General features: G+C 38.5%; 4 protein-coding genes across 9 annotated transcripts in view; 1 reads left to right on the forward strand and 3 right to left on the reverse strand.

Moving 5' to 3' along the window:
* Positions 1 to 345: 345 nt before the first annotated feature.
* Positions 346 to 14,416, reverse strand: pcmtd1 (protein-L-isoaspartate (D-aspartate) O-methyltransferase domain containing 1). Of its 2 annotated transcripts, none has more exons than XM_042429486.1 (6): positions 14,160 to 14,416; positions 7,405 to 7,869; positions 7,101 to 7,203; positions 6,245 to 6,416; positions 3,519 to 3,642; positions 346 to 3,156 (listed from the first exon to the last, which is right to left on the reverse strand). In XM_042429486.1, the coding sequence occupies exons 2-6, from the start codon at positions 7,709 to 7,711 to the stop codon at positions 2,783 to 2,785; spliced, it is 1,080 nt and encodes a 359-aa protein (XP_042285420.1). In that variant the 5' UTR covers positions 7,712 to 7,869; positions 14,160 to 14,416; the 3' UTR covers positions 346 to 2,782. The 2 variants fall into 2 exon arrangements, with proteins under 2 accessions (XP_042285420.1, XP_042285421.1); XM_042429487.1 differs by lacking the exon at positions 14,160 to 14,416 and adding an exon at positions 13,894 to 14,079.
* A 3,529-nt stretch (positions 14,417 to 17,945) lies between these two features.
* Positions 17,946 to 61,022, reverse strand: st18 (ST18 C2H2C-type zinc finger transcription factor). Of its 4 annotated transcripts, none has more exons than XM_042429806.1 (23): positions 60,992 to 61,022; positions 58,091 to 58,271; positions 40,358 to 40,473; positions 37,814 to 37,865; positions 36,962 to 36,992; positions 36,528 to 36,715; positions 32,080 to 32,793; positions 31,175 to 31,309; positions 30,223 to 30,313; positions 30,035 to 30,127; positions 29,280 to 29,488; positions 28,774 to 28,973; positions 25,927 to 26,172; positions 24,568 to 24,680; positions 23,845 to 23,907; positions 23,453 to 23,521; positions 23,149 to 23,211; positions 22,636 to 22,716; positions 21,046 to 21,267; positions 20,792 to 20,877; positions 20,551 to 20,654; positions 20,302 to 20,448; positions 17,946 to 20,168 (listed from the first exon to the last, which is right to left on the reverse strand). In XM_042429806.1, exons 1-23 carry the CDS (start codon positions 60,992 to 60,994, stop codon positions 20,028 to 20,030), a joined length of 3,348 nt encoding a protein of 1,115 aa, XP_042285740.1. In that variant the 5' UTR covers positions 60,995 to 61,022; the 3' UTR covers positions 17,946 to 20,027. The 4 variants fall into 4 exon arrangements, with proteins under 4 accessions (XP_042285740.1, XP_042285739.1, XP_042285737.1 ...); XM_042429805.1 differs by lacking the exon at positions 60,992 to 61,022 and adding an exon at positions 59,270 to 60,773 and having other exon boundaries at positions 58,097 to 58,271; XM_042429803.1 differs by lacking the exon at positions 60,992 to 61,022 and adding an exon at positions 59,270 to 60,773.
* A 5,028-nt stretch (positions 61,023 to 66,050) lies between these two features.
* On the reverse strand, positions 66,051 to 84,356 carry rb1cc1 (RB1-inducible coiled-coil 1). Of its 2 annotated transcripts, none has more exons than XM_042428859.1 (23): positions 84,109 to 84,356; positions 80,329 to 80,461; positions 80,100 to 80,226; positions 79,529 to 79,699; positions 79,095 to 79,297; positions 78,432 to 78,846; positions 78,151 to 78,321; positions 77,875 to 78,059; positions 77,523 to 77,709; positions 76,266 to 76,347; positions 76,068 to 76,132; positions 75,855 to 75,958; positions 74,689 to 74,815; positions 72,287 to 74,214; positions 71,833 to 72,019; positions 70,596 to 70,704; positions 70,004 to 70,307; positions 68,605 to 68,656; positions 68,451 to 68,498; positions 67,933 to 67,991; positions 67,586 to 67,713; positions 67,214 to 67,283; positions 66,051 to 66,946 (listed from the first exon to the last, which is right to left on the reverse strand). In XM_042428859.1, the coding sequence occupies exons 2-23, from the start codon at positions 80,397 to 80,399 to the stop codon at positions 66,856 to 66,858; spliced, it is 4,884 nt and encodes a 1,627-aa protein (XP_042284793.1). In that variant the 5' UTR covers positions 80,400 to 80,461; positions 84,109 to 84,356; the 3' UTR covers positions 66,051 to 66,855. The 2 variants fall into 2 exon arrangements, with proteins under 2 accessions (XP_042284793.1, XP_042284794.1); XM_042428860.1 differs by lacking the exon at positions 84,109 to 84,356 and adding an exon at positions 81,480 to 81,829 and having other exon boundaries at positions 66,051 to 66,944; positions 67,213 to 67,283.
* Positions 84,357 to 90,578: 6,222 nt separating this feature from the next.
* The window catches only part of agap3 (ArfGAP with GTPase domain, ankyrin repeat and PH domain 3), a 121,400-nt gene continuing 91,429 nt past the window's right edge, over positions 90,579 to 120,549 (forward strand). Inside the window, exon 1 of the mRNA XM_042428803.1 lies at positions 90,579 to 91,440. Coding sequence (XP_042284737.1) covers positions 91,071 to 91,440 — 370 coding nt within the window. The 5' untranslated portion in view covers positions 90,579 to 91,070. The remainder of the gene's footprint in view (positions 91,441 to 120,549) is intronic.

A 120,549-nucleotide genomic window follows, 5' to 3' on the forward strand; every position in this document is an offset into this window, starting at 1 on the left:
GATTGAGACAAGCTTTAAAAATTTGTTGGAAAAGCGGTACAGTTGGGTGATGAGCGTTCTGTGTAACTGTGACATCTCGTGTTTGAATCCAGCCTGGGTTCTTCATCACATAATTCCTCTCTGTCACTACACTGCCAAGTAAAAGTAAGAAAAACAAAGAAAGATTATCACAAGCTTTATGTCACTAGAATGCCAGACTGGCATTTTTACAACTGTTTCTACTTCATATTTGTGAGCCATTATGACTCATTTGACTCCCTGACCATGTCAGATGTACTTGGGCAAGAAATCCATCCAACAAATAAGACATAAAAAGAGCAGTTACAATGATTAGAAGAGGCATAATGTGATTGTGACCTTTATTTTTGTGCCAAACATTTACAGAGAAACAACACATTTCCAAAATGAACTGCACACACTATGAGAAGTCAACCCAGGCCTGATAAACAGTAACAGAATTGTTTCGACTCTTGACGAATTAACTTAATATAAGAGCACAGAATTGGTTATGACTTGGTTTTCACCGGGTGCCATTTTTGAAGTCGAGTCTCATCCACATTAAATGAAATCACAGCAGTCCCATTAACTTTGGTGCAAGGCGTGACCTGAGAGTCGAGGTTGTAGGTCCCCTGCTTTCAATACTTAATGTGCTCTCTAATTAGCAATTACAGTTTCAGATAATGGTATATAAACTGCTGCATGCCTGTAATTGGTCATGTGAATTTTTAATGGATACTACGCAAATCAAATGGGACTATGTTGTTTTTGGTAATTATAAGGTGAGAAATGATTCCATTATTGCTTACTTGCAAAGCTTTCTGATGAATGTAAAAAAACAAAACAAAAAAAAAAAACCTTACAGAAAATAAATGATACCTCTTCACACACAAAAACTACTAATAGAATAATCAGCCCCATTCTCAAACAAAATATTTTTCATTACACCAGAACAAAATGAAGATCTATAGCACTAATATATCTTATCTATTTAACAGACAGCAGTGGAGTTTGGATGTACAACGTTCCCAGTGTGAAGTTACAGTACAGCAAGAGGGTGCTACAACAAACCAAATGCAAATTAAACTGTATGCAGAATCATATGATAACAACACATATATATCACTTTTATATTGAATAGAATTCATATCAACAACATTCAACTCAGCTTTTGGAAATACTAAATTATGCATTCAAAGTAAGATGAAGAAAATTCCCCAAGTCCGTGACAATAAAGCATGAACAAAAACTGTGACATCTATCAGTGATGTGCTGTTTTTTTTTTTTTCATATTTTTTTTTTCACTGTGGAATGTTTTGTAGAAATATACCATCGTTTGGGTTAATTTACTGTGCCAGAAAACTCGCAGAAATCCTAATGTGATGGGGTACGTTGGCACTTAAAAGCCATCACTATCAGGGAAGTTCTGCAAGCAAATTGTACTTTAATAGGATTTACATTACGAGCTGAATCCACGATACAAATTAAGCCAAAAAAATGGCACCTTTTTTTATTTTATTTTTTTTTTACTTGAGGGCTGCAGAATAAGGTGCTTTGTTGGACACTTCTACAGTCCAGGATACAAAAGGCTTCAAAATCCTCAGCGATTCTGATTTTGCATTGCTGTCAATAAAAAAAAAAATGCAGTACTATACAGGATTTGAGATTTGTCTCAAGGCCATCTAACTGATTAATATTCTTGAAATCCTTTTTTTTTTTTTCTTTTTTTTTTCCACAACTACATTTCCAGACTTGATCACTTGGGACATCACCTCCAGTGACCAATTAGAAGATGTGAAGCAAAGTCAGAGATACCCAAGACATATACAGTATATTCATGCATGTTCTCATTATTAACCAACACCTCTCCTTCACCAGTTTCCTCTAAAGAAAAAAAAAAAAAAACACCCTTTACCAGTTTCATCATTTTAAAACTCTGATATGATTCATTAAACTCATATATTTTCATCAGCAACAGAGAAAAGAAACGTGGAGAGGAGAGGGGGTTCTGCCTGATAAATGGTCTTTCCAGGGACGCCGTCAACACCTTCTCATATCAAGTAGGATGTCAGCTACTCATATGCAAAGTGAGAAAACACAAGAATGTAAGCACCCTGTAGAAAAAGTTACATGAAAAGGTGCCCTGTAGAAAATATTATGATCCAATCTCGTCTCTGAGTGATCTCTTATAATAGGGAGGTACAAAACACGTTGACCTAAAAACAAAATATCAAGAGGAGTAATGACATAAGTGTCCCCATTCATGATTACGTAAGAACGTCTTACTCTTTAACTCAAAATGGGAGGATGTGGCCTTATTTGCTTTTCAGCGTCTTTTTGCTCCTTTCGACATCATTACCAGACGCTGATATTAAGTTAAAGCTTCTAAAAAAGGTGCAATAAAACTTTTCATCTCAGCATGATCATATTTTAACAAATATAGTAAGAACTTTGTTTTTATACAATTTTTCTTCTGCAAACTTCTGCAGACATCCTGACATTTGTGATAAAATCTGAATCTCAAAACGGGTTTCTGAAACTATGTCCATTTAGTATATTTTTTACATTTTTTTTAATATACAAATCAAAAGAAAACATCAACATAAACTAACAACTCATGACAATCATAACATTATTATCCAATATTATCTATGATCGCCTTTTTTCCGGTACAGTTTTGCCATCAAGATTTAATGGAAATAATGCTACATTTGTACTGAAAAGAGTGAAGAAAAGCATTTCAGCAGGCGCTGCACTCATTAAGAGTGGATATCGAGTGAATCAGTCATTTCTCTCTGTAATACAGCAAATATGCTTTAAGTGACTCAGGCAGCGGTAAAGCCATTATTTGGTCTCTCAACATGTTCACTTGCTTGAGGATTTCAATTTCGCCAATGTCTCTTTCCTCTTCCTCCTCCACTTCCTTGTGTTCTTCCTCTGGGTGCTCCTCCTCCTCGCTCTCTACCATTTGGGGAATCAGCTGGTTGCCTACAAAAACATAGGTGTTGATGCGCCGCCGTCGGCAGCGCCTGCGTTTGCGCTTCTGGGGAACTCTTTGCACCATCCCCTTCCCCTGACTGTCCTCATTGGCCAGGTTTCTGAGAGTGCGGCGTATGTAGATCCGAGACAGATCCTGTAGGCTCCGAACAGTCACTGGGGCTGAGGACAAAGAGAGATGACACAGTCCTTCAGGGCAATGCGCCACAAACATAAGAATAATCCATAAAACTGCAACAATCCTTCAACTAGGTCACCACAAACAAGAAAGGCCATTAGAGGGAAACTCTGTCTCAGTATTTCAAGGAAAGGAAAAAAAAAAAAACTGGCACTATGAACCAGCTGCAGGCCGAGCTCAAAGCAAATATTGCTTTAGGAATGGTCTCATCACTTCATTTTAAATATACTGTCTAACTTGAAATACTGCCTGCTGCTTTACACTTCAAGACCAGTTAGGAATAGTAAAACACAAAGACTGATTTTGTTTTGTTTTTGTGTTGAGAACAGAGACCGGAGAAACTCACGCAGTTGGACAGCGTCAGGCTTCTCTCCATCAGCTCTGCTCTGCTGGACCAAGGGGGCAAAGGACACAGCCAAGATGTTTTTACTCTCCCATGTGCATTGGCCAGTCCTGGTTATCTGGGTCAGCTGCATAAAGAGACAAAAACCTGAATCCAGTACTCAACGTTTATTTGCCACCTGTATAGAGAGGATTCATGTGGGGATTATTTACTGTGGTTGATACTGTATAGATACCAGAGATTCATTCTAGCAATTATCTCTGTATAAATACAGTAGCTGCTTACTAAATTACATTCACACATCTAATGATTTTACTCTAAATCCCGGGTGTTTATTACAGTATGGCTGGCAGATGTATAAGCATCAGTAGATCATAAACTCTGCCCCTGGAGAAGAAACACGCTCCTCTTTCCTTGTGCATATATGTTTCATCAATAGCTGCATGAAAGATTAATTCCATTTCTTATGTGGACTTTATGTTTTATTACTTGCTCAGTATGTGAACACAAAGGGCTTTAAGCACAATCTAACAAACTCTGAGATGAGTATCACCAAGACAGTAAAGCTATCGGGCTTTTTACAGGCAGCAATCTCAAAAAAGCCTTACAAAAGACAAGGATGGGACATATTGATTAAATCCTCTATATGTATATTTATATTGCGATAACGATTATATTTCTGTCAATTGACTTATCAATTAATCAAGAAATCATTGCAGCTTTAATTGTGATACTACACAATATTCTTGAAAATCAATTGAGAAATTGTCAACAGATAAAATAAAGTCAGGAATGTATGTTTTCGGCAAATCTAGCAAATTAAATACTAGAGTGATTTATTACACTGATGCAAAAATTATAAAACCCAATGTTGCCATCAATCAGTTCAGCTCATTGATTTGCAACATTGCCCAAAATACTACCAGACATATTTAAGGGACAGTTGGTAGCCATGATATACATTATCAATTAACCTGCAAATTAATATTTTGATTAATCGATAAATCATTTGGTCTATAAAACATCTTTTAAAATTGTGAAAAATTCCCACATTTTAGAAGCTGGAGCCCTCCAATTTTTAAATTTTTGCTTGAAAAATTAATCTGTTATCATAACAGTTGCCAATTAATTTTGTCAATCAACATTTTCTATTAATCATTGCACTTCTAGTACAGTATATATATATACAGTGCCAGTCAAAACTTTGGACCTACCTTCCCTTTCACTTGAATGAGAAAGTATGTCCTCTGACTGGTACTCTATATATACCTACCCCTACCAGACACATCTTAAAATACTTGCTGGTGTGAGAAGTTTGCTATGCAAGAGGTGGCGCTCAGTAGATGACAGATATCTGGTCGGCTCAGGCTAGACTAACAACTAATTAGCTGTCCACAGTATGACAGTTATCAAAACACTGTTAAACCACATGAGGCTATGCACTCATCATGCATGGTAATAAAGTAAGTGTATATCTTGATGGGGGAGGTGTAATGGTGTGAGGGGAATTCAGCTGGCACACAACAGGTCCATTAATACCAGCACACAGACACCTTGAGGCCAGATGCCAGGTTCATCCATTCATAGCCATCACTAATGTGTACTTCATTTAACACGATGATGCTGGTTGTCACGGTGCAAGGTCACTGTGATGACTTTTTTTCCCTTCCTATATAGTCACAATAGATATTTACATTGACTGTACAGCTTTCTGTTGAAATTGCACATGTTTAAAACAGTAATTTGATTAAGAGCCATAAATGTTAACTAACACTAACAGTAGTTCCTGGGCTGCTGTATGGACATCCTTTAATTTTTATGCTTCTGAGCTCATCTGACAACATATATATCTTGTTTTTTTACAAAAATACAAAAAGATGGAAAGAGTTGCCGGTGCAAAAGCCGGCTTCTTAATGTTGTTTCTACACATCAGTGCCCAGCCATGTCTTTGAAGAGTCTTGATCATACAGTATGTCAGCACTTTCTCTTTTCTCTTTCCCCTTACCCTTATTACAATGTGAGATTTCATCTGTGTCCACCCTGAGGAGCAATTTTAAAAAGCTTGTTTTGTGTGTTGATGAAAGGCCCAAACAAAGAGAAAAAATATGTCTTGAAATGTATTCATATTAGTGTGGACCTGTGTGAAAATGGGTGGTGGTGCTTTCATGCTGTTTAGATATAAAGCTACCATGATTCATAAGTGTGTAGGCTGTTTTTCCTTCCTGTCTTCTACCTTCTTTAATAATTCTGTATAACACGTTATTATTGATTTCTTTTAAGTATATTGTACTCACTGAACTCACTTCAGAGTTACAACATCTAATCTAACAAAAGCTTTGCTTGACTGAAACGCCTTAAATTACCCCAAATTATTGTCTATGAATCTGTCAGGATCTTTAGTTTTCTTTTAAGAAAAGGTTCTTGCCAACCCTTTTCTCCACCAGCTTCCCAAAATATTCAGAGTGCCCTCTTACATACCCCCCAGTCTGTCCACACACACACACATCCAGCATTTTAAATAAAACATATATATTTAAACAGGGCTGTGTGTGCTCCTCACACAGCTGCTCAAATCCAGGGGCAGTTGTGGCTCAATAATACATGTGAAAGTTGCACAACCAATCTTGTAGGTCAAAGCTATTTAACTTTGGTTTTTCCTCATGTTAGCACTTTGAATAGCAACGGTGATGTGTTGATTCTGTATTATTCCAATGGCTTTTAGCACCTACCTGATCCTCTATAGGCATCACCAGAATGCCTCCAATTTTGAGCAGTACTTTCATGTAATTTTCATGGTCTTTCTGCACTCCTGCACCGCAATAAATGCGATCGTACTGGTGACTGTCTGTTGAGATTTCAAGGCAATTCCCCACCACAAAGACGGGTTCACAGAACTCAAACCTGTGAAAAAAAAAGTACAGTGGATAAAATTTAACAACCGTGGAAAACACTTTTTTCTTCCATTCAAGCTCATTATCATATTTGTAAGCTGTGATAGAATTATGTAAATGAAATGAGTAGAATTAGAGAGATTCAAATGCATTTAATTTGCAAGCCAAAGTCTTGAGGTGCACAGGAGCCAAACTGGCAGGTAAAACTGTTACTAGTGCTCAGGTTTGAACACATCCACTCTCTGAGCTATGCTGGCTCTATGAATGGTTAAGTCAGTGGGTGGGTGGATCCACCACTTTGGTCCAGACTGAGATATCTCAATAACTATTGGATGGATTGCCATTAAATTTTGTGCAGACATGCTTGTTCCCTTCAGGATTCATTGCAATAACTTTGGTGATTCTTTAACTTTTCATCTACAGCCATCAGGCCAAAGAATACTTTGGTTTATGATCAAATACCTGCAAAACTAATGACATTGGTTGGTGTTCAGGCACTTCCAAGTCAGATATATTGAAATTTCAGAAAAATATGAGTTTCCCAATTACAACTTGGATCTTGACATAAATGCTATATTATTTACAAGTCACAGACTCCAACATGACATGAAAGGGCCATTAGTATAGCCTTTAAGATCTGATAACATGACTGTAGACTCTGTAGTCTTATTTTCCATTTCCTGCATGTACTCACTTGTCAAAGCTGTCACTATTCTTTATGAATTCATCCAGTTTCTCTCTGGCATATTCAACCACATCCTTATGCAGCTCAACTCCATGGTTCACACCAAATGGCCCTTGAAAAGAAACAACACATCAAGAGCAATCATTAAATAGTGTCCCCAGAACCGCTTATTACATATCATGGGTGTTGATTTGCACCATAGGCATACACGGTGCTTACGTCGTTGATTTGTTTACCTAGATCTCACAGAACATCTGAGCATTTCTCATACATGACAAAAACACATATTTGGAAAAAGGGCCATCATACTTACCTATGATAAGGCCGACCATTGTGCTCAGGTAGCCGGTTCCACTGCCCAGATTGAGGAAAGAAAATCCTGGCTGCAGTTTGAGGGCCTCCATCACCTCTGAGTATATACACGGAGCCGACAGGTGTATGTTCCCGTGCTTCCACGCCAAGTCTTTGTAGGCACTGTCCCGGTAGCCATCCAGGTAATAGTCACCACGGTCTATGGCTCGAAAAGCCTGTTCAACTTTTTCTGTGCGGATATACTGGGCTTCCTTCAGATTATCAATGAGGTCATCATTGTCCTCCCCAGCGCTCACGGCTCCCCCCATGGCGAAAAGAGAAGACAAACACAAGGGCAGAACTCGTACTCAGGATGAGTGATTCCTCCTCAGTGTGGCATGGAGATGAACGGCTGGCTGAAGGATCCTGCCGCTGTGACTCCTCTAGCGTCAGTTCAGACAACAGTCATGTCCAGGCAGCAAGTGACCTGGAAAAATTATATAAACACGTTATGGCAATATGCCTGCTAGGGAATACGGCATCTGGTTAAATCTACAAGTACAGCGCAGATGTAAGATGCTGATAAAAGTAAAGATTTATTAATCTTCTCACACTGGGATTGTCTTTTGATGAAAAATTAACAACTGTTAGAGAAACAGACTGAAGAATGAATTAAGTCTCATGTTACACCAGAGTTTATCCAAATTAATTCCCATCAGGATGAAAACTTCATTTGTAATGGGATCAATGAATATTTATTACAGACACTATATTCATCAAACTGTCATGTTTAAAAACAATCCAATAAAAGGATTTGAAAATATTATTTGTGGTTTCATGTAGGCAGTCTTAATATTACCATTTTACATGTCACCTCACCCTGGTTTACAGAGATGAGCCGCCTAGCATATACACACACTTTCCTTATTGTTTAGTCAATGCATAAAGGCCATTTTTTACAATCACAGCAGGAAAAACACAAACAATATATACAAATATCTGCCATGGAAAAGGTCTATTTGTCAAGTCAAAGAGGCTGAATTATGTGCTGCAACATGGTCACACATTGTCAACAGACAAGAGACAGTGTAATTACTGTATATGTAATATTTTTCAGGATCAGATGGACTTCACTGATTGTTTCAGGTACCATCACAACCAAAACATGGTGTAAGTCATGTAAGGCTGATTTATATGTCCAAGTGTCCAAGTGTCATGGTAGGTATGAGGTTATGTCACAGGTAGCTAGCATGAGAGGATTTATCTTATATTGCAATATTGATAAATATTGTGATATGATAACGTTTGTGGACAATCTATTGAGAAAATGTTTGATGGATAAAATATCCAGACAGGAATGACTGGAATGTTTTTCTGTTCGTCCAGTGAAGTTTAATACCTGACATAAAAACAGGTACATCATCACATTGATGGAAAAAATCATAAAAAACCTAATATTACCATAAACCGATCCATCTCATTGATTTACAACATTGCCCACAAAACAACGGCCTAATAAACCCAAAGAATTAGCTGCCACAATATAAATGGTATGCCAAGATTTCTGATGGTAGAAAATTTAATATCATCTCACAGTATTTATAGTCATATCATCCAACCCAAGCTAACATGCAAGCCCCTGATAATATAATGTACAATAATGTATTGACTATATGTTTGATGAGCTATATCAGGTATATCTGATGGACTAAACATAACATTTATTTTTTTCTTTCTTTTCACTGATTCTTGTCTGTTTTTTGTGAAGTACTGCATACTTTTACTACTTCTGGCCTGTAAAAATCCTTATAATGACAACAGCCTGAGAAGGTATAAATCACTCTTTAGCTGAGCTGCTCACAACGCATGTTCACACTAAAACCAGAACCTGTGATGTGGGGTCACAAGTTGCTTCATTTTAAGGGGTCACAGGCCAAAAAAGTTCAGAGCTGTATGTCTCTGGTGCTCTGGAAGTTATTTACTTTGTGAGTTCTGAGCTAAAGTACAACATCAGAGCAATAAAAAAGAGGGGAAAACCTAACACTAGTCAGCTTTTAAACATTTCACAGGCGCTTTGATAACAAAAAATATCCCACCTCGCTACAGAGTGAAAGGGTATATCTAGAGATACGGCCACAGGAGACAAGTCTTGAATTCCCTCTCTGCCTTCTCAGCATCTCCACATCTGACTCAGCTAATAAAGATTAAATTCAGAGGTGACTTTGTAGCAGGAGGCCTAGTAAGGTAATTTTCCATTGGCTCTTTCTCACAGGCAAAGAGAATCATTGATTCACTCACCATCACTGATCGTACAGCAGTGTATTTTTAAAAAAAAAAATTTTCCCTCTGCCCTCTCTGTAATGCATGTGAGTTGCCCGCAGTTCCAAGAAAATCCAGGAAAATGGGTCAGACGACATATTCAACAAGCAAATTGCTATTGGGCACTGCAGTACAGTCATACCAATGATAATCCACAGGGGGGTCATTACTCACCCGTTCCTTTAAGACAAATCAAAAAAGAGCAACGAGGTAATAACATTTGAAGCTAAGAAAAAAAATGGCTCTATGTAAACTGGAGTGTGCTGGTAAACACACACACACGGGGGATGTCCTCTGTTGACCCTGGCGTATATGGAAATAGGGTCGATGCCAGCTCAGGTCATGACTGGCTTCTATGACCCGGAGAGGGACACCATGCTGAGCCATTCTGGGTAACAAAACATGTAACGGATCCTTCAGTAAAACCAGATCAAGTCCACTGCTGTAACTAAACACCAAAGGCCTGTCTAGTACAGCAGGACGCACACACAGACTGCATCATCAAACAGTGTGATGTAAACTAATAATCCTGATGGTTACCATCATTTTATCAGCATATTATAAAATTATGAAGATGCTTTTGTAGTATAATGCCTGAGCACTTTCACACAATCTCACTTTGGGTAACAAGAGTGCATAATTTGTGAATTTGTAATTGCAGCATTTGTAATCACTGACTTGTGTTTCAAGCTACAACAGCCATGAAGAATATATTTTTGATGAATGATTTCCATATTTTTTCATACCAACAAATCCTGCCCGTGGATTTACATTTCTTGAAGCGGGTGTGTGAAGGTTCACTGCAACAAAACAACCATGTGAGCATGTAAAATTCACACTGAAGGGGAGGATAGATTAAGGACTTCAGAAGGTGTAATTCATGAGATGTGGCTGTGTGGGATATAAATTAAAGACTGTTTTCTCTGTGATGTCAAATGTATTATTAATACAACATGCGTGCATGTGTGTGCATTTTTACAAATGCAAATTCCATAGAGATGCTCATGTGTTTTCTTACTAAGCTACATGAACTGAATATGTTACTGGAGTACACCTGAGTATTCCTCTACGCAAAGAGACAACTAGAAAGGATCTGCACAGTCTTCCTCTCCACACTCAGTGAAGATTTCAAGACAAGATTCCTATTAAAATATTACCTTCGAGACATTTGTACTAAATTCTGGCTCTAGGGAGAGAAGCGTTGGTTGGTCAGTTTGTCCGTTGGTCCTGATGAATTTGATGATTATCTGAATTACTGCTGCCAGCGGGTCATATTTTCCACATGTCCATCACTTTATTTCATAACAAGACACCTTAAAAAAACTAAAAGACGCAATTCCAATTAAATCTGCTCTGAATATTCATGACACACAGAAGATTAATCATAACGATTTTGTGTCACCCACTGACCTTTCTTCTGACACCAGAGTTGCACTGAAATTTCCAATTTTACTTAATATACCTCAAAAGCTGGAAAAAAAACCAAAAAAAATCTATTTAACTTTTTGAAGACATTCACGCTTCCTGGAGGATTCATCCTTTGCATTTTAATGTGGTACTGACCCTCCTCTAGTGTCAAACTTTTCACACATAACCTGTCATTACACATTCTAAAGAGCAGATAGTCTTTGTATTTGCTGAGCAAAGTCATGCTCCCGATAAGGAGACACCTTTTAATTTTGTTGACCACCTTTTTAATGCAATAAATATGAACAATGTATTTTGCCATTTCTGGTGTAAAAGTGTGTGGTGTGTTTTCTACATACAGCGTCACGTATTGAAGAATCATCTTTGTTATTCAATCATTAAAGTGGATTTTAACAACGTCATATTGTGACTTGACTCTGTAATTGCCACCTCAACACGTGACTCCCAGAATCTCATAAAAGGTTCACCATAATGACCTTTCCTCTCGTGTCACCCTTGAGGCAAAAAAATAAGGAAGATGGACATGACTCACCAGAGGATAAACCATTTTGATTCTGATTTAGGTAAAATACAGCCTTAACTTTGGCTCCACCCTGAGGCCAAACTTTAAACATATATATATTTTTTTTGCTCCAGTAGTGGTAAAGATCTTATAGTGTGTTCAGACAGCATGGGAAGTGTATTTTCATTTGTTTTATTTGTGCAAATTTTACCTCTGGACTGTTTTTGTACTCTTAGTCATAAATAGCCCGTAGACATGACGGTTGAGGTGTGTATTGTAGCAAGCTAACCACAGAAACCAAACATTGTGTGTCTGAAAAGGCTCAAACTCATTTCAAACTTTCAAACTAGCTGGACTTCCTCTCTGATTTTTGCTCCTGTTGTCTTTGTGCATTAATGAAGAGGAGTCATGCAGTTTTGGGGTGAGCAGAAACACTTGAAAATACTTGACAAGATGTGTCTTCCTCTAAATTTGTACCACCTAATCAAACCTGTGCCCTATTTGTGTCTTTCCACTGACTTTGCATGCTTCGCTTTCAGTCCGGACACATCTGCTGAGAACACATTACTGTAGTGCAGCTACAGTCAATTTTACTGTTTGTTTGTATTCTGCTAAATGGGCTGACCCCTTCTTACATCTCTGACTTTTTAAATAAATAAAACATCTTTGCTGAGTTCATTCATGACCTCAGAAACATCAGTTGACTAAAAACAAACCTCAAGGTCCATTTAGTAGCTGTTCTGGAGCATGCCTTGTGATCTGGTAGAAAAATTAGCTTTGAAACTCAAGTATGGACAAGAAGTCCTTAAAACTCTTAGAAGAATATGGAAATTTTAACAACTCTAGACCTGCAACCAATATACAATTAATTATTTTCTCGATTAACCAATTAGTTGTTCGGTCTATGAAATGTCAAAAAATGGTGTAAAATGTCAATCACTGTTTCCCAAAGCCTAAGGTGCAACTTAAAATGTCTTGTTTTGACCTGACCAACAGTCCAGAACCCAAAGATATTTACTTTACTATCATGGAAAGCTAAATAAATCAGAAAATATTCACATTTGAAAAGCTGGAACGAGAAAAATTGGACACTTTATCTTAAAAAAATGACTCAAAACGATTATTCGACTAGCAAAATAGTTGGTGATTAATTTTCTATTGATCGACTATTCAACTAATCGTTGCAACTCTAGAAATCACTCTCTATGATCAAAAGCTCACAAACAGCTAGTAAATGGAACTTGAGGTGAGATTGTCAATGAAGGGTTTAGGTTTTGGACTGTTTGAAATTTGTAGGCATCACATTGGGCTCTGGGAAACTGTGGCAGGACATTTCTACTATTTTGAGATGTTTTTTAGACTCTAACTTAACTGATTGACTCAACTGGAAAATACTCAATAGATTAATTGATAACGTTGTTGTGTTACGGCCCTTCTATGGTTCTTTACCTGTGATATCTTTTCTGATCTTTTTTAAACTCGCCTTCACCATTGTGCACCACTCTGATCAGCTTGTGTTTACATCTTACAGGTGTTTATTTTTCTCTGTATATGCAGTGGTGTCCACAGATGTTCCCCCCAAAACTGACACCTGATGAAGCCAATCAGCTCTCCACCTGGTCACGTGCTGCAGTTGCCAGCCTCGTGAGCCAATCAGCTGGCTCGACACTTTGTTCGCACTGCGTGCGGCGATGGAGCAAAACAACAACAGCGTTTTCATGAAATGTTGTCAAGCGTTATTAATCGTGGCTGTTTATTAATCCAACCCGTCCACATCTGTGAGAAACACGACAAGACCATTCAAGCATTCATTACACAAGCTGACAACGATGAACAGTGTGTGTATGTGTATTTGTGTATTCATCCAGCTTTTGTTCCCACTTGACGACCAAAACGCAGTTGCTGGCCAGCTCTCTGCAGTGCGATTAACCTCAATCTTTAGTAGCAACTGGCAAAACCGGTTTGTTATGAAGAGGCTGAAATGTCAAGCCGTTCAGCTTTTTAATAACTGCTGCTGACAAATCCCACAAATAAAAAAAACAAAACAAAAACAAACCAAAAATAACTGATATCACGGAGGCTCTTCCGTGTGATGTGGCTAACGGTTGTGACAGAAAGTCTCCACACGCTCGCTTGTCTTTACGCATCAAATTCAAAGACGAGGTGCACGAAAAAAAATAAAATGTGTGAATTGCACAAATGTTAGTCGCAGTGACAAGTGATGTGATTGTGTTTACATTGAACGCCAAGTGTTTACATTACCGTCTAGTGTCGAACAACGCCATCTGGGTTGCAGTCAACCTGGCTAACGTTAGCTTTTAAGGGCCCGAGTGCGCCATCATCAAAACAGAGACAAAGCAGGTTAGGTAAGCTGCTAGAAAACACACACACACACATACACACACTTATACACAGTGCAGCTGGCCTGTTGTGGCACAGTAAACAAATGTTTTACTCACACTGTGAACACACACCTGCTAACTTACGGACATAAATTGGTAGTTAGCTAAAAAGAAATAAATACTCACAGTGTCGTGTCGCATTAACTCACTCCTTGTGCACCGAGCAATGCGACGGTTAGTGAAGACACTGACTTTCAGACGTTAACAGTCTCTCTCAGAGGACACGCACTGACTAGTTAACTGTAATAACTAACTATCTAACTAACTAACTGGCTGGCTGGCTGGTTGAAAAGGTAGAAAGTGGAAACGACGAGCCGTGGAGTCGGAGTGGAAGAAAGAACAGCTGAGGAGTGGATGTAAACACAGGTCACGTGGTTTTAAAACGTTGTCGACAGAGGGAAGCACTGTTGCTCCCACTGCTCATACCTATCTATCTATCTATCTATCTATCTATCTATCTATCTATCTATCTATATCAAATGTGCAATAAGCTCTTGTAACTGCAGCTTTTATTGTGCATGCACTTTTTGTTATATGTTTTTGAGTTAATGTGTTAAATAGTTTACTAAAATGATGTATATCACTTCAGATCACAGCTATTGCTTCTACTTTTTTTCTACAGTAACTCAATATGAAAGGAATATTGCTGTGTCTTTTTTGTATACATGTACTTTTTTTGCAGCATTCTTTAGAGTTAAGGCTGCGGCCAAGATTTATTTTTCAGTTAGGCTAACTAATCAATCATTTAGTCCATAAAATGTCAGAAAGTACTAACAAAAGGTTAGCATGAGTCCCCAGAGCTAAACCTCAAATATATTCAATTTATGATGTTATAAAACAGAGGAAAAACAACAAATCCTTGAACATTTGAGAAGCTGAAACCAGCAAATGTTCTTAATAAAGAGGTCTACCACAGAAAAGAGAAAGAATATTCATTCACTGAGAGCATTGGAAACTGGACAACAGAAGAAAACAATCATTTATTTGACTTGTCTTTGTGCATGTTAATTTAATAATTAAGAATTATCTAGAAAGAAATAGTTTAGGAGTATAGTATATAGCTGTCTCTTCAGTCTTTTCACAAGAAATTACAAAATTGGAAAGATTCTGGAAAGCTCTTAACCCATCTTGTAACCTAACACAGTTCCCGAAAGTAAAGGCCTAAATTTAGCCTGCAGCTGGTTTCCAGCTTGTTCTGGAAGTGTGGGAATGGATGATCAACAGGTTTAATAAGGGAGCAGTTGTGATCAGCAGATTCATGCAGGTCTGGGCCGGTCAGCTATCACTAAACAGGCTTTTTGTTGTTCAGTAGTTACAGTTTCCCCAATAACACATATAGGCAAAGGTTCAGGAAACTTTACTTCTGCTTCCACTTTGACAGAGTTATATATTGCTACCTAATTTTATGTGAGACAATAATAAACTTACAAACCAGGGCCCATGGGGGTATTTTAGTGACACAGGTGAGCTAAACTGAACATTCACCATCATTTTTCCCTCATTATTAGCAGAGATATTTTATTAGCATTTTTTATAGAAGATAAAGAGTCAGTTAAGACTCAGTTCCTCCAGTTAAAATTCATTTTAGAGCATAATAGAGTCTGGTTGGCAAGCTTAGCAAGTCATCAGCATTCATAGTGGAAAGTGTTGATTTCACTCTCTGTCGTTGTAAATGCGGTTTCTGGCTAAATATGTGACGCTTTTTGCAGCCTGAGCTGTTGTTCTTCTGCAGGTTGTCTCCTCTAAGGTGAAGAATTTATTTACTTCCTCAGTCTGTGGTTTTATTGCGTAATGCTGAGGTATTGAGCCTGACTCACATGACCACAAACTATCAGAGTACAGAGTACACAAAGAGGCAGACAGTTTAACTTGGGTTCATTCAAGTCTCTCGTATACATACTCATCCAGGATCATTAATCATGTCTCTCAGCTGTAACAGGCTTGACTAATGAGTCAAAGACGATCAGCGTCTCCACTCTGACTGAGGCCTGTTACTAGCTTCAAAATCAGGATGTGATATGAGGAAACCAGGGATGTAGTTGGGTTTTTGCAAATACTGAGGTCAGGGGTCAAAAGCAAAGCTGCACCTAGCTTAGAAATGTTTGACATGCCACCAAAAAGTCTATAAAATTGTTCTTATTTTTAAATATATTTTCACATCTCAATATATTAATACAACTGTTCACTTGTAGTATTTGATATGTTTAAATTGACTCGCCTCTCCACACTGCTGAGATTACAGTTTGGGTGGAGAGAAACAGAGTTCCTTTATTTTCTTATGATTATTAATCATATTTTGTGGTCAAATTTAAAGATAGCAACTCTACAAGCTTTCATAGCACATAATGTGTGACCTGTGTGTAAATGACATGACCCCGGTGTCCTCAATGGTCGCCCCTGTCCTGTATGGAACTACATGTTGCTCTGAAAATACTCTGTAGCATCACACAAAGTAGGATTATGGAGTATGACTGGATTTGCCCAAAAATTTGTTGTTATATTGCCTCCAACAAACCAAATATTTTGTTCCCACCTGCTTTATTATTAGGTTAATGTAAACAGACATACTGAACTTCAGCAGGGTTTAGCTCAGGTCAGATACATATACAGCATACGTTACAGGAAAGCAGTGCCCGATGTGACAGGAAATATGTTTGTGGTGGTTTCAAGTGTCAACCAACAGCTTCATATTTTGAATGCTGCTCTGCTACTTTCACCACAAAAAGAACGTGGTTTTAATATTTGGCTCATACATTGTCTTTGTTTTAGTGGCGCCTTACATGGTGACTTTTATTTCCAACTCGAGCATCTGTCAATAAATACATCAAAGATACAGAGATTTAAATATGTACTGGTCTTGATTTTTTGTGTAATTTTTATCATCAACATGATGGGAAAAAGATGAACTGATGACTGATTAGATAGATAGTTTTGAACCAGACGGAGATTTCAAACCACACTTCAGTTTTAAGGTTTGGTCCTTTCAGCAGTTTAAAAAGTGTGTTGAGTGATCAGTTAAAGATGCCAAGATGCTCCACAGAATGATTCAGATCTTTTGTTACCACATCTGTGAAATGTTTGAATGACTGTTTCCTAAGTTATTGGTTGTGTTTTTTTGACATAACTTGTAAGATGTAATTTCATATGTATTGTTTTTATAATATATATGTTAGTTTTGAAGGCTTGATTTTACATTTATTGCCTTCTTTGTTGGTATTTCACTTCAGGTGCATCACTTTTGGCCTTCTAAAATTAATGAATTGATTGATTTATTGTATTAAATACATTGTTTGTTTTAATTTAGTGGCCTAGCAGGCTTCTGAGTTAACTAATGTCCACCTAGAATATTTGTTGGTGTTTTTGTTAGTACTGTATTTTTCATATGTTGTCTGCAGTGACCTGTTGTCACCGTGCATGGACAACCAAACGAGTTTCCCCTTTGGGTATTAATAAAGTTATCTAATCTAAATTTAAATCTATTCCTCATGACACACCTGTATAACTGAATCCACCCAAGATGATTTCAGTGTGTATTATATTTTGATTAATTAAATTAAAGTAGTATTGGGATACATTTTTACATTTGTACATTTTTGAGACACGGGGGGCATAGGTCTCCAGTGGGACTTGAACCGCGGATGTTGATACCACGTGGTCAGAGTCTTAAACCTCCTAGGACACCAGGACCGTCCTGTATTTTGATTTTTACCCCCAAACAGCTCTGGATGTGCAGCTTTAACTGTCAGCATCTCCCCTCCATTGACCACTCCCTGTTGTTTCAAATGTAATGCCTATTTTTCACCACTAGGTGCTGCTAACACCAAAGGAAAGTTGATACCTTTGACTTGAGGAGTAACTGGGTTCACATATATTTGATTGACAGCAGAGTTAAAAGCTTTGAGAAAACACACAACCATTTGAAAAGTTTATTTCTACCATACACAAACTGTACAACACAGCGCATATCTGTTTATTATGAAATAGTAAAAGTAATAGGAAGTTTCAATTTACAAACTACGTAAACTGAAAAAGCATTACATTTTAATGTAAAAGAAAAGAAAATACAATACAATTTCATATCATACTAATATCGTTCCACAAAAAAGCATTTCACATTACAAAACATCAAATACTAATAGGGAAAAATAAATATTATTCACAAAACTTCCTGAGCAAACAATGTGTGGTGTAGGAATTAAATATAAGAAATTATAAATAAAGGATTGTTAAGTTTAAAGAATGTGATTCAAATTTAAAAGATTAAAATTCTTTAAAACATATTTGAGTATTTGGATAAAATAGGGTCATACGTTTTTCTGTAATTTGGCTCTTTTGCTGTTACATTTTTTTCTTCGAAATGTCCTAGGCTACATGTCTTTGACTTCTCTTTGCAGAAATGAAAAATGTATTGCTCAAATTACTGTCTTTTTTTTTTTTATTAACCTCATGTAAAATTGAGACCTGTATATAATACGGTGATATGACTACATTGTCCCATTTCCCTCTTTTTGTTGAAGGGCAGTGTGGTGAACTAAAAATACAAAATAATTGAAATACAAAAGTGCAATTGATGCAGACAAACAACTGATTAGCCAACAACTATCATTTGTCTATGTTTTCATTTCTTTTCTTTTTTTTTTTTTTTAATTTAATGATTGAAACTGAAATGTAAGTTGTAGTGGTAGTCCGCTCGGTTTTGAAATAGCTACTATTCAAATCTGCCCCAAGCTTTTACAAGAATATTCAAACTGTAAGACTGGTTGAAATGTTAAGGCTTGTAAGCAGTTTAAGATAAACAGGAGTAGATGTTTGTTTTTAATTCACTCCTTCCTCTTTTTTTTTGTACCTCTCCATGCTAACAAAAAGTTAAAATAAACACCAGACTCTTCAGTCTCAGTCATGATATTTCAAAACCTGACTTTGAGATTACAGCTACTGAGACAACAGTATTTAAACAGTCATCAGGAACATTTCCTCCTATGAAAATAATTGTACTGTATAATAAATTAGACACCATCCACATAATACTGTCCTACCACAAAACATAGTACTCGTATATTTTTATGGATTCATATACATTTAGGCACATACTATATGCACACTCCAAAGTGTGTGCACAGAAGGCAGTTTAATATCTATATTTAAAAAAAAAAAAAAGAAAGAAAAAAAAAGAAAGACATCTCGACAAAGTGGATTTTTGTTGCACTCTTCTTGTGGCACGCTATGCAAAGCAGATTCTGACATTCAGTTCACTGAATGATACATTGCATGTTTGCTCAGTGTCACCTCCTGCTTGCATTCAGCTGTTATTGGTTTAAGAGAAAAAAAAAGGTACAGTACAGTTGCATTGCATTTTTTTTTTTTTTTTTTTTGATCTCAGTGTTCACTTTGTCTTACCATACATTCAGTTTCCAATAAAGAATAGAAAGCAAAAGCAATGCTTAAAAATATCAATGCTTAGTAGTTTTGGTAGGTTTTACTTTCAAGGGAGATCCAACTTAGGGTCTAATAATATACGTTTTTCAACACTAGATGGCGAAAGTATGCCATGAAATTGGAATGTGCTTCTATGTAATTTACAATGTGCAGAAAGTCAACAGATTTTTTTTTTCAAATATTAAGCATTTACAATTCTAGAAATAAATAAAAATTGAGGAAATAAATACACTGATGAACAAATATAATAATAAATAGCGGTAATATAAGAATGACATGAACACATACAGATTAAAATCAAGCAAACCATACAAAATAATTAAGTGCAAGAGGAGTAAAAATCTCACCAGGATAAACATATCAAGTGAATGCAGAAACAGTAAAAGCATTACAAATCTGGCTGGTAATTTTCTCAGTGCAGTGTATTTACCGGGAAATGCCAAACACATTTCCAAAAGCCTTGTCTTATACATGCAGCCAAGCCAGCACTCTTCAGTAAAATAGAGCTATCTAGTGCCATTATCCCAAGTCAAAGAAACCTCTTGGTAGCTCTACAGCTTAAACATGGATGCCCTTAATAGCCTGTTTGATATTATCCAAGAGGGCCTTGCACTCTGGAGAGTATTCATGCTCCGAGTTGTTGTACATATCAGTTAATGTGTTCACATAGGCTTCAAAATTATGCTCACTGATGGGTCCCTGCAACAAAAACATGTTTGACTATTAGTGAAAACAGCACAGCAAAAAATGACAATTTCATAGAACATTAGATTTCATCCAGGACAGGTTAGATATAATGAGTTGTAGAGTCTTTGGTCAAAGCTTACTGTACCATTTGAGGCAGCTGAATGTCTGTTAGACTGTTAATGAGGGCTTGGCTAAGGCGAGCGAGCTCCTTCAGAAGGCTGTCATTGTGCTGTTCGATCATCTTGTTCTCCTCTTCAATTGTCTTCAGGTTACATTCCATTGACGAGATCTGCTTTCGGGTAAAAAGAAAATAAAAAAGAAACTAGTCAAAATTGGGCGACTAAAGATATCAAGCCACTGTCGTCAAAATGAACTTGTCGGAGTAAATACTTACCTGGGTTTGGAGTTGCATCATATCTGCCTCTATTTTCATGTTGGATTCATTCAGTTCATTTATTTCATGATCCAAGTGTTGAATGTCCTCTTTGTTTTCAACACCTGAGTTAAAGGAGATAATCAGATTTATCATATTCAAACTGAAAATCTTGACATTTTTGACGAAATAAATGTAACTGGAATAAGCTGCAAAAATACTCAAGTAGTTTCACACCACACAGCATGTCAGAGTAGCTTACCGCTGCTGGCTTTCAGTTTGATAGTCATCTCTTCCTCTGAGTGCTTTTTCTTGATACTCTGTGCGTTCAGTGGGCAACCCGACAAGCTAGTTCACCGGGTCATAAATGACAATTTTAGGTGGGAGAATAAAACAAAACTCACCAACTTAAGCATCAATAGATATTGTGAATGAGAGTGAAGGTGCCATTGTAAGGATGCAACATGTCGACCAGCAGTATTGTTCAGAGATAAAATGGAGGACAGGCGACCTCACCTTCTGTGAGTGGCAAACACATTATTGGCATGTCCAAGGCCATTGCAGCCAGGCAAGGGACAATGGGGCAATTCCTGTTTATTGGCCTTCCAGGCAAAGGGCAGCCCATTGATGGACGACTCCTTCTGTCTTTTGGCAGCAAGTGGACAACTGCCTGCACTGCGGTGGGATGTGTATTTTCCCGATATATGGCCCTGTCCATCACATCCAAATACTGGACACCTACCAGAGAAACAAACAATCATGCATGTTGTAAACCTGCATTTTGCACACATGAGTATGTTTTTGTCACTTGCTAGAGACGTCTAACAGCACCAAAAATAACAACACAGCTGTTAAACTGCAAAGAATATTTTTAAAATACTGAAACCAAATCAGTCTCTGAGATCATTAAAAAAAAAAAATCTCTCTTTCAATAACTAGACCGGAAGATTTGTTAACCATTAAGTTGATTAATCCAGCCAAATGCTGATTAAAAATGAAGTCACCAAAACTAGAAATGGACTCAAATAATCGCATTAACTATAAGTTACTAATCCACTAAAACTTGACTTAGAATGAAAGCTGTGTTCAGTGCGTACTGTACATTTTGAGGTGACTGATATTTGTGCTCGCAAACATAAGCTGAATATCATTAAGAGTTTGTCAGTTGCATTTCCAGCCCTGTTTTCTGCAGGTCAGTAATGGAGTGACATGAATTACAGATAATTGTCATGTATCCCCTCATGCGAAAGAATGTAATTTGGAGGTGGCTAACCCTTTCCCTTATTGATAAAGGTGAAAGGTCACCTGAGATGATACAAATGGCACACATACTGTAGAGTGCTGCTGCAAAAAGCCTGTTTCAGCATTTTGTTACTCAACAGCGCAGCAGCACTTAGAGGACAAAACAACACCAGTCCCATTACTTACTTATCTACCACAGGTAGGTAGCTTGATGCAAGGCACCAGGACAATGGAGGGATGCCATATGGCCCACTATTTACAATAATCTAGGGGCATTTGCTACCCTCCCCCTTTCTCTCCCTTTCTCTCTTAATGTGTATGAGGTATATTCCAGTCTAATTCCTAAGCTCATGCCCTTGCATTAGTAATTAAAAAGAAAAAATCAGTGTCCAGATGTATAAGTAAACAAGGGCTCATATATCTGACTTTGGATTTAAACAGCAAATCAATTACATTATTTTTTTTTTCAATAACACTTTCACAGACAACAGAGAGCGCAATGATTAAGCTGCAAATGAGTGCAATGCCATCGGAGTGGGCAAATCAACATTTTCTTAATATACTATAATTATGAAGAAAGCACTCAGTGAAGAGTGATAAGCCAGATATTCCATTCAGAAAATAGGAACAAATACAAAACCCTGAAAAATCCCACAAAAACACGCTGTTAATCCTTAGAAAATAATTCACTAATGTTACAACAAGAGAAGTATTATTTTCTTTGTTTAACTTAATGGCCTCCAGGTATAATGCCCCCCCGGGCACAAAAGCATGACGCATTTTCACAATATTTTCTTTGTTTTATTTTTTCGAAACAAAAAAACATGACAGCATGGGATGAGAGAGAAAAAAAAAATCTCTTACTTAAGCTCTTGCTCATCTTTTTCATCCTTGTTTGGTGTGAGCTTCAAACCTCCCTTTCTGGCACGTGGACATCCTGACAAGCTATAAATGTTTAAAAACAGCATTAATGAAAACTATCCAACTGTTAACAAAAGCTGCTATGAAGTTTCAGTTGCACATGTTTAAGCAAATCTAAATCTATAAAACTAAATAAATATGATGTTCAATTATTGTAAAAGTTGTACTCTGCATTAGTATGTAGCAGAATATTCTGTTGTTGTAAAGTTGTACCAAAACTGCTCTGATAGGTAAAACAGTAAACAGATTTTAAAACAATAAATAAATGCTTAGACACATAGACGGATAGATAGATGAAAAGGCAGCCAAATAAATCAATAAAAACAAGAAATCAAAAAGTGCAGCATGTTTGCAGCATAAAGTGAGACTTTCACCATCTGTTTGAATGTCATGCATCTGACAAATGTATTTCATGCTCAGTTGCAATGTTTTTTTGTTTTTTTTTCTCTCTGCTACCTTCTGTGCGAAGCATAGTTCCCAGTCACATGTCCAGATCCATCACAACCAGGTGTTGGGCACCTGCAGGTTGAGAGACACAGGGACCAGGTGCTTTTTACAGCAAAAGACTACGAGCAGTGGATTCATGCAAATGTGCAGAAAAAGTTTCACAAATACCAAACAATGTTCAGTACATAGAATAGTGTGTAGTAGAAAGGAAAAGGAAAAGGAAAGCATTGACCCAAGCTGAGGCAAAAACAAGCTGCCTAGTTTCATGTGAAAAATCCTCAATAGCTACAATAACAGTTTTCAAAACACATACTTTAGTTCCTGAGAGTTGGCTGCCATCAGTGATTTGAGTGTTTTGTCAGCCAGGGGACATCCAGACACACTAGAGAGGATAAAGAGCTAACAGTCATTTTAATGCACTCTTTGATCACAGCTGAATTAAATAATCTTAATACAATGTCTCAATGCATATTTATACAAACATTATTTGGAAACATAATTCACTTCCTCTGTGTGAGAAAGCTTTTTCATGTCACAAATGTGAAAAAAAAAAAAAAAAAAAGACATATGATATGAAATCTAACTCTACAAGCTATATGACACGTTTTCAAGTGTAATAATCAACATAATTAAGCAATCAGCACTGTTTCCCTTGTCTGTATATCTGCTAGCTGGTGCTAATGAGAGTGTAATTAATTACAGTACCTCCGATGTGATGCATAATTCCCCGTCACATGGCCACTGCCGTCACAGCCTGGGGTCGGACAGCTGCAGGAGAACACAAAGCATTTAATACACAGATTACTCTACTTCCCACAGACTTGCCAAGCTTGAACTGAATCTTTCTCTTACATTGAGAACCTTTTCATGGGCATTAAAGAGAAAAAAAAAGAGTTAGTACAGCGGGAAATTTAGTAGAAATTTAATTTATAGCATAACTTTCAGTTTAATAATGTCTCTGAATGTCACTGAGGAAATCTGAGGGGGTACTGCGCTGTGGAAAAACTAGAGGATCCTACTTTTCTTGTGGTGTGATTCTCAAGAGGAGACCCAGCAGAGCATGCACTCTAACTACAAGAGTCAAGAGTTGTAAGCTTTGTACAGGACATACAGGGAGGAAACTCACTTTCAAATAGATATATTTCTTCTCCACATGAACCTGCAGACATACCAGTTACAATGATATGTGATATATCTTGCAGAATGGGATAGAAAAGGGACAGTTTCAGTGTGATTTGACTCAGTTGTATCACACTGCCCTACTTAAATAAAGTTAAGGCCTGGAATTACACTTATTATTATTATTAATACTGACCATCTGTCAAATAACATTTTCAAATGGAGGCTCACATTATGCACAGTTGACTGAATAAAGATGCCTTGAGATGTTTGACCCTTCCCTTAACAACAGTTTCTCACATATCATACCTCAAAAGCTCCTTCTTTGAATCTCGTAATAGCAGCTTGGCTTTGGAGCTCTTCATGCTAGCGTCTCCTTGATAGTGTTGGTCCTCCAAGGAGACCTGATCAAAATCCTCCGGCTAAGAAATAAGTGAAAACACATCCAAAATATTAATCCTGACCATAATATGCAATGACCTAAAAGTCAATAATTAATGAAAAACCCTGTATAATACTCTTAAACCACAAGCGCAGGGGTTAGAGTGCAAGGCAAAGAGATTATGCTTTAGGATACTTAAACTGTAGTAAACCATACATCCATTTAAAGTCATACTTAATCCACATAGTATTTAGTATGTATAGCCATGACATATGGATTTCCTTTTTTCCCTACAGACAAGATTCTGTAATCACCAGATCTTGTGTAAAAGCAGGTCAAATGTGACAACCCCTGATATCAGCTACAAATGAACACCACCTAAGAAATAAAAAGAAATCCTCTAATGTGTTGTGTTAATGTTCTGTGAGACCAGATTAACACTAGTAAATATATTTGATACATTTTATAGATTTACATATCTGACTAGAGAAGCTGCTGCTTTGTCTCAAAAACTGTCGGAAAAAATGTTCTTATCAAGTTTATCATTCAATTTCCCTTGGAAATTTGGATGTTTTAGCAAACTGCTGGATTTTACATCGTACAATGAAAAACTTTTTTAAGGCTGATTTGTGTATGTTTTGACTAAATTAGACTACTTTTAGTGGATGTGGATGCAGAATTTCTCCACCAAATTTTGGACCTTCATGTTTGGAAATTAAATGTTTACGCTTCAATAATTTCCTGATAATTCCTAGAAGGTTTCCCAGGATAATGTAATGTAATGACAGTGTAATCTAGTACTAATTACAGGGAAAACAAAGACAAAATTGTCAGACAGTTATTTTATTCAGAGTTTATTTTTTTGTGTTGAGTTTAAACACAGTCGTTGATTTAATGAGGAAACTTACAAAACATGTAAATAAACAACAAACTGAATCAATAAAATATAAATAAAAATTAAACTTCTGCTTATGACACTCTTACTAGGAAAACCATTAAACTTAATCTCTGTCTTGTTTCTTAATCTTCTTATGACTCTGCTGTTGAATCTCATTGTTTTAGTTGCACTTTGTTTAGCTGAAACGCTTTTGTTTGATGACACCAGACACTCTGCACCTTTTAACCCTCAAATTCATTCATTGACCCTCAAATTCAAATCCTATACCACACATTTCTCATGCTCTTAATGCATATATTACATCTTTAGATTACATCTAAAGTGACAGTTGTGGTTTTTTTGTTTGGGGGGCGTGTGTGTGTGTTTGGGGGGGGGCAGGGGGGGGTACCTCTTTGTCCTGTAAAACGTGTGCTTTGCTGAAGTTAACAGGGATGGGGCTCTCCCAGCTGTCTCTCTCACACAGCGGATGGTAGAAGGCGGGGCTGATGAGCACGCTCCCGCCTTTGGCCACAGTGGACTCGGGAGGAGACATCGGGTCGTCTGAAGGTGTTTTTGTCTGGGCCTTCACGTTATCCTTACATTTCTTCATACTCAAGTCCAGGGTCCCATTTTCATCCACTTCTATGAGCATGTCCTAAAAGCAAAGAAGTTTGATCAATCAATTAACACATGCCACAACATGTTGTAGAGGAGCACAACAAATGAAGTAGATATGATTGCAGTCACATGAAAACAAATGAATACAATCAGTCAAAGGATAAAAATAAAACCTTTTTCTAATTACAGTGAAAAGCATGTAAATAAAACAGCACGATGCTCCATTATTATGACAGTAGCGATATGGCAAACTTGAACCCTAACAACATTTCTCTGTAAACATGAAAAATGACTTGAAATTCACTGCAAAACAAACAATGTATTTAAATAATACATACAGTGGTTATCTCACACCAGACAAAGTACCAAACTAAGCCAGCGTTAATTCTGCTGAACACAAAAAAAAAATAATCACTGGTGTGTAGTTTTCCAGTGACAGCTGTGTCATCTATTTTCTAGGACACACAACCAAGATGGCAGCTGGGGGTGGGGGGGTAGGGGGGGAGGTGGGAGGGGGGCTGCTGGTTTTAGGTCATCATTATTACAGCAAAAATTAAAAAGCTTAATGTGGCATAAGTTTCCTTGCTGACAGATGTGTTTGTCGTTTTTGCGCTGAAATGCAATAGCGTGATGACTTATGGCTGTTTTATGGTATTAAAAGTTTTACCTCATTAAATGCTGAAATCCTTTTCCATAAATGAAACCAATTATTCAACGCATATGTTTCATTAAACCCTATACATCATTATTTTTTTTTGTAACCAAGGGGAGCCTTTCAAATTAATTAAAGGGGATCATTTTCATGAACATTGGATGTGGCTGTCCACTTTAATTATCCAGCCATTTGATGACGTGTGTACCTAATCAAAATAACACCAGTGTTAAACTAAAGGATGTACGAGACTTCTAGTGATTAATTTTGATTTTGTTTTTAGCCTCAACTAAAAAACAAAACGGAAGACTTAATTCTTTCTTTTTATATTATTGATTATTTAATGATGTAATTTAAGCATCTCACGTTGTTAAATAAGTCAAATCAGCTTATATTCACGCTTTAAAGGCCAGCTTTTTGTGTGTGTGTGTGTGTGTTGTTGTTGCGTGTGATATTTCAAAGTGTAACATACATATGCAGATGAGCATCCAACGACATATAACACTCTAAATATGGTCCCCTTTTTTCAGTCTTGAAAGCTGCTCTTTATTTTGTACATCTCAAGACAACTAAGCTGTAAATGAGAACAGATGATTAACTTGCTAACACTGTTTTATTCATTCAGTGGGCTGGTACCTGGTACAGGGCCACATTCTCAGCTCAACAAGCTGGGAGACAAGGATCTGTGCTGTGTAGGTGTGGAAACCTTGAATCATCTACAGTACAGTGAGCACGTATGTAACCCACAGAATGTGATCAATGTTAATCACGGAGTTTAAGTTGAACACAGTGCCACGTTGGAGATAATAACAGCAGAAGAAGATTTTGGATCCGCACACATTTCCGAGAAGAGTTTGGATTTTGTGTGAATTAAACTTTTCAGATGTTAACTCCTCTAACTGATTGGCTTAATCCATGAAAATGCTTTTAAAGACTATCTGGTGTAGACACACAGCCTATGTTGGATCATATAACTAAGCAAAATATCCTCTGCCATCTGCAGCGTGCAAGATGCGGTTTCAGACAAACAGTTCAGGGTTTTTACATGCCAGCTGATGTCGAAACAAAATACAATCTCCTCTCCTCTCGGCAGCTCCCGTTAGGGGTCGCCACAGCGGATCATCTGTTTCCATGTCTTCCTGTCCTTTGCATCTTCCTCTGTCATGCCAAACACCTGCATGTCTTCCCTCACCTCATAAACCCCCTCTTTGGTCTTCCTCTTTTCCTCTTGCCTGGCAGCTTCATATTTCTCCCAATATAAACAGCATCTCTCCTCTGCACATGTCCAAACCATCTCAATTTCACCTCTCTCTCACTTTGTCTCCAAACCGTCCAACATGAGCCGTCCCTCTAATATATGTACTCATTCCCTACAATCCTGTCCATCCTCATCACTCCCAATGAAAATCTTAGCATCTTAAACTCTGCCACCTCCAGCTCCATCTCCTCTCTTTTCATCAGTGCCACTGCCTCCAAACCATACAACATAGCTGGTCTCACAACCCTCTTGTAAACCTTCCCTTTCACTCTTGCTGGTAGCCTTTTGTCGCCTTTTGTCACCCACTCCACCCTGCCTGCACTCTTTTCTTCGCCTCTCTTCCGCACTTCCCGTTACTTTGTACAGCTGAACCCAAGTATTTAAACTCATCCACCTTCGCCACCTATACTCCTTGCATCCTCACCATCCGACTGTCCTCCCTCCCATCGAAACAAAATACAAAACCACATGTAAAAATAAAAAAAAAAGAGGAGTATTTGTAATTGGGAAAGAAGGCTGATTGTATTTCTTCTTTTGATGTGATTACACAAATTTTCATTTGTGTACATTAAAGCTTTATGGAGTGGAAACCTTGTTTTTCTGCCACCAGAGCACCAAGCTCCCCTTGCCAAATTCAGTCTTTTGATGTCTTCCCTTTTTATACACAAATCAGAGTTCCTTTAAAATGACCACATTAAATACCTTTCCAAGTGGTCTAATTTGATTACCTTTGTGGAGGTTGCCAAGGGCCGGCCAGCAACAGCCTCCATGTTCTTCCGGTAGCGAGTGGAGAGGTTAAGGATGGCGGCAGTCGCTGCGGCGGCTTGGAGACCGTCTTCTTTTTTGAATTGACTCGGTGGGCTGTGTTGACCGGAGGTGGGCAAGCGGCCACCTGGAGCACCAAGAAAGCCAGGATACTGCTGAGGTGCTAAAAGACAAATAATTAGCGAATAATTTAGTTACTGAGACACCAGGTGTTCCAACAAAACTTAATAATACACAGCAAACAAGTTGTAATTTGATCATTTTATCTGTTTTCAACCATTGATTTAAAAAGATAGATGCAAAAAAATAACATTTAAAAATTATAAACATGGATGTTGTGGACTAATAGGCTCCATACTTAAAAAAAATACATGACAAAATTACTTTGCCTCATTGATTCATCTTCCATAACATGTTAACTTGCAAACAAATACATTTCTTTGAGTGAAATAAAATATATGAAGCTTACAATCGGGGAAATGTGAGATTTCCTGGTCCTGGTTGGTCCCCATCAGAGGCTGTTTCCCAAAGACCTGTGCATCAAAGCTAGCGTAATCAAAGCGGATTCTGCTGTACTTGTCCATGTCTTTTGTGAGGCTCGTTTGCAAGGCTGCTACTGGATGAGAGAGCCTGTAGTTTAACTGGTTCATCTCGAACTTCTTTATCAAGCCGATGTTTCTGTGAGGAGACAAATTGAGGCTTTATATTATTGTGTATAACTTGTGAAATAACATGCCCAACAAGTCATTATAAAAGAGTTAAGTATAGACATTGTTTTAGAAGCACTCAGGGATGCCAGTGCTTTTGTACACATCGTCTGGGATCTGATGTGTGTTGTAGATCCACAGCCAGGTTGCCAGACTAATTAATATAGTAGGAGTGGGCATCCTGCCCATGATATATCCACAGGGAACAAAGAGTTCTGCTCTTTTATCATCTCTAATAGAGAGGAACTCACAGGAGCAGTAACCATTGCTTGTGTCTGCTTGGAAAGCTCAAAATAGACTGTGTGTTCTTTTGGAATCAGTGAATAAAAATATCCCACACTCTCCTCAACAATAATAGTGTTTATCACTTTTTTGCATAACCTCAGTTACGCTTTTAGAACTCCAGTCCACTACAGAGCTGCATATGATTTTTGGATGCTTGTAGTAATTATTTTTTTCTGCAAATGCAACCACATTTATAGCAGTTGGAAATCCCTAAGGTTATCTGGCATTATACCTCGGTGAGCGATCAGGTGTTTGTCTGCATTTCAGGCTCTCGTCCTGAGGTTTGGAGACTTTCACTGCAGCAGCGATGGGGCAGCCTGAGAGACTGGATGAGGAGGAAATCAAACACATTAGCCTAATACTGTAACTCATCTATGAACAGGGTGCAGATTCCTAATGGCTTTCTACCGATGCATATACCTCCGGTGGGTGCTACGGTTGCTGTTGACATGGCCTCTTCCTGTGCACCCGGGTGTAGGGCACTTGAGGACGTTCTCATGCATGGCCAGGACTGAGGAGACAAGGACACAGAGAGAGGAGATAAGCTCAGTAAGGGAAACACGTAAAACATAATCAAGCTGACAGATTATGAGATGGTAAATACACATACTGAGCATTTTGGCAATGAAACAAATAGAAATTTTCATACATTAAATGATGATTTATGTAACTGGTTGGTACATTAGAGCCTATAGAGAAAAGATCCTACAGAGACAGAAACAGGAGAAAAAAGCAGACAGCTTTTCTCATTGTGAGGAATGCTGTAATGTGGCTGAAATGTAAATAGCTTAGTGCAAAGAGGAGCGTAACAAGACAGCTGATTATATTCTTCAAAACAAACGCGTCGTTAAAGGTCCGCTCTGTATCCTTAGAAACTTCCTTTCTGTACATATTCTCCAATTAGTTTGTTGGAGTTGTCTATTTATTTTTGAATACTGCGTTAGCTAGCCCTTTGATTTGCAAATACTGCCTCCAGTCTAAGAGCACGCGCTTTTTTGAAAAAGTTAATTACTTTTTCTGTTCCTTTTGTAACATTACTGTTTAATGTTGAATGTTTGTTGAGTTATATTGAAATGACTTAACAATCGCCAATGTGAAAAAAAAAAAAAAAAAGGAATTCAATATTCACACATTACAACACATTACGAGAGAGAGAGAAAAAAATCCTTTAAGTGTATTTGAAAAGTTTCATGCACATCTTTGAATTGAACTAAATGTATAAGCAAGTATTTCTTGTCTTTGGGTCGCTGCTAAGAGGATTCCAATTACTGTGGTTGATTGTAAATCCTAAAACTGCCTGTTTTTACATGTAGGAATCATCCATTATACAGTATACACTGTATACACACACAGAATTGCTTGTGTGACTTACTCTCTGGAGGAACTCTGACTTTATGAGGACATCCAGACAAACTCCTGTGATGTGGGTACAGGCCGGTCACATGACCAGTGCCATCGCAGCCAGGAGTTGGACACTTTATATCCTTCTTATCTGTCCGTGGAGAATCTGTAGACACAGTGAAACAAGATGTTACACTGAATTAATACAAGTACTAGTGCTGCCTGGATGTACTGTAGCCTATTTCTTTATATACAGTTTATAGATTCTATTAAGAAATGTAGAAATAAGTGAAAAGTAAAATATACATCTAATGCACTTGTACTGTCCTGTATACATATTGTACAAAGGTCAACAGATTGAAATATCATGCAAAGCCAGACACTTTTTTTTTTCTTTTTTTTTACAAAATGCATCTATTAATCTGTCATTTTAGTTAAGGCTGCAGTTCAACACAGAGCATTCACTTCTTAATGCCCATCCATCGAAAGATTACATCTAGGATTACACATTTAGCTGCAGTCATTTGAAGAATCAGAGGGAAACATGAGAGGTACTTTAGGAGGATTTAAGACTTATGGTCATGGTTAAATATCCAGTTGATTCCTATCAAAATCCAATATTCTGAGTAGTAGCAATTCCATCAGAAAATTTTGTTCTTCTTTATTTTAGTCTGTTTATTTATTACTTCACTTGTTGCCAAAATGTTTTTAGTACTTAAGAGGATTTCCACCCTCTGATTCCCCCACCCTGAGTCTGGTTCTTTTATTCCTTTTAATGTTTTTTGAGCACCCAATCATCCAAATCACAATTGGTCTGATTTAAACTGGATAAAGGTGCATTTTTGAAAGCCATTAATTCCTATACTGATCACTTTTTCTTTTCTACTTTAGATCAACTTTATTTTGTATAATAGGCGTTTCCCTCTTCATTGTTACCTTTTCCTCCATGATAGTTGAGCCTGCTGTCCATGTCCATCATCCTATGGTGCCTTCTCTCATTGGTCATCTGCTCCATGAGGAACCGGTCCATCTCCCTGTAGGCGTGGTGCAGGACCTGTCTTTGCTCTGTCTGCAGAGCTATGGCCTGCTCTAACAGGCTGAAGTTCACTCTGCCTCGACTCATTTCGAGGCCTCTCTCGTGCAGGCCCAGCGCCCAGCCCTCCAGCCGAGGTGGCCTCTCCATCTCTGACTCCCCTTCGCTGTCCTCCTCTGTGGGGAGCGGCCTGTATCTCAGTGCCTCGGCCTGAAAAATGCTTCCTCTACCCATCGGACCACCTAGTTCTGCGTGAGGCTCTTCTTTCACATGGCCGTTCCTGCCTGAAAGGTCTTCAGAGGCTCCGGAGGGGCTGCAGTTGGAGCCATTCACCTTGGCAGACAAAGACAGAGGCTCCCATTCAGCTTCCCTCATGTCTCTGTACGGACTCTGTGGTGACGGTGAACCGCTCATCCTGTCTTGACTTTGGTCTTCCTCTTCGTTGTTAAGGAGCTCCTCTTCGTCTTCATCTATCAGAGGTTCGGGTGTGTCGACCTCACACTGTGGAGAGCCATTAGATGTAACTTCAGACCATCCGAGCGAATCGTTTGACTTTGCTGCCACGTCCCGGCAGCTGTTTCTGTTGGCCACTCCATTGACTGCATTTAAGTTTCCATCTAAAACAACAAGAAAACACTCATTATTTCATGTGCTTTAACAGACCAAACATGTTCCTTTGTGACCCCTCAGTCACACACAGGATAAGAATTGTATGTCCTTGGTAATCTGCAAATCCATTTAAGGTTTTAGATTTTGTGTTACTTTTCTATGAATAACATCTTGAGAAAAACATGTTTTTATAACCATCTAGAGGATTTTAAGAACACATGCTGCAATAGAAATGATAATCATAAGGTTGCAAGATTTCAAAGCAATTACTTGAGTAAATTCTAGATAACATATGTGACCCTTCTTTCTGCTAGTTGAACATGAAACCCGAACATGAGAGACACAATTGTTTTCTCTTTCCTGTGTGTCTCCAATTGGACAACAACACAGATTTAGGACAAGATTATGGAGGGATTTTGCAGTACGGTGGACAGTTAGTTATGTGTATTTTTAAGTGCAAGCTAAGCAGCAACATGTTGTCATGTGCGCAAAAATGATTTAAAAACACATAATTACTGTTTCTAGGGATGAGAACAAGGAAAGTGAAGAGGATTCCTGAAAACACAGATGGAGGAAATCAAAAACACGGAGATGAAAAGAGAAAATCTCTGTGAGCTGCTGCTGTCTGTGTGGCAGAACTTGGTTTAGGAGAAGCCAACCGTACACCTCATTCAGAAAACTGACAATAATTTTGCTAGAAAAAGAAAATGATAAGAGCACAACAGCCAACAGTGCTGACAGAAATGACTGCTTTGTGAACATGACCCAAAACAAAATAGCTGCAAAAATACAAGTAATTAGATTAATTTTAATTAGAATATGTCATTTTTAATTTACTTGTAGTTTCTTTGTAGTATATTTGAAAAATGATTATGAGCATGGTTGTGAAACTGCTTAAAAATCGGAAATGCCAAGGTATTAACAGTGCATTTGATTGGAAAAAGTAGCTTTTCTATTGGTGTGAACTAAAACAGGATGCTTTTTAGCGTTGAAAAGACAAAAAAAATAGTTAAACATTTTTTTCTTTTTACTACAAGCTCTCTAAGTAATTATTTATGTGGGTGTCTTTTTGATATCACTATTATTTCAGTGTAAAATGTTAAAACCCTACAATTATCCAAGATGCTGCAGAAGATGGTTGGTAGATTATTTAAGAGGAAGTTTTAGCAAATTAGAAGAGTTTTTCCAATGATATATTATCATGTTATATATTGGTTTTGGAAAATGGCTTCTGTTTCTTACATTTTGGGATTTTGGCTTTTAAAAAATCCTTAAGGGTGTAATAAGATACCATATACTGTATGATAAATGTAATCCCATTATTACAGATTTATAAAATACATACTATATGTACTTTTCATCTTAAATTTTACACTAATTTCATATAATCTTTTTTTCTGTGGCTTATTTTGCTGAGTGCTCTCAATAATTTAATTTGCATTGCCCTTTAGCTGTCTGTCTTTCAGCAGAAATCCCGGTCACATGTACAGAAAGCCACAAGATTGTGGGAAGCCTTATGCACTGAAAGTCTGATCAGCCGAACAGACAAAGAGGGTTATGGTTATCCCCCAAAATGCATCTGAAACAACACTTTATTAACACCACTGATTATATTAGGTCATGGTCAGTGATTAACAATGGAAAGCTATCATCTGGATTGATTCAACAAAATCTCTCTTGATCCTCCCAAAACCATTCAAACTTATGCTCTATTAAGGCTCTTTGGGCTGTGGGGCTTTTTACTTTCAGTAGGCTGTACTGTAGGTCTCTATCCTCTTAAGTGGCTAGACATCACAGACCAAACTGAAAAGTAGGATTCGATAGGTCGAGATAGATAGAGATGGATTGTGTGAATCAGATCACACTGCTGAGGATGATACAGATACAGGCATTATCAGACAGCTACGACTTATTAATGGGTGCAGCACAAAAAATTAATCCTTGCCAAAAGAGCTTTAAAATTATGAAATAAAATATGTGGCACTAATAAATAGGCAAATTGTCTTTGCAGATAAACGAGTTTGATTGACATGTCTATAGTTTTATATGCATTTTGCTCGGGCAACATTACAACATGTTACTGTCAGTTCCTTGCTGTAGAAATATTTGAAAAGGGACATTTAAAGACAAACCCTGTTGAATGAAAAACTAAAGCCAGTTACACGTATTTACATTTATGAGGCAAGCAACAAGAGTTTTGTTTTTCATCCAGATGGACTCCCAGGCCTGACACAGCCGCATACAGTCAGACAAGCACACAGACGTATACACACACACACACACACACACACACACACACACATAGAAGTGCAGTGAAAAAAGGAAAGAGATGGAGGAAAAAAACTTGGATCCCTCCGGTGGTTTGTGTGTTGGAACAGGTGAACAGTTTGTACTCCAGAATAGCCATTACCAGCACTCTGCAGCAGGACTGCAGTTGGCTGGAGTTGAACGCAGTGTGGCTCGACCAAACGAGAGGCTTATTTTTCTCCCTTTTTGTTAAAATGCAGATATGACCAGCTTCCCGCTGCAAAAATTCTTACAGCCTCCGGTCCACTTTTCCAATTTTTTTTTTTTTTTTTTTTTTGACAGAAAATAACCCCCTCAATCTGACAATGACAGCAAAATATGTTCTGAAAATGTTTATCAATATCCGTGTTCATTTGACACTCTTCAGACTTTGCAGTTTTTATTCTGGCAGGATTCTGTTTTGTTTTAAAGTCATAGTCCATTGAATGTGAGGTTGAAATAAGGGAAAATAGTCAATCAATGTTGGATGATAAAAAGATAAAGTATCTAGAATACACAACAACAAAGGAAACCTGATGATACACAGTGAATTACTTAGATAATTGTAATGTAATATGAACCCAGGAAACAAATAAATTCCATTTCCAATGAATCCACACAATTCAGTGAGCTACTCTCCTGGTCCATTTAACAACACACATGTGTACTATAATGAGCTGTAGACATTATGCCTAATTATGTATTAGACTGTGTTAGAGGGCCTAACAAAAGCTTTTGAAAGGGACAATTACGTTTGTTGCTTAGTTACATTGTTAAAAATATACCAAATCAGTGCAGATTATGGTGGACGAGAATGCACATGTACACCACAAGCATTGTTGCCAAAACGCACAAAATTCAATTCATTAGGAAAAAAGAAAACATTTTTGCTCCTGAAAAGGACAGTAGCATAAGTGAAAATAAATAATTTTAACTGTTGTTGATGAAATGGTTTGCGGTTGAGTAAAGTCTTTGTAAAAAAAATAAAAAATAAAACATTGGAACATCAGCCAATCTTGCCAAACAATGCTGACAACTCATTTGTTTTCCACAATAGGCAACTTCAATAAAAATTCAATTTAAAAGAATGGGAGAAGTTTAATTTAAATCAAAGTGAACTGGTGCACTCCCCCATTCAGTTTTTCATTCTATGGATTCAATGGGTTTGGACTGGCTATTGAAAAAGGACAGATGAGGGGTCTGAAATCTGGCCTCATCAAAAGAGGGTAAAGCCACGCCAAAAATATCATGGCAGATCAGCTGTCAAAACTTCAATTTGTGGACGTGAGACACAACTAATGTGGACCCAGCAGTGTAGTCTTTCACTTCCACTGCACAATGACTGCGGCTGCTGGCTGATGGCAGAGGGAGGGAAATATGAATGCAACAGATGGGATTTTAAAATTCAGCGTCAATTGTTCATCAAAACAGACAAAACAACAGGACATCTGTTTACCTGCTGGAGTGTCAATGTTCCTCAGCTCGTCTTTGTCCTGTGGCAGTGCCAGGTCCTCACTCTCCTCTTCACATGCCTCGCTGGGGCTGTAGTGGCGGGGCTTCATCAGCAGGGACTTTCTCTTGTTGACGGGGGCGCCCTGCACCCCTTCCTGTGCACTCCTCTTCCTAGCCATGGACCCATATGGGCTGGAGAGAAGAGGAGAACGGACAAAAAGCGCAGCAGGGTCAGCAGAGGCCTCGGTGGCTGCTTGGGCTCACAGTTTGAATAGTCCAACTTGTAAAATTTAGGGGTTGAGACAAAAACTGAAGACTTTTTTTTAATACATTATAAAGTTAAAACCATTTTAATGAACCCCATCTGTGATCTAGCAGGAAAATATTTAATTTTTGGCAAACAGATAAAAAAAGCTGTTTATGTCGTGAAATTTTTACCTGTGAGTCTCAGTGATGCAGTCGGCCAGCCCTGTGAAATACAGGCCAAGAAAGAACAGATAAAAAGTCGTGTTTACATTTCCACTACAGTAGCACAGCATCTGTCGACATATTCTTCATCAAAGGTTCAAGGCGACCGACTACTTTTGGACAATTGCTTATGAAATTTTACAATGTTCTGTAAATATTTGTTTTGTAGATAATGTTTTAGGGGTGATAGCACCTGAGCTAAAACAGCCTTTTACCATAGATTTTATTCTTTTTTTTTTTTACAATGCCATCGGGTGTAATCAGCATAAGGATGGAGAAGTGGTCTCTTCATTGATCTGAAAAGCTTTTCATTCTGTCTGCTTATTCTCTGGGAGTCCAACTGTAGCTCATCCTTTGACAGCGCTGACAACATGATCTAAAAGGGTAAATCAATTTTCCCAGAGGCCTGCGTGAATCTCATTCACAAGTTCTACCCCTACTCCTATGAAGCACAACCAATAATAACACTTTTCATGAATTTCCCCAGATGTAGTAATAGCTCCAGCGTGAACAGGCAGGCCTCAGAGGCCCTGAACACTTGCATAATGACATATCCAGTCTAGAGGTTTTCAATCACACAATATATACACACTCCTTAACTAATTTGAGCCAGTGTTCCAATTTAATGAAGTTATTCCCCTCTGAATAATGAAATAGCAGTGCAGTGCTCTTCAGACCGGTAAGATAATACATAAAATTGACAGTTACAAAGTTGGATTGTTGAACTGATACCCCTAACCCATGGCGATAAGTGGAATATGTGTGTGTGAGCGTGTATGTGTGTGCAGTTAAAAGCAAACTAAAACTGAAAGCCATACTCACCTGTGCTGCTGTTACATGTTTTCAGGGTTTGGTCCTCACCGTCAGAATCCATCTGTAAAAAAACAACAACAACAAAAAAAACACATTCAATGTACAGGTGATGCCACAAAATAAAAGATTTTTAAGTATGTATTTTAATTTATTTCTTTTATTTGAAGTGGAAAAAAAGCTTTAACACTAAACAGATTATTGTTTTGTTAGATAAGCTTGGAGTAGCCCACAGCCAGTGAGCATTAAAATCAATTTGTGTGCAGCACAACATCACAAACAGCCACTGAAAAATCCAGTAATATGCAAACACATAAAGTATGATGTTAGGGGGGAAAAAAAAGTTTCAAAGGTGAGTAAAAATGTAATGACACTAAATAATGACATTAAAGTACGGACAGCACCTCGCAGTGTGTGTTTAGACAAAAATAGTTGCTAAAATCTATCCACTCTCGCTGGCTGTTGCTTGTGAGTCCCAAATAAAACCTATTAAACATAATTATTCCAGGCTGATGGTGGTGTATAGTGGTCACAGGCCAGTGAAATCTGTGAGTCATAGGATATGCTGTTACTTTTCCCTGGTAATGGGAAACATGACTCCTCTCTCTCGTTTGCTGTTGTGATTGAAGGCACTGACCTGTCATACATTTATAATAGGGGAGCAGGTGTGGCAGTGATGGACCTTAATTTCCTTTAATAAACCTTTTATGTGCCACACTCTTAATGCCACGCCGGGCCCTCAGAGGTCCTGCTCATAATAGGTTCATTACTTTTGATTACTACAGCCTATTGAGACAAACAACTCCCAAACACTATAGATTACATTCTGTAAAAATGAATGTACCTCATTAGTTTGTAACACTTTTCCACACAGACATGCTTCAACATTTTGTATAAATTTGTCGTTCTGAAGGCAAAATGTTGCTCTTACATCCTGCAACCCGAGATTGTAACATGGACATTAATCAAAGTTCAAATGATGTTATCAGTGTACCTAAATATCACCACTGACTCACACACGTTTATTACCAGGGTGTTTTTTTTTATTTTATTTGACATTTTAGATGTGCCCCTCACTACATAAATGTTTTAAAAACAGTATTTTATCATTAAGTTGTTTTACTTCTTTATATTTCTCTGGTTAAATTAAGAAGACTGTATTTATAAAAATAACAGAATGATTCAGTTTAATAATAAAAAAAAAGCTACACATATCAGAATCACCTAAACAAAATGTGTAATAGGTGCAAATCCTCAATATATAGTCAGTCATATGTCCATCCAGCCAATAAAAGCAAATTACACAGACTCACAATTTTTTTCATCATAAGCTGCGTATCCAGTTTCACATATAAGTTTGAGTCAAACAAGCAAAGTCAAACCTTTCTTTTGTCAGCGCTGCTCTTAAAGGACGTCACATGTGCATTTATTTCATAATAATGACCAAACGTACTGGTGGCAGTGATTTAATGCCCATAACAAAGAATGACAAGTAACAAGATGAGGAAAGCCTCGGTAGGTATCCGTGGTGGACTAACAGGTACTCCTGGCACGGCAACAACATGAAAAAACATGTGACGCTGAGTGTTTACAAAAGCAGAGCAAACAGACATATTCAGCATCAAATGGGAGTTTTTACTGGACATTCCCTACGCAGTCTGGTTGAGAACTTTATATAATTAACCTTTTCATTATTATTGTATGATGATTCTCTTGATCATTTTTTAAACACACTATTAGAATATGTGTTGTCGATTAACAGTGGCCTTATTCCAGCATAATAACTTACTGAATAAGAGTGTAAATACAAATAATACCCCTTATTTTGAAAAAAAAAACGTTTTTTTCAATGATTTTTCAGTTTCATAACTAAAAATTACATCATGTTGTGTCACAATAAGTGTTAAATTGCCAAATAATCACATAAAACATGGTAAAGACACAATAGGGATTATTGGAGCGTTGCTTTTTTTACACACAATAAGGCTACCATGTTTCTGAACGATACCAGTGTTTTTGTGTATTCTATTACAATTCTTGTTGACTTTACATCACTGCTGAGCATTTCCCATACAGCATACAGTCTTAAATCTTACATTTAATATGTTTCTGACCTTCTAGGCAGTCATTGATTGACATTCATTTTTATATATAGTTTGATGTTCAACTCACAATGACTTAAAACACTGGCATAGTCCTTTAACAAAGTAAATATCTCTCTAAACTTTCTATCAGGGCTTCAAAGAAAGTTTTACAGGTTCAAATCCAACTGAGGCAACCTGACAACAAAAGGCAACGGAATCACTTTAGAAAAGCAGACTCAGCAATACCTTTTAAAGAGTATATTATCTGCCAGCCACCCACAGCTCTGCATAAGTAAAACTAATCTCAGTTTGTGATCACCGTGGTCAAAGGAGCAGTGACACTCCACCACTTAGCATGCTACTTATCCAAAACACTGTTACACAATCATTTATCCCCAGAGACTTTTTGTCCCTAACAAAAGTTACTTTTCACGTTGTATTTAGAGTTTAACATCCGCGCCATGAGGTTTACCTTTGATTGTTGTTTTCCGAGCGCTCTGTAGGATAAGATGCCAGATCCACACTGTCCACCCTGGTTGATGCTTTCACACTTCTTATCTCTCAGGAGGTGATCATGTAATTCATTCTCTGTAACAGAAAACACATCACACACACACACATATATATAATGTATATATATAATGGATATATAATACCGTGAATAATATTGTAAGACTTTTTTTGCTCATGAAAAATTGATTGTATGTCTTTAACCCTTGTTTGTTATTAATATTTTATAATCTATAAGACATGGATGTCAGTCAGAAAAAGGTGGAAAGAGCATATTAATACCTCACATGGAATAAGGAACACGGTGCCAATTGATTGCTTGACAGAGATCAAATTGTTTGCTTCTAATTAATACAAAACATCCAAGAGGGAAAACAAGGATGAACACAATGAGTACATTAAGCCTCTTCACTTCACAGATCTTATTATGGAATTATTTATTTCTGTTAGCTTTGAAAAAAAAAAAAAACAACATCTTCTTAATTATAGCTCACAGAGCGTTTCCCCGGAAAAACAAAACTGGGGGAAAAAAGGATAGCGGGGGGAGGGAGGGGTATTCACTCAGGTTCATTAGCATATGAAAAAAGACTCACTACTATTTGAGCTGGTTCGTCATCTGCTGAATCATATTTATGCACCCCACCCCCCCTTATACACACACATACACACACCCCAAGTCCAACACAAATAATGCTTCTCAGAGGACGGTTTCCCTGCGTCTAGGGCAGATTTCTCAGGGGGAAAGGAGGCAGCCTGATGCTGAGGGTCTATGAGATTTTCTATGTGTTAATCTGGCTGCTAGCTGTCCTTGAGCCCAACCCATTCCCCCCTAACCCCATCTGCTAGCATTCCCACCACAGAGGAGAGAATGGGCTGCGACTGGGGGAGAAAGAGAGAGACCCTTCCCAGTCCAACAATCATGAATAACCATTGCCTCGCACCATTATCACAAGGCTGGATCCAAGCTGAGATGGTGGAGAGGAAATATCTGTAAAATACCCTGACGCTCCTGACAGTACTCTAACCACACTCTCGCATTTTGTTGTAAGTGATGCTATTATTATTATTTTCATATAATGCCTTATTAATACCGTGCAGCTGCTGTGGATATTCATCACTGACCTTGAGTCTTTGTGTCCCCTTGTTCCCAGCTTATCCGTGCACTTGGGACGCTCTCACGTAATTAACACAGACATTATTGTGATGGAGTAAAAAACTCAATGGTACTGGGCTGATACCTCATCTTGAAACCAATAAAGCAGGCCAGAGTAGCAAAGTAAGATTCTGGAGACCATAAAATTAATTACATTATTTACATTTCCTTTAGATAGTGGGGTACAGGCGAGATGATAGAGGCAAATGAGATTACACCAAAATAAGATTTCAAAATGTCAGTGCTGCACACTCAACCAACCAACTGTTATGATTAGATTACTCTTTTAATATAATTACTGTCTAAAGCTGTGTGTGGAAACAATGCATACATAAAAAACAGGAGCCGCGTCTTAACTGATTCACATCCCTTTTTCTCCATGAGCCTTTTTCTCTTAACCTTTCTTCAACAGTATCATTTTGAATTATAGGGAACGGATGGGTGCTCTGTGCAAGGTCACTGTCTGGTGTGTACTCCCCCCCCCTCTCTCCTTGTTTTTGTTTCCTCTTCCAGAAGCACACTGAGTGAAGGGTTAAAACTGGAATGGATTTAATTATGGAATGAATGGAATTATAATGCGCCTGCAGCAAGTTTTCCTCCTTATTTATTAAAGCAGCTGATGGGCCAGGTTTGATGAGCCACTTCTGGCATAATTGAGTCATCACACAAAGAGGGTTCCTCGCATTCAGAGTGGTTTTATCAGCAGCAAACAGACCTGATTACTGGCAATTACACTCTGATCTAGGGGAAGGAGAAAAAAAGGGTAAATGTGCGGGGTAACTTCTGTGTTTATAGTTTACCCCGGGAATAATTTTCACATTAATTTTACATGCTAAGTGTTTTCTGTTTATGTATAATAAAGAGCAAACGGCAAGAGATAGCACTTTTTACTTTCATATTTCCTTGTAATGAATGTCTGAGGATATAGAGAGTTGATCTCAATTTATATTTACCCTGTAGGTTTGAGCTTTAGAGGTTTGAGCAGCGTTACCATCCACTGTGCAGAGAAACAGCTAAACATAAAGCCTAAAGGTGAGCTGGCAGAAATATACCTGCTCACACCTATTCTGTTGGAAGAAGGTAAAATTGTATACAGAAAGCAGGCGATTGCTTTTGCCATTTTCCATTGACATGCAAATGGCTTCGTGGTGAGTAAATTAAGCTCTGCCGAGAGATTAAAATCAACTTCTGTTCAGAGAGTATTTAGATAAACAACTTTTATTTTTTTGTCTTCTTTGTGAGGTGGCCAGGGAGCCATCAGACGGCCTGTGCCTAAATACCAGCTGGACATTAGAATAATAGCCGAGATACATTTTAGGAGGGGGGGAGGGGAAAAAGAGCTCCATAATGTCTAATTTATGTTTAAAGCATGGCCTACAATGATGGGGTTTTTTTTTCACAATGTTTAATTATTGATTATATGAACCTAATCAACACTTAACAGCACTGGAAATTTCAGTTGCATAAAGGGGCATAAGATAACAAACAATTTTGTATAAATTTGCCCCCTTGAATGCTTTAAACATCAAGGCGAGTTTTATTTCTAGAGCTAGATCAAAGCGAAAGAAAAAGATGGCGACTTTTACATCTGCCTTGTATGTATATGCCCTTTCAAATAAAAGGAAAATACACACTGTATCTACAAGAAAATTATTCTGCCGACAATTTATGAGCATTCCTCCGTTTGATGAAGGTTCTGGATTCATGCAGACAGTCAAAAATCTTGAAGTCAACTGCGATTTCAGATATAACAGCCTCACAGCTACCCTGACGGCCAAGCAAAGTGTTTGTGCCTTTTGCCAAAGAGTACTTTTATAGAGGAGCGTATTGGCATCTTATCACTTCTCCAAGACAGAGATGCTTCAATAAAAGAACACAGCTCACAGAATTCTTAACAGACAATTAGGAGCCTGGCTAGCCACTATCGCTTCAATGATTTGTTATGATGGCATAACTACAGGGGAAACTTGTTATTGGATGGAGTTAGCAAGAGTCCCATAAAAGAGTCAGATGGTGACACCTTTGCCGAGGTGATTTATGAATCTTGTAATCGCTTTCCAAAGTCATCCCAAAGCCTTCCCTCTAAATTGAGTTCATCTGGAGCCGGACCACACAGAGGCACCAAGTCCAGATTGTTTCTTCTGACATCAAAGAGCCAATTTCTGTTTTTGACCAAATTTCTGGTGCTCTTAGTTCCCTCATTGTATGAAAGGGGCCTAGATGATATGCTATTTTATTTGTGAATTTCAATCCAATTAAGAACACCAAAATATTGAGACAAATAAAATTAGTATCTTCTTGCACTACACTATGCATCAATAGCATAATAAATGGAGCGGCAGACAATTCATCCATTGGCAAGTCTCCAGTCTACCAAACCACTCTCATGTTAGTTTGAATCTTTGAATTCTGTCGTGAACATGGTTTTTCAAACCTGTCTAATTTGGGGACAGGTGTTTGGGGAAAAAGAAGTTCCAGCCCTGGTGTAACAATGAGCAGAGTAATCCTGCTCATTGTTCCTGCCCAAGGAGGCCCTTTCATGGAGGAGGTTGCACCAGGTGGTCTGCAATTTGGAGAAACGTAGTAACCGTTCCAGCTAATCCCCCATCACAAAAGGCAGGTCTCCAGTGCTCCAGGGCTCTCCGGGGCAAAGGGAAAAGTTTACCTCGAACACACAGTGTCTGAAAGGAGTCAGGGACTCGAGCAGTGATTCCTAATCAGATTGCGCTGAAGTGAACAGCTCGCATGGCAGCTGTAGTTTTCCCAGGGTTAATTACCTTTCACTGCTCTCTCTAAATGAGTCAGCTGTTCCTGTCATTAAACAACTCCACTCTATCTCTGCTCCTCTGTCCTCCACACACATGTGCACATGTGCACACGGACACACGCGTTCACACACGCACACTCGCCCATACATATATAGAGATGCACCATTGTTTTTCCTATAGTACATCTTTTTTATAATGGGGTATGGTGATCAAGCTACAAGCCACTAAAACATTAATTATTTGGATATTATAGCAACTTTGATCACCTAACTAATCAACCAATAGCCATTTAAATGGAGGTTGCTATCTTTTTATTTATGCTACTGATGTTTATGCAGATTGAAGGCAGTATTCCCAATACACCTCCCCTACCCTGTTAAAGGAAAATAATACCAATCTGTCAAGGTCTTATTCTAAACAGCCCCTTTGGTACTAATTGAGTATATATAGGAAGCAAACATGTTCACATATGCGCACACACAAACACGGGCATACGTACACACACACAAACACGCGGATTCACATACATGCACACACACAAACAGAGTCCAGCTCTGATATAGTTGTGCTGTCATCAATTCTGAACAATCTGTCTGCTTACTGAGCTCAGTGGCTCAGGATGTTGGGGGAGTTTTAAGTGATTTTTGCCACTGTATGGTAAAATCCCTTGGCCACCTGGATTACAAACTCTAGTCCTTTAACTCATGCCAGTATAAATCCGTGTTAACTCGGATTTACCTCTGGCATATGAATTCTCAATCTGCGTAAGCTTTGTTTGGAATGAGTCAAACATAAGTATTTCATGCAGTAAGGATGCCCAATGGTGAATTCCTATTTCTGTGAAACACATGCTGGGAAGTAGTTCAGGACTAAATCAGTTATCAGAATAACAAGAAGAGAAAAAAAAGCCTTCAGCAGTGTTTTATTACACTGAAGAGGTGAGGCCCGTGTTGTCGTCCTCGGTTCACAACCAGGTGGAAGTGTGCAATACTGCGCTGTGAAATCCACGTAACCATGGTGACGGATATAAACTCAGAGCTGTACGCTGTGGTCAAGAGTTTAATCAGATTCCTTATACCAAGATTTTGCCTTGCTTATTGTCAGACAAACATTATTTGCTCAGTTGTTCAAACACAAGCCCTGGTCTGCTACCAAAGCGATCATGATAAAATAAAATATGGCATGAGCAGCCTGGAGGATCTAAATTAAGTATTATCCAATATCCATACAATCTCTCACACTCACACACACACACACATACACGCTTCTGAGCTAGCAGAGTTAAGCCAGACTATTTTGTACTTAAAAGGTTAGCAAGGCTGTTTTGTGAGTTTGATCCATGCTTGCCAAATCAGCAGATGGTCCATGAATATGATTATATGCATCAATAAAAGGAGTAATCTTTAACAAAATGTAAATTTGACTTAAGTCCAGGGTTTAATATACACGATGGACTTTAACCCACTTTCCTGCCTGACAGTAGAGCATGATAAGCTAATGCACTTAAATTTTAGCATTACAGCAATCACTACTGATGCTCCAGTGCTACCATTCAGAGATCAAAAAGTGGAGACCGAGGAAAGGTACATGATACTGTAACTGCAAAGTGCTCAAAATGTGCATGTTTGTGTTGAAACAACATCTATTCACCTTTGAGTGAGTATCTTGAGTTCAGTAATCAATACAAACTGAGTCTGGGTGCTTAACAAGAACCTCTCTTGTGCTGTCATGCTTTTATCTATTATACATCTCAATGCTTTTTAGATAAATCCTTGGACAACACTGAGTCAAGCTTTACTTAAGGATCAACGACATTAAACTATCTCTGAGTAGCCTACAATCTTAATACAAATACACACACAAATCTTTTTGTGAATAAAAAACAAGTCATAGCTCCTCTACAAACTAACCTGAAGTTCAAGTACAAGGCAAGAAAGCGGCTTAGAGAAGGAAAAGTTTTAGTAGCAATTGAGAAGTTAAGAATGGTCGAGTAAAATGTGATGATCTTATTCTGAGTCACATGAAAAAACAGCATCACTGTTATTGACCCTTCCATGAATCTACTTATCTGAGCCAGAGGCTTACAGCACAGCATATCCTTAAACAGACAAACAGAATCACTTGTCTCCCTCATCTAAATGCACTCATGTTAACATGTCCGACAGGGCAGAATCGCGAGCTCGACTTACCATGCCCCTTTTAGCCTTTGTTTTGCATCTCATAGTGACATCGGGGAGGAGACGGAGCAGAAGGATATCGAGGTGGGGTACAGGGTAGTCCAGAGTCTCGCTGCTGAGAGTGTGTTTGGTGTGTGTGCACTGTGGACACTGTGATATTCTCCCGAAACGCTAAGCTTTTTTTTTTTTTTTTTTTTTGTAGCCTTTGTGTCATTCACTTAACAACCAATCTCATTAGCTGCTGGGCTACAATGGGCTGAATTATTTTCTGTGTAAATACACCACATGGTGATCCTCAAGGTAAGACCTCTGAAGGTCTTTTTAATCACATAAAAAGATAGATTCTCCCCAGAAAAAAAAAAAAAAAATCAATGACTACTGGAAAGAACAGACTGCTCCTAAAAAGAATTGAATAAAACAGTCATTTAGAGTGTTTTTAATTGAGGAATGGGATTATTTATATTCCTCAGGGTCTGTGGTGAAGAGAGTATGAATGTGTAATTATGTGACTGTAATTAATATAACATGATCGTATAAACATGTAGCCTTGACTTGGTGATATTTGGATCACAGATGGGTAATGTGAGAATGAATGTATGTATGCCTCTACTCAGCTTTTTATTTTATTTTGGGGGTAAAATATGTGATGATAGGTAACAACGCATATAAAAAAACTGGTTGTTTTCAAAATCGTGAACAGATTTAGTTTTTTAACAAATCTCTAGCTGCTTTGCTTGTTGGTGCAGAACCATGAATCCATGTAAAATGTAACTATTGTAAGTACTTGAAGTCATGACAGCTGTCTATAAGCATCAGGGACATGTCTATTGGCCAACTTGACCCTTGTTAGAAAACAAAACTAATACAAAAAGAGAATACTGCAGCCTGGGACTGCCGAGCCGGGTCACTGGAGATTTTCCAGACAAACGCCGCACAGGGGAGGGGAGGGGAGGGGAGGAAGAATAAAAAGGACAGGCTCAGAATCTCATTTTAACAGACCGCACACAATCTGGGCTCCCACAGAACTATCTCTGCCTGACCGCTTTCTATTTATCCCTTATCAGTGTTTACCAACCGCTAGTTTTCTTTCATTCACACTGTGAGGCAGTTCTCTTACTATCAGTCAACAGCTGACACCGTGGAACAGCCTCAAAGGCAAGAGGAAGGGATCAAAACTAAACCAAAGCTGTTTAAACAATACAACAGAGGAAATAAATTCATAAATCCTAATTCTTCCCAACCCACAAGGGTATAAGCAGATCCTTTATAGTTAGGCCAACAAACAAAACCAGAGCCAATGAGGTACATTACAATCAAGGTAAATTCTGAAATATATTTAGAAAAAAGAAAGGCGGAAAAAAATCCCATGTAATATTAATTGGAACATTTCATAGTCTTGCCCTGTCAAGCAAATATAACTATTCACTAAAAGGGGTTTTCTGTTGTGCTTTATTATCTTTTTTTTTTTAGCAAAAATCCCATTTGATTCAACCTTGTTAACATTTTTAGATCATTTTGCTGTATAGTAGTACCAAGCATGAAAAATGACATCATAACAACACTATTAGGATTTTAAAAAATATATAATCATCATTAAATACCAAGTTTGTTTTTATTTTTTAACGTAAAGTGTTTCGTTAGGATCAGTCCACTCATAAAGGAACAACCAGAAAAAATAATGAAAATTACATTTTAAGCCTGTATATTTAATATAATGAGGATTACTGTTATCTAGAATTCTAACTTATTTCTATTACGACATTAAATTTATTATAGGCTGAATTCAAATGTATGTGCTAATACTAGTATTATTTTAAAGTAATACATAGCTACTGGAACAGATTCCTGACACTATATGGATTATACATTTACACGAGACCAATTATAAACTATATTATAGGCTGCATGGAAAGACTATTTATACATTTTTTTAAAAAAGCTATGAGTACCAATAGAAGAAAAAATAAATTTGAAAGCAATTGTTCACACTGTTGCTTTACATTTTTTTCCAGTAGGACACAGAAGCAGTACTGTTTTTCTGGAATACTGTTCAAAAGTTAAGTAATTAATTACATTTATCCTTTCACCAGCTGCTCAACAGCAGATGGATCATTTCTGAGACCTTGTTGAATTAAATCCACATAATTCATTTCCCTGGATTAACTAACTGAAGTTTAGGGGAAAAACAGGTAACACAATGTGTGCTAGATTGACATGCATGCTGGGGGTTTTTCGTGCGATTTTGGCGTTTACATTGTGTGCACCCGACGGCAACTTTCATCAACGTTTAATTTAGAACTAAAACGAGCTATTAGAAATCAGAAGATCCCGAATTATAAATATCTTTATTTGTATTGCTTTGCTACATAAAACATTTTTTTTTCCATCAGACAAGTTCAGAGTGTATTGAAACTATTTGAGTAAGTTTTGTGAATCCAGTTTTGGTCAACACTGTTGGACAGCAGGTACCATGGACATTTCCTGGAGGCGAACAGAGGTTACATTAATGTGTTGTGTAGCAACTAACATCCCTGTGCTTTGAAGAGGAGGGTGGGGGACAGAGAGGAATAATACCTCTTACTTATCACTGTTTTACCACGCAGCCCTGCCATTGCCTGTGCTGCTTTTGTGATTAAAACAACGCGTAGAGGTGTAACTTTATAACCTCATTAACATCTCCTGTCTTCATATGTTATAACCTCTACATAACTTGCCAAACTTTACCATGGCTTATCAAGGTCTGACACTGACAATGTCTTTTGTCTTTTTCTAGCAGAATGACAACTGGCATCTCAATTTATTTCACCACTTAAGTTTTTCACTGAAATTCTCCAAATTTAAAAATGATTTAAAACCCCCTTCACAGGGTATAATGTCTCTGAAAGGCAGCCAATTGATATGAAGAACAGATATAACACATAATTTCAGTTTACAGAAATATTTTTTGAGCCTAACCTGTATTGTTTATTTTCTGTTTCAGTTCACAGAATCAAAAAGACAAGGAACAAAAACTACAAAGACATTAAAGGTGTTATAATATCAGGAAGAATATAAGTTCACCCACTAAGCTAAGCCTGCTCTAATTTGAATAAAAGCAATCCTACCTTTGTTTAATAATGATCAACTTAAAGTTGGGTCATTCAAGCAGATTCTGAGCCATTAGTGTGCCACAACTTACTAGTAAATGATGAACTTTTCTAACCAGCATCCGTCCTCTTAAATCAATAGTTACTCTGGAGACTGTCGAGTGCTTTGGCCCCTCAGAATCTGTTCAAAGCTAAGACTTGCCCACATATAACACAAAAGTTCACTTGTAGACTATGTTACTATCATACTACATGCAGCATTAGCATATAGTTTTCAAACTTTACCACAGTTACGATGCAAATAATTACAGAAATTAAGAACAGATTGTAATACCTTGGCCTTGCTGATTTTGTACAAATTTGTAAAAAGACTTGCCCACAGAGTATAACACAAAGGCTGATTTGTAGACAATTTTACTATCACACTACATTCAACATTAGCATACAGTTTGCAAACTTTACCGGACTTACCACGCAAATTACAGAAAGCCAGAACAGGATGCAATAAAATACTTGACTGACTGTTCAAATATGTTATTGGAACATGGAGTCAATGTTTAAGTGCATTAGGCTCAGTGGTCTTGTATGTACAGCTGTCACTGTCAAAGCCACAGGCAACCTGACAATGCTTTGTCTCTGCACACAATACGAACATGTGTTCTTCTAAGACAAGCTTATACTCCACACAAATGCTGTGAATTTAATCTAGGTAGACAGTATCTCATGCTATCTGGATGATCAAAAATAGGTCATGCCTCTCAAAAAACAGTTTGAGCCATTTAATCTCCTCTCAAACTGAAACCTGGACAGAAGCTGCGTTCGCTTTCCAGCAAAGATTTTCAGAACACTGATTTACATCAAGCAAACAATGTTCATCATCTCTGCAATATTTTCTAAATACCCACTGACACAGTTCCAAACAATTGCCAGCATAATTCTATTTCACATAATCATGTAAAATCCACAGCACATAAGTTTAGCGGTTGAATAAATCTAAGTGTAAATCTAGATAAGTTTCTAACACATTTCAGCTCCTGTTTTAGATTTCATATGACAGCATCTAACAGCATGAGCTAAAAGGCTTGTCGTTCACATATGCGATACAGAGTATCAGTGATGATAAATGCTGACCAAACTGACAGTATATTAAATAAAAAGAACTTTGACACCAACCTAGTGCTGTGATCCAAAAAGTTTGATTTTCTCCCAGTCTCTTGATAGCTGAGCTGGTGCTGTGGCTTTGAAAGGTAGTCCCCAGGAATATGACATACTGTGCCTTTGACAGCCTCGAGATAAGCACCTGCGTTCGGGTCCCTTTTTACGTCACACCTCCCCATTCACAGCCCTTCAACATGATGCACATTTGCACATCAACAGCCACCAACCCCCCTCCTCGCTCTACTCCCACATCAAAACACACAAACAGGCACACAAGAAGGCAGATGCGCGCACTAGCCTCTACTCATGCGCGTGTGCACACTCGCACAGACGCCACAGATTCATGTGCGCTAAGTGGAGATGCAACATACATGCATGCAAACGCACACGTGTGCACACATACACACTCACAGGTGATTTATTCCTTTTTTTTAACTCTTTCATCCAGCCCTATTCCTCTATCGATCCTTATTCTATGTGCTGTTTTTTTTAAACTTTCACTTGCTTTGTCATAAGACCAGGGCATATGCCCCCCCAACCTCCTCATACATCACTCATCATGCAAATGAGAGGGAATGTCACTCCTCAGCAGCAGATGGCCAGGGATGATAACAATGGCTCAACAGACCAGTTTCAATGTCTGCGACTTTATCGCTACGGCAACAACAAAAATAGATGATATGAAATCCTTGTCTGTTAATTTGATTTCCTCCCTTTTAATGTTTGTACCTGTCAGTCTGTTTCATTTCTCCTGGTCCATTTGAATGTAAAAGCTTTGTCCGAGGTCTTTCTGTCACAAGAAGTCTAGCTATCAGTAAAAGGCAGAGACCTGGAAATGATTTTTGGTGACTACGGAAGGCTGCTGCCTAGCAGTTATTCAAGTAATTAGGTGTAATTCCTCCCTGTAGGCCATGTTAGCCTCCTGAGTTAGCTCATGCGTTCGACAGGCCTGGATAGAGACAGGGAAGAATAAAAGAAGAAAGGGGCCCCGAGAAATCACAAATGCAGCTTTTCAAACACCCCCCAGCCAAAGTGATGTCACCCTGCGTCCTGCTGACTCCTGTTCATACAAGCCCCCATAGCAGAGAGTAAACAGTGGAAGCGTTTAGCAAACAGGGCCAGATTACAATGACAAAGGCAACCACACTTCTGGGTGGAGCCTGGGGCGAGAGGGGCAAAAGAGGGGGGTGGGATGGTGTGGCTCAGGATTTAAAATAAGTGATACCCATGAGGGGGCCCCCCCTCAAGATCCAAGCGTAACCCTTCCCCAGCTGATGGTAGGGGCCACCCAAACATGCTTATCTCTCGGTGATGTCCCCCCCAGTCCCCGGGGACTGACGTGTGAACACAATATGTAATAATAATGTATTTTCAGTTCTTTTTTCTGTGATTTGTGCATTTGGTTATGCAAGGCTGGAGACTTGAGGATGGAGAATATCATTACTTAAGGTTTGGCAGTTGATCATCACCTTGTTTAATGCCTCATTTGAAAGTCTAATTTCTAACTGTCTTCAAGAGCCAATTCATGGTACACTGTGAAAGAGACATACAAAGAGGGTTAGACCTGCTCTGTTCTCCCCTCTTTCACCATTGGCGTCTGATAATCGTACAAACATATGAAAGTAAAGAATCATCTATCTAAGCATCTTATCAAATAACATGTTCCTTCTTTGTTTGCTGATGCAGACAATCTCGCTGTGAGGACACAGCAAGCTTGTTCTAGGGAGGATTATTTCATGTTCTGAACTAGACATCACTACTGCTTGAAGACGAATTCACAAAAAGAATCAGCTCATGTAAAGCAATCTTGACAAATTGTGAGAGAGCAACATATTTAGGACTACACAACACTGCCATTATAAAATGTAACATTTTCTTTTGGCCCTAACATCTGTTCAAATCTCTAAAAAAAAAAAAAAACACAACCTCATTCAGAGCCAGCATAAAACATAAACTAGTGTTTTGTCAAGCTTTCATCAACTGAAAATGTGGGCATAACTGGCGAGAGCTGATGGAGAAATGAAAGAGGAGTGGGTTGGACAAAATTACATGTCAAACAAGGGTTCACATTTAAAAAGTCCTGCTCATATTTGTAGAAAGTGTTTGATTGCATTTAGAAAGGTATTACAATGGGTCACATCTGTGTCTAAAAGCTTTTTGCATTCTGCTGCAAATTATGTAAGCAAAGTGAAGTGTCACAGCACCCTGTTGTTTTGAGCACTATACCTTCCTCCTGTGAAACCTACACAAATATGTTTAACTGAATTCTTCTAATGCACTGCAGGATCAAAATGTCAGCAGTATAACTTCAACAAACCCCCTCACTCAACACCGCACCCCGTAATTTCAACAAAGCAATGCGACTAATTTCACATGGCAGCCCGTACACCCAAACAACAATACATATTCACACTGTGCCATAGAATATGATAGATGTGTAAAAATCTATATTAAACTGTGGTTAATTTCAGCTATAATGCTTTAAGCTTGGTCTAAAATGACACAAATTCATCTCCTTGGTGGTACTGAACCCTCATTGTTCAACCACTTGATGCTGCTTGTTCATCACAGAAAGTCACATAAAAGGACTGAATTAAATTTTAAAAAATGTATTTGCATATGCAAATATGAGGAACCAAACATAAGTGCATGTTGTTGATATGGCTCCAGGATGTAGAACTATCTTTATGTTAATGTCAGCAGACAGGGAATATTCTTTTGAAAATACAGTACATTTTTCATGGGGATCATTATCTACACTGCATGTCACTGTGTCTCAGTTAAAAGAAATGATTAGATTACTTCCCAGCAATCCCCTTTGGGGTGATTTGTGTGTGACTGTGGGCAACCTTACAATATGTTTATTCAGTGTCCTTTGAAGACACTTCAATAACATTTCAAATGTTTTATGGACAAATATAGGATGTTTTCTATCTCTGCCTTGAACTGCCGCCTTTAGAACAAGGGCCCTAGCTATATTTGAGTTTGTTGTCCAAACTCACTGAATCCTCTTCTCACAGGGTTAATACATTCAGGTAGTCCTCATAAACTAATAAAATGACTAACGGGCCAAAGATCCAGTTTTAAAAGAAGTGACATGTGACAAAACTTCAACTTCTGCAGCATTAAAACTACAATTATATGTTGTGAGTGTAGATTAATTCCTAAAACCACGTGGATCCAGAAAAAATGTTAATCAATATGGCCGAATAAATAATCATCTACATAACTGCAGGTCTAATTTATTCACTTTATCAGTAAGAATGAGCATCTGATTGCTTACATCTGAGAAATCAATGCTTGACTGGTCAGTCGATGCGTGGCTTTTGTAGTTCATAGGCCATAGACTCATTGTGTTGTGTCATTGAGAGGTTAGGTCCAGATCTGGGCGTCTCTAGGGGTCCCTGCCCATCTTTTCTACTCAGGCGGGCAGACAATGAAGCAGACACGCCTATAAATGGCCAGATAGAGGCTTGGATGTTCAGCCAAAAACGAGCATCTAAACAATGGTAACAGGTGTGTATAATGTGTGCTTTGATAATGACCTTGGTGGCCGTAATAGTATGTCTAGACACAACTAACAGGAGGCATTTCTGTCTGGTCTCACAAGTCCCGTGGGTGCTCAATTGCAAAATCTTAAGGAGTGGTTATTGGTCGGTGATCGTTAGTTAAGACTAAAAGAAAAATGCATTAGATGATATAGCCTGTAGCAAGCCGGCAAAATGTTTTACTATGACACTGGAAGCAGGAGATGCATCAAAAAAGTTAAGTCTGCCACTCAATGGTAATTTTTTTGTTCTGTCTTTAAAATATTTGTAGGGCAGTTTGCATAATAAGCTAAAATCATCTTGAGTATTCAGAGATATGCACTTGAATAAAAAGAAAAAACTCCATTAATGTGGATGGCTTGCATTTTTTGATTGCGCCAGATACAGGAAGCTTGCTGACATGAACTAAAATGCAAATGCCCCTTTCAGCAAAACAAAGAAATTGATTATGAAGTAAGTTTCTTCAGCGCAAGTAGCTGGCTTTGAGTGATTAATGGGGGTGGGTCATTGATTTCCTTTTGTTTAGATCTTGGTTAACTTTCTGGAGACACAATTATAATTTGTTTCCAAACAATAAATCCAATCTAGCTTGAGCAAATTAAATTTCCCTGTGGCCTCTTCTGCGTCATTTTACATCTGAAATGGATTGTTATCAAAAGGCATTGCATGTAAATGTCTGCTGTTTCTGTTTATATTTGTTACATTTCTGATTAGATATTGTTTTTCTCAGTGCATTGGAAGGTGAGCACCTCCTAAGATTAGAAAGAGCTGTTTACAGAGATCTGCATGACTTGTCAGCTACATTGCCAAGGGTTAATCTTCCAATTCTCACTTCAATCGCTGTATGTCACACACATCAACATTTCTGATGAGCCATCTATCTACAGTATGTGAGAAATACTGTCTACATGTTATCTGAAAAACACAAAAGTGTTGTGTATATGTTGAATGATGAATCTCCACATTAGCTTTGCAAAAGGTTGTTGAGATGTTTTTGACTTATCGCAGCACAATGTACCTTATATTTGTGTATATTTGCAAGTCAAATTGCAGTGTTCAGACTACTTTATTGAAAGGCTTTTGCCACATTCTTCAGCTTCATAACTTTGAAAACTTCCACAGATCCAGACATTTATACTTCCTGATTTCTCGCATCATCTCTCCAAGATAGTGATAATACGATTTCTGTGTTTTTCGCTGTTGAGAAACAAACTGGATTATGAGCAGATCACTACATAAACAGCTTTCTAAAAGGAGGCAGCTATTTTAAAAAAGGCTGAAGAAATGCAAAGAGGGATTTAAATTTTAATTTGAATTTATTCCAGCAAGTGAAAGGTTCTTTTGAGAGGGGATTTCAGCAAAGATGATGGTATTTAAAAGTGATAAACAAGCATCTAAACCTCCAGTGGAAAACAGTCATTTTGCTTCTTTCTAGTGTAGGGGAGGAATTGGGCTTGCTATGGTCACATCCAAAAAATAAGAATAAGTAATAGTAGTAATTAAAATGTAAATAAGCGAGATCCATGGAGATATTTCAACTGATTTCTGTGATAAATTGTGTAATTAACATTTTGTCTTGACACACCTTATGACTCTGGATGTATAGCTATATGTCCTCAGGTGTAAATTCATGTTCTCTGTGTACTTGGCATAGAGTACTTTATACTGTATATGGATGCTTAAAAAATCTTTCACACTTATCACATGCAATTTGAATCCTGTGCCTCAACACCGGAGAGGAACATCAAGCAAAGTTCAAAATGAAATGCCTTACAAATTAGGAAGAAGATGAAGAATTGTGGTTGTGCAGTTTGAGGCAGTATCCGGAAAATCTAGTGATTTTTTTTGGATGAATAATTCACTCTGGGCAGTCACATGTCACATGTATGTGACGAGGATGATTAACCAAGGCTGTCATCTATTATAATTGTAATATATGGATTATAATGATGTGACTGGATTTCAAATGTTGCTATTCTCTTCTGGATGACCACTAAACTTAAGCAGAGAAACCTATGCCACACAAGAAAGACAAAGAGTTACATCATTTTGTTGAACAGTTAATCCGATCATGGACAGTGTTTGTGCATTTGCTATCTTCGGAAAATGCCAGCAAAGGCGCTAAGTAAACCTATTTTACAAGACTCCCTCACAAGGATACAGTGCCAGTATCGGGATAAAATTTCACACAGCGGCATGGCTCAGTCACATAACCTAAGCAGGCTTAGGAAAATGGAACACTACAAAGTATTGCACTTTCTTCCTGTATGTCTGTTGCAGCATACAAAATGTTTGGATGACTGATGCGAGTTTGAGCATGAAAGCCAAAGTGAACTAATGGCTGAATAGCATGTAGATACTGTTGTTAATGCTCTGAGTTGTTTAAAATGGTAGATTATGGAAGTGTGCACCTGGCATTCTGCAGGCTAGCCTGGCAACACTCCTCCCTTATAATTATAATGAACACACAGTAATTCAGGGTTGAGGCTGAAATACGAATGATGTCCTCTGAGACAGCTTGTTTTAATGGTTATGCAGAAGAGTTCCTAGAAGTGCAGATGGCAGATGCAAAGCCTTTGAAGCTATTTACAGATTGTACACTATAAGGTATGGAAAGACCCACAGTGTGAGGCCATATTGCTCTTTTGTGCTTCTGAATTAGACATTAGGCTGGCTCATGAACCACTAATGAAAGCTTAAGATATATTTAAGAATATGTTTACTACATTATTGATAATCTGTTATGCTAACAAGTTACATAACATAGCAGTAAAGAGAGACAATGGTATGATAAGGACTGCATGGCCTGTTTGTTTCATCCAAATACCCCACTGTTCTTACTTTGTCCACATAGGGGTGCATTTGCTCCGAACTGGGCCCTCATTTATTCTTTAATTTCACTGTCTAAAGCCCTACATCAGTATGTTAGAAGGATAAAAATGGAAAATATGGAACATAGTAAGCTGTAAATAAGATACATGCTACATGAAATAAATTCACAAATGGTAGTCTGAAAGCCATTTTGCTTTGTCACTGTCACTGAACCACCAAAGCTGGCTCATCTGGCCATCCATAGCAACATGATTCATTTGCTTTAATTGTAAACATGTCTCATAATTATACTTTAGACTATTTAATTTCTCCTGTCTTGTTCATGAATTTAAAATATTTGTACCTGTTTGCACCGAAAATATTCCACCAGTGTAAATGTTTTCTCATGTACATCATGGTTAATGTATGTCTATCCCTGGCACAATCCCAAAGTCATATAAACCAGTATGAAGCCTTTGAATCAGCCCACAACTGTGATACAAGAACAGGTATTGAAACAACAAAAATGTTAAACTCCAAGAAAAAGTTTTGCCGCATTAAAGTCACATAGGAGCCACATTAGCATGTGAAAAGAATAAACAGGAGCATTCTCAGTTACACACTCCACCTGGCTGCTAACCAACGTCCTTGTCAGAAGTCCACCCACCGCACTGGCTAACACTGAAAGACCTCCTGGGGACCGCAGTGACCATTCACTCGGTTCTCTCTTTTTCCCATGCACCTGTGACTGTTTTTGTGTTTGCTATTTTTTGCTTTGTCTTTTTCTGGCAACACCATATCATCGGAGACACACTTTCCCTCAAAAGGAATTCTCTTGCCCAACAATGTGGTTTGTTTGTTCACCGGATATGGCAGGCCACAGAGTCAAACGAAAAAAAAACAAGTCACCACAGTAATAATTAAAATTGCCACAAGAAAAATAAGCTAAGAGACACAGCAGTATGAATGAACTTGAAATAAGAAAATAAAGTACTTTTACCAACTGGTTTCTTGCCGAGTTGGGGGGCTTCACAGGTGCAGTTGGATAGGTTCTCCTCCTTACTCTCCTCGGACGGCTCATCCGGCTTCTCCATGGTCCTGGACCTTAGAGAGCTGCTTTTCCATTTTCCAAAGGACTTTGCCACAATCGCTTTGTCCGCTCCTTTCATTGTTTTCTGTAAAACACATTTACAGCATGACTTCCCAGGTTTATCCCTCTTGTGAGCCATCTGCCCCCTTTTTTGGCTCTCAATAAACCTGGGCTCATCTTTCCCAAACCCAAAGTAAGAGAGAATTAGGGCATTGTGTGCATATGCATTCTCTTAAGCATTCCAGAAAATTTCCTGATTGCCCTGGCATCTTTTTTAGAGAGCGCTTGGACATTGTTTTTCTCCTGACATTTTGCAGTCCTGTGTGGAGAGAACGGTAGTGATTGAAACAGTATAAAACAATACTTTGCAAAGTACCCACACAGTAAACAGTAGATGGAAACTGAAAAAAAACAAACATGTTTTCACATTTAATCCAACTTAAAGGAAATAAAAATAGCACATTATGCCCTAATTGAGTGCTGTACAGTCCGCAAATACTATTACAAGGCCGATCAGGATTAGCAGTGGAACATACCTAGTTATCTATTTCTGAGTGCCAAGACTGCTAGCAGTGGGCAACTAAATTTCAAAAGCTGGCAAATCCAGTTGTCTCCTAAATACAGAAAGTACTTAAATCCAGAGCTAACAGAAGAAAAAGACGGATAAAGGGTGCTCTGCATATCACCGAAAAGCTTGTGCACTTTTCAGAATCACTGGCTAGGTTAAACAAATATGCTAAGTAGAGATCAAAACAATCCTTTGATCTGCAGCCTAGTTTCCAGAGGAATGGCTTGGCTGTTGTTGTAAATAACTTGTATAAATCTATATACCATTTGCCTTCAGGTAATATCAAAAGTGCCAGGGATTCACAGGCAAATACCTTGTGGTTAGGAAATAGATCAGATAAAAGCATATAAATATTTCAGCAACACTGCACTCTGTCATTTTGTGTATTATAGCTGAGTTTTTAACCCCATATGATCATTTTAGTTGTTTAGTTCTACAGTAAAAACATGAATGAGTAATATGGTAAAATTACATTCTACCCCTTTCTATTTTGTAGTTAGTAAAAATGTTCCTACCTCCAGCATGCCATTCAGGTCAAATACAGAGTAAAACATTGTGCTAAACTTCATACAAAAGAGGCTTGAAGAATCAGAATGCAGAAGCTATGCAACTTGCTGACTAACTTTGCCCTCTGTTTTGATCGAGCACACAAAGAAAAACGCTGTCCATTCAAAACAGACAGCATAACTCTTTTCAGAGAGGGGGGACCGTGAACAAACGAGGCCATGTCCTGAGCTGCAGTCAGTTTCCCGTCAGGCTTGGACAGTGCACGGTGAGGGCCACAGGGACTGGGACCGGCTGACACCACACTCACAGGCAACAGAACAACTTTTGTGCACACTATCTTCCTCTGGTGATTTTTTTTTTTCTTTCAACCCAATTTGGACCAGTGTGCTTTTTGGTTTGCAACTTGCTTTACTGCAACCTCTTCGGTTATACTTCATAAATACATTGGCGAATTTGACAAACTAATACTTTCTGCAACATAATTTAATAGTGATACATTCTTCTTGAGAGTTAAATATCGTCATCATAATAAAACATGGCAAACAAAACAATACAACAATCAAAATTAGTCACTCAAGTATTTCCTAGATTGAAGGTCGCCCAAAACACACTAAACTTTTTTAAACAAAAAACAACATTGAACTTTTTTTTTTAGCTTTTAGCTTTTGATTTAGCTTTGAGAATAATGTATCATCTACATTAATACAAATAAAGCTGATCTGAGTTTAGTACCATGCTGACTTACTGACATTTTGTCGCTAACTACTCATTTTACAGTCTAGCTAACGTCCTTAGTAGCTGCTTACTTCTAGCTTATTTTAACTTTGACTGAGCTTTATTTTTTATCAACTCAAGAAATACTGTAACTAAACCATACCAAACTGGTTAAATAAAGCCTGACAAATAGAGAAAAGCCAGTTGCACAAAACCAAACTTTGAATTTAAAAAATTGCAAGTCTTTCGGATAAAACAACCAGCTGGGATCAACTTTAACACCAGGCTAAGCTAGCTAACGCAACAGACAACATGTTAAAAGATGGAGATGTTAACTAACTTACATCAAGTATAGACCAAACTTTACATGGTTTGTCTGGTCTGTTCAAATTACAACATTTTAGTATTTTTTTGTCAATTTTTTTGACAATGTCATATGTTGATTAAAAACACACACAATCCCAATGTTTCCCAATATTGCACATATTTGCTATAGCATTACGACTTGAGACTGCACACCCTGGGTTTAGAATATTTTACAGGATAAACTTCATTCAGAAACACTGTCTTCATATCACTTTCAAATGTCATATGTATGATGAAGAATGTTTTAAGTAGTCAATCTTTCTCTTCCATGACTCTCAGGTCTCCCTAACTGTGCTATGAATGTTGTAAATTATTTGGGTTTGTATTTAAATTATGTGTCCTAACTACAGACTGCCATTTTGCCCAAGTTTTTCTTGTAGAGATAATGTATTTCAAGAAACTTAATAAAGGTGCAATAAAAACTTTATTCATGACTATCAAGAATCATAATAAGATTAGTGAAAAGCAGAAAGGCATTCATCTTCAGAAAGGAGATAATACATTTTTTTCATTAATATAAAAACTTTTGACTCCCAGTTAGTGTTTTAAATCCTAAAAACTCATCTTAGGTGTTTGGAGGATATCATAGGAGCTTTATCTAGCCTCTCTAGAGTCCTAGAAAAGCAATTTTGAGAGAGAACAGAATGTACCATATTCTTGACCCGTCTGCCTCAGATGCTTGCTGTATATGGAACTGAATACTGGACGTGAATTGTATCATTCTCTGTGTCAACTTGTTAGATGGCAGTTGCTGTAGTGGAGTGGTGAGAGCGGCACATATGCATTATAGGAGAAAATTGTGAAATGACAGATTCCGGGTGTGATACTGAGGGAATGACTAACTAATAGGAGGGGTGCTCCAGGCTGTTAGCTTTGAAAAGCAGTTTGCACATTACTTTATCTTGTCAATCAGATTCCTGGAATGGAAGAGGTGACTGATAACTTGAATTAATTATTTTCTTATTGCATGCATGTGTTAATTCATGTTAATTTATGTCCTTTACAGGCCCAAGCCAGAATATCCAGAGTAAAGCGCCACCTCTGGCACCCAGATCACCACACCACTCTCTTTGCATATATTTATATCAAATGAAAGACTTTTTTTTAATCCTGTTGGAACAAGGACTGACTGCCAAATTTGATTTTTAAATGTACTTTTAAGCTGTTCATGGTTTACGTTTGCATTTTTCTTAACAACTGAACAACACGGAGCAGTATTTATGGCTATGATGGGATTTAAAAGTTACAGATTATTTTTTATAAGAAAATCCTACCCCTTAAAACATATCCTCATTCTCAAAGAACACAGCTAAATAACGTAGCAAAAGGTCAACACTCCTATCTCCCACAAGCCCTCTACATTCTTAAATCCTGTACGTACTAAATTTAATTCATTTTAATTATGTAGTTCATCCGCCAAAGCAAGGGTTACGTTTATAAGAATAGTTTTTTGTAGCAACAGCAAATCTGTATAATGCACAGAGCCTACTTTAAACAATTGCATTTCACTAAACATCTTTAAACATTTTGACAAATTTAACTTCCCCTGAACACAGAGGATAAGAGGAAAAACATTTCTCTGATGAGAACAGAAACAGCAAGAAGTTCTAACAAGGAAAAGCCTGCCAGGTGGCGAACTGGCTGCACCAACAGAACGCACAATCTGTCTGCTTCTCCTTCCAAACCATTGACAGCTGCCATCACCAGCCTTGCACACTCGCACTCAGTGGCTCCTCAGCTCCCTGCCCATCCCTCTTTAGTGTTTCCTGCTAACCTCAGAGACAGGGTCACCTGGCCCCCTAGTTGCCCGTCTGTGGGGCCCTGCTGGCCCCCTGGAGACCTGCCTGCATGGGGATGCATGGCTAACAGAGGTCTAGCAAATCCTCTTTAATATGCAAACCAAGGGGCTATTCCTTTGACCTGAGACCATAGCTTTTCTAACAGTGAAATCCAAAAATATTCAAGTGATGTATAACGATGAGATTTGATGAACAGTTTTTGATCTGCTGGTTATTTGATATTAAGTATTATCACAGACAAACAGCACCATATTCAGGTTTTTTAATCTTGAACCAGGTAGGTTATTTCAGTTTAATTAAAGTAATATGTTACATGATTGAATTACATTATGTTCCCCTCATCTCATCTGAAAATAAAATAACCTACAGTTTTAACATTTTTGTCAAATTGGAACAGCATTTCTCCTCTGAGCAAACCTAAGCACACAGATGCACAGAGGCTAAACTGAAGAGTGTTCCACAAAGCTAGCATTGCAACTGGGCTAAAAATAAAACCTGGCAAAGTTATTCTGATCCCTTATTGGTCCCATAGTTTGATTTCACATTTAGCATTTGCATTCCCCTCCGCATAAACATTTCATTCTTCCCTTCCTGCAGTACAATGAGACTTGAGTGACTTTGGCAGCAGATTTTGGATCGGTGCTCCTGAATCCACCAGTGTATGTTATCAGCAGGTAAACAAGCTTTCGAACAAAGCCATAATGGAACTGCAAGCGGCATAAAGAGGCTCATCTCAAAAGCTATACAACCCATCAAAGCTGGTGTCATTTCCTCAACACTGCACTGCAGCTGGAAAATGCATGGCTGTTAGTTACAGTTTAAATCGCCTGTCTATTTTCAGACACTTCAGAACTATTTGTATTGATTATTTACTTGTCAGTAAGCAGCCAGATTACCAAAATAAGACAACAGATTTTAATGTTTACTGGATTCTTTTCCATTTTGTTGTGTGGTAGGAAATCAAAAACTGTGTCATGCACTAAATTAATGGGATTTGCACTATAGGGTATTTGAATAATTATTTTCTACTGAAAATGAAATAGTTCTATCTATATTTGGAAGGATTACTGATGGCATTGAACTTAATGTGAAAATAATTTGCCCTTTAAATACATAGTTAAGCTATATCCTACACTTTCTGCTCACCAGATGCAATCTTGTTAACCACACTCCTGGATGCTTGTCACCAAACTTTCCACATATTTGCCTTTTGGGTACAGCTCAGATGCACAAGTAAACCTACGCACTCTCCTCCCAGTGAGTGGAGAAGCCTCAAAGCTCTCCTTTCATATGCTGCATTATCTCTATGGCGGTAATTATCCATAAAACTATGCCATCAGATGGTGATGATTTCCAATATGAACCCAGTAAATGTGTTTAAATTTTTGAATTATCATATTTATATGGATATGTGTTACTAATAGTGATTATGTTCGTCATGTGGGTAGAAAATCAACCATCCTTATATTGCGCATTCTCACATATTTCTCAGACATTTCATCACACATTTAATCTGCCCCTGTCTAAGATTTTCTACTGAACCTGTAGTCAAGGCAGAGAGGGGACAATAACGGATGAGATTATGAAGCATGTCTGTTAAAGCATGTCTGTTTGATCATCATTCTGTTTAGGTGAAGTTCTCTACTTGGTCTCTTCAGTCCCTGACAGCAGATATATAACCTAATCTCTTTCCCTAACCCTTTTCTTAGGCATGAATAGGGTGGAAATGTGATGGCATTAAGTCGATTTACTCCTTGGTTTGCAGTTTCAGCCTTAATGCCTCTTGGCTCTTCTTCAACACACTCGTTCCATTTAGATTTCAAAAATATAAATGTTATGTTAAGGCTTTCCTATTTATTTTCATTTATCCATCATTTGAAGTTCATGCATATATTTGCTCTACAAATAATGCTTGTTTATTTGCAGCTCCATCTATCTAGTATAGTGTCAAAGATATTGGAAAATCAAATACAACTTATGTATTATCTTCAAATACAGAAGATATCAGTAACAAAGGGCAAGATCTGAGACTATATGACATTCTTTGTGGATCGTCTCTGACATCATTTTGATATTTCACATTTACTCATCTAAACCTTAATTTAGTGCCTCCAGCATATTGACATGCAAAGAAAAGCCATTACAATGTGTCTTTGAATCTCAGCTGATGCCATTTAAAGCTGCATTAACATACCTGTCCTTATACAATTACTGGAGTGTATTTGTGATGAATTTATGCTTTTGTACATAGAAAAGTTAATCACTTTTTAACTTTTTTGCGTGATAGTGATAAGGGACATTAAATGTTTTGCATTATGATACAGTATATCATTCAGAAGGTCAGTACGGTGTTGTGTTTATTTCTGTCTTTTCCTCGTGCATTTGTTTATTGCAAGGGTTCAACAGACAGTAACCTGGCGTTGATAGAAAGTAATAAACATTTGTTAAAAAGAAATATTAAGTCTTACAATCCCGAGCACTATCAGCTGTCTGCATGAGAATTGCGGGGGACAATTTTTGTTTTGTCTGTGTCTGGACGTCTATTTGAACAAGTTCTTAAATAAAACTGTACTGTCAGGGGATCTCAAATCTGGGAGGACCTTCCTAACTAAACCGGACTTGCAAAGTCTTATTTAAAATCCCCTTAAAAAATGTATTTTTTTATCAAAAGGCTTTTATTTTAATTAATTTGGATATTATGTGTCTGTGTGTTTATGTTTATATGTAGGTTGGTATATGTATGTATGTAATACATATGCAGCATGTATATTTGTATATATGACCTGATTTAAATTTTTATGGTTTTCTATTTTCACTTTGTGTTAATTGCTTTATTTCCTTGTAAAGCACTTTGTAATCTCTAGTTTATATATCTCTGATATGTGCTATATAAAGAAAAGCAGCATTATTTTTTATTCTGACAGTCCTAAGACACTTTATAACGTGTAATGTTTTTAATTACATTATTGCTACTTTTCTCGTTGAATTAAATGATGAAATAAATATTATAAAAAATAAAAAAAACAAAGACGCACACCACATTGTAAACTGCTATGCACACTGCTTAACAACGGCCAAATTTATGATACACCACTGAAGATAAGTAGTCAAGTGTTAGAGAAAGAAGTTTGACAGCAAGTCAAAGGCAATTTTAATGGTGGAACTAGCAAGAGACTACACATGGCAATGTTAAATCCCATTCAGCCTGATGAGAGTGACTCCCAGCAGCACTGAGCTCAGTGGGGGGTTGTAAACATTTACACTAAGAGCCTGTCCAGTGCACATGGTTGGTGCTTGCCAGCCACCTCGGTATCGAATGTTGTGTTGCATATTTTGTCATTCAGGCCTGTCCCGAAATTGTAGGAATCACACCATCAATTTATGAAGGAGCCATCCAAATGTGACAACAGGCTTATGCTAAATGGAGAAAATAGAGCTAAACATTGTTAAAACACCCCTAGACCCACATGGTAGAGAGTGCTCGGCGGAGAGCTGCTATGCTCCCCGCTGTGAACTGGGAAAGTGATGTTGGTGGGCTTCCTTCTCCATGAGGGCCGCATCGTTCTTGGGCCCCGATTTGAAGCCTTTTTGAAGTCTGTTTCCTGCAGCAGTGTGCCAACATTAATGTTTCCACAAAAGCAGAAATGCTAAATCAAATGAATACACTATACTGTGCTATTCCATGTTGACTCCTGAATCCCCCAGAAAATATTAAAAGCATTATTAAAAAGCTATTTACTACAAATGCCCTTAAAGTCACTAACATTTTATTTTTTTAAATACAGAAATCTGTTTTTATCCATGATAAAAACATGATAAGTGTGAGTCCATTGTAATTTATATTTCTTATCATCAACTATAAATACCCAACAGTGTACAGTAATTATCCATGATCACAAAAACAGCAGAATATGTTTGGGATCAATCCTTTATTGTTTCAAAACTCTATCTTTTACAATACAGTCATTTATTGTTACATGTGTGATTTGATGGGTAATGTACAATGTCTTCCAATAACGAAACACAGTCACAAGTATTCCTTTCTACATATCAATATTCTATGATAGTGAGAAGTTTGTGCTGATATATTTACTTAGTTCTGACAGCTCAATTACTTCCCTTTTCAAATCAACAAAAGCATTGTTTTTGAAAGTGCATTTCAAGGATTGCAAAGACTGCTTCCATCAGTCAGTCATAATGTACATTTCAGTATTGACAGAGGGCCATACTGCTTTGTGAGTAACAAACAGCATTAACTACATTTCCAACTACAACATTTATCTGGATAAGTAAATCAAAGAAAATATATCAATATGCATGCCATGAACATTCCTCCATAAACATTTATAATAAATGTATATTTTTATTTAATTATGTTGATAATGACACAGTATTTTCCACAAAAGGACAAATGCTGATAATGAGAACTAATATTTAACATCCAAATTTTGTTCAATTTTACACACAGGTCAAATGGCAGAATGCCACAGTGTATAGGGGCAATGCCCTAATAAGGTTAATAGCATTTGGTCCACAATAACAATCTGGGTTTAAAAGAAAACAAAAATGTGGTAGCAGGTGGGATTTTGAACTAAAACTCAAAATTGCATGATGGCGATCTTTCCATTTTTAAGTTCTTTCAATTTTCAAGTTATGAATTATGTTGTGAAGTTTCTTTTCAAAAATTAAGCAATATAAATATACATTTTAGCTCATTACTTGGCTATTATACTTTTCTGTTCCATGGAACAGCTTTCACTCTGTAGAACTTGGTTCCTAAAGGAACCTTGAACCTGTTCTGGGCCTGGTGAAGGAAAAGAGACAAAAAGAGAGACAGCTCTGTGAGACAGCAAGAAGATTCAAACCGAATAAATACATGAATGTAACAGCATTACTGACACGGATCAAGTCTATTCATCAAAAATGAAATCCCTCCCCAATGTGGAAATCGTTACAAAAAAATATAAAGGAGACTTCCAGGAACACACTTATTCTATGTCAATATCTTGGTTCTTAAATATCCATTAAAACATGAGTTAAAAAAATGGCGTAACTTTTGATTAATTCCATACCTTTTTTGCCTGGCAATACTCTTTCTCCATCACCTTTCCAAGTACCCATGGCCGTCTTGAGGTCCCTGATGCTAAAAAACAAAACAAACAGACTCAGTAATCACATAGTTAACCATTAATCAATTCCTGTGTGCAATGTAAGGTTTATAAAGCAAATTGTAGGCAAAATGCAACCCTGAAATAAATCCCTGTGGCACAAGTATTTTTTGAAGACATACGTTCAGTCCTTGATATAAATTGATTCATTCTTGAGATACAAAAAGCATTTTAGCAACTATTACTGACACTTCTTTATTCTATTAGCGCATCACAAAATAAATGCCAACACTACAGCTCTAATCATGGTAACAAAAAGGTAGAAGGTGAAGCTGACCTGGTTTGAGGTCCAGTGCAGTGAGAGACTCTGAGTGGAGGAAGTAGAGGGTGGGACCAACTGTGAACAGCACGTAGTTGTCATGCCTTTCATCCAGGATGATTAGAACCAAATCGCCTACCTGGAAACTGAAACATAAAAAAGACGGGACACGGAAACAAAGGGATGATGACACTGGATTCTGTAAACTGCTAACAAAAAGACAACACATTAATGGTAATTATATAATAATATGAATAATTATACTGCATTTCATGATGGTCAGGGTTTTAGCTAAAAACAAAAACTGCTAAAAATCACATCAGCAGGGACATGTTAGGGCCCTCTGTTATTATTTATTCACTTACTCTCTGATGGCGATTTTGTCTGAATGCCGTGACGATACGGACGACATGCTTTGAGACATCTACAAAGAAAAGGATTAGGGCAATGTTACACATGTTACAGAGAAGGGTTAACAATACTGGCAAAGGATGACTTCCTAAAGGACTTAACATATGTCTGATTAGGAATTTGCTAGAAATAGGCTTATAATTAGAGTTAGTACTTTTACCCTACTGACAGCATTATACTAAAATGTAATTTCAGTTGTTTCCTTATGAATGATGCAATGTCAAGGATGATGAAAAGAACCTTTCAACAACAAAAATATATTTTTTTTACACTTAAACAGTACATATGTTTGTGTTTCAAGCATGTAATTTCACTAAAATTCTGTTTGCACATTCAAATAGCAATCTTCCTAAAAAAATGATTTTTCTTCACTGAGCTCTTTGGCCTCCTGGGTCAGGATTCTACTCTTTCATGCTACTGCCACCTAGTGGCGCAGATGTTACATAGCCCACAGTGATGATGATTAACTGACCAGTCTTTGACTGAGGCGCTTGTTTTCTTCTTCCTTCATGTGTAAAGTCTGAAACATATATTGGATTGATTAAATAGAGACAAACAAAAAAAAAAAAAAACTTTGCTTGCTGTGCAATAGAATGCAATGTGATGGATAGATTATGTGTATTTACCCTCTCGAGTAAGAGTATCCGCTGTTTCTCTTCTGACATCAAGATATTATCACTGCAAAAAAAGAAAAGAGTATTCAGAAATGTCTAACAGACCTCTATGTATTATATAGACGGTGAAAAATGATTAAAATATGAAGATAAATCTGTAATTCTGAATCTTGAAAATACTTAATAATACTTAAAATACTTAATCTCAATAGTAATGAATGGAAGACTTACTCTGTCTGATCCTAGCCTGCCTCCACTGTCAAATGTCCTCTCTGTCCATCCACTTTTAGCTATTTTACACAATGTCATGGTCTTTTGAAATCCCTCAACAACACAGAAGCCTCTTTCTGTCACTGACCGATGACCAATTTCAAATCATCATGACAAAATGTTCTATACATTGTATATAAATGCTGCCATCTTAAAGTTTGTTTTAACTTTGCTATGGGTATGTTGTATATGACTCACATACAAAACAGTTTTCCATAATTGTTTCTTATATACCTTTCCTTGCTTGTATTATATATATAAAATGAAATGGTAAATAATGCTATACAATGTCCTTTAGCAAGCCAAAAGGCCATCTTATTTTTAAAACATAACACTGTGGATAAAAAAAACAAAATAAAGGACAAGAAAAAAGTGCAGCAATCTAAATAATGGATACGTGCCTAAATAAAATCTACTGGTGTCTGTGTTATCTTTGCTGTCATATTACCTCCATTCTCACAAAAGCAGAAGAAGCAGAAAATAGATTTTAAACCTCTGATGGATTAAAATATGTCTATAGCAATCTTTTCAAATTAGTTTTCCCTTTTGGTAGACAGATTGACAGATGAGAGAATAGAATTATATTCTTTTTAAGACAACTACACTGTACTGAAGACAGAACTGTAATTCAGTGGTATTCATCTTTGATTGCACAAGACTCTTTGTATATACTTGTATTGTCCTCTCAGTTCTCTGTCAAACCACTCTGACCTAAAAAAAAAAATCTTTTTAGACTGCACCGTGGCATATCACTCAACAGGTTTCTTATATTACATTTAGGACACCTATAATTTACCAACCTTGGTTAAAAAATAAGGGGTGGCGTTCGGAGAAACACACTGACTGGCCAAATTCATGTTAGCACAGGTTTTGTAACAACAACGTTAAGGCAGTTAGTGCATGTAAAGATGTTCACCAATTTCCTGCCTTGTCCTGATTTCTCCCAGTAACCATGGTTCCAAGTAACCCTGTTTTTCTGTTTTTTGTGTGTATAAAAACATCATCATAGATAAATAGGTAGGAAAGGATTTAAAACTTATCTAGCCAAACTGTTTTAGTTGGAACTATATCTAGTGAGATAATTATTACGACGCATCTCAAACTATTATGAACACATGTTTATTGGAGAGTAGATGCTTACTGGACTGTCACCATGCTTGCTTCCACTGCTGAGTCGACATGTTCGTCATCTCTAATGGCTGCCACAGAGGCCAATCTGTCAGTTTCAGCCAGGGGCTCAGAGGAAGAGGCTCCAGCGACAACCAGAGCTCTGGATGCTGCTGCGGCTCCTGCTCCAGCTTCTGTGACCTCCTGAGCTGAGGGGTTAGGAGTGAAGAAGGCAGAGGAAACCAGAGCAGTGCTGCGGAGGCGGTTAAGCTCTTCTTCCAAGTGTTTCTTTTCCTGCATGACGCTAGCCCGGTCCTCGGAAAGGGTCTCTATCAGAGCTGCAAAAGGTTAATACAAATAAGCAACACTGACAGGCACAACATGGCAAACTATAACAATATAACATCAAAGAATGGTTATTCATAAAATACTGTAGCAAGCAGTAGAGAAAAAAGATTGGTGACCATTTAATAAGTATAACATAAGAGATTCCATTTCTATACTCATGTTAAGACAACAACTTATATCTAAACATGAACAGAGTTCAAAAATGCAATTTGTGTCAACAGTATCTTGCGTTAGACGTGACAACATCATAACCCTCCACTCAAAGCTGGCTCACTCACCTTTGTCCTTCTCCTGCTGTTGGGTAACTTTCCGCAACTTCTCTGTAAGCTCATTGATGATCTGCTCCTTCTTCAGCTTCTCTCGGGTTAGAACAGTGTTGAAATTAGTCTGGAGAAAGAAAGAAAATAACCTTTTAGGAGGAAAAAAAAAAAGCTTAATAGCCAACAGGTGATCTAGATCAAAGTATAAATAATTTAGGAGGATGGTTTTTAACTGCAGAGTTCTAAGGATGCAGATCAGCTTGCAGCCATGGGGATTCGTTGTTTTAACAAATCTGTTATATTTTGTGTATTTTCTCTATAACTGATGTTTTATTAATTCATTATACCTGGTAATAAAAAATGAAACAGAATTATGTGAGCTCAGCTGGTATTTCACTAATAGTAATGACAGTATAATTATAATATGCAATATGTTGTATTTTGTCTTGGGAGGACAGCAGAAAGAGGTCTGATATGTCAAGATATCAGTGATGCCACAAATTACCAATTTTCTTCTAGACTTGTTAGGAATTGTCACTTTGGCACGAAATTTTTGAAAAGAGCAAAGGATGAATCAAAAGTTAGGAGCAAAATAATTAATAAAAGTTATGCCAATTCATGCAGGGTTGAAAAAAATCTTCGCCTGCCTGTTTGGTATCATTTGGTGTAAAGAAATCAGACTTTAATCAGAGATTAATGCCACCACAGACTTACTTCAAAACATACTGGGCTTTCCAGACAAATAAATTGATAGATTGAATATGTGAGGACTGAACTTGAATGTAATTGGCTGATAATGATAATGTCAATAAATATTAAAAATGAGAGGTTTTACTGGTTAGTGTTTATCATAGGACTGGTATATTGGGTTTATATTTGTCTGTTCACTCAGTGTAAAATTGACTAGGCAGTGCTTGTACATAGTTAGAAATGCTTTTACAAAAAATACTAAATATGTGAACATTGGGTTGCTCACATATTTCAAAATGCTAAAAATGCTGTCTGAGTTAAGTGAATCGCAATGCACCCAAAGCAGTCACACGTCAAATTGTGAACAAAGTCAACAGCTGTATGTGATTGTGCAGTGCAGTTGGATATGAGGTGCTGATAAAGTTTCAGGCAGTGTGTAAACATAATAAATTACTTTGCCATTACTTGGTCTTACAAGGAAATAAGATAAAGGTTTAGTTACCAATCTACTTCAAGCTCATGTGACACAGTGTTTTTCCAGCCTATTTTAAACCTAAATACAAACCTGCTGCTCTGCGATTAGTGATGTCTTGAGATTCTGTATCTCCTCATTCTTCTTCTGCTCCAGGAGCTCCATCTGGACCTGCAGGGAGGCTCTCTCCTGCTGCAGCCGCTCTTGTAGTGCTGAGTCTAGAGACAGAGGTGCTCCGGCATCTGCACGGCTGTCAGCGTGCAGCGACAACCCTGCATCACTGAAAAGTACAAAGAACAATTAAATTCTGACAAAGGCATTATGTATTCTGGACATAAGAGCACACACAAACAGATGAATTAGTTAATTCAGTACAGCAGACTATTTACATATTTAATCTCAGATTTCAGCGAACAATTTAAATTTAAGAAAATTAAATTTGGATAAACCATCAACATCAAACGTTTTTATAACTTGAAAACACAAAAAAGTGCAAAACAATAACTAGACTTCTGTGTGCTGTTTGTTATTGTGAGCAAATATTTACCTCTTTGAGGATTGTCTGTCCTGAAGCTTATTCTCAAGTTCTCTAATTTTGTCTGACAGTCTCTTTTCCATCTCCTCCTTTTTCTGCTCTAACTCTTTAAAGGCATCTGGTGATGCAACCTTAAAGGCCTCTTCCTTCTCAACTGCTTGTCTGTCCTGCTCTAGTTTTTTACAGAGCAGGTCATTCTCTGCCTGCAAATTACTGATAACAGTCCTCAACTCTTGCTCCAGTTCTTGAGAACTCCTCAACTGCTTTTCCTTTTCTTCACTTAGAGCAGACACTTGCTGCTCTAATTCCTGCTTAAGTTTCTGTAACCCCTCAGCGTGGGTCCTGACAGAATCCTGGGCTTGCTGCTGCAGGGAGGAGAGCTCGCTGCGCAATGAGATAGTCTCCTCCTCGTGTCTGTCAACCAGCTCTGAGATGCAGTGGTCCTTCTCAATCCTCATGAGAGTCCTCAGCTCTGCAAGGTCCACTTCATACTCCTCGTTTTTTACCTGAAGCTGTTTTTTGATATCTGTCAGCTCTTCGCGGAGGACTTTAGTCTCAGCCTCTACCTGGGACTTTACAGCCTCAGTCTGCTGCATCTTGGCCTCCTCAAATAAGAGCCTCACCTCTTCTGTCTCTGACTCTTTGAGGGCTAACTCCACCTCTAGTTTGCAGCGAAGTTCTGCAAGCTCAGTAATACGAGCCTCTATGTCCTTGATTTGGTTGTCCTTCTCTCTAAGAGCAACGGTATGCTGATCAGCTGCCTGGCTTAACTTGGCCCTATTTTCAGCAGCCAGATGTTCCAGAGACTCCTGGTTATCCTTGGTAAGGGTCTCCAGGTCTGCCTGGTGTTCCTGCTTCAGTCTGTCTTCCAGATCCTTCAAGTGTGACTGCTCAACAACCTCCAACTCCTGCCGGATCTTCTGCTGGCCACGTTCAATCTCAAAGTGCAGATTCTCAAGCTGGCTGGTCAAAGAGTCTCTTGAAGCTGAGAGAGTCTCGAGCTCTTCGGCTTGATTGCTGATCTTCTGCTCCAGGTTTTTGATCCTCTCTGTCTGGCTGTTCTCAGTCTCAAGCCATCGCTCTTTCTCACTCTCGAGCTGAGTAAGTTCTTTCTCTTTGCGCTCCATGAGTCCCTCCAGCTCCAGCATGGCGCGCTGCACGTCTCTGACAATATTCTGGTTTACTTGGTTTTCCTCTGTTAGTGTGTGGACCTGTTTCTCAAGCTCTTGCCGAAGGGAGAGAAGCTCACTTTGATGCTGCTCCTTTAACTCCAGTTCATGGGTCTGGCAGATGTTGTCCACAATGTTGTGCACTTCTGTGGTCAAACTCCTCAGGACAAAGCCAAAGTCATGTTGTTCTTTTAATACCAGACCTCGTAAGTGATACAGATCATCCTTTACACTTCTTAAGTTGGAATGGGACTCCTCTGCAGCAGATCGGTATTTGTCGATAACTTGTCTGAGAACAATGATCCTTGAGTTCTCCCTCTCTAGTATCGTGGTATCATGCATACGCTTGTTGTCAATAGCATTGATGACAGAAGAATACAGCGACTCCACCATCATTTCAGGACTAGTAGGGTCACTGATAGGGTTCGGAGAGGTCAAGTTCTCTTCAATCACAAACTCATTGACAGCAGACATGAAGTCTGATTCCGGGCTCTCTGCTAGAGAATCCAGGTCAAGGGAGCCCTGCTGCAGGACTGGATCCATGTTCGGATGGGCAATGGTTTCAAAGTCAAATGTTTGTGCATCAATGCTGTCTGGAGATAGGTCCTCTAAGGGAGCTGGGACGGGAACATGTAGGGGCTGGCAGCTGGGCCCTTGAAGGTTAAGTGAAGCGGGGGTTTTGGAGGACATCGATGCGGTGGTCCCAGGTATGCTTTCTGTGGACTGTGGGGTCAACGGAGTTGATCTCTGGGCGCTCTGACTATAGGATACCTTGAAAGACAGAGGACATGAAGACCAGGTGAGAGCGTATACAAATAGGTGATTTGAGTTCAATCATGAAATTAGAAAGAATAGAAAATCATACTAAGAACAATTTTGTATGTGTACAAAGGGCTATTATCAATCAAAAACATTTAATGGCTTAAAATGTATGATTTGAAGCCAACATTACAACTAAGTTTAAAAGTTATCAGCCTGAATTTCCACTAACTTTAATGGCCACTGTATCCATTTCAACATAATTGAGACTTCAAACATTTCTCTATCTTCCACGTTTTACTGGTATCCATAAACTACCAAACTGCAATAAAACAGCAAAGGCATCACTGTATTTCTGTGCAGTATAAGTTCTACAGAGAAAGCAGACAGACAGAGAGGAGGAGTAAGCTGACATGTGACTTGACAAAGTTAGTTAAAGTTTTATTTGCATTTGGTTTTTAATGCATTGTGTGAAGGCATCATTACCCTTTGTTCACTTAGCAGGTCGGTTATAGTTTGAGACATCTCATCCACACTCTGTGCAGCTTGGACAAGCTGTTGAAGCTTCGCTACATGGTGATTCAAGGGCTCGAAGTCACACATTGTAGGAACCCTAAAAAAATACCAGGAATTAAATCAAGGACAGAATGTGGTTTTCTTTTAGTACAAGCAGTCTAGGGCAGAGGTTGCAACTAAGTGCTATTAGGACATACTAGCCTGTTTTAACGTTAACTTTATAACATGTCAAAAACAAACAAACAAACAAACAAAAAAGCAGCCTGTATATCTCCCATACATTTCCCTGCATGGACGTCAATCCCGGCCCCTCCCCAACCAACATACCCTATATGATTTTACGAGCTATAATGTCACACACAGGGTGTGGAAAATTGGCTTAACTGAGAAGTGCCTGATGAAGTTGGTAGTTCCTAAAGATCCACAGAAAATGTAATCTACTAGTTGATCAAGATTTAGTGTGAAGAAATGCAGAAATCAATGATCAGGGACCTGTCTCATGAAGCAAGATATTTGCATTTGCTGGATAACTATCCTGTGTAAAATTCATTATTGGATTACTTGTGAGTTGAGGCTGATTTATGGTAGGTTGCTTGACACTTCTGAAAGTGTCGCTCAACAGAAATGATGTGTTTGACAGAAAAAAGTGTCGCTCAACACTTTCATGTCACGCACCTGGAGGATTTTGTTATGTTGTGAACACCATCGTTTTGTCACGCAATGTGAATGGGTAGTGTTACCAACGTCACTATGGAGATTGTAGTTTTCACTGAACTTCCTCATTGATATTTTGGTCTGTAACTTTAGATAACTTGTAACGTTCTTGTTTTATTAGTCCCATCAGGATGATATAATGTAACTAAACAAGCCGACTGGAGGATAGCATCTGGTTACCATGGAGACAACTAAAACTTTTCGTCAAAGCATTATTGAAAACACTGCACAATTCTTTAATTTCCTTTGAGGGACACTTATCAAAAGTGTTGAGTGACCTACCATAAATTAGCCTTAAGTCTCATTATCCTCCGAGATTCAGGAAAATAAAACTTTCAAATGTATCAGTTTTTGTTGGCCATATCCTTGGACACTTCTGGTTAGACTGAAAAGTATTTCAATAGCCACAGCTGGTGACTTACATGAGGAAAGGCTGCACCTCTAAAGGACAACAAGATTTCAAGTACTGCAGGTCCTCAAGTGAGATGTCTGGAAGTTCATCATCAAACCTTCTGGGCTTCCGTGTCTATGAACAACAATGAACAGAGCAAAAGAAAATAGACCCTGTAAAATACTGTAGAAATATTATGACACATGATTTCAACAACTCAAAATGGTCTTAAATTCAAACTTACACAAAATGATGTTGGAGGCCACGAATCGAGTCCTCTGAACAAACGATTTCTGAGGAATGACTTCCCTGAAAAAGAAAAAGTTAACAGATCTCAGAGCTCTGATCTTGGTCGGAATTGATTTGTGATTTCAAAGGGAGCGCTACGTTCTACAGTAACAGTTCAAATGTCATCAGATGAGAGTTTTCAAAAGACACCTACTGAAGAGTTTCCCAAAGGTTTCCCTTTTGAACTTCTCCGCCTCGTACAGCTGTTTGCCATCTTTCACAAGTGCATAGGCCCACTGAAAAGGGTAAAAGTGAAGATTTTACAACATCAAAATAATTCATGTCTTTGATGGAAGATGGAAATGTAGTTATATCTATGTCCATGACTGTACAATCAATGGCTTATTGTCCCCGTTATTCATGATTCAAATAAATCAGGCTCTTCAGAGGAAATATGTTAAAGATGCAGTTTAAAAAATAGAAAGGGAAAGCAAAGAAATGCAACAGGAGCAGCTTCCTGTTGCATCAAATATGGGCACAGTACAAAATCAGCTGTATAAAAGAGATGACAAATATGAGCAAAATTAATGCATTATTAGTTTCCAACGATTTCCCATGTTTACAGTGCATTTAGGCGTCGTGATACAAAGGGAAAAGAGACAGCCATTGTCAGGTGAAGCTAAATACACTCACCGGCCACTTCATTAGGTACACCTGTGCAATTTAATGCAATCTAACACAACAGCTCTGCCATAAATTCTACATTTACAAAGCTTATACATTTTCAGTTTTAGTTGACACTGTCAGAAAGGCGATAATTCTACTTTATGTATATTATTGAGGTTGTAGTGGGTGGAGGTAGTGTACTGGGGTGCATTATATTCAATGGTGTTCCTAATATTTTGTCCACTCCATTAACATACATAAGTGAATATATATATATTTATTTTATTTTATTTTTTTTGGCGTTATGCAAGAGGAGCAGCAGCATATGGCACAGCTCCAAAACTACACTGTGGTAGACTCCTAGTCCTTCACGAGCCTGCAAAATAGGATGTGCCACATCAAATGCCATCTAGACAAGGTTTAATTCTACAGATAGATAAGATACAGAAACACAACGCCAGTTAATCTATGCCTCTTATCATATTATAATTTTCAACAGTTTCAGGAGTGTTAGATAAATTGCAAGGTAAAAAGAGCAAGCAAGTATTCCCTCAAATATCAAAACAAAACAAACATTTGGTAATGAACCTAATTGTCAAGCACCAGTGAACAACATAATTCTCTCTTTAGCACAGTGGCAAAGTCAGACAACAACAGCCCAATTACAGCTAAATATGTAAATTATGTGTTCAGCGCTAAAAACACGCCCAAAAGCCACATATTCAGTGAGGCAAGAGACCCTGCCTGTTTGTATCAGGATGTCTGAATACATAATTAGTGTCCAATAATAACATTTAGCACTGACCTCTCTGTAGTGGCGCATGAACATTTTTCTCCTGACGACCTCCACCACCGCCAAGCAGTACATCTGGGGCACGGTACTGAGGGCATCCACCACCCTCACTCTTTCAATTAGCTCTGTCAGAAGTCTGAGTAGAGCCTGAAGCTTCTCTCCATCCTGGTCTGCATGAAGCATCACATAGCAGCACCATCTAATGCAAAAATCATAAAGTTAGCAACATGTTTCTCTTGACTTTGGCATTTTTAAAACCAGCCTAAATTCCATAAAACAGGCCAAAATTACAATATACAGATAGTAGTGAGTTATAGAACAAGTAGGACAGGCATTAAATATTAGGGAAGATTATAGGTTTTACTTGAGTCGGACTTGAAGGTTGTTTGCAAGTTCTTGTTTGGCAGTGGTGCACTTCTTTTTGATGTCTAGCAGCTTCCTGTGGTTGTTCAGCATGATCATCAGCTGGTTGGTGTGACTCAGACACAAGTCAGGCAGAACAGATGTATCCTTCAGGTTTTCAGCCCGCTTCTGATTGGCCAAAAATCCCTGTAAGAGATACACGTAAGCACAAATCTTGAAAACTAGTAGAAAATGTAGAAATTAAATTAAAAAGCGTTTTTTCTTTTCCTTTACGTACCTGAGCAAGTTCTTTTTGTTCATTCACCAACTTCTTACAGCTCGCAATCATTTGGTCTAGAGCATACAACCTGTCCTCGAGCCCTTTGATGGCTTTCATGTTTTGATTATCTAGCTTGGCAATTGTGTCACGACAATCTGCCAGGAAGGGTTGAATGATCCGTGGGTCAAGCTGAAAGACAACATTTCCATTCAGACTTCCATGATTTCCTCCACCACAATTTACGACTTCATATTTAGAACTCTATTTTAAAAAGGCCTATTCACAAAACGGTGACTCACCCGAGTGATGGAATCAAAGCATTTCCTCACAACTGATTCCACATCATTGGGTCTATCTTGCACATTGATCCAGTCTAATAGTGTGACATTGAAGAAGGACGGGTTGGCGAGCTCGGGAGTGTCATCATCTAGTAGGGCAGCTCTCAGTCCACCACTGTCAGTCATTTCATTCGTTTCCTGGTCACCAGTTGGCTCACAGGTGGCTGTCCCCGAAGCAGAGAAGGATGTTGATAACTTGGAGGGCCTTTTTGCATCAGTAGCACAGCGCACAGAGTCAGTGGATTTTTCTTCTTCTGTCTCATCTGATTCCTTTTCTGGGGTTGAGCTGGACTTCTCCATGCTTTCTCTGTAACTATGTCTTGTCAAACATTCCAGCAGTGGTATCCTGGCCATTACAGAAACGGCTGTCCCCAACCTGTAAGAACAGGAAAAGTTGCATTCAGAAACCAAGTTCAACCTCATTTCTTCTTTTTCAAAAATATATCATTACTTACATTTCTTTACTATTATTTCTGAGTTATTTACTTGAGCTAAGATTGTTACTTTAAATGAATGTTACATCAGCAAATGCAATATGTAGACATTACAAATAAGCATACAGCACTTTGTAACTTAAGTTCAAAACTGTTAACAAAATATCATTTTCTAGGTGGCAATACTTACTTTGTAAGTTTCAACTTAATTTCTTCCAAGTCGTGTTGATAATTTGAGTACGCGGTGTCAAATTTCATGAGCAACTTCTGATAGGACAGAGTGCAGTCATCCAGATTAGCCATAATAGCAGCCCAGCCTTGGTGTTGGAGGTGTTCATCATGAACCAAACGTTCACAGAAAGAGCAAAGTTTCTTGGCAACTTCAAACATTTCCTGGAGAGGCACAAGGTCAGGACAAATCAGGGGTATTCCATAGTTAATGGGTCATTTAGAATGATTTTATATTACACCTATATTACACTTAATAATAATGTACATCATTTAAAAATGTGTTCATTTCAAAAGGGTAATGCACAATAACAGAAAAACATTCCAAACAAATTGCAAATCCAAACAAAGCCTGACTGTCCCAATGAAAGGCAGATTTCCAGAAAAATAAATTACCAGAGCAAGTTGTGTTCGCGAGGCAACGGTGTGAAAGACAGCTGGCATCAGTAGTGACTCCTCCACCTTGACCTGAATCTCACTCTCAATCGAGAAGGTGGTTTTGGGGATCGTTGGATCCCGGTCACACAAGATCATCTCTTTGTTGAATAGGAATATGGGGTTGGTTTCCTAAAGATTGAAAGCAAGACATCAACGATCAGGGCATTACATATAGAACCTGTTTACCTTTGAGACAAAGAAAGGCGTTTTCAAACCTGTGTTGTTTAGTCTGGTTAAATCTGAGACTGGTTTGTTTCCCCTATGGTATATTTAGTTTGGGCAGATCTGAAGATAGCAATCATACTCGGGTGTGGACTAAAACAATTTGTGGTGAGAATGTGATCCAACATTGATCTGACCCAACAAAAAGGCAATTACAACTGCATTTTGTTTCGCTTGAATTTTTTCAGTGTGAAAAAAAACTGAACCAAAGGGGAAAAGCAACAAGTTTACCAACTAATCCACTGTTTTGGATCAGAGCAAGCGAAAGACAGGTTTGAAAATGCCCTGACAAATTATATACACTTACAGTGCCAGCACTGTAGCTGCAGACTCGCCTCTCCGCAGCCATACATTCCCCTCCATTGACAACAAGGACTTGATGTTGAATTGCAATCTTATATTTGGCTTGGATGGCATGTTTAAGCTCCAGTACACTGAGACAAAGAATAAAGAAAGAAGAAAATATTTAGGTAAAAACAGCCAAAATGTACTGACCAATATTTCTGAGTAATATTGATATAATGCCAGTTTCTTACGTTTGGACAGCAAGATCAGTGTCAAATGTCAATGTGCTGCCATTGTTGACCTGGAACACATACAACTTCATGTTGAATCTCCCAGAGTTCTTCGCTCTTGGCTATCTTGCTCATTTAGTCATTCAAGGCCACCCTGCAAAAAAACCACAATCAAACATGAACATGAGAAAGCTGATAAACTCAGCTTTTACATTTTATTGAGTCTTCCTTTAATGAGTTCTGGTGACAGGTGATGCCATTCACTCACAGCACAAAGCTATATAGCTAGATGATTGATACCTATTCTGTGTGTTTTCTTGTTACAACATAGGCAATAATTATAAGGATATTTTTTTATCATACTCTATTCCTTAAAACTGTTTGTATCAATAGTTTTCACAGAAGGCAAACATATACCTTTCCACCTTAATTTGTAAGGCCCTTGCATTTTCTTGTCTACCGAGTAATTATCTAAGTAGCTGAGTCACCAGTCGTTGGTTACTGCCTATTGTCAAGTTTCTGACATACAAGAGGTCACCTAATACATTTGTCTACTGTGAGTGGAGTACAGTAAGACAAAGTCAATCTTTCTTAGCGGCCTCACAAAGACAGTTCACATTAGTTTCGTTTTAAAGGGGAAAAAGCTGCACTAATGAGACACCAAATTCAACGGTATTATATAATAGAGTTAGTGCTAACTAACCACCAACAGCTGACTGTTGTTTACGTTACATTTTAAACACCTTAACAGCAAAGTTGCTGTCACAGACTATGTCACTATTAGTTAGCTACGTTAATTGCCATTAATAACGGCTTGGACGTCTGCGGGCCTGCAATCATTCAGGGTTACGCGAGTTCAAGTGTGTTGTTTTTAGAGCTGGAAACATATAACCGGTCCTATTAACCCCGAGGCCTCCGGTTAGTCATAGTTTCGGTGCCAAAGAAGAGGCTACCAGCAACTGCTAGTCAATAATAACCCGCTGACGGTGCTAACTGGCTATTAGCTAACACAGCTGTCAGGCTAGCGCTATATAGCTGTTTCTAACGTCGATTAATTTGACAAACATAGTAAGATTAGCCAACTTATCTAACAACACCTGTTTAGACGTATATTGGTATAAGGGTGATGTTCCACACTGGATTAATTAAATAAATGATTTCGTTGGTCTTACCTCACTTTGCTCGCATCTCCCTGCTCTTGGTCTCCACCTCGCCTGGGCGAGTTGGCTAGCTAACAAGCTAGCAACAAAGCTAGCTAGCTAACCTGTTTTAGCTTGGCATACATAGAGCTAGCTTAGCAAGCCATTTAGCCACTGTTAGCTGTACTAAACTACACTAGAATAACTGGCAGCCATGTTTAGTTGTACATATTAACCATACAGCTATAAAATAAATTTGTAATTTGGCAACCTCCACTCGGGATGGTGTAACAAACGGAGTGAACCACCAGTTGTTTATCTCAGGTAGCTAACTCCGCTAACACCCTCTCAGTGCTCGGTCTGTTTTGTTGTTGTCATCTGCTGGTGGGCGGTTCAAAACGATCCGCTCAGCAGCGATCCAACTAAAGGCCAGTGTACCACATTGTTTTTGTAAGCTTATCTTAACTTCTACATTTGATAACTTTGAAAGTTCAGTGTCCTACCTTTTATGCTGAATTTATCAGCTTATTTGTATGCTTATCCGTCACACTTATAAATAGTTAACTCTGTCACTGTGCAATAATTCTGTAAAACTATAATACCCATGGCACCTACAAATTATATTTATTTTATTCTAAAACACAAAATGTGCAATACATTTAATTCATTATTGTATATTTGAACAGGCCGTGTATACTGTACATAACCACCTACTATATGTGTGTAAAGCAACATGTCACTTTTTTACCATTCAATATTTATCTCTTTGCATTATTTGTATCCTGTTAACAGTTTACAGAAACGATTTTGCCTGCTTATAGACATTCCTTGTACATCATTCTGGAGATTGATGTGTTGTTATTCTGTGTAATCACATTGAATCACTGAACTGGAGGTAAATTCTTGTATGCGTAAACATACTTGGCCAATAAACATGATTCTGATTCTGATTATTCATTAGTCATTTTTTTGTATATTTTCAATGAGCTTCATCAAATATTTAATATGCAAGTTATAGTAACTTAGCTAAATTGTCTTGTCCCATCATGTGAGTCTACTTCATTATATTTTTTATATATTATCTTAGCTGTCATAAATTAATTATTGAAATTTTACTACTCTATTCATTAATTCTAATTCTATTTTAAAATGTATTCATGTATTTAAATCAATTGTTATTTGTTTATTCAATTATTCTTTTGGCACATCAAAATAACATTCAGCATGAAATCAACCCCTTTATCAGTCAAACATTAAGAGATAATCTCTGCTTGAATCATTTTGATTATTTTTTTAATATTTAAAAATTTACTTTTTAATTAATATATTTAGTTTATTATTTGTTTTTATTTATCATATTGCTTTTAGGATCAGTTAAGTAAAAATAAAAATGTGCACCTTTTTGATTAAGTTCAAAAAGTTAGAATCTCATAATAGTGTCGAATTTTCCATCAGTATGTTCGTTCGTCACTGTATTTTTCAAGGTGTATTCTGGGAAAATAACAGGAAAAAAACGCTGTCGAGTGTTTTGCTGCAACATGAGAAGGGGTGTGGTTAATGTAAGGCTGCAGTGTGTGGACGATTCTCCTCTGCTGCAGAGAGGAGGTAGTTTGGGGATTGGAGTTTTCATATATAGAGAACTTTTCATGTACATATTTCATATTTGTACACATTCTTATGTGGATATCATTTGCAAGCTAAGATATAAAAGCCGAAGAAATGCAAATCTGCTCTATGCAAAAAAAAAAAAAAAGTACAAAGTTACATTAAAAGATTGTCATTTTTTTTCTCAAACAACAATCAATACCTTTATATCCTTTAGTGTTCTTTTTTTTTAGTATGTCTTGATTTTAATCAATGGACATGGGTTGCTGTCATTCTTCCTGTTTTACTTAGTGTATGGTTCTGGGACATGGTCTAGATTTTGATCTCAAATATCATCTCTGTACATTATGTATTAACATTGATAAATCTGTCCTACATAAATTGGCTGACTGAAAATTATGCTTAGTACCATCATAACTGTCAATGCAACTTCTGATGCACAATATGACAAACTTTTACTAAAATGTGTGGGAGTTTGTGTATTACAAATTGTAAAAGCAACATCAACAGTAATTAAATTGTATTTCTACTAACGGCAAGATATACTAAAAACTTTCCATAGGCACGTCTGTGGATTACCCAGGGCCATTGTCTCTGTTTCTGTTCTGTGTATTGATTATTTTAATATAATTTAGCTAAGCTGATCTTTTAATGAAGGAGGTTAAGTTTTATAAAGCTGAACTTCCCCTAGAGGTCACTGTATCACCATAATTTATTTCACCCAAAGACATCAGTGGAAACAAATGGGTGTTTCCTTTTTTCTCCTCTGCAGCTCTTGCACCATCATATATCACTTAAGTCAAAAGTGTTGTGACAAAAAGATCTGATCCTGATCCTGATTGTTGATCTTGAAGAAGGCCTGAGGGCCGCAACATCATCAAAATAAAAGAGAAATACATATGGAGCCAGAGTGTGTGACACTTTTTTCCTGTTTTTGAATCTGCTTCCAGTGATCAGCACCCTACTTCAACCTTTGGTGTGCGTTACTTTTCCACTATATGTGACAAAAAGATTTGAATTTTTTTATTACAGTGCCTAACAGTTCAGTTACACTCACCATGCAAGGGGTCACTGTACAGGAGGTCACTGTAGTCCTTAAAATGTCCACAGATATGATGTAATCTTGACTCAACGCAACATTTTAAATAAAAAGGCAGTTCTTTGACCAGAAGTTCAAGGTTCAAATCCTTACATTTGTTGGTATAGACTATTCTATGTACCTCCCGTGGGTTCAGATGAAGAGAGAATTTCCATATGGGAATGATTTAAACTAATTTCAGTGACTTTCACATGCAGGTCCAGTATTCAAACATATCTTGTGTGGCCAAGCATTTTTCAAACCCACAGAACTTAATTTTAAATTCTGGTTAAGATTCCAAGATTTCCAAAGATTGCAGTTTTTATGCAGAGTTGCAACAAGCAGATTCGAATATTCTGTAATCTGTATGTGATTGAGTGTTGTAGCATGAAAAAATAGTTTTGTAAATATGTTGCTATAAGGATAAATTAATCAGCTTTGTTATATGTATCATAAAAAAATCATGTTGCCGTTCTAGTTGACATTGTGGATGTATGTGATATGCTATTGTGTGTAGCTTTGTATTGTGTATTATCTGTCCTGTGTGTTTTTTGCTGTTTGTTATTGTGCTGTTATATGTTTTAATTGTGACCTGCCTAAGGGACTGCAGATGAAAATTAGCTATAAGCTAACTGGCACAGTACATCAAATGGTAACATTTATGTTTAAATACATAGATAAATAAATAAATAAAGTACATTTTGTGATACAATGCAATGTTTGTGTGTGTCATTTTAGTCTCCTCATTTAATAATAAACTCAATACTTCTGTTATCGTGTCCCATCATCTCCTTAAGTTCTTGCAGCTCATCCGTGATATTTTAGCAATTGACTTAGAACTCTGTTGAGGTTCAAAAAACATCAATATGTGACAATTCTGAGACTTGGAGGCACTAATGGGCACTGTGCCTGTTTCCTACTCATTATCCATGCACTATTACAAAATAATTGTATCTTTAAGATAAAATTTGACAATATTGAGCAAATCTGTGACATTTGACAACAATTAATGCAACAGCAAAATTATTCCTCTAGACACACGCACATGCAATCAGTAATATGAAATTACTTGTTTTTCTTGCAGAGTCTTATTCAGTGTGTTTGAAATCGTTTCATAATTGTAACCTTAGCAAGAAACAGAGTGAGTCACTCAGCAAAAGCAGCCAGTGAGGTCACTTACCTGATCCAGCCACAGCTCTCTGAAATCTCTCAGAAGCATGTAAGGCCAGTCAGTGCCTTTTAGAGCTGCATTGGTTACATCTTTAGACTGACTGACTGTGTCTTGATGGCACAGAAGAGTGAAGAGAATCAATACAAACTCATGCTATTAGTTCAGTTTGCTCATGAAATGATGCTGCCCTCGAGTGAGCTACTAGATCAAGTTTTTGCACTGAGAAACATATTTTTGTCCTTTATTACTAATTCCCTCTTTTCTCTCGTCAATTAATGTTTGAAAGGTTTGTAATGTTTTTTTAATGTTATTATGTATTTTTATTTTAAACTCTGTTAAATGAAATTTTTCACTGGGCTCACTCAAATATCATCAATAAACCCAATATGAGAGACCAAAGCAAATCACACAGGACCCATTCTGAGTTTTATGTCCATGGAAAACAAACCACTTCAATGTGTGTATGACCACATTTAACAGAAGATGATTGGACTAAGTAATGTGGCTCTTGCTCCTATATAATTTTATATAAATAAACTATCTCTTCTTTTCTGCTAAATCTGAGGTTTAAAAAATATATAAAGCTCCAGCAGACTGAAGACTGAGCATACAGTGCATTATACTTCAATAAAGGGATGACATTAAAATCAGCCTCACATAGTTCATCAGTTTGACCTACGTTATTACTTTGCCTTGTGCTTTTTCAATGGATAGTTTAATAACATACATTAAAGATTGTTTTAAGACATACAAAAGACTCTGCTTTGAATAATAATTTGCGTCTGTCTGTTCTTTTTCAATATAAAATTACCTGGTTAGAAATTCTTAAAATTACATCTCCTCCTTCTACCTCATTAAAAATCCAAAAACTATGAATATGCAGATATTTTTCATTTCAAAAGTTTAACTGCTGGACACAAGATGCTTCCTATTACTACGTTCATTCTCAGCATATGTGCACTGGAGGTTTCAAGTGTCCACATCACTCTTGTGTAAGCCGCATACTGGACTAGAATTGACATCAAAACTAGTTATGATGTCATGCACGTAGGTACACACCTTGAACTCAGATTATCGGTAAGCACAGAGAAAATTTCCACTTCAGTAGCTGAATGTGAAAACAGCCTTCCTGTGTCAAACTCTGAACATACATCATTCTGCACAGTGAAGGTCAAACATTCAAGTGAAGTAACAATGAACAAAGCACATTTGCGGAGGGGGACTTCAAGTTATGAATAAAGCTCCATATGAACCCCAATGAGTTGCTGCTGACAATTACCCGCCTATTACACAGGTAAGTCAATAGGCTCTTCCTTTTTTGTCAGGTAATACTCTATAAACAGGATGTCTCATTGAGATCAAGATCATCTATTTACATACACAATAGACACATCAAAGTTTTTAAAAAATCCCAAGTGTAGGGTTTTGAAATCTTCCACTTCCACAATTTTGAGGTTTGGCTGGAGGAATGACACATAGGGAAAGATGTAACCAGATGAAGAGGAAACTAAGGGAGCCAGGAACATCAGATGACTTCACACACTGCCATAAATGTATCACATAATGCTTTGTCTATATTTTCTGGTCAGCTGGAATGACATCGCTGCTTACCACTGAACTAAAGAGTTTCTATGCATGTGTTTTAAGTGAAGAAAAATAGCAGAATTATTAGTAAATAAAGCAATCAATGTAAAAATGGAAGTATGTGAAATCTTCCCTGCATCTGGCTGAATGTGAAAACATGAAAGTTCTTCCTTTGATTCCACTGCTCAGCTGTGCATTATGTGCAACTATGGCTATATGATTTAATAAATAAATATGCAACTTCATTTCATTCAGTGTGCATGATGCATTGCCAGAAGGCGTTTCCACTAGATCATCTGTGGTTGATGGTTAAATATGCAATGATTTGAGACTGGCTCCATCTTGTCTCCAGCAAAGCAATGTTATCACAGTTCAAGAGCAAGATATCCTTCATGTGAAATGGTTTTATTATGGGGGCCTTTGTAAAGATTCACATGAAGGTTTTGGAAACAAGAACTCACTAAGACGAGTAAAATTCAGCTTGAATATTTGGATTTTGTCCTAATCTCTGCAACTGAAAATGAGAATCAATAATTCAAACAGGTTTCATAAATATTGCTGTCCCACTTTTCTTTCTGCGGGTGTAAATGAAACTCTTCTAGTATTCATGGCAACTTCTAGTGTCCCGGGGCAGCTCTCAGACGCTCTTGCAGATCATTTGGAGCCAGAAGCTTAAATTACTCAGCTGTGAGATGAAACACTTTAACTTGCTAAGGCCATTGTGCAGCTCTGTGAAACAGACCTAAACTTATTTTTTAACTTATTTAAATAATTTAGGAGGGGAAGCGTTGAACATAATTAAATACACAATCTCCTCTTGCTTCTTCTTTCAGTTAGTATTTATTTGTACGTTTGCATAAATAAAACTGGGTGATGGCCATGATATTAAGGGACCTAATTGATTTAGTAAATTCTCTTTCCAGACATATTGTTTCCGAATATCCTTCGTATTCAGATATATAATGTGATGAGAAATCAGTATTACTTATGATGCAGAATCTATGTGCCACATTACTGTTATCACAACATGTTAGGTTAGACATTTGCCAAGAATGAAAGCCCTAAAGCAGACTCTTGTGTCATATCCCTTATGACACGAGGAGCCTGGATGAAAAGATGGGTCATAATAACAGTGCCAGCATTAACATGCGTAAATACATATTAAATGAGCCCGAGAATTGTCTGCATAATTCATATTATTGCACAGAGCTTAGAACCCTGAGTAAGGCTTGCAATCTTCAGATAATAAGAAAGTTATTGCATCAAGTTGTTTTCAGATCCGCCAAATTTAACTTTTGGCTCCCCGCTGCTTCCTATTTATGAGAAGAGCTCACCTACAAGCAGGGCTGGCATCATTATGCAAATAAGTCATAAATGTAACATTGTTATGAAATGAACTGGAGGGTGATAAAATCCTTACAGCCAGATTAAACAATCAATGTTGCCTTAAATGTTGTTTACACTAAAATGGAGAGCAACAGGATGAGCATAGTAATGTGTTTATTGGAAGGGAAAGTTCCAAATTTGGTCAACAGATGGTGGCAGAAGGCTGAAGATAATGCACACAGAATGTGACGTGCAATATGTTGAAGAAGTAGTTCACTGTTACGTAAACAGAAGTATGTGCGTATGTCTGCGTCTTCAAATTTTAATAACTTATAAGTGTCCAGAAATGTATAATCTGCCAACTTCAAACATGCATTAACTAGGTCTCCCTTATCAGTAAGCACAATGTATGGACATAAAGGAAGTTGTTTACTTAGCAAAATATCATTCACTATGAAAATCATAAATAATGATCATGATGTTCAAAACAACAGCTTGTTCTTGGTCCTGAATTTGTAATTGCTCGGGCAAGATGCTGCTGGTACCAAAGAGTAGAAAGTTATGTGTCATAATGCAGCTGCTCAGTGATGTAAATTATCATCTCTGCTCTCACAACTGTTTTGGTTACATAATGAATTAGGTAAACACAATGAGATTAACATAGGAAAGAAAAACAGACTCCAGTACTGTCTTTTGTAGTATGTATTGTTTCTGCAAGATGTGACAAATAGGAATTTTGATCACTAAGATGGGTGTTATCTTAATTTCATACATCTATGTACAGTCAAATTCATTCTTGACTTCAAGATGGCGCCGTGCTGGGTGGCAGCCTGTTGCGGCAGCTCCTGTTGTGTGTTTTGACTGGTTCATCTTTGCTGTCACAAGGACCGATACACCTGCCCAAAGCAATAACTCTCTACAATACCTCACCTCTGTCTAATAGAGACCTCTCAGCTTTATAGTTTCTGTCTCAACAAAAGTCTGCTCTGTTTTTCTCCTTCAATAACTTTGCTCATGGTGAATTTGCACATCTTCATACTCCCACTCTACCTCATTGCATCTATCTATCTATCTATCTATCTATCTATCTATCTATCTATCTATCTATCTAGGGAACTTTATGCCAAAAAGACTAAAAATATTGCAGATATCCACTTAATATGACTCAGACTGCTAAAGCCTCATATAAGGTTCGGATAAACTTTTAAAAACATTTTTCACTAAATGACTGTGGGGACACACTGTGGATTTGGGCCTAAATCACTTACATTGAAAGCACATTTGAAGGAGATCTTTTAATTGCTATTATGAACAGGAGGAATGATTACAGCAAGGAAAACCTCTTTCACTGTTTGTATAGGCACCTGACTGCTGTTTTACTGTGAGACAGACTGTGAACCTGTCCTTTACAGTGTGACATATGTTAATACATGATACACGTGATACAAATGACATTTATGTTTATTTGTCTCAGACGACCAACGTGTACCACACTGCTGCACCAACAGTGGAACCTTGACTGTCTGTGTCAGTCATTTGGCCTTGAACAGCTGTTGTTGTGATGTGCATTCAAACCAGCAGGTGGCTCTGTCGCTGCCTCTTCAGTGAGGAAAGGTTTACTATGATCCATACAGTATCACATCACTTCTTCTGAGATAAGACCTTTTAGATATGTAGTGATGTTTATAAAACATTCATGATGTGGGGAAACTTGGTCTAATGACCAAATCCTGTAGCCCATTTGTTCACAATAAGAAGACAGACAGATGTGTAATACCTTTTTGTGGTTTACCTTTAGTGATTTTTTGCTTATAAAGACTACTCTTTCTTTTTTCATTTACCAACACAAATGTGTGCACGTGCATGTCCAATAAAAAGGACCATAATACCTCTAGCAAAATATACCCCTTGCTTGTTTGTTGAGCTAAATGTGGTTTAGAAATATGTTGTAAGATATAAAATGGAAGATAAACATGCAGTATTTTTGCATTTTTTGCATATATATATATTGCAATCTGCGCGCGTGCACGTGCGCGTGCACTCGTGTGAAAGTGTGGATGTGTGGGCCTACAACATGAGATATAGTACTTAGGGGGCTTTGATCTGACCGCGACAATAACACCTCACAATAAAATGCTACTCCCAGTGTAATTGCAGCATCTACATTTGTATCTTGCAAGCAGCCAATTTTTATATTTATTTTTTTTGCGGTTGCATAACTGTCAGGTAGGTTATTATAATGATGTGCACGTTGCGATTTTCTCCCCCCCCCCCCCCCCCCCCCCCTCCCCACTTCCCCCCACCACCCCTCCACCAAATCCAATCACACCCTCCCCCATCTCAAGTACAATTACGTGATGGGTGACGTTTCAGCATGCGGAGGAGGGCGCTGGGCAGGGACCACTTGGACCAAAGAGGACTAAACGCTATTTCATTTCAGCGCAGAAACAACGCATTCAAGGCAGTGGACCAGGGCGCCTTGCTGAAGCCTAGCCCATTGTCTCCCTACAAACAGAGCAACTAAGGAAACGGCTTTGACCACAACAGCGGTGTAGCCCATAAAGGAGTGTCCAAGTGGTAGGCATTGCGGGTTTGTAAGCCACAGAAAAAAGGGCCCTGGACAGATCTGGCCAATAACGGAAAATGAATCACAGTCAAGTTTTAATAATATGAACAAAAGCCGCGTTTTGTTGCAATTGGCGACCAACTATTGATGCTTCTGCGCCGATCGTTTTCCAGACCATCAGTTCGCGCGGACTTCTTTTGTTCGCATCGCTTGAATCCTAAATCCTAGTCTGCATATTTGTGTTTGCCGTTGTAAAAAAAAAAAAAAAGAGTTAGTCGCTCCAAAAACGCCAAGATGAATTTTCAGTCGAGCGTCCCAGTGTCCGGTATCTCGCAGCAGTCTCAGCCAGCCATGCCCACTCCAGGAACGGTCCCGGCTCCCGTTCCCGTCCCAGTGCCCCAGTCCATCCCGTCCCAGTTTGGATCCGGATCGTCTGCAAGCTCAGGGGCTGGCCAGTTCGGTTCGGGGACTGTTTCGGGGCAGGCTGCCCAACCCGGCCCAGCGGGCTCGCAATTTGTTTTGTCCAACTCAGCGGCCATCAGGGCAGAGATCCATCGGTTCGAGTCTGTCCATCCGAACATTTACGCAATCTACGACCTGATCGAGCGCATTGATGACCTGGCCCTGCAGAACCAGATCCGAGAGCATGTAATCTCCATTGAAGGTGAGTAGTGGCGGTGGGGGGGTCATACTGTGTTTTCACTATCGTTTGGTGCCTTTCATTCATTTAGGGCTAGGGGGAAAAGGGGGTTTATGTGTGTGTTTAGAGGGGGGTCTCCTTCTCATCCTTTTATGCAGACTGGTAACACTGTGGGCGCATAACAGTGTCAACAATCACACTTTGAGGTTGGGGGCGTAGCCGATCTCATAGTCCCTGTTCAAGTATTGAATTGCCCTCATGCACTGCAGTGTTAACAATAAAATATTCAGTTGCACTCACAACAGGCAGCTTGTGCAATTGTAATTAGCTCTCTCTAAAAAAATGGTTCTGCTGCTTAATGGGATTTGATAAAGAGGACACTGTCTTCTCAGCATATCCACTGTTAGGTCTGACCTCCATCCTGATATCCTGATATATATATTTTTTCTTTAATTCAAACCCCTGTCAGTGATACAAGGCTGCCAAATGTGAAATAACGTGTTACATGAAACTAATGATTGCCCTGAACAATGCAGAGGCACATTCACACAGAGAGAGAGAGAGAGAGAGCAGGAGAGAAGAAATAATAATGTGCCACTAGAAATGGACATCATTAGGTTTGTTATAAACTCACTCAGTGGGCATATTCTTATTTCATATTGTTACTACCTGTGCGAGGAAGGATGACCGTGACTGTATACCTGACCTCACGGGTATTTGGAAGGCTGCACGAGCTTCAAATTCAACTCAAGATGATGCGCTGTCAGATGTGAGTGTCTTAAATGATGGTAGTGGTTTCTTATGTGTTTCTCCCTGCTACTCATCCATCCATGTATCTGATCAGTGGCCGTGTGACATAGCGGTGAGTCTACTGTACGACAGTCAGTGTACTGTCCGTCAATATCAGCTGTCATGGGTCTTCAGAAGGATTGCAGGAGCCCTGTAAATGTCAACATTTGCGCCAGTGGTTCCAATCCTAACTTAGGTAGCATTATCTACATTTGTACGCATTTCTTATGGTTAAATTGAAGGAATCTATATGCAGTTGGTTTTGAAAACATCACTCATAGCAGTCATTAAAATATACCAACATATGCAATTGTTTAGTTATGTATGTTACATTGGAAGTGTGTGTAAAATAACACTCAGCAGTGTTATTGGCTAGTAGCTGACAAAGATACAGAATGATTATTTTGTTATCATTTAACAACTACAGTTCCCATGAAGTTCTGACAGTATGCCAATAGCAAAGACTCATGGGATATGTTGTTAAATGCTGATAAAATAACCACTTAATGCATCTTTAAGGAAAATAGGGCAAATGATTGATGTAATGTTTGCTTTAACATAGATTAGAAATACAAATATCCATGGTTATCAGCAGGCCTCAGGATTGTCAGATAAGTTTTTGAGAATATTTATGTTATCAGGGAACAATCAGTATATGCAGTCAACATTGATAATGCATCAGGATGTTCGATCTTTAACTGTCAAAGACACAGCAGGGACAGATTTGGTACTTTTGGTTTTGCTTTTGATGATTTTTGAACAATCTGTTTAGATTTTTACCTGGATTTACATGCTACAACATACACTAATGGTTTTCAGAAAATCTTAAGGCGGGATCAGACTGTTATGATGGGACAGATCAGAAGAAAAATTAAAATCATCTTGATGTGAAAATAAAGCATCAACTGGTGGGCCTGTGGTGTCTCAGTTCAACCTGAGACACCGACCGTTTTTTCTTTTTTTCTCTGATGTCTTAGGATTGTTACATAATTTTCTCAATGAAGGCATGTCTTTATTTTGTATCTTGATAGGACAACACTGGAGCCTTTTATGAGTTATCTCTTAGATGTGCCTTTTTTAAAAAACACGAAGGTTATTGCTCAGTTCATTCTCAAATCACTTTTGAACCAAATAGTTTGTTTCTTCCTCCTAAAGAATTGCCAGGAAAACTCCACCTTCAGGATGTTTCCACTGTTCGATGTCATACATTTGGAAAACATTCCAGGTGTCATTTTGTGATGTTGAACTTTACTTTTATGGTAAGATCCACTCCATCAAGCTGGTGTGTCAAATTTCGTATTTTAAGGATACAATGTGACTATATAAATAGATTGATATCCAGGCAACTAGTTCATGAACATTGAGCAGAGTAAGAGGTACAGTGGCAAATGTACAGCATGTGGCTGCATTGCATGTATTGTCTGTTTGGGTTACTACTCTTTCTCTCAAAAATATTAGAAAGAAGCCCTTGTTTTCTTATTGCATGCTAAGGCTGGTGTTTATTATTGACGTTTGAGGCTAACTATGATATCACATTGTCTGTATATTTGGTCAGGCATCGTTGGGAATGAAAACAAAACTATGATTGTTGCATTGTGTCCACACCTGCAGGCTTATACTAAGTGTTAAACTGGAAAATATTAAACCCCAGAGGAAAATCTGCTACTAAGCAGCAAGACAGGCTCAGAGATGTATCTATTTAGCACATTGTTAATAGGTTAAGGTGTGCTTTGCTTTTACATGTGTGGAGAATGTTGTTGAATTGATATTTCTAGATCCTGCATAATGGCATACACTGTATGTCAAAAAGGCAGATTTTGGTATCCCTCTCACAAAAACATTAGCTTTGATGTACATTCTGGTGCTTTTTCGTGCTGTTAAATGAGATGCAGTCGCCTTAATAACTGTAACTTCGAGAGGCTTTGAAGAACTGCAACAGGAGACATTGGCCGACTTGCCTTCACCTGCACTGTGGAACTGCAGATCTGTTCCTCTTCAATCTTGCATCATTGCGGAGTCTGTTGCTAAGGAACCAGTGGCTCATGCATTTAGCTGGAAATGCTGAAGAAAGAGTGAATAGAAATGACAGCCCTTACAAAATGAATTCCCATCGTTACTAAGGTTTCCCAGTTGTTCTGTTGATTAATAAGGCCTTCATATGACGATGACACACCGTGCTCATTTATGTATATGTGTGTGTGTGTGTGTGTGTGTATGTGTGTGTGTGTTATTCCTTCTGCAGTGATTGATATTCAGGACACTCTTTGGTTTCTGTGAGCCAATTCATATTACAATTCCAAATAGCATTTTAGAAGAAGGGATGGCTTGTTTTTCTCGTTTCTCTTTTTTTAAAACAACGTCGGTGAATAAAGGATTACTGAAGCTCTTCAATTAAATGAGCATGTAATTCAGGATAAGCTGTAAGAATGACCCGGTCGGGAAATGTGCAAGCCAAATGGCAGTGCCAAAATATAGAGAAACACTAAGTGGTTGGCCAATAGGATTCAATGGTAAAGTCTTGAGGCTTTTGCCGCTAATCCAAGAGTCTTGGATAAGGGACCTAAAGTTGATGACATATGACCCGGATTATTGAGAATGTTGATGCTAAAATGACTTCCTCAGGATTAGGTGGTGGGGTCGCTGGTGTGGCAAACCTGTGCTTTATCAATGGAGCTAAATTAAAAGGTACAATTGTCTGGTCAAGGATTTGGCCTAAATGTTCTCCAATGCCTTTGTTAGCAGACCTTTGTCCATAATTTCGGAATGAGTCTAGGACTAGTCTTCATCTCCATGTAGACACCTATATGTACACTTTGTAACTGTGACCAGTGATGGATAATATTCCACAGTTAATTGAAACTAGTCGGACACACTAACCAACAGATTGACTCACATTAACTTGCTGGATGCTGCTACAGCAAATCGAAGACAGAATCAACCATAATTACAAATCAATCATTGATTCACTGTATAAAAGAAGAGAAAAATCTAAAACATATATGAAAGATTTAGGTGAATGTCATTAAACAAAGAATAAATTACATAATCTGTTAAGAAGTTTGTTGAGTCTACATGGAAACATCAGTAATGAGTTGGTAGCCCTGTCTTCTTATTGACAGCCAAATCTCTTAATTCTCTTGATATTCCAGTGTTCATCATCACATCAGTTACTTGCTAGTGGCCATCTTGAAACCTCTTTGAGTAACATTGATGATGCAGCAGAAACTTGAAGTTTGTTGCAGGGGAGTGTTCAACTGCCAACCGAGAAAGGCAAATCCAGCGGAGGATTGCACCATAGCAGTGGTAAAGAGATAGCAGATTAAACTAAAACAGTATGCGCCTGAGTCACACGTTGTCATGGGGAGAATAAGGGAAATAAATAGCAGCATAAAAGCATCTGCATCACCAGAGTGTTGCAATTAAGGCACAATGTGCTATGCATGGTTGGACAAAATGTTTTCTTGCCCTTCACATGTAGACGTAATTATTGGGAATTACATTCTACAGAGTTAGAGATATTCTTACTTTGTCCTTAAAGCTTGCCTAAGTGGGAAATTACAGTGTACTTGATACACAAGAGTTGAGTTCAAATAGCTAAGCTAATGAATACCAAACATCTGGCAAGACATTGGATACCATGCCCTTGCTGCATAATTAATTGTTTGGAATAGCAGATAGGTTAATTTATTCAGAGGAAAATATTATTTGTTAATGTGGGTTTTACTGACTCCAAACTGGATCAGGAGCTAGGAGAGGAGGTTGGTTTTTACATGGTAATATCGCTGTTTACACCTTGAACCTCGAGCTACAGTTGGCAAGTGGTTTGTTCAGGGAGTTGATTGGTAGGAATATACATGTGTCCAGGTTTGTAAGGAGAGTAAAATCCAGATCACTGAGATGGAGATGGAGATGGAGACAGCTGGTGAGGCGGTATCTGTAACGTGATTTCCAGTATATTTTTAGCTATTCATTTCAATGTGGAGGAGTGTTCCATTAACAAGACTATGTCGTGGGAATAGTTTGGTTCTTTTTGCAAAGGAAGTTCTGATTGCTACCCTAATTTATACTCTTATCAAACTTATATAATATTCTCTAGTTTTTAGTTCTTGTGTAGGTAGTATAAGAGATATGTGGATATACGCAGGTATATGAAGTATAAACGCATCCTTAGACTGTGTAACATGACTGGCATGTACAGCAAAGGTCAAGAATTCCCCAGATCAGTGATAGATGTTGTGGCTTAAAGGTTTGACTCTTTCCTGTGTTTTTAGCCTCAAGGTGGCATTGTACTTTCTCAACAGCGGGTTATGATTTCAGGACACTGACCTGTGTGTGTTTTTGGTGATATCCTTGAGCCAAGTATTATGATGTTACATTGTTGTAATGTTATCTTCTACATTCAGCAATAACCGTTTCTCTCAAAGCTGCAAAAGCTCACGCTGACATTCATATTTCCATCTGACAGCCCAATGTCAGAGCAACGCCGGTCAAATCCACTGATACTCAGAGGGGTGCTTTGGATTTCAAGAAAGGACTAATAATTCTGCACAATGGGACGTTGTGTGCTCAAACAGCAATAGGGACGACACAGAGAGATACAAAAAGCACACAGACTGAAGCCTGAGAGCTCTCTGTTGGCATTGCGTGGCACCTAAGCAGCTTCCTGGTACACACTGTGTCTCTCTTGCAGTCAATTGCCAAGGAGAGCATGAGCAGAGTGCTCATCTGCTAATCACAAGCAGAGCATGATGATAATGCATCTTTTCCATTGCTGCTGAAGCGGGATTAATTTCCTCATGACCACTGGGATGTAAAACTCTGAAATATCTTAATTAAGACTGTTATCATTGACCACATGGGGTCATGGTGTAGCAGAAAATATGTATAATACTGCTTTTGTAGTTTAAATAATCATGGTGGGAAAATGGACAAGATTAATAATCATTCATTAAACATGAAATAACAGACTGGGGCTGCAGAGGGTTTTGAGTTTGAGGTGTGTTTGAGTGTGTGGTTCAGGGGTTGGAATTTGATTTGGTGAACTGGGCTTACAGTTGTCACTGTGGGCCATCTGTGTCAGGAGAATGCCGCTGCTACTTCTGGCAAGTGAAGTCTTCACAATGTGCTCATTATATTTCAAAACTGTATCTGTGAATATGGATTAGAAACTGTTATAGAGTTAGAATGTCAGTCAATACCACCAGCTGCGTTTCTTACACGGTATGTCAATGTAAATTGCTGTTAAACGTGGAATGTTGGTGTTTATAGAATAGCTCAGTAAGTATTTACTAGTCGTAGATCTTGTGCCTAAATAAAGCCTCACATAAATACATCTGTGAAGCATGGAATAGGCCCAACCCTGCCCTTCTTTTTTCATTTTTCTATGTAACAAATTACTTAGAGTGGACAACTGGAGATGATGGTAACTTTAGAAATAGACATTATTATATATTATATTCAGAGGCATTCATCTAAAACACCTTGAATTTCTAGCATTTTGTGAGCAGGAAGTTCTTTTTTATGCCACAACCACAAAACTTACAATATATGTGCATGTACAGTACAAACCAATAACTTATCCTCTTCGTCCCAGCTCTGACATAAGGCCGCAATTATATGCCGCCACTGAACCCTGTCTCGTGCTTTGGCCTGTACTTCGTCCCATGAGAGACCCATCTCTTTCAGTTCTGTCATCACTGTCCTTCACCAAGTGTTTTTTGGTCTGCCTCTCTTTTTCCTCCCAGTTGGGGTCCATATCAAAGCAACTTTAGGTATCCTTTCAATGGGCATTCTCAGGACATGACCGAGCCATCATAACCTGCGTTTCTTTATTTCAAGGGATGTATTCATGCTGCTTGTCTTCCTGTACAGTTCCTCATCTTAGATCTTTTTAGGCCAGTAGATATCGCAGATGTTATATAAGCGGCTACTTTGGAAAACGTCGACCTTTCTCATGTCATTTTTCGTTACTCTCCAGCACTCAGAGCTATACAGAAGGAGGGCTTTAACATTGCTGTTGTAAAGCCTGATCTTAGTTTTGAGGCTGTATTGCTTGGATTTCCAGATGTTATGAAGTTGACTAAAAGCACCTCTGGCTTTGTTAAGATGGGTCTTGATGTCTTTTGGGTGCAATAAGGTGGTCAAATATTATGTATGACAGCCAAAATGTAATATTAAATTTACAAAAATGTCACATGTCACATATTTACAATAACCTTTAGCCAATATACTTTTTAACATGATCAATTACAGGTCTCAGTGCAAATACTCTCTACATTCTTTCCAGCACCAAGTTGCTCTGTGCCACTTGGTTTTTAATCAAATAGTGAGACTAGTCGACTGGTTGGTGAGCATTACTCTATTTATCTAGGTTTGTTGATAACCTTAAGAAACTCTCTTGCAGAAAGTTAGATGGGTAGCTTAATATCACTCTCATTTGTGTGCTAAGAGCTAAAGCCAGATTAGCCTAGCTTAACTTAAAGACTGGAAGCAGGGCTAAACATTTAGCTTGGCTCTCTGTAAAGCTGAAAAATCTGTTTACTTATCTAAATCTTACCTATCAACATGTTGTACGGCATATTGTTTGTTTAATATGTTCACAAATAGAAAGGTAGAACACTCCAAGGAAGTCACCGCTCCTGGATGTTGTTCGCTGAGGTATAGTTACGACACGCAACTCTGAGCAAAACTACAGTTTGTTGTTTTTACTGTACATATTTGTTTGTCAGGTTAAAAAAAATTAGATTTTGAGATTTTGCTTTGAACTCTGGACAAAGCCAGGCTAGCCATTTCTTTCCTGTCTTTATGCTAAGCTAAGCTATCACCTCCTTGCTTTTTCTTTATACTGAAAGCAACAACATAAGTAGTATTGTCCTCTCAAATATGGGCAAGAATGTTAATAAGCATATTTTTTTATTTTTATATTTTTCATGGCCTTGTCACAAGAAACACAGAAGGTTGGGGGGGGGGTGACGTGTACACTTCTGTAATCAACCCTGGGGTCACTATAAATGGCGTGTGTCTTATGCTGTTGGACCTCAAAATGCTCAACTTGTCCTTTTTATAAGTCTGGTATATTTTTCTACAGTACATGTGAATATCTCTTAAAATCAAGAGAACCATACAGATTGCCTACAAAAATACACATTTCACTTTGGTTGCATCTGTGTTTTGAGAAGAGATTGATCCAGTAACTGTAGGTGTAAAGATGTCTCATGTGTCTCAGAGGTCCACAGCACCACTGTCAAGCTTTCAGTTGGGCCTGTTGATGTGATTTAACACGGATTAATCTGAACACCTGAAATGCATATGAAGCTCACATGTCAGTTGCCCAAGTGGGGATTGATAAAGTGTAAGCTTCTCTTGATTTCAAATTCAGCTGGAGACACTTTTAGATCCTCTGTAGCATCTCAACCACCTCTGTGTTGTGCATGGCAAGTATCAAGCTTCGGCCATGTTTAATCCTTGAGAGCTGTGTTGAAAAAACACTTCACATCAGGTTTACGTCACAGGTTTATTCTCGGGAGTGTAGTAGTAACAGACTTTCCTCTGACAGAGGCACTCCAGATAACAACGTTTGCACATGCCTCACTCTCAAAAGACTCCCTGTTTTGTGATCAGCCTATACAGTTTCTCCCCTCTGCAGCCTCAGAACGTTTATTACAGCCCCCATTGAAACGCACTGTGACACTGCACCCGACTCTTGACCACAGGTCAGCAGAGATGAGCTGAACTGGTGAGCTGTAAACAGAGGCTCAGCCTGGGAGGTCTGCAGGGTCAGAGTGCCACTTCTACATCAGCCCTGCTCCCCTCTCTCTGCTGCAGCACCATAGCATTGGCTTATTGAATGTGACGCTATCCTCCACAGCAGAATGTCCTCCATTGTGCCATTGAACAAAGGCTTTCTCTCTCCCATTGATGGACAGCTAATTTTTTTCTTGTGTTCTGAATGTTGATGGGTAGGGGTGAGCTGGTCAGGTTTTTTTTTTTTTTAAGGAATACTATATATACTCTAGACTACGTATACTCATTCTAATCTCTTACGAGCAGAAAGTGGAGGGTTTTTTTTTTCTCTTTCATATTGTGACAATGTTAATGGGTAGCGTGAAGTAGTTCTGATTTAATGTTTTATTAAAGGGAAGAGCCATTGAATTTCTAAGCACGGTTCATTTTGAATGGCTTTCACTAAAGGATGAGAGAATAAGAGCGGTAAATGTTTGTCGCAGCCATGCATGAATCCGTGGTTGTTCAGCATTAAGCAGCCTCATTAGATTTAGATGAAAGAAAGATTGAAAAGAAAGACTTTCTGGGGACATATGGTGACGTAATATGATTGATATTTTTTCTGCTGCAAATATATTGGGAAGTTAAAGGATGTGACTCTTCCAATTAAATTTTAAAGTTATGTGATATGAACTAGGATATGGTGATGAAACGGCATGCTGTATTAAAGGGGGAACTCCACCGATTTTACACATGAAAGTCTGTCTGGGTAGCACTGCTACATATATGAAAAAAGTTGTATGAAGCCTTTTGTAGTTTCAGAGGGAGCTGCGCAAAGAGAGATCGGCAGCGTCGGTTGGAGCTGAAGACTACAAGTTTGAAAATTAAAACAATTTCGAGATGTAGAATTAGAAAGAAGTGAGGTTACCAGACCTCTCTAGCCCGCTACTTGCCTCTGCTTGAGGCTAGTGGCTTGAGGCTACATTAGCTGTTACTAGCATAACACATGAGAATCTCCGACGGAAGTGTGGGCGGTTGAGTTGCATTGTGGGTAATGTAGGCAGCAGGTTTTGACAAGGATAAAGACTGCATGGAATTAAAAAGATAGTATTTCTGATTCTGCTACATCGATTTTGATACTTTTTTTAACTGTCCATCCTGAGTTTGATAGTGTGTGTGTAATGAGTGCAATGTTAAATCGGTGGAGTAATCTTTTAATGTACAATTTATACCCTTTAAATTACCATAGTACACATCATCTTTTCATTCCGTATAAGTAGAGCTGAAATGATTTGTTAATTAATCTTGTAGTTGACTTACAGAGAAGTAATTGACAAATATTTTGATAATTGATCAGTTTAAGTAATTTTTTAAGCCAAAATACCAAACATTCCCTTTTCCCATCTCACTTGTGAGACTTTGCTTATTTCCTTTGTCTTAAATTATAATAAACTGAATATCTTTGGATTTGGAGTGTTGGTCGTGCTTAAAAGGCAATTTGATGACGTTTCCTTTGGCTTGAGGAAATAGTAATTTTTTCTGTTTTTTAACATTCTATTGACCTTTTTAAAAGGTTAATCCAGAAAATAATTAGATTTTTAGATAAGCAGATTATTTATTAATGAAAATGATAATCAGTCGCATCCCTACATCTAAGGTTGTATTGTCTTGTGATATTTCTAATTCCCTTTTTAACATCTTGTTTTGTTTTAAGGCTGAGACAGTCAATTCAATTTTCCTTTCTTCAATGTGTGCATCGCCCATATCCAATGGTGGAAGTGCTCATGTTTCCTGCCAGTGGGGTAGGGCTGGAAGCAGATGGCTCCTGACAGAGGAAGGGGTTTGGAAAGCAGTGAGTGAGCAACAGATGGAAAGGCGCATATGCCTCCAAGTCCCCTCAGCCTGCCAGCAGTCCCGTGACTAACTGTGGGAAGATTCTGGCCTCATCCAGGTTGGGGATGGATAGAGGATCATGGTGAAGAATGAAGTGTCCTTAGAATAGAAATGGTTATCTGAGACCATTTTGTCTCTGGAAATTTAACTGGGGAAATTCAGATCTCATTTAATTGGGGATGAATGGAGAATCATGGCAAAGAATCAACCTGGACCGCAGAAGCATTTTTATGTAGCACCATTTAAGAAGTGCTGATCTGTTCAGCAGTGATCTTGTTCTTTTGGAAAAAATGCCCTGTTGTCCGTTCTCTTTGAAGACAAATATCATACTTTCTGGCCCTCAGGGAGCACATTTTTCTTCACTGTAGAGGAAAATACTGGACAAAAGAAGTGTTGCCTATGTAAGGCCACAATGCTGTAGAGTATCACAGCATACGCTATGTTAGTTATAGCTTTGAGGTTAGAAGTCAGTTACTCCTGACTTTGGAGTGCTTTGTAATTGAGAACACACAGACTATTTAAAGGATGCATGGCTGTGGAAATTCAATGTAATTCCCTTAATAGCGCAGGGACATGTCAGTTTTTCTGCGTCAGACAGTCTTCAAGGATATGCCTTGAGTTTGTTTATTTCCATAAGCTTGAAAATGGCTGGTGGAGTTATTCATGTAAGTCACTGCTCTGTTGTTTGAATGGATTCTGTTGAGCAAAGGGTTGAGGGGTTTTGTTGTTCCTAATCTGGCAGTGTTACTACTACCACAGCCTGACTGAGTGTAAAACCCCACATAAAGGTCTCACCTTCTTAAACTTGTCAAATAAACTTGTTTTAGTGATGATAAAATCAGTTCTACAACTCTTTTCTTCTTGCTTTAGCCACCCCCAAGGGTGGAATCATGTGGTGCATTTGTAGTAGTTAAGGCTAGATATGTATGCAGCAGTATGACATTTGCTCTCACACTTGGCTGTAAATAGAATATCCTTACTGTACGAATAATGTTATTTCTTTTCAGTTTATTTTTCATTGAACTGAAAATAGTTTAAGCATTGTCAGCACTGCTTTTCTGCGGTTAGCCATCTTGTCAGTACAGCTTGTTAAACATGTGCCAGCTGAGTGTTATCACTCAGGTCCGACATTCCTTTAGTAGATGTCACTGTTTTGATGGTGTTTCGACATGTCCTCTGGCCTTGTGTACACTGCCTTCAAAGGGCTCAACTCAGGCAACGTGCCAGGTGCTTGTTTGTCAGTTTATTTTTTAAGCTGATTGTGGGGAAATAGATGTCTTAGTGATTCAAAATGCTTGATTGCACAGTTGGTTTCAATAAAGTATAAATTTGAATCTGCACTGTAGCATCTGTTACTCAGCTTAAGTCTTGATCAAACTGTGATATTTTGGTCACTTGTTTTGCGAATCATAACAAAACTCTGAGGAGGGTTTGTTGTGGAGAGATGTTTTATTCTCTGGGAATCACTAGAGAGGAAGTGTAATGTGACCCCCATTACTGTTTATACCCCCGTTTCCTGCTTTCCATGACTGGAATAACCTAAAGTTGTTCCACTGCTGAATCCCCCTGGCCATGACCCAGGACTAATGTCATGTGGTGGGGTATGTGAACTGCATGTACTACAACCCCTCTAGGAATACAATCACAGTCCCATTTTGGATGCAACAACTGAGGAGTTTTCAGAATGGCCTCTATTAGCACAGCTCCAAGCTGTAAAGATTTACTTCCTGTGGCACTGTGTGGCTGAATGTTGTCCACTCTTTTCATGTCTGAATTTGTATTTCCCCTCTGTGATTTTTTTTCAACCATAGCTTTAACATTAAGGTTTGAATGGACCCTATTGTTAGTGGTACAGAGACCAGATGCTGCCCATAACAGATAACCGCATGATTAATGAGATTCCACTTTAAAACTGTGGAACATTTAAAGTATGAAAACATTTTTCTCTACTTTGCAAGCAAATAATGGCTTGTGGTGAGCAAAAATAATAACGTTAGTGCATTATACCCATGTGGTTTAAGGGTGTAAGTTTATGATTGCATGCTAAGCCTTCATTTTCTAACTGTTATAGAGGCGAAATAGTCTCTCTGTTTGTATGTTACTCGAGTGTGAGAGAGAGCTTAATGACTTCAGTGCTGCAGTATTTTGTATACATATGCATAAATCATGAAAAGGACTGTTAGGAGAGTTGCCCTTTGTTAAAAAAGTAGAGCCTCTGGCAGAAAGACAGCACATTTATCTCAGTGTTCAGCCAGAATTACAGCAGGACCGCAAAATGCCAGGACACAAGAGGCCAACACCAAACATCAGAAAGCAAATGTGAATAAAATCTGAAGAAGTCATTCACAAGAGTCATATTCTTAATAGCCTGCCACTTAGGAGCGATGTTACTATGGAGATTTGGAAGAAAAAAGGTTACCAGAATGCGACGAGCACTATTTTGTCCTTTTTTTAAAAATGCAGCGTTTCTGAGATTCGAGACAGTGCTGTAAACTGAATGACTGTATCGTCCTCTGTGTGAACGGACACTCTGCAGTGCCCATTTGATATAAACCGTTGAGTCTTGCTCAGGGCTGTGTCAGTGCAGCTTCTCCATGGCACCGGTTTGGATGATGAGATTTTCCTCATTGAGGAGTCTGGCATGAAAAGTGCACTGTTCAGCAGCCTGACACTGCTCTCCGAAGATGAGCTCTCTCTCGATTTTGTGTTCGCGCACTGGAACGAACTACTGGCCTCAAATAAAATACTGTACAGTTAAAAAGCAAGAATTATGACACTTGTGTTGCCACATAGTACATCTCAGGGCCCGCTGTGCTCTTGGACCCATTCTGTTGTGAAATTGGACCAACTGGTGTCTAGAGATACTGCACCCTGCTGCTGTTTTAAGGCATAGTGAGCAATTTGTATCCATTTTGCAAGACATTTACAAGACATTTATTTCCTCAGCATATTGTTTTCTTAGTAGCACTGTGCTGTAGACTTGCAGGGCCCTGTGCTATTTGTCCAGTTCTTGCACAAAAACTATGTTTAAAGCAAGAGATAACTCACATTACTCATGTTTGTTTAAGGCCTTTGTGAGGATATTCACACGACTAAATGGTGACTTTTCACATATTTGGCTTCAAGTGATTGTCAGCTTAAAAAAAAAGGTATCTTTTGTTGTGTCAGAATCTAGCATGAAATCTGGCTTTGGCCTAAAAAAAATTGGCTGCTAATGTAGGCCCAAGCTAATTCAAAGCTACATTTTGTCTGTTTACACTATAAAACAAATCTTCCTGTGGCCTCTTCATGCCAACAGGGCTTTTAGTAAATAGGACCCTACCTTTAGTGTGCTGGCGAGTGAGAGCTTGGGCATGATTAGTGGTCCACTTTGAAAACAAATCCTTTGGCCACACTTACCCTCATTGGATTGTCAGATGTCACGTTGGGAAAAGGCCATCTGACTGAAATCTCAGTTTACGCTGTCAGGAGAGACATAGGTCGTTTAGCATCAGCCCCTTGTGTCAGCAGCCCTGAGGACCTGTCCTCATGTCTGAAATGAGTCTTTCAGTTGGGGAGATGGGGAAGTGAATTGTTATACTTTCGCAGTGTAAGAGCACTGGTGATGCATCTCAGTCGGTGGCTGAGTACAGTGCAAATCTGCCAGTGGATGGGTAGGCAGTGGCATGTGTTATATAACACAAGTAGGTGGCTGGAGTAGCTCTGTGTGAGTGTGTGTGTGTGTGTATGTGTGTGTGTGTGGTACTCTTTGGATGTGTTATTTTCCTCACACGCAAGCCTCTGCCCCTGAGGGGGGGGGGTGGGGGGTTGTGGATGCTGAAAGTATTGGAGTGGTTTCATGTGGTGACGGAGGGTCAGGAATTGGGGTTGTGGGGGCAAGTCTGCCGTCTAGGAAGCCTCTTAACACTACTTGTCTGGTAGAATCAATCTATAGCATTTTTTTCCTCTCAGGGTCTCTATAGCCTCAGTACAGATAATTGCCCCTGTATTGCACTCACTGCTGGCTCAGATCCCTTTGTTTGCAGCTGGTTCAGGGCTGGACATCTTTATTTCTGGCAAAGAAGGGATCAGATCTCATCAGATAGAGTGCCCTGAGGGTGGGTCGGCCTGAGGTTGTCTGAGCCTGAACTACTGGTTAGAGTGGATAATTCAGCACGCTATTATTCTCTAAAACATCTAGTGGTTTGTTTGCAGCAGTGCACTTTGTGCAATCACACATGAGGAAAGTTTTAACCTTTCAGTCACCCCTAAACATTCATTCATTTACTTTCTATATCCATTTAGTCATGTGTAGTGTTACAGGGGGATGGAACACATCCTAGCATGCACTGGGTGAAAGGCAGGGAAAGCAGCTTGTAACAAACAGTCTCACACTGACTGACTTATGCATATACAGCTGCAGTTTAAACAACTACTTAATTGATTGATTAATCAGTCAACAGAAAATTACTCAGCAGCAATTTTGATAATTAGTTGTGTTAAGCAAAAATGCCAAACATTAACATTTCAGCTTCTCTGATATGAGTTTTTGCTGTTTCTTTTTCATATGTACGATTAAACTGAATATCAAGTTGTTGAGGACTGCTGGTCAGATAAAACAAGGAAATTAAAGATTCTATCTTTTGCTCTGGGATGTTATAATGGGCATCATTCACCTATCTGACATTTTATAGACAAAAACGATCAATCAATCAATTGCATCACCTCATTTGTTTTTACTTTTAGTTCAATGGTGTGTTGCTTTAATTTCCTGGTATGTGTTTTTGTTGGACACAGTGTCTCGAAAATGCATCTACACGACTGCTGGAAGAAGTGAGCAAGCTATTATATGATGCACTGTGTGAGATAGCTGGTATGCTGATGACTCATTGAAAATTCTTCTGGTTGCATATGACCTTGCTGAGCAATGCAACACCTCAGCCTGCGCCGACTTAAGAACAGGGACAGCAACTGTGCAAACTAAGCCAAACATGGAGTGGTTTTGGATACCTATGAGTTATGGACATACAGTGGAACCAAGAAGAACCTTTGCACACATTCATTTTCCCTTGAAATGGAAGCAGTTTAGTTTGTTTGGATGTTTCTACGGAGGAGCCTTACTTGAACATCCTGGATAGTTTTGTCCTCTTGTGTCCATCTGGAGAAAATAACACCCACTCTAACCAACATTTTTGCTGGATCCCTTGCTTATTAAGGCTTTTATGAAGGAGATTTCAAATGCTTTGTACTCAGAATGTTATAAAATGATAAAAACCTTTTTAGATGTTTCCTAATATCAATCATATTCTGCAAATACATGCAGTAGAGAAGCATAGGTTCCTTTCTACTTTGGAAGCTGAGCTGGTTCAACTGTTTAAATAAAGGTTGCACTGGCTGTAATATTTAGTCTGTCAGACCTGGATGGCTCTGGATAGACAGACAATTACTCTAAATACAGGGCAGTGACATAATGTCTGTTCTGAGTGGCATTTTTTCTGTCAGGTCAAACAGAGGCAGAAGAGAAGAGGGGCTAGGATACATGGAATAGATGGAGAATCAGTTAACTCAATTAAGCATCTGGGCGTCAGCAGATTTTGTGGACTGGAGATCGAACAGCACAACCAGAGATGATCTAAATTCAATAAAGAACATCTCTGATGTGATTATTTTGATGTGATGTCTCTGAACAGTAATGTTGTTTGATATCAGGTTTTGTCAAAAACATTAAGCTGACATGAAAGTGTTGAATTTTTAGGCGATGCTGCTATTCAAAATTGACCGTTTACCACATAACTCCTATGCTGTCGGCAATGAAAAGGTTCTTGAAATACAATCTATCACTAAGCTTCGATGTCTGACATCTTACTTATTTTTGACATATTACAAAAATGTGAAAATGCCAACCATAGCGTCTTGTCCTGGATATGTCTTTGTGATGATTTCATGAATTATTCATGCAATATTTTGACATACATTATTCACCTCCTTTATTGAGTTAGCTGTGACAGATTGCAGTGTCATAAGTATGTATCAACAGACTGTCAACAAAGGAAACATCAATTGCCAACCGAAAACATGGATTATTACTCAAATGAAACAAAACTTATCAGGTGGATGGTCTAGAATTTACTGTGAAAGGTGACTGTGATTATTTTGGCTAGAATAAGAATAATGGAAGATAATAAAAATGCCAAGAAAGCAGATATTTGATGACAGCAGCCCTTAAGAAGTAACTGTCTACATTTGGCAGAATATCAGCTCTGTCCACAGATTTTAAAAATAATATTCTGATATCACTTGTTTATACTAATTATACTAATTCATGGAGCCATAACGTTTGCATGTGGTCACAGATCCTTGGAGTAATGTGGTCGGATGGCATATGTCAGTAAATAGCCTCAGGGGTCATGTATTTGCTGTATTAGGATATACATATAGGCAGATAGATATAATTGATTCATAATGGAAGACACTGTCTTATTGAGTAACCCACTGCTGAACTGATTTATTTTCAATTTAACATTTATTGAACTAATTGATTTTCTTTTCTTTCCTCTCCCTCTTACCCTCGCTGCTGTTGGCCCATCTTGATGAATTCCCTACATGATACAACTCTGCAGGTAAGCCTTGCAAACATAGACCATTACGAACACACACTCAACAGCATATTGTTAGATATCAGGATGTACAGTCACAGCATAATGTTCGTTACATGACACACCAGTGCAGGGTTAGCTAGCCTGGGCTGACTAGAGTTTCACCTTCGTTCTGCTCTGTGGATCCTCAAGCAGACAAGGCCTTGACTTACTGCCCTCTCACCATCAGTACCTCTAACAGCCAGCTGTTATATTGTAGTAGCACCTGTATATCAGTAAGGCTTTGCTTTGTGGTCATGGCTATCTGTGTGTGACAACAGGAACCCTGAGGGTCTCAGGACTCAATAAAGACTGTTTAAGAAGTACCAAATTTTTGCTTTTCATGAGCTCAAGAGCTTTCCTTTCTGAATTCTGACCTTCTTTTTTTCAATGTGCAGGTAGTCCATCCATCTACCCATAAGCCTCCTAATATATTAATATGTTGACTTGGCTGATTTGACTTTCAAATCTGTTTAAGAATCAAGTGCAAATAAGCGGGGCGTGCTACTAAAGCTGCTGTTGTGGGTGCACAGCTGCCTCTTTTTGGTTTCTCTGCTGAATAGATTTTCAGCGTTATTATTTCTGACATATGCTCTGTGAAAGGGTCAGGAGCGTACAGCCCAAGGCTGGGTATAAGCAGGGCAGTACTGATGAAAGGTCTTAAGAACAGGAGGGTTTCTGGATCTTGCAGATTCTTCTGGAGCATGGGGATTGCTCATCGTCATAACCCCCAGAGAGGATCCCAGATGGGGATGCCATCCTCTCAGCTGGCCTACTTCCCTGTCATTTGTAATGCATAGGAATTTGTCCAATCCGCCTGCTCCTCTTCTCTTGCTAAGCCAGCCATGTAATTATTGTGTATATTTTGGCCTTGCTGCAGTGGAAGACACTCTTCTCATGCAGAATTTCCATACGGTTAGGACGCTCGTGCTGTGCTGTACTGTGGGCAGCTGTGGTCAGAGCCTGGCATGGCACGAGTGACAGGAATGGCACAGTAGAAGGTGTTGCTGACGTGATGATGTTATCTGGCAGATGAAAGTTAGAAGAGGAACGCGGCAGTGGAACAAAACTCCAAACCACAGAGACTGCTTGAACACAAGAGCCACAAAATACTGAGCACCGTGAGCCTTTGAAAAACATCAATTTCTCTCCAGTCACCTGCATGACAACAGATGTTAAGCCAATGGGTTTTCTCGATAGCACAGCTTTGTTGATAGCAGAGACTGTCAAAAGCAAGACCTCAATATTGCAGGTCAGCTCCGGTATCTGCTGCTGTTGAAATGATCACAGGTTGGCATGCTATACTGAGGCAGTGGAAATGGGGCAGTGTTCAGTAGTAGTCACTTCACATTTGAAAAGGGAACCCACTGTGTATCAGGAACTGACTGCAAGCTCATGATTTGAGCTTGCATGTGAGTAATTCAGTCATCTGTCACCTGATAACTGTAAACTCACCAGTACAAAGTACTTTTGTATCTGTTTGATATAAGTCATATAAAATATCCTTTGATTTTTAAAAAAAATGTATTTTTATGGTAAAGATATTTTGATTATATCCTTTGATTTAATGGATGAGTTTCGATTCCGAATAGGAAAAGTTTGGAACAAATTTTGGTTTTATTGCATCAAATTATTCGAACAGCAGTTTTTTATTTGCAGTTTCTTATTTTTTTTTCTTATTAATTTACTGATAAAACGTCATTCATTACAGCTCTGTTCACTGTTTATCATTCAGCACTTATACTGGTCTGAGTATTTCATGTGACGTATCAGTCAAATACAACGCCTATGACTGTTCAGCTTTCATTTTATGGACTGATAAAGCTCCCCAGGGTCGCGCTGCAGTTGGTGGTAAGGGTCTGTGGTTTTTGGAGCTGTTTGAAGCTCTGTTTGGCACCTGATGTGGACTTTCTGTTTACTTCCCTTCCCTCATTACTTGCTTTCTACATATTGACACTGACAATGTGGACAATGTGGCAGTAGGTGGCCACATAAACAACATCTAATGTGTGGAATAAAAAAAACTTTTTACTGTGTCATGACTGACGAATTGGACAGTGCACATGTTATGTGATAAATGGTGCATAGCTGAAAATTTTTGTGGAATGACCAAACAACAAGCTAGTATTTATGAATACTGGTTTTTATTGAATCAAGTTTGTTTAATCAGATCTTTCATGTCTTTGTCAAAACAAATCACAATGAGAGAGAAGATTTTACAACCCGATTATACTTAACATTTGATTTTATGATTTCATTTATCTGAATTCTGTGAGAAGAAGAACTCCTGCACACTGTCTCACTTACTGCTGGTCTGCCGGACCTTCATCAGGCATATGGGCAGCACCACAACACTTCCAGACTTTTCTTATGAGTGCAACCCATTGTCTTCTTCAATTTTTTTTGTTCTGTGAGCTTTGGTTACTCCACAGCCCTGGAAAACGTATGTAGCATTAGTAACTTTGCCCTTAGTTTTTAGATTAGGTTGCCATTTCCCCACCTACCCAACCTCCCATTCTTCAGTCCAAACATACACAGAGGAACCCACACTTTAAGCTAACACTTGCTGTGTTAGCAAGTATGTTTTTATGTATGTTTTGATTTCCACCGACTCCTGAGAAAGAATATCAGTGCTTTTAGTTTCCTGGATGCTTGACTAGCTGGTGGTTAACTTGCAGTTTGCTGCTGGGAAAGTTATGTGCAGTTGGTTTATCAGAGCCTTTTGCTGGAAACAGCTGCTCGCTGGGGCTGTTTTGAGTGACTGACAATGACCTCACAGTAAATGTGCAGTACAGTTAATGTAAAACCAAAACACTAAAGCTAAAAGCTAAAAGGGCCAAAAAAGCTGCATACAGCCATAGAAATGGTTGCTAATACCATTTCAAAGCCACAGTTTTTACCTGTTGGGTGAGAAGCTCTGCTGCAAGAAACAGCTGCTCAAAAAGTAATTTTTTTCTATGTATATGCTAACATGCTGATGTGTAGTGGGCACAGTTTTGACCAAATTTACCACCCTGGTTTAGCATGTTAGGATGCTGACATTTTCTAATTAGATAGATTAGTTTGGGCACCCTAAGAGTTCCGAAGCCTCAGATTCTTCTTATAAGGTCTCAGATGTTAATCAGCTCATTAGGCCTGAGGCTTGCCAACGACTGTCATTAGGAAATGTCAGCTGGTGCCAATTTCAAATCTTTACAAATACTCTTGACTCTTCAAACCTTGTGCGAACACTCAGCAACCATGGGTTCCTCTAAGCAGCTGTGTTATAAGACTCTGAAAATGAAAGTTATTGATGCCCACAATGCAGAGGAAGCCTACAGGAAGATAACAAAGCATTACTTAGTCATCTTGCAGTTTACACATTGTGAAATGTAATTAAGAAATGGCAGTTCAGAGGAACTGTGGCGGTCAAGATGAGATCATGAAGATCAAGAATACTCTCGGAAATCACTAATCGTATGCTGGTCAGAAAGCCAAATCAAACCCCCCATTTGCCTGCAAAAAACCTGTAGTAAGATTTAGCAGACTCAGGAGTGGTGGTGTATCGTTCCACTGTGCAATGATGCTTGCACACCCAAGACCTCCATGGAAGAGTCAGTAGAAGAAAACCTTACCTGCATCCTCATCTTAAAATCTGACGTCAGAAGTATGCAAGCCTGATGCGTTTTGGAAGCAAGTGCTGTGGACTGATGAAGTTAAAATAAACTCTTTGGCCACAATCAGCAAAGGTATGTTTGGAGAAAAAAAGGAGCAGTATTTCGTGAAAAGAACACCTTGCCAACTGTTAAGCATGAGGGTGGATCCATCATGCTTTGGAGTTGTGTTGCAGCCTGTGGCACAGGAAAAATTGCATAAGTGGAGGGAAGAATGGATTCCACTAAATATCAGCAAATTCTAGAAACAAACATCACATCATCTGTAAAAAAAAAAAAAAAGTTGAAGCTGAAAAGAAGATGGCTTCTACAACAGGGTAATGATCCTAAACATACCTCGAAATCTATCATGGACTATCTCAAGAGACGTGAACTGAAGGTTTTGGAATGGCCCTCACATACTCCCTTTCCACCAACTGGAGCCTGGTGATGGTGCTGGGCTGGTGCTGGTGTTGATTCAATTCGCAGTTGGTTCAACGAGTGAACCTTCTAAGAACGGGCTTGCTTTTCCACATGCTAGAGAGCCAGGTCATTACGTAACTGTACACACCTCAGGTTTCCTAGCAACGATAACACAAACTTCAAGCACTTCACACTCATATTATCATAACATATTAGACGGCCGTCTCTGGCACCCAGCCAGCAGCTCCTCACATCTCATAAAACGTTGTAGCAAATTTTCAAACAGGTGTTATTTGGATAAACTGACCACATATTGGGAATCTACATGGTTACTTTCTCATGACATATTAACAGCTTTTAGCCTAGCCTGTCAAAGTCTTGCAATGTATTTTGGTTTTGGTTGGTCACGGTGATCCCACCCCCAGCCGCTGACATAAGCAGTTCTTTATTCTAGGCCAGCAAAGTGTTGGTGCCACTCTGGAACCATTTTTCCTGGCCGAGAACTGGTTCTTTGGCTTTGAAACACAAAGAACTGGTTCAAGATTACGCACCGTCTCCAAGCTGGCCTGCCAACTGCCCGGGTCGAAAAGGGGTAACAGTCCTCTGACTTAAACACAATTGAAAATCTGTAGGTAGATCTTAAAAAGTGGTGGACCAAAGTGGAAGAACAACTGACCATCCAACCGACACACTGCTAGTGTGGCTAGAAACCTTTTTTCTTAGCTTTTTTAGTTTGTATTAGACACGCCCTCAGCATTTATTAATCATTTGTAGCTGCATGACTGACTGTGTCTCAAGTCCTTGTGAGGCTACACAGGAACACGAACTGCCTCAGAAACTTATGGAAGCTTTGATTCACTTCTTTTATCATCTTTTTTCCACCAAATTGGCAAATTTAAGCACCACTGATTGATTTGTTTTTAATGAATTTCTTCTCCGTACACTCACAGTATTTTTTTTTATGAAAGGGAGCCTACAGTGTAATAATGACTTGGCTGCCCTTGACTGTTAAACACCATGACAAAATTTAGTGGTGCTACCTCAAAAACAAAAATTTACAAGTATAGGGGTGGGTGATATGGCCCTAAATAATATCATGATATTTCAGGGTATTTCTGTGCTAATGATATTCTTGACAATATGAAAAAATACTCTTTGTGGGATTTTTGGCTGTCCTCGTACTCAACCGGGTGCTTCTGCTTGAGGTGGTGAAATGAGTTTGTTGTTGGTTGTTAAAATCTTCTCACACTCCACATATTATTATGGTTTGTTGTACATCTGATCTTTTGTAACCAAACCACTTCCCCTTTTTGGAACTAAGTCCTCCACCATGGAGCCTATAGCAGTGTTACTTTTGCTTTCAGCCGTGCTTGTTGTTGCTGTGGGTAATGGTATGACGTCAATGTCAATATGTCGAAATATTGCCATTATGACGATATGATTTTTTTATTATATTAAAAATTATACCAATATTATTGTGAATGAAATAATATAGCACACCCCTATACCAGTATCATGACCATGGGTCATTGTCAGTATGTACATACATTTGATTCGTCATTCACTGTCTTCCCAGGTTGCTTTGCTCTTTTGATTCCAGCTTCGGGAGAAGCTTGTTTATATTCACAGCTCCACACCGCACTGCCTATAATCACGTGCCACATATGATTCTGTTTTAGCTCTTGAAGCAGTATTTGTGAAAATTGCCTAATTGACTTAAATACACACCATAATACTATGCTGTGTCAGATCAAAAGAGAAAATGACAAAGTATGCTTTTAGGTGATTTTTGGATGCCTTTTGTAAGATCAGATACTGTATGTGTTGTAATTGGCATGAAGACCTGATGCTTGACAGCAGCATCTGGTGATGGGAGGCTTTTGTGATTCAGGTGGCTAAAGTCTTTCTTTGCTTTCCAGTCCTGTTTCTGTAATGGCTGTAAAATCAAGAGATGTGACAAAGAAGCATGGGCGCAGGCGGCCCAGGACTCATTCATTACCACCCTGTGGAGTGGCTCGTGGCTTCTCCAGTTGAATTGAGTTACATAAGATTTGGAAGCTCATACTTTAAGAGAAGAGTCATAAATCAACCTGCACAGTCACAACAATGCAGCAACTTGTGTCTGAGTTTTTCAGAGTGCTCATCTCTTCCTCTTCTTTGTCCTCCACTTCAATCTCTTTTTACATGCCCTTTATGTAATCTGGTGGAGATAGAGTTGACTATGAGGGAGATGATGGTAACATTTTTATAAGACTAGCAGTTTTGGTGATTCATAGCGGTTCTGTCTGCAGAGCTCTGCAGAGTATGCATATGGATAATGATAGCAATTTGGCAAAAAATTAGTAAAGTCATGTCACCACTTCCCTTCACATTTCTTCACTGCAATGCGTTTTGAGCCCATAATTTGTAGGCACACAATCTTCTTTGCAAGACTTGCCACTTTTCCTTGTCTCATCAACTTTTCCGAACAAAGGGGGAAGTCTCCGATTCGTTATTTCCCACTGTTTTCAAGCATTCTTTCAGCATCACATAGCAGGGTTTTGGCGGGAGCATCTCTTGAAAGTCTTCCAAAACTTGGAGAAAATAGAAGCTGACGCAACTCTTTCCACGCTAGTTGAATTTAGCATTTTTGGCCAGGTGATTCGCTCTGCCAGTCTTGGAGTGTGAAATTTGCTGTGACGAGCTCTCTCGCTCCCTCTCACTCTCTCTCTCTTACGCTCTCTTAATCTTTTTGCCGTCTCTTGTTTATTCTGCTTCTCAGTCTGCATCACATTTTCTCTTTCTCCCTATCTTTTTCTCTCTCACACACACATTTTACACACATTTACTCAGGCCCTAAATTATTATTTTTTTGTTATTATTAATTATTAGTTTCTACTTCTGTTTCACTATAATTATCTACAATGAGGCTTAAGTCAAAAATGTTTTCTACTTTTATGTTGCAGAGAGGGAAATGTTTTTGTAAAGAAATGATTTATATACTATTAGACAGAACTGTTGCTCTAATAGACTTTTACTTTAATTACAATTGTACAAGTTTCATGTCAGCTTTTACATTTCTCATTTATTGAACAAAACATTGGCTGTGTAGAAGTAAACAAGTTGTGATGTGTCCTGTGCATTATATTACAGTACTGTTTTTTTTCCATTTTGTTCTGTAGGGGTTAGGGTTTAGGGTTTGATGACTTTAAGTGGCCTCTTTTAGTGTTTGTATTGTGTAGACATTACAACCCTATGATAGCATCAGGTCATGTTCACTAATAAACAGCTTAACACCTCGCCGAAGTGCAAAGACAGGGAAGCATCCGGTCTCCGTGGCCTTGCCTGGCATGTGATGGGAGGAGGAGAATGGGACTCAGCCACCGGATGTGTAGTCAGGAACCAGTCATCACTCTCTTCCTAATCTCCCTGTTCACCCCCCTGTTCACCACCATCTGGAGAGGATGCCAAAGACTGGCCTGGTGGCAGAATTAGACTTGCGGGCTCGGAGCGTTGCCAGGCTTGAGAGGAAAATCCTGGAGGGAAAAGGCCTTTTTGCAGTTCACGCTTGTCTATCCTGCGTCCCTGCTCTGTGGAGTTGGACATCCGCCGGCAGTGCTGACGTAGGCTGCCCTGCCTCTCAACAAGACAACATCTAGCTCATCTGGCATCCAAAACATGCCCATAAGAACAAATCCCCTGATCAGGGATTAGTTACAGGCTGCAGTGAAGCATCAGTTCAGGGCGTATTGCAATCAAGCTGCACCCCAGATCAATGCACTTATCCTGTAATCTTTTTCTTTTATGTTCTTTGCTGTGCAGGTTTTGTTCAGCTGTATAAAAAGGCTCTTCTTTCCCCCTTTCCCTTCTTAGTGATAACCACCTAATTTAAAGCAGTTAAGGTCAAATTTGAGGTAGAGGTGCCCGGTCTCCTCCTAAGCTCTATTCCTCTGGAGAGCACTGAACTGCAGAGTGCTGTATTTCTCTTAAGTAATGAGAATGCTAGCTACCTAATACCTGGCTGCAAAAATAATGAGCCCAAAGATGCACTGAGCCTGTGTGCATGTGTTCATACTCTGCACTATACTTTGTATTGCCTGACATGTGCACACTCTTTATTAATAATGCTATTCCTGCTGCGGATAATGGAGAGTGCATCAGATACTGTCAGCTTTGACCCTCTTGTCATTTGATTCAATACAGTTTGGCTAATTGGTGATGTGAGGAGAGATGGAGAGTGAAGTAATCCCCTCTCCATGGTTACCCAGGTTTTACACTTATAGCAAGCTACAATAAGGAACATTTTGTCTCTGACAGTGTGGTTGGTAAGCCAGATGGAATTCAGGCCGCATGGAGAAATAATTTTTGTTCACTCAGTGGACTGCTAGTGCCAAAACATCTGATTATCTCCTTTCCGCATCTCTTTGCCTTCATAACTACCAGTCGAACTAGCTACAATAAACCGGTGGCCGCTACTCTGCTTTCACCTTTCATATCCTGTCAGCTCAGTGGTCTGCAGGGAGAGGAGATGAGGACAGGAAGTTATAATAGGACATTTGGGGGCGGGAGGTGGGGGGGGAGCCAATGTTTGTATGTGTTCACAAACGAGCGGCCTTGAATATGAGCCATGAGTCTCATCCCATGAGAGGGGCTCATCCTCAGTGATGAACTGCTTCTGATGGATTCTCCCCCTCAGTAATATGGGTCACGGACATAAGGAATCTCCAGACAGTAACACAGATCAGTCAAGTCCAACATGATTCTCAGACTGGTATATTTTTGCTGTAACAGGCCTGCGCAATCTTTGCACCGTCTACCGTCACACCATTTTAACATCTTAAGTCACAGCCCAGGTTTAGGATGGAACATTGTTGGTGTTACATAACACAGCGGCACTTTGTTTTCTTTTTTCCGCTGCTTAATTATGAAAGCTGTGTTTCATAAAAACAGCTTTCATAATTATGCCGCAATATTCAGGACCTGAATTTGAATCTTGTCTAGACAGCGTAGTAGGAGTTTATTTTGAAGGTAGGGCTCCGTGTGTTGGAGTTGGTTTATTCCTCCATAAAAATCAATGTTGCTCTGTCCTGAGGGATAAACAGTACCTTACTCTACCGAATTGGCTCCTCAAGTAAAAGTTATTTCATTAAAATTAATTTGCCAGGAAAATTGCTGATAAACATGTTTCCATTACATAAAGAACATAAACATAACCTATTGGAGTACAGATTCAGAGTGCACATACTTCCTCTTGGCTCTATTCAGCCATGCGGCTAGGGCTATAGTAATCAAGGCCTGGCATGCCGCCTTGGATTTGTACAATATGTGCGCACATTGTTCGGTCATGTTGTGGTTTGTAAGAAAAACAGCATGGAGCAATATGGTTTGTCCTCCCATAATGTATTGTTGGTCTCTGACTGTGAAAGCAAGGTTTTCTCTTCTACCTCCCTCCCACTCTCTCTCTCTCTCCCTCTCTCTTTCCTTTCTCTCGCACTCCGCGAGGGTGAACGTGGGCGGCTGTACAGAGCATGACAGCAGTGCTCTGTTGAATTTAGACTAGAAATGTGGAATAAAGAAATACAACACCCATGGAAACACTAAGGTAGTCATGATAAAGGTGCTTGTTTGTCTTTAAGGCCGCGGAATTGTTGAGCTTTTAGTTTTGTTGCACCACCATTTTGTGGTGGGTGTGTTTGTTTGTGTTGTAGAAAAGGACAATTGCGTGCTTTTTTTAAAGAAATTGCAAGTGAAAGTCTTGCATTGGCGCTGATTTGTGTATACCAATCTTAAGTTTGGTCTTTCAGAAATGATTTTTTTTTTTATAATGGCTTTTCACTCTCATGCTGTATATTTTGTGTGTGTTCATGCCAGGGGATGTTTGCATCCCATAAAGCCTTTGTTTCTATGTTCGCCTTTATGTAAGCATCCTTTTCCTTCCATCATCTGCACTCCTGCTGTGATTTGTGCAGCGAGGGGCTCGGCAGCAGTGACACTGATGAGCACAGCATCAGCCTCCAGCCGTGTGCGTGTGTGTATTTGTGGCTGTGTGTTTGTGGCTGTGTGTGCATGCGCTTCATAGTGAGTTTGCCTGTGCGAGTCACGCCTCCCTTGACAGAGCGCTGGCATTGATGAATGCAATAGCAGCTGGGCTGAACTGAATGTTACTTGTGATTCTGTCTCTTTCTTTCTGTTTTTTTTTTTTTCCATCTCTATGACACAAAACCAAACAGTAGACATTTTTTCCAATTTCTTAACCCGTGTTATTTTCTGATAGAAAGAGGAAATGGCGTTGGTTAGTTAGATGGCTGTGCAGCAGTCACACTGGTCGTGGAGCTGAAGTGGCTTGCTGGGTGATGGGTGACAATGCAAAAATCACTGTAGAGTGGTTTAATATTTGAATGGTCCCTGGAAATAATTCAAAAAAATGAGTTGTGGGTACATTATTTTAATTAAATGTTTAGAATTGGTGGGTCTGCAGGACATTTCTTATCAAATTCAAGCAATTTGTTACTTTGAATAACGCTAGGTTTATTGACAATTGTGTAGGTTTATGAAAAAGTGTTGCAATCTACTACAGACACTTGATTTTAGTGTATTTATTACTGTTACTTAACAGGTAAGTTGCACAACGAGACAGTCTCCTCAAAAAAATCCTGCACTTGTTACATAATTGGAATGATCCCATTTACTGATATCATGCTTACTTAGTTGTTTTTGTTTGATAATTGTTTTTGATCTTGACTTTGCACACAGACACATTTAGATGTCGCTTTGGTAGAAACGGCACACAGTAATTGGAATCCTCAATCAGAGCTATTTGAAGATGATCTCAATCATTTTTTCAGCGCTCATGGCCTACTTTGTGAAGATAGAAGATTGTGTCAGTTTTATAAGTTTTATGTCATCTGTAAGACTGATAAAAAGAAGACTGAGTGTGTCAGTTCCTCCAGTTTTATCTGGAAACTGTAGAGTTAAAATTTGAGCATGAGGTCTGCTCACAGAAAGAGACAGGCAGATGTGGAAATAAATTCATGAATGAATGGATGAATGAAAAACAAACTGTTGTGCAAGTAAAAATGTAAAATGGAATTTGTCTTGACAATTAAACAGGCGCGAGGGCTTTGAGGTTGCCTAGGCAACTGGTTGCCTGTGCAATGGATGGGCAAGTGGGCGTGGAGTCAACAGGGGTTTGTGGGCCGGTGAGAGCGGAGGCAGGCGATTGGCACAAAGCACATGCACACGGGGGCTAACGCTGATGATCTGACAGCAGTGTTGACCCTCCTCCATCTGCTGGGAAATGAGGAGGATCACCACAACGTGACATGTTGGGAGTGCACACACCCCTGCCTTTGTGCCAGGCTGCCGCTGGAAGCCAACAGCAGTTTGTGAAAACATCACAATGAGGGAACACCTGGTGGTGAAGGATTTGTCTTTTCTTCAGCCGATGTTGATTTTTAGATTACTGTGTTTAAGGTCATGTTGCTTGCTTGTTTGTCATTTTCTCAATTAATCAATTTATCGGCCAATAAACATCCACATTTTCTATAGCCCAAAAACCAGCAGTGCAAAACCTAAAGGTATTTAGTTTACTGTATGTAATGACAATAAAAAGCAAAAAATAACTGAATTTTGGGCTCTTGGTTGACAAAGCAAGTACTTTGAGGATGTCACGAGGCTGTAGGGCGTATGATTGGTTTTCGTTTTTCACTATTTTCTGACATTGATAGACCAAAAGACTAACTGATCAATTGAAAATACTCTGCATTATTTAAATTATTATTTAGATTATTTAAAAATGAAAATACCTTTTGAAATCTTCTACAAAATAATGTCTCCATGCTTTAAAGGTTAAACTGTTTCAGCATGCGGTGGCATTTACACGTTAACAAAACATCACAGTTCGTTTTGAAGTCACTCTGTGGTACACTCACACACACCAATAGCTGATAAGTGCTCTCAATACAATGAAATCTACTGTACAGAAAAAATGCAGCCTCCCATTTAAGGTCAAGGATTTTGTGGTTTTTACATTAGTATGTTCTCTAACCACAGTGAACATCACACTGACCACACTGCTGTCT

Source organism: Thunnus maccoyii, chromosome 12 (assembly GCF_910596095.1).
Source record: "Thunnus maccoyii chromosome 12, fThuMac1.1, whole genome shotgun sequence".
Classification (NCBI taxonomy): domain Eukaryota; kingdom Metazoa; phylum Chordata; class Actinopteri; order Scombriformes; family Scombridae; genus Thunnus; species Thunnus maccoyii.

Excerpts from the sequence above, each read along its gene's own strand:
- pcmtd1 (XM_042429486.1), bottom strand. The coding sequence starts at position 7,711 with ATGGGGGGAGCCGTGAGCGCTGGGGAGGACAATGATGACCTCATTGAT. Across the intron at positions 7,204-7,404 it reads AATGGTCGGCCTTATCATAG|GGCCATTTGGTGTGAACCAT; the intron begins GTAAGTATGATG and ends TTTCTTTTCAAG. Across the intron at positions 3,643-6,244 it reads TGATGCCTATAGAGGATCAG|CTGACCCAGATAACCAGGAC; the intron begins GTAGGTGCTAAA and ends CTCTTTATGCAG.
- rb1cc1 (XM_042428859.1), bottom strand. The coding sequence starts at position 80,399 with ATGAAGTTGTATGTGTTCCAGGTCAACAATGGCAGCACATTGACATTT. Across the intron at positions 68,499-68,604 it reads GGATACTCTTACTCGAGAGG|ACTTTACACATGAAGGAAGA; the intron begins GTAAATACACAT and ends TATATGTTTCAG. Across the intron at positions 67,714-67,932 it reads GACAAAATCGCCATCAGAGA|TTTCCAGGTAGGCGATTTGG; the intron begins GTAAGTGAATAA and ends TTTATGTTTCAG.
- st18 (XM_042429803.1), bottom strand. The coding sequence starts at position 59,323 with ATGAAGTTTAGCACAATGTTTTACTCTGTATTTGACCTGAATGGCATG. Across the intron at positions 30,128-30,222 it reads AACCGTAGCACCCACCGGAG|TCTCTCAGGCTGCCCCATCG; the intron begins GTATATGCATCG and ends CTCCTCATCCAG. Across the intron at positions 20,878-21,045 it reads GTGTTTGCCACTCACAGAAG|CTTGTCGGGTTGCCCACTGA; the intron begins GTGAGGTCGCCT and ends CCGGTGAACTAG.